Source organism: Macrotis lagotis, unplaced genomic scaffold, assembly GCF_037893015.1.
Source record: "Macrotis lagotis isolate mMagLag1 unplaced genomic scaffold, bilby.v1.9.chrom.fasta BILBYCTG040, whole genome shotgun sequence".
Taxonomy (NCBI): Eukaryota; Metazoa; Chordata; class Mammalia; order Peramelemorphia; family Peramelidae; genus Macrotis; species Macrotis lagotis.
In genome coordinates, this window is record NW_027421947.1 from 69724 (window position 1) to 213902 (window position 144179).

Here is a 144179-nt window from a genome sequence, read left to right on the forward strand (position 1 = left end):
CATTTAAAAGTAAATGTTTCCTTCAAATTGGAGATTCATTGCTCTAAAATCCACTTCTTATTTGAAAATCTGAATTACATTAAAGTTTTTATCAATGAAGTTTTGGGTTTCAACCAGTAAACAAGTGTTAAATTCATGTCTCTCAAACAAAGGATTCCCAAACTGCTGGATTTTGAATTTTCTAGTCAGGTTTGTCATGCATCCTTTGAGTACTTCAAGTGAAGGTCCTTTGTGAGGATATAATACATTTAGAATGACACAGTGAAAATTCTAATTTAACATCTTGCCTCACTTTCTATTTTCAAAAACTGCTACTGATGTGGAAATTATCATTGTTCATTCTTTATCTTGAAGGAACCTGTATGTTCCTAATTGACTTCCATTAAAAAACATATGGTTGTGTAAATTTAGGCCAAACCAGAAGTTCTTCTCCACTCCATTTCTGAGATGACAGTAGTGTCACATCTCTTTTGTGATGTAGTATTCTGAAGTGGAAATTTTCTCAATGCTATGACATTCTTTAATCAGATACAGTATTCTGAAATTGAATCTGACTTCAAAAATCATTTTTTCTTCTAAAATTTCTGAGCACTAAAATGCAATGTTTCAAAACTTTCTTATTTGAATTAAAGGTAAGGGGAATCTTCAGATTTCTGAATTTCACTGCTTTTTGCTGTTTCTGCTTTCAAAATTGAATTCATGACCTAAAATCATGTCATCACAATTCTTTTTCAATGCAATACTATTTCTGTTCTAATTAGAGTCCATGCTCAAAAATAGAATTGTGACAGAAATTCTGATTTCTATGACCGATTACTGAAATGAAATTTCATGTTTTGTCAGTCATACCTGAAGTAAATTAAGGTCTCAAAAGGAGGATCTGTGTAGTTGTTTGGTTCTCAAATATCTGGTCAGTTTAATCAAATGCCTGTCATTGTGTTCAATGTGTGATGGTGCTATATGATAATGAATAATGATTATTATTTCTATTCCATGATAGAAACTATGAATTACTAAAAGACTTCAATTTAAAAACCATCATTGCTGAAATTTCAACCAAACCAAGAGTTATGTTCACTAAATGTCTTTCATCTGGGAGCATTCAGAGTTCTCCAATCTGTATCTGACGTGAAAGTATGATGTCATTCAGCTTTTGCAAAAATTTTCTCAGTGTTGACATTCTTTCTTGATAGACCAATTCTAAATTTGAATTTGAGTTCAAACATTAATTTTTCCTGGAAAAGTTCTGAGTACTAAAAGGCTATGTTTCAAAAATGACTTATTGGATCTTAAGATTTGTGGACACAGGGGTGGCTACTTGGTGCAGTGGATAGAGCACCAGCCTTGGATTCAGGAGTACCTGGGTTCAAATCTGACCTCAGACAATTAATAATTACCTATCCTTGTGTCCTTGGGCAAGCCACTTGACCCCACTGCCCTGAAAAATCTAAAAAAAAAAAGATTTGCAGACACTTCTGATTTTTGAATTTCCATTCATTTTCCTCATTTTGAGTATAAAATTAAATTGGTGATGTAAAATCTTGTCATCACAATTCCTTTTTAGGAAAATTCTGTTTCTGTTCTAATCAAACAGTCCATACTCAAATTTGAATGTTGACAGAAAATCTGAATTTATAACTGATTACTGAAATGAAATTTTCTGTTTCTACAGTCATACATATAGGAAACTGGTCTCTGAAATGAGGGTCTGTCAAACTGATTGGATTACAAACTCTTCTCTCATTGTACTGTCATCACATTACACGTGTAATGGGACTTCATGAGGTCAATGCATTTATACTATGCCAAGGCAAATTTGTATTTAAAATCTCATCTCACATTCTGTCTTCTCAAACTTACTTCACAAAAGAAAATTGCATGTTAATCTTTATATTTTCTTAATCAATCTATGTGTTCTTATATATCTCCCAATGTCAATTACTGTTTGAGAATTACGTCATAACAAATGAATTGTCTCAATTTCCTTTTCTTGGAATATTCTGAGTCTGTGTACATGACATTATATTGTCATACTCCACTTGTGGTTTAGCAATCTGAATTCAATACATCTTACCTGGTCTGATATTCTTTTTTTTCAAACATCAAATTCTGAAAAAAAAGTGTTTCTAACCTTAATTTTTAACCTAAAATGTGGAGTTCCTTCAATCCTTTGTCTGATAAAGGTGACAATTGCAGTTAAGGTAAGAGGAAATTGGGAACTCTAAATTTCTTTTCACTTTCCTCCTTAGATTTTGCAGTGTCATTTACTGCCGGGTTTTTATTTACAACGCCGGCTTCTTAATGCTAGTCCGTCCTCTTACTCACCAGTCCAACGCGTGGTGAGTCTTCGGGGTACCTCCGGCCCCCACTCTTTGATGGGGGAAGAACCAGACAGAGCGCCTGAGGTGGGTCATGTGTCTTTATTCTTCTGTGATCACATTCCCGCTCTCTCCCTACCTCTCAGCAGACACTTTTATCCCCCCTGTCCTCCCTCCCATGAACTCTTAAACAATGAGGGGCCGAGTTCTGTAACATTCCTTTATAAGGGGATTATTTTATCCCTTCTGTCCTCCCTCCCATGAACTCTTAAACAATGAGGGGCCGAGTTCTGTAACATTCCTTTATAAGGGGATTATGTTTCCCCCGCTAAGCGACCACCAAGCCTCTTCCCCCCGCCCCCAACATCTCCCCCTTTCTGTTTTACAAGGTTATCACTTGGTGTGACCTTAAGCGGTGCTGAGGTTAGCCTTAAGCGGTGTCATTTCTACTGGCCTCTGATAGCCGGGGGCGAGGAACCCTGTCTTAGGTCATCTCCTTCAACCCAGGACGTTGCCCGTCCTAGGCGCCCGACACCCTCAGGGCCTGTATTAGGTGGCTGGGTTAGGAGAGGTTGCCCGTCTTGGGGTTTACCTCGTCTTACCCCTAGGTGTCACATGTCATGCATGGCGGCTAGCCAGACTTGGGGATCCTCCCCCGTCTCTATGGCCATGAAGGCTTTCTGAGTAAGAAGCATATAACCCCTCTGTCGCCTAGCTAGGCGGCAGAAACAGACAACAAGTAGGGTGATTCCCAGAATCAGCGTCCTTGTTCACCCTCAAGGGGGTATCCTCCCGCCATCTGGCAATCCCTCCATGGTATGGGATCCTCGATGTTTTCCCCTGTGGCCACACATGAGGGGCCCCACCGAGGCAGAAGGGAGCCCCATCGATGTATTGGTCACTAGCAGGCGAGGGTAGATCGGGGAGTTCCGTGCTACCGGAAGGGGAGAGGGAATAACTCGGAGTATTCCCCATGTCGGATTTCCTTCAGATGGAGCACCTCCAAGGATCCCTACGATGATCAGAAGGCCTGAAAAAGAAAGAAATTCCTCTCACCCCGTAGGGTTGGGCATTAATCAAGGTCTCTTATCTTGTAAACAGGGAGCCATCTTTCTGGCTCTTCTATCTTATCCTCGGGATGAAATGACAGGTGGCCCTGTCTTCTGTTCTTTACCGTTACAGGGCCATGCCAACCTCCCTCTTCATCTCTCCACATGACTTTAGAGCCTGGTAGGGCCTTGGTGGGAGAGGGCAGGAGTGTTGGTTCTTTCTTAGCATGTCCTTTTGGGGAGAAAAATCTCTGGGCGGCTGTAGTGCCGTCATCCCTGACTTGTAGGAAATTCATGGTAAATAGTACCTGAGACAGGTCTGAATGGGTCAGTGACCTGCCAACTCCCCCTTTCTGTTTAAAAAGATAGGATGTAGCAGAGTATCCATGTAAAGCTGGCACAGGGTGGGGCTATTGGCCATTCCCTGCAGTAGGACGGTGAACTGGTAACGTTTACTGGGGGCTTGGAAATTGATCGCAGGGAGGGAAAAGGCAAATTTTTCTTTGTCCTCCGGGTGGAGGGGAATGCTATAGAAGCAGTCTTTAACATCAATCACTATAATAGTCCACCCTTGCGGGACTGCAGTGGGCATAGGGAGACCAGGTTGGAGGGTCCCCATGGGTACCATGTTGGCATTTACTGCCCGAAGATCAATCAACATTCTCCAACTCCCCCCTTTCTTTTTTATGACAAAGACGGGGGAGTTATACGGGCTAAGGGACGGTTCCACTTTGTTCTCGTGCAGGAGGGTCATTACTATGTCTGTGAGGGCGATGAGCTTTTCTTTTGTCAGGGGCCACTGCTCAACCCAAATAGGTTTCTTATTAATCCATGTTATTCTGGGGGAAAAGCTCATCTCTAGAGTGGCCCCAATTAATTTCCCCGCAGGCTATCAGGGGTGGCAAGTGTCAGGTTAAGCTGGCTCAAGATATCTCTACCCCATAATGCATAAGGGATGTCGGGTAGGCACAGTGGGGTGAAGAGTCCAGATTCTTCCAAAGCTGACCACCGTAGGGCGTGTGCTGCTTTCATGGCAGATCTATTGCCCCCCACCCCCGTCACTGCTTGAGGGCTCTGTAGGAGTGGCCACTCGCGCCTCCACTGTCCCCTATTTATGACAGAGCAATCGGCTCCAGTGTCAATTATCCCTTCGAGCTTCTGATTTTCCACCGTGACGGTTAACAGTGGTCGCCCAGAGCTGACCGGGTGGACCCAGTTCACATGAGCGGGAGGGGTCCGTAAGGGCAGCGCCTTTCCTACCTCTTGGCCCTGTTTTACCAAGGTGGGAAAGGGGTGGGGGTTTGTGACCCTTACGGATGTGGGACTTCCGGGACCAAAAATGACCTGGGTATGGGTGACTAAGTCCACACATCTCTCAGCCCCTGTGATGAGCGCTGGGAAAATATTTAGCTCGATGGGAATCATCGAGGTTTCCCAAGGCCCGATCTCTCTCTGCTGTGTCCCTTCTCTATAGTCAACCCTCACGGGGATAGTCACAGTAATGGGGCCGCTGTCTTCGAGCACGGGGGGGCCCCGCGGCCGGGCCCCTCCCTTTCCCTTTTCCCGACTTCCCTTTGGATCAGCAGAACCTGGCTATGTGACCTGGCTTTCCACAGGAATAACAGGTCGGAACTGAAGTGGAGGGGGGCCGCTGCCTGCACTGTGCTTTGAGGTGCCCTGGCTTTCCGCACCCAAAACAGGTGGGTCTCACCTGCATACCGTGAAGGGCGGTCAGGAGGCTATCCTCCCGGTTCTCCATGGCAGTCACTAAGGCTTGAATTGAATCCTCGCTGGGCATGTCCAGCAATTTGTCAACAATTTCTTCTAATGAAGCGTCGGGGGGAAGGCTGTTAATGGCTGCGATCCCTTTGGGGCGAAGACCCTCTTTAATCAATTGTCTCATAAGTAGATCAGATCCCGGGGTGTCTCCCATTATACGAGTCACTGTCTCTTTAACCTCGTTCACAAATGAGAGGGGTGTCTGATCTGCTCTCTGCTTCAGCCCAACCAACTTCTGTGTGGCTCTCCCCCCTTTCATGGCTCCAATCTTATCCCAAGCTGCAACATGTGTTTCTTTAACAGTCTCTAGCTCAAACTGGCCATACTGGGCCTGAACAGCAGGGTCAGTATAGGCTCCAGTTCCACACAGGAGGTCAATGGCTAAATCCAGGGGAGTATAACCCCGGGATTTTGCCAGCTTAGAGGCCTCTCTGCGGGCCTGAGCCTTAAAAGCTAAATATAAGGAGGCATCTAGGCACGCGGCTGCAATTTCGTCAAAGTCAGCAGGGGTCCAAGGGTGCGTAGCAAAGAGGTTTTGCATCAGTCTTTTTACATAAGGGGAGCTTGGGCCGTATTTAGTCACGGCCTCCTTAAGTTCCTTAAGCATCTTAAAAGGGACAGGGCGGTAGTCTCGGGCTCCGGTAAGGGGGTCCGTAAATACCGGGTAGAGGCCCCAGTCATCCCAGTCCACCTCCTCCCCTTTCTCTATTGCTATGGAGGCACTGGTGGCAAGTAGGCCGGATGGGCGGAGCCCTTGAGGGGATCTCTGAAGGGCGGACAAGGAACACGGGGGATTTTTTGCCTCTGTTTCCTGGCTGGGCCGCCAAGCCTGGGGCGCGGCAGCTGTCCAATCAGCGCGGACTTCTCCCTCCTCGTCAGCAGCCTCCCGGTCCCACCTACTCACGCTCCTCTTCCTGCCACCCCTGAGGACTGTTTGCACCCCTCCCTTCCCGCGCTCGGAAACTTCCGGCCCTGAATCTCTAAGTGTGCCACATTCATCGCCCTCCCCCTTTTCTTTCTGTCTCGGTAAGGAGGGGTATGCGGCATTTTCTTCTCCCTGGGGGCCCCTTGTTCCCCCATTGTTTCTTCTAAGTTCCTCCCACGGATACAGGGGAGGGAGTGGCCTTCCCTCTTCCTCTGAGCCCTCTGAATCCGATCCCACCAACGAGCTACCCACCTGAGTGCTGATTGTTCGTGCCAAAGTCACCTTCTGGGGATGCAGGGCTGCATCCACTATCTTATACACTGTAAAATCCTTGGGGGTCAGTTTTCCCGGGCAGGTGTCATTATAGGAGGCCATCTGCTGCCCTACCACCTTCCATTTATCTGGTTGGATCCCACTATGTTGCACCCAAGGGCAGATATTCCAGATATTCTCAACAAAAGCACGGCACGTCTTGATAGGTAATTTACGGCCGTGCTTAGCGCAGAGTTTATAAAGCTGCGCTGCAACGGCCTCTTTTTCCTCCGGCTCAAAGGCGGGAATACTATTCCGGCCCCCCATGCTGTCTACTAGCCGAGGCTGCAATCCTAACAGGTGGCAGAACTGGAAAGTTCCCGTTCGGCAAAAGAGAAGGAGGCAGCAGGGCACAATCAGACAGGCCAGCACGGCAAGGAGCGTGATTAGAGCAGAAGGAGAAAGGGAAGAGAAAGGAAGCATAGTCAACACAATAGGGATATATCCCTCAGGCAATATCTGAGAGTAAACGCCCTCTCCTTCCTCCCGGTCAGAAACGACCGAGGCTGTCTGGAGAATCCGACCAGCGGATTCAGACGTTCCCTAGCAAAATCAGGTCCCGGGTTTCGGCACCACTTGCCAGGTTTTTATTTACAACGCCGGCTTCTTAATGCTAGTCCGTCCTCTTACTCACCAGTCCAACGCGTGGTGAGTCTTCGGGGTACCTCCGGCCCCCACTCTTTGATGGGGGAAGAACCAGACAGAGCGCCTGAGGTGGGTCATGAGTCTTTATTCTTCTGTGATCACATTCCCGCTCTCTCCCTACCTCTCAGCAGACACTTTTATCCCCCCTGTCCTCCCTCCCATGAACTCTTAAACAATGAGGGGCCGAGTTCTGTAACATTCCTTTATAAGGGGATTATTTTATCCCTTCTGTCCTCCCTCCCATGAACTCTTAAACAATGAGGGGCCGAGTTCTGTAACATTCCTTTATAAGGGGATTATGTTTCCCCCGCTAAGCGACCACCAAGCCTCTTCCCCCCGCCCCCAACAATTTACTATGTAAAATAGTCATCATAATGCATTTTATAGTAAATATTTTCCTTTGAAACAGAGATTCATTGTTCCAAAATTCACTTCTTACATGAAAATCTGAATGCCATTAAAGGTTTTTATCAATGAAAATTTGAGTTTCAACTGGTAAACCAGTGTTAAATTTCTGTCTCTCAAACAAAGGATTACCAAACTGCTGGATTTTGAAATTTCTCATCTGGTTTGTCATTCATCCTCTGAGTACTACAAATGAAGGTACTTTTTGAGTATATAAAACTTTTAGAATAACACAGTGCAAATTCTAATTCAATATCTTCTCTCACATTCTATTTTTAAAAACTGATACTCATGTGCAAATGTCCATTGTTCAGTGTATTTCTTGACAGAATTGTGTGTTGCTGATTAACTTCCATTTAAAAAATATGGTTGTTGAAATTTAGGCCAAATCAGAAGTTGTTCTCCAGTCTGTTTCTGAGATGATAGTACAGTGCCATATATCCTTTGTGATGTAATATTCTGAAGTTGAAATTTTCTCTATTCTATGACATTCCTTCTTCAGATACACAATTCTGAAACTGAATCTGACTTCAAAGAAACATTTTTTCTTCTAAAATTTCTGAGTACTAAAATGCAATATTTTAAAATTGTCTTATTTGAACTAAATTCAGGGGAACATTCAGATTTCTGAATTTCTCTTCATTATCCTCATTCTGCTTTTGAAATTAAATTCATGACCTGATACCATGTCATCACAATTCTTTTTCAGTGCATTGCTATTTCTGTTCTAATCAGAGAACCCATGCTCAAAAATAGAATTGTGACAGAAAATCTGATTCTATGAATGATTTCTGAAATGAAATTTCCTTTTTGATTAGTCATACCTGAAGTAAATTAAGGTCTCAAAAGCAGGTTCTGCCAAATTGTTTTCTTCTCAAATGTCTAATCTGTTTTCTCATTCCTCCATCATCGTGTTCCATGTGCAAGTGTGCTTTATAATAATGAATAATGTTGGTTATTAATTCTATTTCCTTATAGAAACTATGTATCAGTAAAAGTCTTCAATTAAAAAAAATATCGTTGCTCAGTTTTAGGCCACACCAGTTCTATTCCCTTAATTTCTTTCATCTTGGAAGACAACCTCCCAGCCAGTGTTCCAAGGGGGCAAGAAGGGAGGGGGTCCACTCTCTGGGTTCTCTCTCCTCCTTGTCCATCCATCCTGCTGCTCTCTGGGGAATTCCTGTCTCTACACTGCTCCCTGAAACCTTCTCAGTTTCCATGGACTCCCTGAGCAGCCTTTCCACCAAGGAGGCAGAGACAGGTGACTTTTATGCCTTCTTCTCCTTCTTTTTTTTTTTTTTTTTTTTTTTTTTTGCAAGGCAATAGGTTGAAATGACTTGCCCATGGTCACCCGGCTAGGTAATAATGAAGTGTCTGAGTCTGGATTTGAACTCAAATCTCTATTATCTGTTTTTAAAAACTGATACTGATGTGCAAATGTTCATTGTTCAGTGTATTTCTTGATGAAATTGTGTGTTGGTGATTGATTTCCATTAAAAAAAATATGGTTGTTGAAATTTAGGCCAAACCAGAAGTTGTTCTCCACTCCGTTTCTGTAGCACCACCTAGCTGCCCCATCTCTGGTTTCTTAGCCTAGGCCTTTTTAAGGTCTGAAGTATATTTTCACCTCCCCTGAAACAGGCTGTGGGCAGGGAAGTAAATGAAGCAGACTCTGAGTCTGTCCCAATGACCACGCTTGCCTTTAAGACTGAATATAATTGTTTCGGTTTGGCTTTTTTTCAAGCTCTTTATTAATCTCCATCTGTCCTCCCTTTGCAGACTTCCTAGCCCATCATCCCCTGCACACAATCTGTACTTCAGCTGGGATGACGATTGGTCATGATGGCCTTTGCCTGGCTGGGCATTAGGGGAGGCTGCTTTCTGAAATGCAGTCAGGTGGGGAGATCATTTAGTCTAAACTCACAAAGAGCTGAGATCAAAAATGGCCTCAAGCAATTGCTTGCTAGCTGAGTGAATCTGAGTTGGTCATGTAGCCATTACCTGCCTCGGTTTCTTCATCTGTCAAATCAAGACAAGAAGTGGATAAGAAGAAGTCATATTTATAAAGGATTTAGCAAAGCTTAAAGAACTCTAGAAAAGATAGTTATTCACTCTTATTACACTCATCATCAACTTTCTCAACCCTCCTGGGCAGGTAGCTGTAAGATCACTACAGGGGGGTGGCCAGGTGGTGCAGTGGATAAAGCACCAGCCCTGGAGTCTGGAGTACCTGGGTTCAAATCCGGTCTCAGACACTTAATAATTACCTAGCTGTGTGGCCTTGGGCAAGCCACTTAACCCCATTTGTCTTGCAAAAACTAAAAAAAAGATCAATACAGGGAAATTCAAGAGAGATGCTCAGCAGTCTATAGAAACAAGGTTTTACACAGAGATGGAGAGTAGAGAAAGGAGGTGGAAACCATATGCAAACCTAGAATCCAGCCACTAGGTGATCCCAGAACAAAACATGCCTCAGTTGAGTTTCTGCTTTTCCTTTGAAGGGTTACCAGCTCTGGCAAAGTATCATCTCCAAGGTAGTCTCTCACATCCCTTTACTGTTCTTTGCTACTTATCCACTACTAACTTATCCTCCACTGGAGGAGCCTGTGTAATTGTTGACTGTGGCTACTCTCTCTCTCCTCTGTCTTTCCTTACTGCTCAGCCTCTCATGCTGGCCGAAGTCTAGATTGTTCTTTCCTTTAGCTATCTTCTCGACTTAGCTATCTGTGGTTTCCTGCCTACACTTTTGTGTTTCTTTCCCTTACCTTCTTATCCAAGCAAACTCTCCTATTCCTATGGCCCTTTTTTACTGCTTATACTCAAATGAGTTGCCTTCCTTGAAAGGAGTGCTTGCTCTGTGAGTTTGATCCCCCAAACTCTTCCACTGCCTTCTCCATGATTTTCAATCCATGTTGATCTAAGTCCAGGAACATTCTCATGCCTGCTTCTCTTTCCTCTCTCTTAGCTGTCCTGGCTTTTCTCTCCAGCCCAGCTATGGTTGTTTCTTCTTTGTTTCACTGATAATTCTACCAAAAGTGAGGTTTTTCAGGAAAAAAAAAAACTTGTGACTTGTGAACTCTTTATAGTAACTTGTGAACTTTTTGTAATTATTCAAGAACTTTTTGTTGCAATATGTGAAATTTTGCAGTTACCTGTGTATGAAATATTTAACCTTACATGAGCCTTTTCAATCCTAGAGTCTGGTTGATTTCTTCATCCAAAAAGAACCCACCTTGATCTCACCCAAGTCATTCTGCTGGCTTCACAATCCTACATGCTTAAAAGTCCTTCTCCTCTCCACTACTTCTAGAAACCTTCATAACTTTGCTAATGGATCTTTTCTGATTTCCCCGTTTTTAGTTTCTGTCCTCAATTACACAGTATTTTGCAAACACACACACACGAACATGCATACAGAGAAACACACATACTATATTCACTATAAATCCTTTATATTTAAGAAATGTTTTATTTATTTTGAATTTACAACTTTTCCCCATTCTTGCTTTCCTCCCCCCACGCCCCCAAAGAAGACAATCTATTAGTCTTGATATTGTTTCCATGTTATCCATTGATCTAAGTGGAATGTGATGATAGAGAAATTATATCTTTACAGAAAAAACATAAAGTATAAGAGATAGCAAAATTACATAATAAGATAATGTTTTTATTTTTGTATTCTTTAGATTAAAGGTAATAGTCTTTGGTCTTGGTTCAAACTCTACAATCCTTTGTGTGGATACAGATGGAATTCTCTATCACACATATCCAAAAATTGTGCCTGAGTGTTGCCAGCATTGAAGGCATGAGCAAGTCTATTAAAGTTTTCCATCACCCACATGTTGTTCTTAGGATGTACAATATTCTTCTGGTTCTTCTCATCTCACTCAGCATCAGTTCATCCAATTCCATCCAGTCTACCCTGAATTCCCATCCCTTGCAATATAAATCTTAAAAATATAGGGATAAAAGTAAAAATGATATAAAATATAGGTTAGACATAAAGTTTTATTCTCTGAAATTTCCCTGAGACTTACAGGTGGAGGTGATTATGTTAGTGATCACTATCAGAAGAGGGAGATTAGGAGATTTATTCAATAGGGGCCAGGGGAACTAGCATGTTTTATAAACAGAAATAGACAAAATGTTAAATCTCCTTGGAGGCTATCCTGTTCGGTTGATTATCCTTATTCCATGCACATTTGTCTACAGAAGAAAGGCTTCTTTCCTGAACTGAAGTACAAGGAGGGCAGAACAAGTAGGTCTAAAGGGGCCACATTCAGTTCCTTACAATAGCTAAGAAAATTAACATTTGATCAGGAATATAGTTGGGAAAAGTTTAGTATTACTCTTACATCAAATAGAAATTTGGAATATACATGACCACACAAATACAATACAGGCACAAATATACATATAAATTCATGTATGCATTCATATGCTCCTCAGTTGTATCATTATTAACTTTACAAAGCAAAAAAAAAATTACACACTAAAAACAAAATTCCTTTGGCATGCCCTAAAATTCGGTGAAATATGTTTGGTTCTGGTTAGAAAAGGAGAATGGTGAGTTATTTCCCTAGCCTCTCAGGTTCTTTGCTGAAAATTTGGTAGATGAAGCACTAAGAAAACACCTGCACTAAAGTTCACAGTTATTTCCTCTGTTTGATTCTGACCTCCAATACCCCGACAACCACAAGCACACAAGCAGTGAATGAAATTGGATTTCAAATTATCCTACTCTCTTTCACTCACCAGAATATTTCATGAATTAGTGGACATATTTGACATTTTGATTCAGAATAACAGAAATTTGGAGTTGGTACCTCCTAACATAGACAGGGGATTGTGTCTGATTCCTATAAATGGAGGTGTGGAAAGGAGAAGAAGTCACAGAGAGGAAACAAAACAAAAAAATCCACAACCACCGTGGTCATAAAAACTGGTGTCTTGAAAGGAAAAAAAAAGAGCTGGGTAGTTGGCTTTTTACTGAAAAAGAATGACCATGCAATATTCAAGGAAGAAATAGTGTTTTATAGAGAACATTATATGGAAGATGTATGTGAGGGCTGAGTGTGTGTGTGTGTGTGTGTGTAAAATACCCAGTGATTATGGATAGCAAACAGGAAAGTACTGGGATGCAAGAAAAAAGGAAAGGGAGAAATGGGTTTATCTTGTGAAGAAGAAAGAAATTTAATTTTGCTACTCCTTCTTCCAACCCTTTGCCAGGTTATTTCTAAAGAGCTTCTGCTTTGCCCACACAGACCTCATTTCCCTGTCAATGCTCTTAGCTTCTGCCAAGTAGGTCCCTTTCAATAACTTTCAGATTTTCATTTACATGATTACCGCTGGTTGTCCACTGTGGGCTGTGCAGGGAGACATTTCACAAGGTGGGTCCCCAAGTCATAGAATTCCTGTAGAGGTTTAGCTATATATCTTTTAATTTTTTCCCCTAAATTAATTTCATCTTTTTTTTTTAAATTTGTTTTTTATTCTCATTTTGTACAAGTATTTTTTTTTACATTAATAAAATATTCTTGTTTACAATTAAACAAAATACCCCTCCCCCCATGAATATAGATAGACTTGCTTGGGCAAAATATTTCAAGGGGAGAGAAAAAAATTAAAAATTAAAAATAATAATAGTAATAATTGTAGGTATGTCCAGGTGGTGCAATGGCCGAAGCACCAGCCCTGGAGCCAGGAGCACTGGAGCCCGCATCTAGCCTTGTAAACCCAACAATCACCCAGCCATGTGACATGCAAGCCACCCGATCCCCACTGCCCTGCAAAAAAGCAAAAAGAAGGAAAAAAAGACCCAAAATAAAATAGTAATAATAGTAGGGGTGGCTGGGTGACAGACAGAGCATTGGCCCCTGAGTCAGGAGCACCTGGATCCAAATCCGGCCCCAGTCACCCAAAGATCACCCTGCTATGTGGCCCCAGGCAGGCCACCCAGCCCCATTTGCCCTGTACCCTCCCCCAAATAATAACAAAAATGTGCTTCAGTCTTTGTTCCAACACCAACAACTCTGTCCTGGGTGGATCACATTCTTTATGATAAGTCCATCACAAAGGTTACTTCCATATTTTTCCAACGTTGCCATTGCTGATCGCAACTCCCTCCTTTCTTATTTCACCACTACCATGTACTATATTTTCTCTCTCCTTTCACTCTGACTCTGCTGTAGGGTCACTGAGTGGCACAGCAGACAGATCCCTGGTCCTGGGGCCAAGAAGCCCTGAGCCTCCATACCACCCCTTAGGCCCAGAATCAACCTGGACCTATGGTCCTCTGCAGGCCTTCCAATCCCAGGCCCTTGCAAGAAATAAAAAAAGAAAATGTGTTATATCTGACCACTCTCCCCCCATGGTCCATCCTCTCCTCCTTTATTCACATCCCCACCCCTTCCCCCTGCTCCCCCCTCCTTCTTACTCCAGATGTCTATACCTAATTGAGTATAGATGCTCTTTCCTCTCCTAGCCATCTCTGATGAAAGCAAAGGTTCCCTCATTCCCCGTTGCTGCCCCCCTTCCATATCATTGCAGTAGCTAATAATTGCAATAGTAATAAAAAAAATCTTATTATGTGAAATATCTTGGACTATTCCCCCTCTCCCTTTTCTTTCTGCCATTCCATTTCCCTTTTTTTCTATTGACTCCATTTTTACACCATATTTTATCTTTGAATTCAGCTTTCTCCTGTGCTTCAACTATAAAAGCTCCCTCTACCTGCTCTATTAACTGAGAAGGTTCATATGAGTATTATCAGGGTCATATTTCTATGCAGGAATACATGCAGTTCATCATCATTAAGTCCCTCATATTTTCCCCCTTTCCTCCAATCTCCATGCTTCACCTGAGTCCTTTATCTGAAGATCAAACCTTCTGTTCAGCTCTGGCCATTCCAAAAGGAACATTTGAAATTCCCCTGGTTCATTGAAAGTCCATCTTTTTCCCTGGAAGGGGACATTCAGCCTTGCTGGGTAGTTCATTCTTGGCTGCATTCTAAGCTCTTTTGCCTTCTGGTCTACTGTATTCCAAGCCCTATGAGCTTCCAATGTAGTTGCTGCTAAGTCCTGTTTGATCCTGACTGCAGCTCCATGATACTTGAACTGTGTCCTTCTGGCTGCTTGTAATATTTTCTCTCTGACTTGGGAGTTCTGGAACTTTGCTATAATATTCCTGGGGGATGGTATTTTGGGATCTCTTTCTCGGGGTGATTGGTGCATTCTCTCCATTTCTATTTTGCCCTCTGCTTCTAGAATATCAGGGCAATTTTCCTGTAGTAATTCTTTGAAAATGTTGTCAAGGTTCTTTTCCTGATCGTGACTTTCAGGTATTCCAATAATTTTTAAATTATATTTCCTAAATCTGTTTTCCATATCAGTTGTTTTTTTCAATGAGATATTTCACATTTTCTTCTAATTTTTCATTTTTTTGGTTTTGAAGTATTGATTCCTGATTTCTGGTAAATTCATCAATCTCCCTGAATTCTATTCTTTGTCTGAAGTATTTGTTCTCCTCAGAGAGTTTTCTTATCTCTTTTTCCATCTGGCCAATTTTGCTTTTTAAAACATTCTTCTCCTCAATAACTTTTTGAACTGTTTTATCCATTTGACCTAAGCTGGTTTTTAGCATGCTATTTTCTTCAGCATTTTTTTGGATTTCCTTGACTAAGCTGCTGACTTCATTTTCATGTTTTTCATTCATCTCTCTCCTTTCTTTTCCCAGTTTTTCTTCCAACTCCCTCATTTGATTTTCAAAGTCTTTTTTGAGCTCTGTCATAGCCTGAACCCAATTTCTGTTTTTCTTGGAGTCTTTAGATACAGGAGCTTGTGCTTCCCCATCTTCAGACTGAGTATTTTGATCCTTCTTGGGCTCATTTGCAAAATATTTCTCAATAGTCCTCCTTTTGTTTCTCTGCTTGTTCATTTTCCCAGCCTGGGCCTCATTTTGGGGTACTTCCTGAGCTTTTGGGACACTCCCACAAGAGTCTCAGTGTGTGAGGCTCTGTCCTCCCTCTTGGTCTGTGAATGACAATAAGCGCCCCCCTCTGCCACGGGGCTGATGTGGGGGGGCCCTGCCATTCTATGGGGGGCCTAGATTGCGATCAAGATCTGGATGTGGTCAGAGCCCCAGAGTCCTGTTCCAGGGGCAGAGGACAGAGCTCTGCAGTCTCTCTTCACTCCCCTCCCTCAGCTCAATGGGCTCATGCCTGGGAGGCTCCTGCTTACAGGCTCTGCCTGCTTCTGCTTCCAGATCTGGGCTGCAGAAAGACCAAGCTGCTGGCTGTGTGCCCTGAAGGCTGGGCTCCACGTGCTCGCTCTGGCAGAGGTCCCCTGCTGTTCCCCAACTTTGTGCCAGTGCTCCTCAAGGTGCAGCTCAGGAAACTCCCCCGCTGCTGTGAGCTGTGGCTCCCAGCCCCCTGGGGCTGCCTCTGGGAGGCTGAAGTTCTTTGGCTCTGGCGGGCCACCCCTCTGGCAAGCCGCCTCTCCAACCCGGGGAGCAGAGCCTTTCTGCTCTTTTACAGGTTACCTTGAGTAGGAGAACTGCCTCAATGGTTCCCTTTGTGGGTTCTGTCTCTTGAAAGTTTAGTTAGAGTCCTTAGCTTAATGAGTTTTATCACAGAGCTCCTAAGACTCGATCCCTTCTTTTAGTTATATATCTTAATGAATAACCACAAAGAATCTCTCAATCTAATCTATCTCTTTCTACTATTATCTATATTTAGTATACCCAATCTTCCCCCTTCTTGGAAAAATTTAATATAGATAATGTTGCATTTGATTCTTTCTTTTGATTTCCCAGATGCATTAGTTGTATTTGTGCAGAAGTTACTTTCCTTTAGGCAAAACTACCCATTTTATCTTTTATAATTGCCTCTAAATGTACAAGATTATTTTCTCTTCAAACTGCAATTCCTGGTCTCTCTTATTAAGTCATTCAATCAAATCTAATTTCCATCGAACAGTTTCTGTTTTTCATGAAGTGTTCATTTAGATCACATTGATTATTCATTTATCTTTTCTGGTTTATAGAATTTCTTGTTTCTTATTTTCCCTTGTGTAGTGTGTTTGATTGTTCTATTACTTTATTTTTTTTAAACTCCAAACAGATGACTTTGAAGACTCCTGCTGCATAAGATTCTTTGAGCTCTGAAAGTACTCATTCTCTGCATTCCTTTCTTTTCTATTATTTGAATTAATTTCCCAATTTTTGTATTCTGCAAATGAACTGTAATATCTGATTGATTTCTGTAAAGAAGCTGTTTAATATCTTAATTGGAAAAGTATTAAAATGTTAAATTATAATTGCAGTTTTTATTATATGGTCAAGAGCACTCTATAGTCTTTTAGTGATTAGGGTTCCTTATTTATTGAAGGAGTACTTTATAAGAGAATCGATAAAAAATATTTTTTGTATTTTGATAGACTGATCCTCTGTTGAGTTGCCCTGTCTACCAGGGGAACCATTCAGCTCAAGAGAGAAAAAGAAATATGCCTACATTCAGGTAAGGGTACTAGCAGGTCAACTAGCAGAGCAGTTTATTTTAAGTATAAAACTTCTTATAGTAGAAAAACCAGAAAATTCACATACTGGATAAAAACAGTGATGAAACTATTTTAGGCAGGATGTAAGCTAGCAGGAGGGAAGTCAGATCAAGAAGTTCCGTAATAGGGCTAGCAACAAGTCAGGCCCCGAATGAAGCAGTTGTGTTACCAAATCAGAATTCTGTGGAAAGCCTTCAGCTTGAACTCGAGCTCCAGTCATCAGACCTTAGTACATTTAGTCATAACTGACTCTCTAATCCAAACTTTCTCGAATAGCTCTCAGCAACCCTCAAGTATATTGTGTTTTCTAAAAATTTATTTTAAATTGTATTTCAATTTTTCTTGACTATTGAGGTTTATAATAGTATTATTATAATAAATGCTGTTGAGTTTTTGTAGCTTGACCCTTTGCAGAAGCAATTAACTTTCTCATTTGCTATATTTGCTTATTCCTTAAAATTTTATTCATAAAGCATCAGATAGTCAAGCACATAGAGATACTTTCATTTTCTCTTTGTGTTTCTTCACCTTTAATTTATTTCAGTTGTTTAATGCCAGTGTTAACATGTCCTGACTTATAAAAAATAATATGAGAGAGAGCAAGTATCTTTGCTTTATTCCTATATCTTTTCAGAAATCTTCTGGTTTATTCCTTTTATTAATAATATGTATTTTTGGCTCTGTAGAAATATTTTGCCTGAGCTTATTTCTTTACTTTGTAAAGACATTTTAAAAAGTATAAAAGCATGTTGTATTTTGGCAAATGTCTTTTTTGTGTTAATCATATCATGTAGTTTGAGATACTTGATTTTTTTTCTTTGTTAATATTTTATTTTAATTTTCCAATTCCTTGTTATGAAATCTTTTCAACGTTCATCCACTTGTATATTTATACCTTGTACAATTTTCATTCAGATTGTGTGGTTTATTTGTTTGTTTTTTCTTTCCTTTGAATGTGGATGGCTTGTCCCTAAACGGACACCAAGTATTTTCCTAGCTCTCTGAACTTCTGAGAGGAGCTGAATCCATCCTAGTTGATCATCTCACAATGTTGTTGTTAATGTGTGCATTGTTCTCTTGGTTCTGCTCCTTTCACTCAGCATCAGTTCCTGTAATTATTTCCAAGCTTCTCTAGAGTTCGATAAATCATGGTTTCTTATAGAAAATAGAACTTCATAACATTCATATACCATAACTTGTTCACACATTCAACACTGATTGTTTTCTCTTTATGTCATAACCAACCCGACAAGTATGAACTCATACCTTATAGTTGTTCTGATTTTCATTTCTCTAATCAATAGTAATTTGGAGGATATTTTCATATGATTATATATAATTTTTGCTCTTCAGGGTCAGAACACTGGTAACCATCAAGACTGGTTTGATGAAAATGAGGAGGAAATACAGAAACTGGTAAGTGAATAATGAGAACCCACCCATGTTTACCAGCAGGATAAGCTGTCCATTTCTAAGAAGGAGGCATTTCATTCCATAAAAGTAAAGTACAAGTGATGCAGTTCTCTTGGCTCAGGAAGAAGGCAGATGAAATTCAGTTTTGTGCCAATAGTAACAAACCAAAGGACTTTTTGATGCCATGATGGCATTTATGGGACAAAGACTTAAGGTGCATCTCAGCTACTCGGTGCTGATGAATCCACATTGATAAATGATAAGAACATGATTCTAGAGAGATGGACTGAACATCTTCACAGTGTTCTTAACAGACTGTCATCAATCAATGCAGAAGCCATTGACCATTTACCTCAAGTAGAAATCAATGAGTCCCTAACTGAAGTTCCAACTGAAGAAGAAGAATTGAATGCCATTAGGCTTCTCTCAAGTGGCAAAGTACATGGTACTGATTCTTCTACATCTGAACAGAATCCAGTGCTTGTGCAAAAGCAGATTGAAATTTTCCAGGTTATATGGAATGAAGAGGTTATTCCCCAAAATTTCAAGGTTGACTCTATCATCCATCTCTATAAAGGTAAAGGGAATAGATTGCTCTAGGACAATCACAGGGGTATTTGCTAGTCATTGCTCATAAGATTCTCACCAGAATGTTTATCAATAGACTGACCATTCACCCAGATGATGACCACCTCCCTGAGAGCCAGTATGACATCAGAAAGGATCAGAGAAAAACTGATATGGTGATTGCTGTCTGAAACTCCAGGAATGATGACAGAAACAGGATAGTGATCTGTAATCAATGTTTGTAGATACCATCAGTCTTGAGGGTCTATGGATAATTGTGCCCAAATTTGGTTGTCTGGAGGAGTTCATCAGTATTCTACCTCAATTTCATGATGGCATGCATGCCTGGGTTCTGGATAGAGGAGGATACTATCGAGATTTACCACCACCAATGGAGTGAAACAAGAACATGTCCTTCCTCCCATTCCTTTTTGCATGATGTTTTCAGCCATGTTATCAAACACCTTCCTTTCTTATAATGAAGAACAAAAACCAACCAATCAACTACTTTCGTCCTTGGAAAACTACTTGTTCATATCCTTGGACCATTTATCACCTGGGGAATAACTTGTAAATTTATAAATTTGATTCAATTCTCTATATATGTGAAAAATTGGGATTTTTATCAGAACCTTTAACTGTGTAAATAGTTTCCCAGATTTATGTTTTCCTTCTAAGTTTGCCTGCATTAGTTTTCTTAGTGCACATCTTTTGTAATCTAATATAGTCAAAATTATTCCTTTTGCAGTTTATAATGAATTCAATTTCTTACTTGATCAAAAATTTCTCCCCTTTCCATTGATCCATCAGATAGAGGATTTCTTAATCTCTTAATTGGCCTTTGACATCACCCTTTATGTCTAAATACAGCACCCATTTTGAACTTGTTTTGTTATAAGGTGTGAGATGTGGGTCTATAGGTCTTTACTTTCATTTAGCTGTCCTTATAGAAATACTGTTCTCATAGTTTGAATGAATGATTGCTTGATTGATTGATAAGCAGCATTGCCCCATGGTCACTAAATACACTTCCCTCTTTTGTTTCATTAGAAATAGATGACTCAAGATTCTTGAATCACATCAAATTATAGTTGATTTATATATCAAGCCCTCTTTTCTAGGACCCTCCATTGTTGCACAATCCTCATGAGCCAAAGCATCATGCAAGTTCAAAAAATTTCATGTACCAATATATCTCCCCCCAACACACCCTCCTGAGTTTTTAAACTATTCTTATTCAATTCCTGCAAGTCCACTCTCTTCTTCTGTATCTCTTGAATTTGAAACAGAGAGACTCACAGTCTTCTCCAACCAAACTGTGAGGTATACTCTTTTCCTCTCTCCCTTTGGCACCCCAGCCATGGTACTTCTACTCTTGTTATTTAAAATATGAATTAAGGCAAGTTAATTTCCTAATCTATTTATGTCCCACCCTTCTACATATGTTCTTGCCTTCTGCTACTTTTATACTATAAGCCTCCTCAAATAAGGTATCTAGTAAATAAAAGTAGCTTTGTGATTTAATTATGCATACAGCCTCTAAGTTCTCCCTCTCTCTATCTCTATAAGAAATACCACCCTTATAATCAACATTGCCTTCAAATCTCATTTAGATCCATATCCTTTAAGAGCATTCCCTTCAAGTTTATTGAAATCTTAAGCTAACCTAAGAAAAATACAATTCTTAAGAGTTATAGGTATTATTGTCCCTCCAGGGATGGATACAGTTTAATGTACTTAATTTAGTACTTTCTCCCCCTTTTCCTTTACCTTTTTCTGCCTCTCTTGAGGTTTGTATTTGAAGATCAAATCTGATACATCACTTAAAATAGACAGAAATGATAAGTCATCAGTCATGGGTAGTTGAAGTTACTCATGATGGGCAAGAGAGAATGTGGAGTTACAAAAATGAATTGGGTGGTGGTGGAGGGGCTTTATAAAGCATCAAGGCCCCAGACATGCTAGATTTGGACACAGAATCAGAGAAAAGCGGGATGGAGAAATCTCAATTGGCATTCTCATGGATGTGCAAGTGAGTTTCATAGCTTGGTAAAGAAGTTGTGAAGATTAAAATAAAAGTTTGACGCCCACTACAAGAAACTATCTATCCCTATTTTACTTCTGTATAATATCAAACTGATTTATACTGATATGAATATGGTAGAAGTCTAAGTGAGTTATTTCTCAAATTCCCTCCTCAATCCACAGAAAGACCCTAGTCTTTCTTGGGATCATTATAATCTGAATGCATGGAAGACAGTCTTCCATGGCTGAGGCAAAACCAAAAGGGGAAAATTTGCTTACTGAAGCACAAATGTGACATTAGGGAAGAGGGAAATGGGCACAACTTATATTGATTATGTTCTATTTGAAATGTCTTAAGTGACTAACCAAGAACCACAAAGGACAGGTAGCTCCTAGTAACACATGCCCAACAAGATATATAAATAAGGGAATCATAGGGCATTTATTCAAGTGCAACAATGCAAACTATGTCCACCTCACATAAAGGTTCTGGAAATATTTTGGACTTACAAAAACAATTCAAGCAATTTTGACAGGCAGCCACCTCATTATAGTGTTAGGAAAAATCCCTGCAGACAATACAAACAGCTCTAGATGACTACAGCAGAGGAAGTGGAAGGAAAAAAAAGGAATAGGTAGAGTTCCATGGACAAAGGAATTACCAAAATTGTTGTTGATGATGGAGTAAAAGTCCAAGTAAGAGACTGAAAATCACAATCTGAGGTTCTAGTCACTTCAGAATCAGTAACAGGTTAATTAGGAATTGTTTGAGAAGAGGATGATGATGGTGGTGCAGTCCTGTTTACTTCTTGTATCTCATATAGTTTTTCAGCCTCTGAAACATCTTAAGATACTGTCCTGTGCCATCTGGAGATCTCTATTCTTAGGATTACTGGAATGAGTAGCCTCAGAACACCCTCTGGTAGTTTTGATTCTCCAACTCAGGTCACTTGCAGAGAAACCCTTCTTTTGTTAAAAATTTCTGATAAAATAAATTTTTGATCTAATTCTAGATTGCTATTACACTGACCAGGTCAAGTAGTGAGAGCTAGACAAACCTTAATAGCACTAATATGAAAATCACTAGAACAGAGAATTTACATTTTAGGTTGGCAAATTCAAATTAGAACTGAAAAATTAAAAAAAATTCTGAACTCTAATTTTTATTTAGCCATAATTGCCTAATATTACTCAAGCCTCCTTACCTATAGTATAATGTTCCTATAATTACTAATTTTAGTACAACTATTGATTAAAAGCAGCTGACTATATTGTACTTTTGCAGGTTTCTTTTAGCTGCTCATGCCTGCTTCGATGGAATGAGATTCTGCTAGGGAACTACAAATAGAGCACCTTTCCTTTGTGTAAGTTGTTGACTCGGAGACACAACTGCGTTCATTTTAAAGTTGCTATAATCATTTCATTTGTAACAAAAAGTTCTGGGATGGAATGTATAATATATCAAGAGGTTGAGTTCAAGACAGTGCAGGTCAAATAAGTTTTTTTTTTATATAATAAAACATGCTTGTGCTTGAAATGCTCAGTATCTAGGGATTTAGAATAAACCCAAACAAAATTGACTTTTCCCATTTTGTTAATACTAGATATGCTAAAGCTTCGTGGCCCTCTTATTGGTGATTCAAATGACAAATCAAAATGAGCTCTCACTATACTATCATATATAGCTTAAACACAAATCACCAGTAGCATTTATATTCTTTTAAATTTGCTAAGTAAAGAGAAAGGTAGGGACATAGCAATACTAGTTCTGTTTGATTTCAGATCTGAGTCATAGGCAGATGTCAGAGCCAGACTCAGAATTAACCAGGTGGGGAAATGTCTTCTTTTGGGTTTTTTTGTTTGTTTTTGGGGCAGTTTTGCTTTTTGCTTTTTGCTAAGGTAATGGAGTTACCTGAGTTGCCCAAGGTCACACTGCTAAGGGAAATGTCTTGATAAACAGAATAGGGATGTGTCCACAGAATCCTACTGTCACCTTGGCAAAGTTGTTCTTTCAATTTTCCAGGGACAAGCATCCACCTGTGACAGTCCACAGACTGCAGAACCACATGACATTTCCTTTGAATGTTGTACCAGGAGTGCTTTAAGGGGCCAGACACTTATACAAAATAACACCAAGTTAAAGTACTAAAGGACTCTTCCTCAAGCAGCAAAATGTCACTAATTTGAGTTCAGGGCTAGGTTAGGTCTATACTAATCTAAAAATCACATTCGGAAATTGTCATTAATTCATAAATTCCATGTATTTACAACTTTAACTCACAAATTTAATCTGTTCACCAACAATCATTCGTCGCATTGACCTGTAGATAAAGTCAAATGGAGAACATCATTACCATTTCTAGATGGTAGTGCTGCAGAGTTTCACAATACTCTGTCAGCAGGACCCATCCCAAGGAACTTCACAAAAGCTATCCAAGTGGATTTTGCTGTTTTTTCCCAATAGTAAATCATTCATTATTATTTTCATTGCTTTCTACTTTTTCATATAAATAATTTGTTTTTCCAACTACATATAATGGTAGATTTTACCAGTCTTTTTTTGTAAGATTTTGAATTCTGTAATTTTTCTCCCTCCCTCCCTTTCTTCTCCCCTCTCCCCAACAGAAAGCATTATAATTTAGGTTATATATTTGTACCCAAGTCAAGCACAGATTAAAATTGAACATATTGTGAGAGAAGTATCATTTTCAAAAGGAAGAAAAAAACATTAGAGATAGCAAAATCACAGCATACTTAAAAATTGAGGATAATAAGCTTTGATCTTCATTTAAAATCCACAATTACTTCTCTGGACATAGATGGTATTGTCCATCACAAGCCCCTTAAAATTGTTTTCAATTATTACACTGATGAAATAAACAAATCTATCAACATTGATCATCACCCCATGTTGTTGTTAATTCGCATAATGTTCTTCTCTTTCAACTCATTCCACTCTGCATCAATTCATGCAAGTCTTTCCAGACTCTTATGAAATTCCGTCCCTCATGATTTCTTATAGAATAATACTGTTCTATCACATACGCATACCATATGTCCAGCCATTTCCCCAAATGATGGGCATCCTGTCAATTTCCAATTCTAAGCCACTACAATCAGAGCTGCTATGAATATTTTTGTACATGTGGGATTTTTACCCTTTTTCATAATCTCTTCAGGATAAAGACCCAGTAGTGGTATTGATGGATCAATTGCTGCACATTTTTATTGCTCGTTGGGTGTAAGTCCGAAATGTTTTGAAGAATAGTTGGATGAGTTCACAGCTCCACCTACAATGCATTAAGGCCCCAGTTTTCCCTCATCTCCTCCAACACTGATCATTGTCCTTTCTAGTTATATCGGTCAATCTGAGAGGTGTGAGTTGTGACTATTGTTTTCTAGTTTTATAAAAAACAATTCACAAATTATACTCTAATAATTTATAGCAAAATCAGAAAAACAAAGAAGTCCAAATCCTTTACCTGAAAGCCTATGGTATTTCTTTTTTTTTTTAAAGGCAATGGGAGGGGTGCCTAGGTGGCACAGTAGAGAGAGCACTGGCCCTGGAGTCAGGAGTACCTGACTTTAAATCTGGCCTCAGACACTTAATAATTACCTAGCTGTGTGGCCATGGGGAATCCCCTTAACCCCATTTGCCTCCCCCCCAAAAAAAGAAACTTAAAAAAAGGCAATGGGGTTAAGTTACTTGCCCAAGATCACACAACTAGGTAATCATTAAATGTCTGAGGCTAGATTTGAACTCAGGTACTTTTCACTTCAGAGCTGGTACTTTATTCACTGTACCACCTAGCTGCACTGGTTTATGGTCTGTGCAGGTTGAGGGAGTTTCCTGGTCTATCATTTAGGACATAGTCTGCCCATAGTAGAACCTTAAATGCAATTTGAATGACACCGAGTCCCCTAGGCCCAGGAAATAACCAGTCCTGTCCTGTCCCTATTCCTACCAAAAGGACCAAGATGTATGTCCCCATCGTTAGAATGATATACTTCCTTTTGTCTCTGGGACGGATTCCTTGCTCCCTTTCAGGGTTTAGCTCAAGTGTTACCTCCTTCAAGAGAACTTTCACTCATGTGTGTTACCAGACGTAATTCCTGTCATTCTCTGACTCTCCTGGAGCTCTCCAGATCTCTAAATGATAGACTGGCTTTGATCTATTGTGGAGAATCTGCAATGGCAGCAGTCCTATGCCAAGCAATTCACAGGTTATGAGCCTCAGTTTCCTTTTCTATAAAATGGGGATAATACTGTTACAGAACTGCTGTAGGCTCAAATGTGTCAGCACATGGAAAATGCTTTCTTAAATGATAACCATCATTAATGTTATTACTAATTATCATCAACATCAGTCTTTTGACTTATCCTCAAAAAGAGCATAAAAGATATTGAAGATGAAACATATGATGGAGAGAACTATGTGTCATGACCAAGGGATAAAAAGGGACTAGCTTTTGTGGATTCACTTTATTTTGAAATACATTGAGGAAGTAGGCCTGTTGCATTTTTGGTAGATCAACTGTGGAATACTAGGTCTTCTTTTAATTATTCCTAGAGTATGGGGATAGTCAATAGTTTCCATGAATTATTTCATTACAAAATAATTTCTCAACTATTAGAATGTACTTAAACTAATGTCTTGTAAGAGCAGAAAGAAAAGTGAACCAGCATAAGGACTCTTGGTCAGGAGTTAAATCTGCTTTCCTAGAGGCAGTGTAACTGGGACCATAAAAGTTATACATTTATCCATCAATCCATCTGTCTATTTTCCATCTTCACTGCAGTTACATATGAAGTGGGCTCCTTGCTCTTCAGATTCCCTGACACATTTCTCAGCTAAGAAATTGAGTTGAGGTCTTGAGGCTCCTGGTGTAGGATACCAGGTAGAAGAGAGATTCTAAGGCTTAGAAGTTGTGTTGCTTGAGAGCTGAAGTAATCTTACAGATAGTTTTCAAAAGGGATATTGGTAACCCTGAAAATTGTCAACAATGTGCATACTGGCAACATCACCATTTCCATTTTTTCAGTTTTCCTCCAAGCAGCATAGGAGAACAACACTAGAGCACTCTATTAGAGGAAGCATTGACCAAAGTCAAGCACAGACCAAACTTATGTCCAAACAGAAAATGTAATCATGAAAGGCCTTAAGGCCAATGTTCACATAAACAATATAATCATTTAATTGGTGTTGGGGTGGAAATAGTTTCAAGTTTTTTCTACCCTTGGCTTTCTGAACTATAGAAGTTGATGGATCTTTTAGGTTTCTTTTACATTATATTTTTCTTGATGCATGAAAGACACAATAGAAATACAAAATCTATGAATTAAAATGACTATGGCATTAATATAACAACCCTATAACAAAATGCTACACATCTAGTCTTCTAAATGCCTTAATTGGATTGTGTGATTACTTTCTTTTGGAAATTTTGAATTTTTAACCTTGGCACTTAGTACCACATCAGACATACAAACTTATAGTGATCAAATACATATTCTATGTTTTAGCCACCTGAAAGGGTAAATATGAAAGTTTTGTTGGAAGTTCAAAAATGCAACCATATTGTACTTTAACTAACTCAGGTGATAACGCTAGCAATTCTTTTTTGGGCTTTGTTTTTATAGTGAACTTGTTTTTATTGTGATAACATCATTAGCAGAATCTGTTTCTAAAGCTTCTGGAAGAGGCATGATTCCCATTTGCCTTGTACTGCTGTGTTTGCAAAGAATTGCTAAACAAGTTCCTATGAAGTATAAAGAATGTTTAAAAAATCAACATGCCAGGGCAGCTAGGTGGTGCAGTGGATAGAGCACGAGCCCTGGAGTCAGGAGTACCTGAGTTCAAATCCGGCCTCAGACACTAAATAATTACCAAGGTGTGTGGCCTTGGGCAAGCCACTTAACCCCATTTGCCTTGCAAAAAAAAAATCTAAAAAAAATAAAATAAAAAAATAACAACATGCCATTTGCTCACTGCAGTTCAATTCAATAAAGTGAGTCTGTGAAACATTAAAACCAGGGACAGTTGAATGGGGTAGTGGATAGAGTACCGACCCTGGAGACAGCAGGATCTGAATTCAAATCCAGCCTCAGACATTTAGTCATTGCCTACCTGTGTGACCTTGGGCAAGCGACTTAACCCCATTGCCTTACATAAATAAAATTTAAGAAAAAAGAATAATTAAAAACTATAAATGTTCTTCATGATATTTGATAATACACTCCAAGAGGCAACTCAGTGGTACAGGGGATAGTGCATCGGTCCTGGAGTCAGGAGGACCTGAGTTCAAATTCAGCCTTAGTAATTACTTTAGCTACGTGACCTTGTACAATTCACTTCACTCCCTTGTCTTGCAAAGAAAAAAAGGAAAAGAAAAATATAATTCAAGTTTAACCATTATCTATCAAGGATGTGAAACTCCTTAAGCTGTCAGAGCAATAAAGTGAGAAGTTCATTTTCTTTATGAGCCAAACAGATGAAAATTACCATATTTCACCACATATAAGATGCACCCTTTTTCAAAAAATTTGGTATCTAAAATTATGAATATCTTATATAGGAGTTGTAGAGTTTTTTACTTGCATTTCCCACTTTTTCATGCTTGTTATTTTGCATTCATTATTTTACATTTGTTACCATTGTATTAGGTGATGATTTGCCCAGAAATGGCTCAGAAAAAGATTTTTCTACAGTGCTGAATTCATGTTCAAACTGATCCAGTTTGCAAAATGAATGGAAATCGTGCTGCTGAACATAAATTTGGTCCTCCTACAACTGAGAAAACATTCCAGGACTGGCTTCAGGATGAAGAAACCCTACTGAAAAACACCACAACAGAAGAAGTACAGGAGAGGGAAGTCAGACAAATGGCCTGAGTTAGACAGGGAATGGAAGAGGTGGATTGAAGGGCAAACGCATCTGAAATTCCTGTATACACATAGATGGTTCAGCAGGAGGCCAGAGGAATTGTTGAGGAAATAGAAGTGACTGATTTCATAGGACAGCATGGGTGCTGCAAGTTCATGAAATGAAAAGGCCTAAGCAAGTGTGCACACACTAGACTTGTCCATGGAGGGCTTGTGGTCAAACACAGACCAGAGTACAGGCAGGTGAGTGATCACAGCCTCTCTTGGACAAGGATACAAATGAGGACAAACTAATGAAAGGGAGTTTTGACAGTGATGAGGAGTTGAATGGATTTTATGATGAATAAGACTTGAATTTAAATAACTTTATGTAATGCGTTTTTTTCCAAATTTCAAGCCCCTAATTTAAGCTGAACCTTATACATGGGAAAGATGGTACTTGGTTGTTCTAGTAGTAAAGTTTCCTTTTAAAAATTTAGGAATTGTTGGTCATTATCAACCTTAGTTTCAATATAATGTAACCATGAATGCTGAAACAGTAGGGATGTGACTAACCGGATGTTTCTATTCAAAATGCTGGCTAAAACACTTAAAGAAATACCATTCCTTCTACTCTTGCTAAGAAGTGTGGTCAAAGAAATATCAGAAAGTAGAGCACCACATAGAATACCAGACTTGTTCATGTCAGCACCATGTAACTTCATTCATCTGCCTCTCTGTGATCAAAGGCAGCAGCACAGAAAACATGAAGAACTCTGTCAATAGTTAAACATTCCTAAAGTACGTGGACATTAAGGAATTTTGGAACAACAGGTAAGATTACAGACCTGAATCTTTGATTTGAAAAATTATCTTTAGATTAACCAATTTTGGCTATGTGAGTCCGGGCCATGCCCCTAACTTTTTGGTGCACTAGGGCGCACTCCTTAATACCATGAACAGGGCAGGGGTGGATCTGCATCTGTATAGAGAATGTCCTCATTGGGAGTTTGTCAAGTCAAATGAGATCATAGGATTGATCAAAAAGCAAAAAAATGATTTTGTTGGCCTCCTTTATGTCATTTTGAATCAATTCAAAGGAAAGTGGCCAATGTTAATTTTCAGATTCGTGAAATTGCATGTTACTTGCAACTAATAATATTACAAAATAAACAATTGTAAGGAAGAAAAATTCATGAGCAGTTTTACTGACCTCTGGAAACTCTTTTCTTGAGGACAAGAAGTCATTCATATTAGAATGGGCAGGAGCAAAATTTGGTCTCTGTTTTTGATGTTTACTTACATCGAACACATATTGGAGATGGACAACACTTTGGGAGGTTGGATCATAAAACATTTGTGACCTGCAAAAGTAGAAATGGTAATGACAGTAGAAACCACCATTGTGCTTTCCTCAAGAAGCTAAATGGATTCAAAGATTGTTTTTATCTTTAAGGGATCCTACCATGGTTAGGTAAGTAGCTTGATACCAAGATGTAATGGTAAGGAAATTAAACATCAGAGGGACAGCTAGGGGCTGCTGTGAATAGAACATCAGACTTAGAAATAGGAAGCCTGGATTTTAAATCTGTCCTCAGACATTTACTAATTATATGATTCTGCTTGCCTCAGTTTCCTCATCTGAAAAATGAACTAGAGAAAGAAATGGCAAATCACACCAGTACTCTGCCAAAAAAAAAGGCCAAATGGGGTCACCAAGAGTCAGACACTGACTGAAAATGACAACAACAAATAAGATTCAGAAGTCCTTGATTCAGATCTTGACTGTACCCAGGACTACTTAACATCTATAACCTTTCCTTTGAGACCCTCCTTTATAACATGGACACAGCAATACATGTTCAATTTAATTTCCAGAGTTGTTGTGAAGGTTAAGAAAGAAAATGCAAATAGAATCAATGCCAGCGATAGAATTTCAAGTACTGTATGGTAATTAGGTCTTTTTAGCTACCTTGACTGATAAAGCAAGGATGGATGGTAGAAGATGTGCATCATCCAATGAGCCTGGACAGATGTGTTGGAACCAAGTTGTGAAGGGCTTGAGAAGTCAAAAGAGACAGTTTATATCTGATCCTAGAGTTAATAGAGAGCTACCAGACTTGGTTCTAATGAGAAGTGACATGGTCAGATATGTATTCTGGGAAAATGACTGGTAGCACTGCAGCAATATTAAGTAGAGTGGTGAAAAGCTTAAGGCAAGGATGGCACCTAGGCAATAATGTAATCTCCTAGACAAGTAGACTGAGGCAGTTATGTAAGTGGTGGGCAGGAGGTAGAGGGTTTACATGTTTGTAAAGGGAAAGACAGCATGAATTTAGGGTAAAGAGAATATGATACGGCATCTGCTTGCATAACTAAGGTAAAGAGAAATGAGGTGTTGGCCCTGACAATTAGAATTCAAACCAAAGAAACAGGAACAATGGTGATACCTTTGGTAGAAAACATGATGTTTGGGGAAATGGGAGGCTTAGGGGAAAAGCCTTATGTCTTCAGTTTCCAACCAATTGAATTTATGTTATTTGCAGCCCATCTAATTTGAAGTGTTCACCAGGCAACTGGTGATGTAGGACTAAACCTAAAGGGAACTAGTGATGCTAGATATGTCAAACTGGGAGTTACCTGGCCAGAGAGAACATTCAGCCCATGGAAGCTAACGAGGTTACAAGACAGGTAGTATAGGGTTGGGATTCTTCACCATTTTTGCTTTTTCATTTTGGCATTTTTGGCAGCCTGGTGAAGATTTCTCAGGACATTGTTTTAAAATGCAAAGAACAGCAAAGAATTAGAACATAGAACTTAAAAGTACTTAGGATTACAAAGGAAAACACAGATACAAGACACAGTTGATTAAGTCAATGTTAGGGTATAGTGAAGATGTATTTAAAGCAGGAGGAAATCTGGACGTGTTAAAAGGTAGTGGGAAGGAATCAGTTAATAAGGAGAAGATGAAGATATGAGGGCAGAGAAGTAGTCAATTGAGCTTTCAAAGTACAGGAGAAGATCAAATACACAAGTAAAGGGCTTGGACACGGGCTTGGCAAAAGCACTCACTTATTTGTCAGAGATTTGGGGAAAGGAGGGGAATGTGGTAGATGTGAGCAGGTTTGGCAATGACAAGAACAGAAGAAGTTGTGCTCATGACTAATGACTATAGAACATATGAAGATCAATTGGTAAAGGGTAGAGTTTAAGTATAGGGTCCACTGAGAAATGGATTAGGCATAAAGAAAACAAAATTCTTAACAAAGGTGATGGAGGGAGAACAATGGAAAGGGTAAAAGAATAGGATTGAGGGAATTCTACAATTAGAACTAGGAATATTGAAGGACATGAAGCCCCCATGCCACAAACAGAGCTTAGTAGAGTGACTTAGTGAACAAAGTCTAACAATGTGCTAAGTCTAACAAGGGCTAACAAAGTCTGACAAGAAGACACCTAAATCAAAGACACATACACACATACAATTAAATAAAGTCCCCAGGGGACAGTAGCCTTCCTTTGGTTTTGAAAGAGATGTGACACAGGCCAAAGTTCGCTCACTTCCCCCTTGCTCTGAACTCTGCAAGTTCCTAACACCATCGGGTCCAGTGGCTTGTTCCTGGTTGGGCATGTAGGAGAAAGCTGCTCGACTCAGGGCCATTAATTGGCTACGAGGCTCTACACGTGCATAGGAACTGGACTACAGGCTCTTTTTTTTATTGTGGGCCCCTTGCCCTAGTTATTTTACTGCAAGCTTCCTCCCTGAGTGGGAGCCTAGGACTGAGTCTCCAATCTGATCCTGGCATCAGAGACACAGGTTCCTATCTGCTTCTGAACTTGCTCCATGCTTGGTACAAGCAGCTAAGCAGCCTGCTCACAGTGATGGCTCCACTCTGCTGTCCAGCTATGCAGATCTCCCCAATTGTCTGATGCATATCCAGTGGGTAACAGAGCGGCAGGCTGGTGTCCTTTCCTGCACTGTGTACTAGTACATGGTATATATTTAATCATGCACAAGATATTTCCACATTAGCTGTGCTGTGGGTGGGTGGGGGAGTAGGAAGTTTAGTTGACAAGCAAGAAAATTAAATTGGGAAAAATATGTCAATCTGTATAAGAGTTCATCTACTCTCTCCCTGAATCTAGTCTTATGATGGTCACCTGTTCGTGTTGGATTAAGAATGATTCAGTGTACAAAAATAAGCTGGGGGACTCAATAAAATAGCAAACTCATAAATAATAACTGAAACAGAGTAGGAATTCATAGGTACCTATTTATTCTCACATTACACCCTCTTTGAACCTCAGAAATAATCTCTAGATCATTACAATCTAAATGCATGGAGGGCAGTCCTCCAAGGGTGACATAAAACCAGAAAGGGGGGTCTCCCCTTACTGAGGCGCAATGATGACATCAGAGAAGAGAGAAAAGGATACAACCTATACTGATTATTTTTCTATTCATTAACCACTGACTCATACTGTATTAAACATACTATAAAGGTTTTAAGGTCACTCAGTAACAAGAGCCACAAAGGACAGGTACTTCCTAGTAAAACATGGCCAACAAAATATATAAATCGGGACCATGGGGCAGTTCATCAACCATAGCAATGCAAACATTTTCTGGCACTCACATAGGTTTGGGAAGTCTTTTGAATTTATAATTTTATCTTGTTATTCCTTACGTCGTCATGCTACTCATGCTAGGTTATGTAGTGCCAATCAATCACAAGTTGGGCTTTTTCTCAGTGTTAAAGTTGCTTAAGTCTGTTTTCAGAAATACTTTAAAATGTTTAGTGTATAATTTCTCAAGTTTGTTAACATGCTTTGCCCATTAGAAAAAGTCCCTATAAATGGATTAGAATTTTGGTCCACTGACTGGTACAAAGGCTCAGCACTACACTACTCAAACTTTTACAAGCCAGTCACTATGTTACGCACTTCACAAGTATGTTTCTCCCAACAATCCTGGGAGATAAGTGTAAATACTTCTTAGTTTCCTTTACTTACCAAGACTGATTCTCAATGAACCGATGATGTATAATGATTACTGTTGGTACTTAAATATCAATCTTTCATAGGTTCCATTGCTTTTAGTTAGCTCAGGTTCAAAAATTTGTGCTGACACCCTCAACTTCCCATTAACTTTATTTCCTTTGAATTAGCCAAAGAACCAAGACAATTCCTTTCAATATTCTAAGTTAGCAATCCTTTACCTTAACTCTTGAACACAGAGCAAGGAAAAAACAAGTTTCCCAATCAATTTTATGTCAAATTTCTACTTCTTTTCTGTTGGCATATTGATAGGGGGAATGGATACATGTAGCAACTGGCAATGGGGCATTGCTCTACAAAATGTAAAGCTTTTCTCTTTCAGTGCAATTAATATCTTTTCTGAAATCTCCTTCTCAGAACTTCAAAATCTCTTATTTACAAACTCTGAATTTATGCTGTGCCAGTGCAGATTCTAGCTTTCTTTACCCTTCTACTCATTTTTACGTTTTCCTATTTTTAATGTGACATTATTCTTTCTTCCACTTGCTTAATTCCCTTTAAATCTAATTTGCTATAAAGTATCATTTAGTAGATCTTTCAAATTACTGTTTGTTTTGTGACTTTTAAAGTTTCCAATTGATAGTAACTCATTTTATACTGTGTCTTCATTTCATCCTACAAAATACTTATTTATCCTGAAATAATTTGCAAGTTTTGCTTTTCCCTCTCAACATTTCTGCATTTTACACTTTTATAAGCCATATGCTCACTTTAATTGGATCTTTTATCATCGGTGCACTTCTGATAAGTGTGCAAGCATTGGAATTATTCCTCTATCTTTTTAAAATAAATCTTTCCGTTTAATTCTGTCTTCAGTAATTATTTCCTTAACTTACTGTAGTCTTAATTTTAAAATTTGAACTTATTTTCACTAACAATTGACTTCTACATAAGTTCTACTGTGTAATAATTTATCTAAAAAGTTGATTTAAACTTCAAGTAGTATCATTAAATTTCACTTGCTTTCAGTTACATTCTGATTTCAAAGCAAATCTTATTTGGGTGGGCGCTGGGGTGAGTAGACACTTTGGAATTCACCTTCAATCTTCAACCCTAATCAGAACTTGTTTGGCATCCTCAGGTTGGTTGTTTAAAAGCAGTCAACACAAAAAGGGTAAATGAACTCCAAATATACAGTTTAATTCTTTTCAGAAGATGGTCTAAAATTTCCTTCCTGTAATAATCTTGTCATAACAGTTTTAAAGCATGCATTTATTCTAGGCTAAAAATTAAAGCCAATTTCACAGATTTATTGCCCAAATTTCAGACTTAAGAGCTTGGCCAACTGAAACTTCTTTGAGATTAGCAAATATGCTTTTTTTTTCTCAATTATGAGTTGCAAAATTATTTAAGCTTAAGGGGGCATTAAATTAACTCCTCCCATAGTATGTCCTCAGTTACTGTGATTTCAACACTTCCTAACTTCCTATTTCACTGAATCTCTCCTGAGCATATTTGAGGATTAAAAACATTGTTCTGAAATTTCAAGTGAGTTTTGTCAATCCCAAATTTAAAATTAAAATTTAATCAAATATATTTAAAATTTTAAATTAAAATTTCAATTAAACATTTAAGATGTTCCATTTGAGAAATAACTGATACGTGAAATTATTATTTTCACAAATCCTATAGTGTGCTAGTTTCTGAAAACCTCATCAAAATATTTTAAAGAAATCAAATTTGCATTTTAAAAATGGTAGAAAATAGTCTTTTCCCACCACAAATGTGTTTTCAAATCAATTTTTTTTATTTTAGTTTTCAAATAGTATCTGTATCTGTCTTTCATCTCAGCACTCTCCAATGCTGGGCAATGTTGAAAACAGAGGGGAAAAACTGATTTTTGCCTCCTAAGAATATTTAGTTCTATTCTACTTTTATTAACAGTTGGTTGCTATTGGTTGATCGTGCCAAAAGAAAAGGCATAAGTAAAACACTTCAGTTACAATTAACAGAGTACAGAGAGCATCACACAGACAAAACAGACAATTATTTCCCATTCTCTTTATGATTTTCCTAGCAGTTTGAAGTCTCCTTCTAGATGTTGTAAAGAACTCACCATAGATAAACTGAATTTCACTATTTACAAAATAGACACATACCAGTTTTTATAACAAGACACAACAATAAGGCAAACCTGCACTTTTAAGTTTTTCTCTGAGATTTTAAAATCAAGATCTTCCCTGTCTGCTCTATTAAGTCCTGCTGTCATTCTACAATAATTCTTCAGCTTCCTAATTATGTTAATGCTTTTAGAATCTCACCAAAAATGTAATTTAGTAACAATGCAAAAATGCTTTATTCTTATTTGCCAATAGGTTCAACCATATAGAATTAAAAAGGAATAAGCCCCTAATAGAGAGAAAAGCAGATTGAAGTTCCATTCCTCTAGATGTTTTGTCAAAATATAAGCAGAGGAAAGAAAAACAGAATAAAGTGGAATTTATCACGGCCTATATTTCATTTGTCCTAAACAGATTTGGAGAGAATATTCAGTGAAATTCCATCACTTACTATGTAATCAAAAGTTCCAGGCTTTGGCTGAAATTTTTGTTCTCCAACCAAATCTTACCCAGTTTTATAGCTCTTTCTTTAGTCATCCCTGGAGAGGGCATCTACCCTTGTCTTAATGGGGATTTTGTAGGATACATTTATTCCCTAGGCCTGACCTCATCTCACTTGGAGGTGTCCCCAACCAAGGGTGGCACTACTCAGAGGAATTTCTCCTGAGCAAATTGACAAGATTCTTGAGGCTGCTTTCTGGTATGATGTGTTTTCTAGATCTTTAAGAATGAGGTCTGGTGGCAATATTATCTGGTAATTCTTTGTTACTCTGCCATTTTGGCTCTCAAAAAAACTATCATTTTTTTCCCAATAGGGACATTTTTGGATAGTACCACTGCAATCACATTGAGGAAAAACAGCAATAACAAAACACCACACAGACATATTGAGAAAAACAACAAGAACAACAAGAACAACCAAAAAACACCACAGCAAGAAGATGATCTTGTTACATTTAAGTAAAAATTCAGTATTCTTTTGATTTGAGTGCTTGGAAAGCTAGGGTTATTTGGCTTCTTTCAGGGTCTGATATTTGGAGTATTTCTATTAATGGACTTGGAGGAAGAGAGGTTATGTATTGTGGACTTAGCAGGATGAACTGGTGGTGCTAATAGGAATGTGCTACCCTGAGGATAATTTCCAAGGCAATTTTTTCTATGGGTCCAGTCCATGTAGGCATCAAATGCATCCAGACATCTATAAGGTGATTCTGTGATATACCACAAAGTAAGAAAGAAGAAAGAGCTTGATAAAGATTGGTAATCTCCTGAGAAGGCTTGCATGTCACTGAAAGATGTGCTGCTCCCTTCCCAGCCTGGACTATTACAGAAAGACTCTCCTTTTGGTGATTCAAGCACATCTCCCCACAGAAGAACCACTGAAATAATACACTATGAAAGTACAATTTGCATTGTAAAGAAAGATTCTTTTTATGATTCTGGTATATTTTATCGCTCTGGGTTGATAGTTCATCCAGTGTTTTAATGAGGATTTTCAAATTCTTCATTTTACTCTCTAGGTACATATAGCATTCTTTTATTTCTTGGCACTGCTTCCTTACTTCTTCTTGGTTGCCCTAAGTATCGTTTTCTGATTATCTTATAACTCCTACATGCTCAGAGCAGATGAAGTTGGCCAGGGCAATCCCATTCTCAAGTTCTTTTTTTTTTTTTTTTTTGAAGTCAGCTCTTCCTTTTGCACTTGGAGAACCTGCAGGTTATGCTCAAACTGCACAGCTAGGTATTGGATGTTAACTCCTTTTTTTTGCAAGGCAAAGGGGTTAAGTGCCTTGCCCAGGGCCACACAGCTAGGTAATTATTGAATGTTTGAGTTCGATATGAACTCAGGTACACCTGACTCCAAGGCCACTGCTCTATCCACTGCATCACCTAGCTGACCCTGGATGTCCACTTGTACAGCAACCTGGTTTTGTTCTTCCTTAAGGAAATCTATGAATTCTAAAACTTATTATATTTCAACTTAAATTCTTCACGTCTCTGTTCAGCATCTATTTTCAGTTGCCTTACATTCTCTATTTCTTCCTTTTGAGCTTTCATCTTTTCCTCAACCTCTTTCCTCATTTCTTTAATCTCCTCAACTTCCTCATCCAGAACTGAGAGTTCAACTGGTTGACTTTTATCTTTATCCTCAAGATCTTTTCTTTCTGAAGTCATAGCAATTATTCTCATCTCTATTTCTTTTAAAAGTTCATAACCACTGTTAACAGTATCTTGATTCTTCGTGACATCCTTTTCAAGTGAAGACAGATGATGAAGATCTGCTAATAACTGTGGCATTTTAGTTTCAATTTCTTTCTCCAAATGACTTTTATCTCTTTCCACAATGCCCAAGTAAGTAGGTTGTGATTTGTCACATGAAGAAAAATGGTTCTTAAATATTTCATCCCCACAGGCAATGGAAGCTTTGCTACAGTTCCTGGGGAGTTCCTGACCTTGCATCTCATCACAAGACAAAGAGTTAGTTTCACTAAGTAGCACTGCCTCTATGCCTATCCTGTCAGTCAAAGTATTGACCACTCCAGTCTTGTCTATTGCTAAGGCTGAGAGGACTGTTGGAAACACAGGGTGATAGGCTGCTCTGTCTGTGACATCAAACATCTCACATTTAAATGCTGACTCGATCATCAACTTTTTCATCAGTTCACAAAGGATTTGCTCATCTTTGGGGCTGTCACAAAAAAAGGAAAGAATAAGGTCCTTTAAGCAAGACTCAATTGTCAAAGCAAATTCAGGGTCTTGGAGATGAATGCAGGCTCTTAGTCGGCTGATAGGTTTAAAAGTAAAATTCCCTTGTCTATGGACATAACCTACAGCTTTGAGGAGGGCCAGAATCTGTGGTCCAAATTGCACTATTGGTTCAGGTTTACACTCCATCAGTTTAGTTGTTGTTGTTCCTCATGCAGTATTTTCTGCAAATCGGACTTTTCTTTCCTAATTCGATAATATTCTGGACTATTTTTTTCTATAGCTTCAAGGAGTTGTTTGGTCTTGAACAAGTGATTATTTTTGATCTTTAACATTCTTTAGTGTTTCCTTCAAAATGGAAGTTTTTTTCCTGCCTTTCCAACTCTACTATTTCCAGACTCTTTTTCAGGCCTTCAATTTTGTTTTGAAACTTTTCAGCAACTTTGTGTAATGTATCCCATTCATTTTGGGAAGAAGTATAGAAAGCTTCGGCTTGACTGTAGGCCTTTTCTGTTCCATCGAAATCTTCTTTGGACTCCATGCATTTGGGCTCTAATATAGAAGTTTCTCCATTTAACTTTTACACGTTCTCTTGAATCATTCCTTGCTTTTCTTCAGATGCAATAGATTCAGTTTTGGGGACCTCCAGTTTCTTATTTCATTTAATAGTATTTTGGTCTGCAATATTTATATTACTAATCATATCATTAAGTTCTCTTTCAGTTTCATTTATTAGCAGCCTAGTCATTTCATCTCTTAAGGCTTCTAACTTCTGCATCAGGACCACCATCTTCTGACTCTGCTCCTCTATGGCTCTTCCCTGATTTTTGAGCATCTCCAGTTGTTCTTCTCCTTGGTCTATCTCCAGCTGGATGCTGGCTCTTCTCTTCAAAATTTCTAAGTATTCTTCTCACCTCTTTTCAAGTCCAGTCACTTTCAGAAACAATTTATATCCATCACCATCATGTCTGCTCTGTAATAATTGCCTTCCCATTAAAATGCACACTGGATTACCCACCTGAATTCTAAAATAATCAAGAATAGCTTTAAGCCCTGCTTTCTGCGAAGAAACCAGGTTTCCTGTGTGGTTGTTCAGTTTGTATCTTGGACTCCTGTTGGCACTGATGCACAGCTGCATGGTTATGGAGTCCCCAAACAACTCAGATTTGAAAGCATCCTCCCCTCTATTTTAATTTTATAGCTTTTTTTTGGCAAGGCAATGGGCTCAAGTGGCTTGTCCAAAGCCATACAGCGAGGTAATTATTAACTGTTTGAGGCTGCATTTGAACTCAGATACTCCTGACTTCAGGGCCAGTGCTCTAACCACTGTGAAACCTAGCTGCCCCTTCTCTTCTATTTCTTAACGTAATAGAGATGTTGGCAGAAGTCTTTTCAATTTTCACAAACTTTTTCAAAGAAAATCCTAACGACTGCTCACCCAGACCGGCTATGAGAGCCATCAGCAAATCACTCTTGCCCCTTTGGCCCACCATGAAGTTTACACTGGACCCAAATTTCAGTGGCCGAAGCCTGACATAAAAGTCCTCCAACTGGATACTCTTAATGCTGCCCATTTTCCTGAGGCCACCTTAGAAGCAGCATCTCCCTGAGACATACAGTAAGAGAACACCCTCTACTGGGCTAGCTTTGGCAGTGCTGTTTGGGGTTTCTCTGCAGTCATGGGGACAGCCACTGGCCTGCCTGGAGTGGAGGACACTTTGAATTCTTCCTCCTCCTCCCTGCCCCTTTTTTTTCTTCCTCCTTCCCCCTTCCTCCTCCCTCTCCTCCCTCTAGTCCTCCAATCATCCTCCATTCTTCCTTTCTCCTCCTCCCTTCCTTCTTCTCCCCTCCTCCTCCTTCTCTTCCCCTCACTCACTTCCCCTTCTTCCCCTTCCTCCCCCTCCCACTCCTACCTCCTCCTTCTCTATCTCCCCCTCCTCTCTTCCCTTTCTTCTCCTTCCTCCCTGCCTCCTCCTCTATTCCTCCCCCCCCCCACTCCTCCTCCTTCTCCCCACTCACAGCATCTATCAGGGACAGAGACTCTAATGGTCGTCCATCAAAAGGTACTCATCATCATTAATACTGACTTCTGCCTCTTTATACTTCAGGCCTTTCTGGATGATCGAAATCAGAGCAGCAGCTGGAACCAGGGCATCACTGATATTAGAGTGGCTGATATGGCTTTCTACACCAAAGGTAAATGCTGAATGAGAAAACCCTGACTCTTGCAAATATCTATATACCAAGAAGTTGACCTCATCATTGGTTATGCTTCTCTTTCTTCCCAAGTAAATTATGAGGTCACAACATAGGATATAACCACATGCACATTGATGTGGGGAAGCTCAACGTATCTGGCACTCCCAATCACGTGGAGTTGATAGTGGTGCAGTTCTTCCTGGCTGGGCTGGGTCTTGCAGGGTCCTGGCCACCACCCCACCTGCAGTGTGGTCTTGGAAGTAGGAGGGACCCAGATGATGATATGGGCAAGTCAAGTCAACAATGACTACCAAATCTTGGTCTCTCAACTTGTAGTTCATCCAAGGACTTAGGTGCCTGAGCTGTTTCACAAGGGGTGTACCACTGAGGCTACCCCAATCTTGAAGGAAAGGTTCCCTTCTTTCTCCTGGACTCTCAATTAGCACATGTACTTTGCAGCTTGTTGGAAAAGACAGAGCCCCAGTACAGCCTGGCCTTTGAACAACCACAGTTTTTTTCCAGAGTACAGTAGGCAATCTGGGGACAAAACTGAATGAGGTATTATTTCAAAAGTCAAAGATCTACCCCATTGTGTTTACTGAATTTTTACTTTGTATTCCTTCATCGTGGATTTATATTTTCTTTAGGGAGAAACAAATGAACTACAATATTTTCTATAGGAAAGATAGAAGATTCCCAATGTCTTGGAGGTAGGATCTAGCAAGGACCATAAAATTATAAAAAGAAAGGCTGCACCTTGCCATGACTGCACCAACCCTTTCCCTTAGTATCCAATAGCAGCTGGCCTTTCTCAGGACCTTGAATATTGCTTAATAGGTGTAGTTGCCCCACAGGCTGCAAGTCCACCAATCCTGGGAACTCCATGACCTGAATTGGGAGAAGGGGAGCAGAGCACACACCACCATTAACAGCAGCTGATCAGACATGAAATCCTCGAGCATCAGACAGGAGCTAAGAGGAGGGAGGCAAGGCAAAGGGAAATAGAGGAAAAGAGATCAAAGAAGAGCCTAGAAGAGACAGGAACTAGGTTTCCCTCCTTGGGAGATCTGGGCAACGGCCATGGAGGAGAGACCCCTGGGGGGCAGGACCCCAGTGCTGGCTCTGCTACTTACAAACCCAGTGACCTTGATCAAGTCTCTCGGCTTCTCTGGGTCTGACAAGGGTCCCGAAAGAAGGTCGAGGGTTAACCCGTAGTGCACCTCTTCCACAGTATGGGGGATCACCTCGTCCTAAGATGCTGCAGGTGACCAATCCTCTCCCTCATTGGGATGCAGGGGAAGGATGCACTGGGATGCGGTTGGGCCCAAGGTGTGCCCCTGCCCCCATCCTCACCCTCTCCCTGGACATCCTCTCTGGGCTGAGAGACTGCAAGGAAACAAATAATATCTAGGATCTACAGAGTATTCCACTTAGCATTTCTTGTTTTATGTTAGTCTCTATTCTGGAATACCATCTGTTGAGTTTGTCCCAAGGAGATAAGTATTGCCCTATTAGAAAGAATATCAGAAACCCTTCATAGTCAAACAGTATGGTCTAGAAATGGATGAGTGAGCTGCTGGCACTCCATTGTCTTGTTCTTTCCCAGTCCCCTTGAAAAGATTCAGTAACTCATATTTTTCTTGTGTAAATATGCTAGTTCACACCCTATTTAATATATGAATTTTTCTTTAAAAGTTTCAGAAGACATCGGACATGATAAGTAATAAATATTATCAAAAATCAAGTTAACTACATCCTAACAGTTCAAAACTAATTATCATCATGTCACTCATATCAGAATTAGCTAGATGTGTGAAGTCAAATCACTGACTTGTTAATGAAAAGAAAAGATAAAAATAACAAGTAATTATGGGAGTACTACAGCTCTAAGCCAGTATGTTCAAAGAAATACTTGGTTCCAAAGAAATGGGAAGTGGGCAAAATTAAAAAAATAACTGCAATTATCATCATTTCTTAGCAAAGCTTACTGAATCAAAAGGGTTGACTATAAATAGAAGATTTAAAGAGTCAAGAGATTGGGGTGGCTAGGTGGTGGAGTGGATAGAGCACTGGCCCTGGAGTCAGGAGTATCTTGGTTCAAATCCAGTCTCAGACAGTTAATAATTACCTAGTTGTGTTGCCTTAGGCAAGCCACTTAAGCCCATTTCCTTGCAAAAAAATCCCAAAAAAGCTAAAAAGATGTCATAATAAAAAAAACCATTAAAAAAAGAGTCAAGAGATTGCCTGAAACATTTAATCATCTTACCAAACAGAAAGATTAACAAGAAAGGGAAACACTGGTTTAAAGCAAAATGAACTGGAAAAGACAACTAAATGGTATAAAGGAGAGAGTGCTAGGTCTGTAACCTGAAAGACTCATCTTCACGTATTCAAATCTAGCCTCAGACTCTTACAAACTCTGTGACTCTGGATAAGCCATTTTAACCTATTTAACCTTAGTTTCCTCATCTGTAAATTGAGCTGGAAAATGGAATGACAAACTTTTCTAATATCTTTACCAAGATACTTGGATGAACAACAATTATAAGCATCTAGAAAATGTTAAGAAAGAGAACTGAAAATTAAAGTAATATATAGTCTTATAAAAGAAAAAAAAAAGTTTAAAGGGATTCATCCTGCACAGAGGTAAGCTATCCAGCTAAGTTTATCTTACAAACATTTGTAGATTACTTTAGAAAGATAATATCTCTGAATTAAAGCCAATCTTCCAGACATTCTATATCATAGAATCTCTAGGGTTCTCCTCAAAGGTAGTGTGGAACAACCATTTTTATATAACCTCAACAACTCATATACAAAAGGAGAACTTTGCATTCCTATGTAACATGGGATGTCAGGAAGAACAATAAGACCTCACTAAAAAAACCAAAACCAAAAAAAAAAACCATATCAGGAGTGGAGTGACAATTGTAATGTCCCCCCAGGATTCATTTACAAGATTTTGGATGTTTACAAAAAAATGAAAAAGACAAGATATCTGATCTGTGTCAAATTGCCATGATAGCTATAATTACTAATTATATAAATATGCTTATTTTGTTTTTTCTACTAAAAACTTTCCAAGAATGACTTATAACCTCTCTGTGTCATTGGGAACTTGCACAAGAAAGTTATACATGAGTTTTTGATTTGCATCCAAAAAAGGAGTTTCCTTACTGGGATTTGTCAATACTGGTAGAGTCACAGTTCTGGACCACTAAAACCAAGAGTTAACATATATAAATATAGATAACATATATAGATATAGTTAACATACATAGATATAATTAACATATATAAATATATCTATCTCTATGTATAAAGAAGAAATGTTAGAGTCACTCTGATTCAAAGTAGGTTTCAAATTAGAACTACAGACATTAACATTTTTCCAAATCCTAGAAATGGTAATAAAGTAATAATAGCTAACATTTATATAGTGCTTATTTTGTGTTAAACATTGTACTAAGAACTTCATAGCTATTCTCTCATTTGAACATCAAAATAGCTGTTCTTGGTGAATTGTTATCCATATTTACATTAGAAGAAACTGAGACAAATAGTAACTGTCAACATCTAGTAAGTATCTGAGGCTACATTTTAACTGAGGTCTTCCTGACACCTGGTGCAGCACTCTATGCAATGTGCCATCTCTATAACTAATGGCAACAAAAAAAAGATTAAAATATTTCTAATTTAGATAACATCTCTGTATATCTCAAAAATCTGAAATTTAATGCAAAAAATTGACCTACAGAAATAAATTATTTTAGCAAAGGATAAGGGTAGAAGATAAACCCACAAAAATCTGTTTTAAATTATCACCAAGCAAAAAAAAAACCAAGCAAAACTGATAGGAAAAAAGAGCTAGTTGCATCAATGATAAATTATATAAACATATAGGCATTGACTTACTAAGTCCCTTAATAGAAGTATATGAAAACAATTTCAAAACAATTTTTGAAAAGTTAAGGAAGAATTCAATAAATGGAGAGCTATCCTTGTAAGCCAGAAAGTATGGGAGTAGAGGAAGCAAGCTATGGCTGTACCTGGAAGATAAGCATCAGGGTGTGAGCAGCAAATGCAGGAGCAATTCAGCTGAGGTGGGGCTCAGTGATGAGTATCAGAAACCAGGCCCAGGAGGTACTTAAGCCAGTTTGATCTGCTTTCCAAGCTACAGTACTCAGGTTTGATCCTCATGAATTTCAATGAGGGCAGATAAGAAGATGGGTAAAATGGATAGAAGTGCATTGGGATTGGCATATTCTGTCTTCCCTAGTAATGTTGTGGGTGGCCCCAAGGGCTATATAAAATATCTATATATCTATATATCTATATCTATATCTATATCTATCTATCTATATATATATATATATATATATATATATATATATATATGCACACATATATATGGGAGGTCAGTAAATCAGGACCATGGGCAGCTAGGTGTTACAGTGGATAGAGCACTAACCTTGCAGTCAGAAGTATAGGAGATCAGATCCAGCCTCAGACATTTACCACTTGCTCACTGTGTGACTTTGGGCAAGTCACTTAAACTTGATTGCCTCAAATCCATTATAAATTTCCTCCTATGTACTCCTCCAATTGGTTGAATATATTTTTTTCATTTTTTAAACAAACATTCTGGTGATATATTTGTTCCTAAGCAGCAATGCTTTCTTGATTCTAAGGATTATGAAATCTCAGATAAGAAACTGAAGACCTCAGGGATCCAACTAGTAGTAGGTGATTAAAGGGCTTCAGAAGAAAAAGGCAAATTTTGAAACTGTACAGTGAGCTGTTTAAGAAAGTGTTAGCTTGAGATTGAGATTTGGAATGCTGTACTGTGGACTAAATTTCTAGTCTTGACTCAGAGGACAGAATGTATATACTTGTGGAAGGCTATAAACATGTATTTGCCTGGAATATTGCAAATCTAATCAAAAGAGTTTGAAACAGAAAGGAAGACAATAGGGAAAAAAGAATATCTAACAAGCATACCTCACAAGCGATATAGCAGAGATAGTAGTTTAAAAATCAAAAGAATGACATAGGAACCTAGGATGTAGAGTTAAGCTACAATTTCTTAGGAGACAAAATCAAGGAAAGAACCAGCAATAAAGCTAATGACCTGAGTTGTCTATGAACATAACCATATAAAGGATAAACTGAAATATATTTATGAAACATTTCAGCCAACCTTAAACACAAAGTCATAGGTTAATAAGCAAGGGAAAGTAGAGACCTTTATTCAAGGAGGCAAACTGGATGTCAGTTGTGATAGACAGCATCCAAAGCTAAAATATGACTTCAGAATAATCTAACTTGACTAAAAATACAGGCTGGGCAAAAAATATAATATGTATATGCAATATATATCTTACATATCTGAATATATTTGCATGCACATTGCAAACTAAGAAAAAGGGATATAGCCCTTGACCTCAAGGAATTTGCTTTCTATTACCCCAAAACATGTTGAAAATGAATTATTATAATGTATATGCAAAGCAATTTGGGGGTTGGGAGATCATATTAACAAAGGAAGCAATCAGGAGCTGCCTCAAGTAAGAAGTAGCAAAGCTAGGGATTCTAAGAGACAGAGGTGAGGATGGAGGATATTATAGGTACCAGGGACAGATAAGAGTCAAAAGCACAAAAACAGGAGATGGCAAGTCATGCAGAGGAGAAAGCAAATAGAGTATGTGATTGGGAAAAATATATAATGCATCTGGAAAGATAGATTGGAGCCAGATTGTGAAGGACTATTTTTAAAAAGTAATTTTTTATAACAAAGCCCAATCCTTATAAACCTGCACAGATTACATTAGCATGGTCCTCTGATGTAACTCGTCACGTGGAAGAAGATGGATAACTTGCTTTGGGTTAGTCATAATAACATGTAATAGAAGTGGTTAAGAGAAACTTTGGAGCATGAGTAGAAGTTGGTTTCAACTTGGTAGATAGCAGCCTCTTTGATTGCTTACATTACGGAATTAGAAGATGGGATTGGAGGGGAAAAGATAGGGAAGATTCAACTTGTCCTCTCTGTTGGTTTTATCTCCTGTTTGGTTTGATTCCTTCATGGACAACAACTAGTGAGATACGACGCTGTAAGGAGAGACATGAGATCCTTTCTCTATGAAGTTGGCATTGTTCTCATTTGTATGTGAATGTGGGTCTCTGTTCTTGGCTTACCTTCTAATATGTTATTTAATTCTGGGTGAAGGAAGTTGAATTTGGAAACATAAGACCTTGTAGCTTTGGCAAAATCAGGAGAGCAAGTTATCTGGAAGCCTGGGAGTCAAATTCATCCCAAGTTTTGTTAGTAATTTTCTTTATAATGGATATATTTATAATATAAAATAACCATAAAGATATTGTAATGGGTGGGCTTGCTTCTCTGGGCAAAATTCTCAAAACAAGCTGCTACTGATAATATTGATACTTATAATTCTTTTTTTAACTTTAAATTTATTTATTTATTTATTTTGAATTTTATAATTTTTCTGCTAATCTCACTTCGTTCTGCCCCCCTCCCCCCATAGAAGGCAGTCTATTAGTCTTTACATTGTTTCCGTGGGTATACATTGATCTAAGTTGAATGTGATGAGAAAGAAATCCTATCATTAAGGGAAAAAAAGTATAAGATACGGCAAAATTATATAATAAGATAATGGGTTTTTTTAAAAAATAAAATCTTTGGTCTTTGTTCAAACTTCACAATTCTTTCTCTGGTTACAACTGCTATTTTCCATCACAGATATGCCAAAATTGTGTTAGATTGTTGTGGTGATGGATCATAGTTATTTTTCAACTGATAATTGAAATAAGTATTTTTTCTTATATGGTGGAAAAATTCCATTTCACACTAATAAAAAAGTGCACATGATTTTTAAATTTATATCACTTTGATAAAACAGAGAATACTTACATCACCTACAGATAAAACACAATAAGATTTTTCAGTTTTAAATGTTTGTTTCAATAACTCCATTAACCATCACCCTTTGGATATATTGACAAGAAATGTATCATTTTGTCTCTGATAAATGGGTCTGTTACTCATTTATAATTAGAAAACCTAATTTCCATTGAATTCTGTCTGTGCAGAGTACATTAAAATCATTCCATATTATATCACTTTCATTTTTAAAATCTGCCAGTTTAATGAAAATTTTCTTGATGTGACATTGCCATCAATAAGTTGGCAAAGTAACAAACTTTCCTTAACATCCATTTTTAACAACATATACACATACATATATCTTAACATTTCTATATTGTATGTATGTTAGGACTAATATCTATCAACACATCCCTACACCTCCACCTTTCCTTCTTTAGCAAAGATTAGTTTTACCTAGAAGGAGACAAAACAATCACAAAACCTGATTGACTCTATTTCCTCCCTAATCCAGATTCCCAGCCATTATATGGCATAAAAGTCCACCCATATGCAGTAACGGCCCTTCTGACTTAGTGGAATTCTGAAGACAATATAAGTCACCAGATCCTTCACCACAGCCTACTCTGATGACCAGATGGCTAGAGCAGCTAAGGATCATGGCAATTTTGTTGCATGTTCTTGCCAAGATGGAGCAAAGTACATTGTAAAATGACTTTTCATCCCAACATCAAATCTAAAATAAGAGGATACTAATGTTGGAGCTACTTTCAATTATATGCATGTATGTATGCAATATTCTGGGCCTGCTCTAACACAAACCAGTTATGTTTCTAGTTCAGGGCTAAAAAAAATGAGGTATTCATAGAGTATTCTAAAGCCACAATGATAATGTATAAAAAGGATAGTTCATTCTGTTCACAAAGATAGTCATTCAGATAAAATAGCAACAATGCTCTTCCTCTGCATGCACAACAGCAATTGACCTTTCCTAAGAAAAGTATCCATCCAAAGTGAAGAGAATTTCACCAAGACTTCCAATATCAAATTCTCAAAAAGCAGCAGCAAAAAAGCTAAATGACAACTTCCCTGGAAGGAATAGCTCAGCCTACAATAATAAGTATGCTGTTTCTACCTCAAAATGTTAAAAAAAAAACCCCAAAAAACTGCACTTTACCATCTGTTGCTTTACCTGCTTGTGAGGAGGACTTTAGTTTCTCATATAAATGATCTCAAAGGTCTTTTGACATATGGGCAATAATAATTTCTATCCAAGCTATCTGACATTAGAATCATTTGAAGCAGATTTGCAAACAACTTACAAAATAACAATTTGACTACAGCTAATGGCTATATGTAGTAGCATCATTCATGTTATTGAATGAAACTTTTTATATTTAGTAATTCTGTAAGCAACTATACACAATATAAGAAATCATTTGGTTATCTCAGTTTTAAATGAAGGTTACTTTTGCTAATGAAAAAGCATCTCATTTTCATTGGAAAAAAATTACTTTGTCTTACTAACATCTGCTTGTACATTTTTAAGATTTCATTTTAATTTTTTAGATTTCATGTTATGTGTAGCTAAAGCATTTTAACAAACATAGTGGTCGTTCTTCTCTATCAGTGTTTTGCACTGAGGTACTTGTGAGGAGAATGAAATAAACAGAACTAGAGGAACATTTTAATATTATAAATTAAAAAAACTAAAGAATTTTGATCAATGTAATGACTAACAGCATCTTCAAATCTCCTGGTAGAGATAAAGAAGAAGAGATATAGAATGATAAAAACATGTTCATACGTGGCTAGTAAGTAAGTTTGTGTTGTGTTATGGAGATTATTTGATACAAGGGAGCTTTGTTTATTTTGGATTCAGGGAGGAATATGTTGGACAGGACAGTAATGAAGCATTAAAAAATATGAAAGAAAAAATAAAGCTCAGAAGACCTGCAAACAAGCAGGATAGTTTTGAAACTAATATGCTGAATTTATTACATATTTTTAAAAGTAGAGTTTTATTTATAGTAGAGTTTAGCTATTTCATATTCTTTATATGTGGAAACATTTATGTTAAATGATGCATTTGAAGTATAAAATGACAAAAATTAAAAATTATCTTAATAAAAAACAGTACTTACATAGCACATACTTTGAGGCAACCACCCCACTTCTCTTGATGGTTCAGGTCCCCAGAATACCTCTACTACAACTTCTGAGAACTTTGGGCAGGATTGGGAAGTACTTTTTAGGTCCAGTTCTCATAAGCTCCCACCAGTGTGCTTCCTGCCATGATTACCAACTGACAACCACTTAATCACCAGAGAAGTAGATTTCATAGAAGTAGAAAAGACCCAAAAGTTTATGAAACTCTCTCTTACCAGTATGTATAGAATGCAGAGGGAAAGTAGGTTCAGTGTTAAAGAGGGGCAACTCACAGCTTTTTGTTCCTGGAAAGTCCACTTCTCCCCTGCATGGCCAGCTCAGAAAGTTTCCTTTCGGTGCAATTTCAGTCAGTCAGTCAGTCAGTAAGCATTTCTTAAGTGCAGAGGTTATGGAGAAAGGCACAAGCAATGCTGTTTCCATTCAATGTTGTTGATGCTCTTGTTATTCAGTTGTTTTAGTCATGCCCAATATGATATTTTCCTGATAAAGATACTGTAATGGTTTGACTTCCTTTTTCTAGCTCATTTTATAGATGAGAAACTGAGGCAAGTGAAAATTATACCACTGAATCACCCAGACAAGATGTTCTTTTCTCCATACAATTATGTATAGATTATATATATAGTATAACCTGGAGATGATCTCAGATCTAAGTCACTAACATTAAGAAGGAATGAGAAAGGCTTACTGCAGAAGATGGAATTGCTGAGACTTCAAGAAAGTCAGAGAAGCCAGGAGAGGCAGATAAAGAGAGACAGAATTCTTGGCATGGGGAAGCAGGCAGTAAAACTGCTTATAGAGCTAGAGGACAGAAGGTCTTATGAGAGGAACAGGTCACTGGATTGCCAAGTACAATGGGAAATTGAATGTAAAGGAAGAAAGGCCTAGCTTATGAAGGGTTTTATAAGCCCCACAGAGAATTTTATATTTGATTATGGAGGTAATAGGGAACTGCTGGAATTTGTTAAACAGGGAAATGCCATGGTCAGATTTGAACTTAAGAAGATTATTCTGATAACTGATGAGAAGATGTATTGGTATGAGGAGATATTTAACATAAAGGATCAACCAAAAGGTTATTGTAATAGCCCAGACATGAACTGATAAAGGACTTCACTAGGGTGGTAGCATCAGCCATTTGAATGGTAATATAGATTTAGCAACTATTGGATATGGAGTGTGGTGAGAGAATGAGAAGTCAGGGATGAAACAGAAGTTTTAGGCCTTAGTGGTTGTGACCTTCATAGTGATGTGAAAATTAGGAAGAAACAAGAGTTTTGGGGAAAGGATAATGAGTTCAGTTTTTGATATGTTCAATTTAATCTATCTATCTATCTATCTATCTATCTATCTATCTATCTATATGGGAATTCTTGTTTGAAATGGTCATTAGCCAGCTGGAAATGCAAGACTGGAAGGCAGAATTGAATGAATAGATTTGATAATTATTTTTCCATTGAAATGATAATGGATTCCTTGGGAGCTGATTATATCAAAAAACAAAAGGAAAAAGGAAAAGAGACAAGCGTATAATATAGGACTGAGATTTTGTAGCTATCTAAAGTTATTAGAATCTATATTACAGCTTCTTTTTTAAAGTTTCAAGGCACCTTACCTCTTAAAGAAAGGTTGGATAACTTGATTTACGTAATCAATCTCTGATACTTTTGTGAACCCATATGACAAATAAAATGCATCGCCTTATTTTCTGAACTTGGTGGTTTTTTTAAAAAAATTGTGTTTCAAAATTTCTGCTGCTTAAACTATATTATCTTTATCTATAAATGACTCCTAGGTCTATTTATATAGTCCAAGACTTTCTCCTGAGCCCCACACCTGAATCACCAGTTGCCTCCTAAACATCTCAAATAGATGACACGGAGGTATATTAAATTCAATATGATAAAAATAGAATTCATTATTTTTCCTACCCTCTTCAGAACTTCCTTCTCACTATCTAGCTACTGACAACCTTCCAGTTACCCAGTAATCTAACCATGGTATCATCTTCAATCCCTCTCTCTTGTTAATCCTACATATCCGATCAATTTTGAAATTGTCATTTTTTTCTTGACCCCATATTTTGAGTATGAACTCTTTTTTCCACTCACACAGGCCTTGGCCTAGTTCAGGCCCTACATTTTTACAATGGCCTTCTTTGTTTTAAAGTTTTATAAGTGTCTTTTGTTTTTGCATTAACACAATCTTCATGAGACTTCTCTTGTTACAAAGTAAAACTCTTAAGAAGAACTAATAACGCAGCAACTTCTATTGAAGGTGCTAGCAAGGTTTCATGTGTGTAGCATTCCTTCCTCCTCTCCATTTCTAAAAAATTAACAGTTTTGTATTAGAAATATATTTTAGGTAACATGAGTAATAAATGGAGGAGTAGACATTTTCTGTGATCCCTACAAACTCTCAAAACTCTCCAAAACAGAAATTATGCAACAAAAATAAAGTACCTTCATCGTCATGATCTAAAATACCCAGAATCCAAAAGGTTTTAAAAACAAACAAACTATGAACTAATTCTTACTCACCCTGTCCTCTGTAGCAAGGCTGCAATAATAGGCCCAAGCTCACTACCAGGCTTAAAATAAAATCCATCTCTGTACCCCCGTCCCCACTCCATTTTTTCCAATGCCATAGAAACCCGGTCTCCAGCCTGCAGAAGTCTGGCCAAAGCCCTTCAGGAACAAGAGACTGCTGGAAGCAGTAACACCAGTGAGGCTCAGAACTGTCTGTACCAAAACAGAGAATGGAGGAACAGGAGAGGTCATTGACATGTAGACGGCCATGCAATTAAGTCTGAAGGAAAAGAATAGACTCCAATTGGGGTCTATCAATTGAGGCACACAACCTAGGCTGGCAAACCATGAATTAACCATTGTGGGAGGAGGCTGACATTGTGAGATCTATCCTTCAAGGAAACCACAATCAGGGAGGATGAAATCAGGAAGTGAGTGATAAGGAAAATGAGGGGGGCAGGGCAAAGACTTTGAAACATAAGCTGATAAACCAGAAACAACATAAATATGATCTCCAGATCTAATAAATAAGTTCAAGTATCAATGAATAAATATTGAAGAACAGAGGTAAATGATACAACAGTTAATGAGACAGAGGACCCTATAGAACTTGAGAATTTGGAAACATAATGTGCTAATCCTGAGTGATTAAAAAAGATATAGTAAGAATTATGAGAGAAAAATGTATGCCTGCAAAGAAAAAATAATGAGCATAATAAAGAAACCTGGAATCTACAATAGCAAGCTTCATTAAAGAAACAAAAAATAGAACAATAGATTAGGAATGTTTATACAGAGAAGTGAAAGACCATCTGGAAGAACAAAAGCAAAATCCAAAATATATGTGTGCATGTAAATGCACATGCATGTAAATATAAAGAATTTAAGGAAACATGAATGTAGGTGTTAGCATGTATATGTAATTTAACTAGGGTAAACTATGATAAGAGATGGGTCCCATAATCAGATAGAATCCCTCAGCAATGAACTCAATCAACCAAAACTTTGCTTCACAAATACATCACTGTTTCATCGTGGATTCCTAAGTAGGAGTCTGATTTATTTAGTTTCTGACTCGATCCTTATTTACTTAATCATTCTTCTTTGTCTGTGTCTCCTCCATGTTGTTTCACTTCTCCATCTTCACTCAATACTATAATCTTAATAATTTAATTTGATTATACTAGTGAAAACAGAAGCATTAATTGTATAACATAAACTAAACATTATATTTACTACTACCAGGATTCATCCCTTCCTAAGGCAGAAACTTCTTTCAGAGTCCAGCTCCCCTTTCTTTATAGTCATTCAGCCTCCACATGTGAAAAGTTGAGAGACTCCAAAGTCTTTATATAGACTTACCGTCTTCTCCTGAAACAAACTGTACATAGACAGTAAATTCCCAACTGGAACAGAAAGCATTGCAGAAATTTTGATGATTTTCCTAGTCATAAATGCACAGGCCAACAGAAATAGAGGACTACTTCTCTAGGGACTCAGGATCTTTGCTCAACTGGTGCAACTAGAATTCTGAATCACAGTCTGCTCATATCTCTATCTGTTCCTATAAGTCCATTTTTTAACTTCGATACTGTTAAAGCCTTAGAAATAAATTCTCATATTATGCCATGTGTTTATCATGGCTCTAATATTGACAGTAAGAGCCAAGGAGAATAGAAAAGATGTGCCTCAATTACTATTGCATGTTTGCCTTAGTTTCTGTCTTTCACCTCCAAAATTCTTATACCTAAAAATGTCCATGCATTTCATATCTGCCCATTTGGGACTGTCCAAGATGCAAAATAGACTTATCAACCATGTCAGATTAACATAATATTGGGCAAGGCACTAGAACTCATTCATTAAATTAAAATAAGAATAAAAACGATGGAAAATGATATAAGCTGATAACTGCTATAAAAAGGGAAATAAAAGGAATGGAATCTCAGACAGTATTGGAAGACATTACAAGCATTACCTATTATAAATTTTTTCCTATCTGGAAATAATAAGTACCATATTTATGGTTTTGTGTAGAATTTTAATCCTTCAGCTTGGTTATTTGGGTATTTTATTTTGTTTATGGTTATTAAGATTATAATAACATTTTAAAAAAAGAAACCCAAGCTATGATGCTTTACTTCTTTCAATAAAATTTGATTTGATTTTGAACAAGTCACATAATCTTTCTGTTCAAAACCTTTTTATTTAGAAAATGCTGAAACATGCACTTATTGTTGAATGAAGTAACTGATGATATAATTAATTAAATGGTACTGATATAAATGTTTGGCTAATAGTCCCAATGGCATAGAGAATTGTATAGAGAAAACTCTCTTAGTGAGGCAGATCAGCAATTATATTTCAATTTAGAACCTTAAAGAATTGCCTTAAAGTGGTATGGGAAGAATATGCAATTTACTAAGAGACAATGCAGTCACAATCAAGTCCACAACCATTTGCTAAACATCCCAGTATGTACCAGGCTAAGTGCAATATATCATAGTCTACATGGAGAAGACTACGGTCTTTTCAAAAGACTGTAAGTATAGGGAGATGCCAGGTTATGAAGAAATTTAAAAATCCAAAAGAGTCCATATACGTCAAAGGCAAGTACTGAACCCAGGTCTGAGTTCAGGTCCCTATCAGCATGCCACACATCTCATTTGTATTACTTTAATAGGTTCCTGGAGTGGTTAGTCCACCTATAATCTCTCTTCATTTAACCTACACAATCACCACATTAACCTTCCTAAAACATTTCATCTTTGCCTGTTTGCTGAGATGGGAAAAACTGGTAATGATGAGGATAATGATAATAAGAATAATAGTTTTCATATGTAATTACATCTAATTACACACATGTGATACATAAAAATAACTTTTCATATATATGAGTATGTATATACATATACAAGTATACATAATTATATTTTCAGAATTGAAGACTATATTTAAAATTTGCTGACATTTTGAAATTCACATACCAGAATCAGACAATAGTCATAGTTTAAAATTATTACATTGGATACAGTCTGAGGTACATAGTACCTGTGTGATCTTGGCAAGTCACTTAACCCCTGTGCCTTAGTTTCCACATCTGAAAAACAAGGTTGATAATAGTATCTGTCTCCCAGACTGGTTATGAGGATCAAATGAGATCAAGCGCTTAGCACAGTGTCTAGCACAAAGTAATAATGTTAATATTGGCTATTATTATTATTATTATTATTATTATTATTACTAAGTTTTGTCTAAGCTATGCTTCTTACTCCATTAATGCTAGTTAATATTATCATTATTATTATTGGTTATTATTCTACTTCACTTCTCTGAGCTCCGTTTTCCTCATTTATAAATTTAAAGGATTAAAATATATTTCTAATGTCCTTTTAAGCTTGAATCCATAACTTGTATCAAAGAATCTGTGATCATAATGTTGTGTCCCATTTTAGGAAAACCAACAAAAACTCAATAAACATTTTTCTTGCGCACTTGACATAGGTTAGACATTGTAAGAGGAGGATATACAAAAGTGTATTTATAAAATAAGCTTCCAGCTCTCTCAACAGTTTACAATTTAGTAAGAGAAATAAAACATTTGAGAAAGTAACAATACAGAGAAGTGTATTGTTACAGAGATTAAGTGCCATATGAAGAGGTAGTGCCATGTGAAATAATAGACTAAGAGTTCAGAGACATTATAGATCACTTTTGCCTAAACCAAGATGTCATAGGGAGAGTGGTATATGATCTTGAGATGGGAGTTAAGGCATTCAAGGTAGAAAAAATGGACAAAGGCAGGGCATTAGAAAAATTAAAAATATGTTTAAAAATTGACAAGGTTGGCTGGAATTCAGGAGATAAATGGGAATCAAAGCTAAAAATGGTAAGGGAGGGATTGTGGGATTGTAAGAGATGTTAACAAATGAAAGCTTAAACTAGTTATAATTTATTAGAAAGAAAAGTGGGAACCATTGAATGTTTTTGAGTTTTTGGTAAACTGACATGGTGACTTATATGGGGTGGATTGGAATAATGGAGACTCTAAGGAGAAAAATCACATGTTCAGGCTTTAGAAAATGAGTTAGAACTAGGGCAGTGGCAGTGAGAGTGGAGACAAAGGAAATTATGAATAAAAATAAAAGAGCGGTATTTGACTGAATACAGCAACCTAGGAAATAAAAGAGAAGTTAAAAAATATGAGTGGTGTAGTGGACAGATTCCTGGAGTTAGAAATATCTCAGTTTGAATTCCACATGTGACTAGCTTTGTGACCCTTGACAAATCACATAACCTCTCTAGGCTTCACTTTCATAAACCTAAGCTTCTACCTTTAAATCTATGGTTCTAATGTTTTCTTCCTGTAGATTTCTAAATAAAGAGAGTAAGCGTCACATAATGTATAAAACCCTGGGCATGGCATCAGGAAGCCGTGGTTTAAATCCTGCTTCAAACATCTATTAGTTATGTGTTATAGACCTGTTTGTCTCATTAACATTTATAGGTTATTGCAATGTTTTAGTAATGCATTTCATTTTGTTTTTTTATAACATAGTCACTTCTCAATAATCCTCATTATATTCTTCTCTCTCTTTTGGGGAAAAAACCCTGAAAACACCCAAAACAAAACTAAGTACAAGAAAAATTATCAAATACAATCATTTCAATTTCATACCCATAATCTACCACTTTTTTTGACTAAAATATAGAGTATTCTAAAATCAGTCCTCTGGAAATGATCATAGTATTTCACTGTCTGTGTATATATCATTTTCTCTCAGTGAAACATAAGCTCCATAACTGTAAAGACTATTTTACATTTGGCTTTTGAATCCCCAGTTAATAGTAAGATGCTCATCCAGACACTAAATAAATGCTTTATGAATTGAATTGGCTTCTTTTGTCTTAATGTATACTGCTATAGCCAATATATGTATTATCATAGACCTGTGTTATTCTTTTTTGCATTAGTTCACACATATTCAAAGTTTCTTTGAATTGTTTCTTGTTCTTTACGTCATAGTAGTATTCTATTACCTTTATACTAACTCCCCCCCCCTTTTTCCGTCAGCCATTTTCCAAGGTTATTACTTTTAAGGTTATCTTTCCTTCCAAAATACTTGTTATACTTTTTCTTTCTCAAAAAGGTCATCACCAAGGACTACTTTACCTATCAGATCTATGGAAATGGAAGCAGTTTATGACTAAGGAAAAGATGGAGAACATCACCAACTAGATGATTTTGATTACAATAAATTAAAAATGTTTTGCACAGATAAAACCACTGTAACCAACATTAAAAGAAATGTAGTAAACTGCAAAACAATCTTTGTAATGAATGTTTCTGATCAAGGAATCATTTCTAAAATATAAAGAGAACTGATTCAAATTAAAAAAAAGCCATTCCCCAATTGATAAATGTTCAGAGGAAATGCAAAGGCAATTTACAGGTGAGGAGATCAAAGCAATCCATAGTCACATGAAAAATTGCTCTGAATCATTACTTATTAGAGAAATGGAAATTAAAGCTTCTCTGAGGTAACACCTCACACCTCTCAGTCTGGCCAAAATGACAAGAAAGGACAATGATCATTGTTGGAAGGGTTGTGGGAAATCTGGGACACTATTATATTGCTGGTGGACCTGTGAACTCATCCAACCTTTCTGGAGAGAAATTTGGAATTACGCCCAAGGGGTAACAAAAATGTGCATACTCTTTGATCCAGCAGTACCACTACTGGGTCTACACCCTGGAGAGATGATGAGAAAGGGTAAAAACATCACTTGTACAAAAATATTCATAGCAACCCTGTATGTGGTGGCAAAGAATTGGGGAATGGCTTAGCAAACTGTGGTATAAGAATGTCATGTAACACTATTGTTCTATTAGAAACCAGGAGGGACAGGAATTCAGGGAACCCTGTAGGGATTAGCATGAACTGGTGATGAGTGAGATGAGGAGAACCAAAAAAAAACCTGTATACCCTAACAGCATCATGGGGTGATGATCAAATTTGATAGACTTCCTTATTCCATCAGTGCAACAATCAGGGAGGATTTGGGGATTTCCTTAATGGAGAATTCCACATGTATTCTGACAAAGAACCAGGGAGTTTGAACGAAGTCCAAGGACTATTTCCTTTAATTTAGAAAAAATGCTGATATCTTATTGTCTAATCTTGTTATCTCTTATACTTGATGTTTCTTCCTTAAGGATATGATTTCTCTCTCTTCACACTCAATTTGGATCAATGCATACCATGGAAACAATGTAAAGACTGACAAATTGCTTTCTGTGGGCAGTGGGGGGAGGGAAGTAAGACTAGGGGAAAATTGTAAAAGTCAAAATAAATAAAATCTTTAATAAAAAAAGAAAAATGGTCATCAGAACTATCTGCAGTTTATTTTGCTTTTAACGATTCAATCACTTTGCTTTCCTGTTCCAATGGTTCTTGGGCAACATTTGTGATTTACTGAAATTTGTATTCTATCCTTTTGTTTTAGTGTTTTTCTGGGAGACTGCTATCAGATCATTCCTTCAAGTAAAGTTCCAGGACACTTATTTTTGTTTGTAAACATCTAGGTAGACAGTGACTAGAATATTACCTGTGGGTTCAAATTCTACCTCTCAACTTTTTACTAGTCTTCCAAAATGTGAAATAAACTTTTTGTTAAAAAAATGACTTTCAGTGACATTAAATATTTGTTGACTGCAAAGGTCACTGGATGTACTGACATACTACAGAGGAGACTGACATTGTGAAGGTTTGTGACATGACTTATGAGGTCACAAAGATTCTGGATTTGGAAGGAGCCATCCTTCTCAGCATGACATCTTGGAAGTACCTCCTTATAGGTATGTCTGATATCCAACACCATCCTAAATAGAAGGCCATTCCCTTCCTTTGATGGATAAGCCAGATGTAGTTTTTCAGATCTGCCTTCTGTTAGAGAAACTGTATAATAAAATCTTGGGAGTTTGGCTCTCTAACCAGAACCCCATGCACATCTGAATAGCCTGCAAACATAAATAATAATAAACATGCTAACCTAATTCTTTTTTGCCCTTTTGTTAGAGGTCACTCTCTGGAGATTAATGTTTGTTCCTCATTAAGGGTCAACTCTGAAGTTTAACTTATATTTAATCTAATTATTATTTTTAAGACCATGGAGGGGCCCCTCCTCGGTATTGATGCATTTGATCTCCTAGCTATGCAAGGGACACTCAGAAGTCTTCGCCAGTACCATAATTCAAAACAGCTGGTTCTACCACCCTCAGCTTTCCTTATAGTTCAACTCTCATAGTCAAGCATTGCTATTCGGAAATGCATAGTGTTGACTATACTCTGTTGTCAAGGTGATATTTTTGCTTTTTAGTGTACTGCCCAGATTTACCATAGCATGCCTTCCAACAAGAAAGTGTCTTTTAATTCCATCACTGAAACACAGCTTCCATTTCTTCTTCTTCTATGTGCCAGGAACCAGTTGCCACCATCTTAGTTTTTTGATGTTTAAGTTTAAAGGAAAGTTTTGCACTTTTCTCTTTCATCCTCTTCAAGAAACCTCTAAATTCTTTTTTGCTTTCTGCCATCAGAGCAGCATCAACCAAATAGTTTAGACTGATGATATTTCTCTAAGCTACCTTAGTTTCAGCTTTTGATTTGTCTAGCACAGCATTTAATATGATATACTCTGCATATAAACTAATTAAATAAGGCATCAATATATGACCTTGTCACATTTCTTTTCCAATCTTAATTTGGAAATTCCAGTTATTTTATATTCAGTTTTAACTGTTGCTCTTTTGGTCCACAAAAAAGGTAACTCAGGAGGCAAGTAAGATGATCTGGTACTTCCATCTCTTTGAGGATTTGCCACATTTGTTGTGATCCTCACAAAGACTTTAATGTAGTCAGTGAAGACAAAGTAGATTTTTTTGAGGAGTGGGAACTCCCCTACTTTCTTCATAATTAAATGAGTGTTGGCAATTTCTTCTCTAGGATCTCTGTCTTTTTGAAATTCTGCTCTTCTGGTTAAGTCTTGGTTCTTCTATTGCTGCAGCCCAGCTTGAAAATTCTTGTTTCATGTGGGTTTCTAGTTGATTTTCTAGGGTTTCCTAAGAATACCATCATATCATCTGCAGAGTAAAAGTTTGTTTCCTCATTTGCTCTGGACCCAGCTCTGGACCTTGGCCACCTATGGGTTAGGAGACGCCTGGGGGTGTGAACCCGCCCACATGGGTGCTGGGAACGCCCCAGTAACAGGAGTGGCTCCGCCCATGAGGGAGGAACAAGGGAGGAGCTCAGGGGAGGAACAAGAGACTAGATAAGGGAGGGGACTGGGAAAGAGGAGAGGCTTTTTCCCTGCTATGTAAGGAATAAAGACCTGCTTGTTAGACTGCAACAGGGTGTTCTGTCCAGTTATTGCCCTCCTTCCCCAAAGGAGGGTCCGTACGTCCGAAGACCGACGGGTCCGTGACGTGCGAAGACCGGGGAAAGGTATGTATCCAGGCGAAGGCTCGGGATAGGTCCCCGAGCACTCATTGCCTATTCTAATTCCTTCAATTGATTTTTCTTTTCTGATTCCTAAAAATAACAATTTTCAAAAATACTGAACAATCATGGAGATAACAGGCATTTTTGTTTCACCCCTGATCTCATTGAAAATGTTGCTGGTTTAATTGCGCTTGATGATGGTTTTTGATAGTTACTCTTTATCATTTTTAAAGAAAACTTCATTAATTCCATGTTCTCTAATGTTTTTGATAGGAATGGGTGCTGTATTTTGTGAAAGGCTTTATCAGTAGCTTGCAAAATCATAAGTATAAGCTTGCTGGAATATGAAATGGGCCCAGTTTTTGAATAATTTGAACATTTCTTGACATCGTGCTTCTTTAGGATTAGGACATAAACTGATCTTTTCAAATTCAGTGTTCAATGTTGAGTTTTCCAAATTTGTTGCCATATTGAGTGTAATAACCTTAGCATTTAGGAATTTTAATAACTCAGCTATACTAACTCTCTGGAATTTTGCATTCATCTGGTTATATCTTTCACTTTCATTCTTTCTTCAACTATTTGTAAAGCCTCATCAGACAGTCATTTTACTTTCTTGCTCTTTTTTTTTCCTTTGAAAGTTTTTGTTGCTGCCTCTGATACAATATTGCGACCTCTATCCATAGTTCTTCAGCTACTATGTCTACCCCATCTAATCCCTTAAATCTATTTTCACTTCTATATCATATTCATAATGGATTTATTTAGGCATTATATTCATGATTTGATAGTTTTCTCCACTTTCTTCAATTTTCCTGAATTTTGAAATAAAAGCCCCATAATGTGAGTAACAGTAAACTCTATTTTAACCGACTGTAAAGAACTTTTCCACCTTTGGTTGCAAAGTGTAAAAGCTATTTTTGACAATGATAGATAAGGTCTTTGTTCTGACTTGAGGCTCTGGAACTAGTCATTTTTGTTTAGCCTATTCTACATAGAAAGATAAAATCTACCCTATATTAAATATCTTCTGAGCCTGAGTGTTTTTAGAGCATCTGAGAGTTCAAAATCATAATTTGATAGTAGAAACTCTCCTTATAGCTCTGTCTTCCTCCTTCCTATCTACCACATGGATGATTAGGAACTTTTTGAAGGATAGATAATGAGGAAGATATGGTATAGATTTCAGTAATGACTTTATTTCCAGAACTGTATCTAACTTTTTTACCATCCAGAGATGAGATAGTTTTGAATTTGTAATGGCACTTGGGGCCCATCAAATAGTGAAGGATTGAGACTGAGGATGAAGGAATCCCATTTATTGACTTTAGAGCAAGAAGAGTCAATAATTCAGAAAATCTTCAAAAGACATAACTAATAGTTATCTTTCTCTTCTTTTTTGATCTACTTTATCTATTTGGGTCTATTATTTTTTAAAAAAATTACTTTAGCCAATGGGGCCGAGTGACTTGCCCAGGATCACACAGCTAGGCAATTATTAAGGGTCTGAGGTCGTTTTTAAACACAGGTCCTCCTGACTCCAGGGCCAGTGCTCTATTCCCCTATTTGAGTCTATTCTTAGACAAGTTAAGGGAGATGACAATTGCCTTTCTCTCCTCATGGAGATAGAATAAACTGTAACAAAGACTAAACTCTTCTACTTTTCCCTCTTTGTATTTCACTTGGATATCTTAGAAGAAATAATAAATGTTTGTTGTCTGAAATCATGAATTCCTTGGTCACATTGAATTGACTCCAATGGAAGTTCCTGATTTAAAGAAAATATGACCAACAGAAGTTCAGTCCCCTAACTAGCTTGCTAGAAGAAAAAAAATGAAAATTAAAAAAATGAACTAAGAGGAAACTATAAGTAAAGGAGAAATTTAGTGATGCCAATTCAGCAGTCCCACAAACTGATTCAGATTTCAATGTTTAAATCCTCCCAATAGAGTATAATAGTAGTTATTATTAATGATTAAGTTTCTGTAAGTCTAAGTTACAGAATCTTATTTTAACTTGTTGGGTCAACATTTACTGGAGAAAGCCTTTTGTTTTTAGCATTTCTTTTATGTGAAGGCAATAAATACCTGTCCCTTATATGAGTTACAGTGTACAATGAGTAGCTTTCTATTCCTTTCTCTAGGGAGATACTAGACAAGAGCCAAAACTCATCTATAAGTAACTTTCCTCTCAGCACCACTGTAAGGTTGTAATGTGCTAACATGTGAGAAGAAGAGAAGCCAGACCCTTCTTCTAGGTGGTTAGTCTGCCGCACTAATGAACCCAGTCTGGGGTATGTACAAGGGTTCAAGCAGAAATGCCTTATAGAGAAGAGAGGACAGAGACTTCCAGCTCTTCTGGGCCAAGTAGTGTTTTTTATTTGTTACACACTGATTATTCCCTATTTCTGTTTTATTTGATGTGTTTTGATCATTTTTGAAATTGTATCTTCTACATGGTTTTGTGAGGATTGATCTTTTGTGTTCTATTCATAAGAATAGTACTGTTGCCAATGGAAAGAAGGAAAGCAAACAGAAAGACGCTTTGATGAGGATGGTATACATTAAATATTAGCACTGATCCTCTAATTGCTCTCACAGGCTAGCACTATGAAAGCTGTCCTTGAGGCACCATGAACAGGGAGATTTAAATTTATGCAAGCAGGTGTAAGAAAAATATTGCCAGGCACCCAAGGTTACCCCTGGAGGGTAATTACTGTGTTCTATAAGATTTGTATGAATCATAATCAAACAGATAAACAAACTTTATGCAAACAGTGGAGCAAATGTTAATGGAACTAAAATCCTGAATATGAGAAAATGCATGAGGTTCTCTTTTATGAGGTTTATTTTAATTTTAATCAATATAATTTATTAATTTAATTTAATTTAAATTTTAAAATTATTTGCAATTATACACTGCACAATATTTCCTCAGCATTACAGAAACCAAATCTGAGTCAATTACTGACCTATTTGTACAATGTCTGTAGAACTTTTCGAACTCTGCAAGCTAGTTCAGTATTCTGTTGACCTTTCATCACCTTGCCACTTAGAATCTCAGAAAGTTAGAAGTGAAAGGCACACTATAGTTCATCTTGTCAAATCCCCTCATTTTACAGAGAAGAAAAGAGAAATTCAGAGCAGTGAGTTATTTACCAAAAGTTGAAAAACAATCAATTTAGGAATTAGTGGCTAAGGCAAGACTAGAACCTAAATCTTCTGAATCTCAGTCCAATGCTCTGTCAACTATAACATATTTTTTGCTTGCTCTGGCTGGTGGGGGGTGGGAGGGAAGCATCTGAATTTGTGATGTAATTAATTTGAAGAATTCCATGTAGGATTGCTGTTTTCCTTATGTTATTTCAGTCATGTGCAACTGTTTGTGACCCTATTTAGGGATTTTTTGGCAAAGATTCTGAAGTGGTTTGCCATTTCCTTCTCCAGCTCAATTTATAGATGAGGAAACTGAGGCAAACAGGGTTAAGTGAACTTGACCAGGTTATACATGTAGTAAGTATCTGAGATTGAATTGGAACTCATGAAACTGAGTCTTTCTATCTACTAAACCATTCTGTTAATGCAAATTGGCATCTCTCATAACTGCTAATCTTAAGAGAATTTGTAGTCTTAGAAAGTCACCTGGGGCACTGAGCAAATAAATTTCCCATGGTCACACAGTAAGGATGTATCAGAAATGGATCTTCCTGACCAAAAAAAACACATCCCTCTTTACCTTATTGTGTTTTTTCTTTTAAATTTATTTATTATTCATTTATTTTAAACATACATTTTAAAAACTTTTTGAGTTCTCAGTTTTCTTCCTCATTTTGTCCCTGTGTCAATCCATTTAGAAGGGAAGAAATGTGATAACAGTTTTACACGTGAAAACACCCAAAACATATTTCTGTTGGCTATGTTTCTGAAACAAAAAGGAAGAATTAAGAAAGTGCAAAAAGTATTTTTCACTTTGCATTCAAAGTTCTCCAGTTCTCTCTCTGGAAGGAGATTGCATTTCTCATTCTGAGTCCTTCAGAATTGTTTTGGATCTTTGTAATGATCAGAATAGAAGAGTTAACAGTTCAACATCAATACAATGTAACTGTTATAGTCTCCTGACTCTGCTCACTTCACTTTGTACAAGTTGATATAAGACTCCCTAAGTTTTTCTAAAATGTTTCTCCTTGTCATTTTTTTTTTTCCTTTGGGAAATAGGTCTCTAATTTTCTCTTTCTGTTTTAACTCTTCCTGGTTTAGGTAATAGTGCCATATTGGTTTCATAGAAAGAGTTAGGCAGAGTTCCATCTTTCCCTATTTTTCCAAAGAGTTTATATAGAATTGGAACCAACTGTTCCTTAAATGTTTGGTAGAATTCACTTGTGAATCCATCAGGCCCCGGAGTTTTTTTTTTTTTTTTAGGGACTTCAGTAATGGCTTGCTGAATTTCTTTTTCTGAGAAAGGGTTGTTTAGGTAATTAATCTCTTCTTCATTTAACCTGGGCAACTTATATTTTTGTAAATATTAATCCATTTCACTTAGATTGTAAAATTTATTGGCATAGAGTTGGGCAAAATAATTTCGAATTATTACTTTAATTTACTCCTCATTGGTGGTGAATTCACCTTTTTCATTTATGCTACTAGCAATTTGGTTTTCTTCTTTCTTTTTTTAATCAAATTGATCAGAGGTTTATCAATTTTATTGTTTTTTTCATAATACCAACTTTTGGTTTTATTTATTAATTCAATAGTTTTTTACTTTTGATTTTATTAATTTCTACTTTAATTTTTAAAATTTCTAATTTGGTATTTAATTGGGGATTTTTGATTTGTTCCTTCTCTAATTTTTTTAGTTGCATGTTTAGTTCATGATTTCCTCTCTCTCCAATTTATTGATGTAAGCATTTAGAGCTATAATATATCCCCTGAGAGTCGCTTTGAATGAATCCCATAGGTTTTGGTATGTTGTTTCATTATTATCATTATCTATGATAAAATGGTTAATTCTTTCTATAATTTGTTTTTTGGTCCACTCATTTTTTAAAATGAGGTTATTCAGTTTCCAATTTGTTCTGGGTCTATATCTCCTTGGCCCAGTATTTCATCTGACTTTTATTGCATTGTGATCTGAGAAAGATGTATTCACTATTTCTGCCTTTCTACAGTTGATCATTAGGTTTTTATGTCTTAGTACATGGTCAATTTTTGTATAAGTTCCATGTACTGCAGAGAAAAAGGTATATTCCTTCCTATCCCCATTCAGGTTCCTCCATAAGTCCACCATATCTAATTTTTGTAACAATCTATTTACCTCCTTAGCTTCTTTCTTGTTTATTTTATGATTTTATTTATCTAGATCTGATAGTGGGAGGTTGAGGTCTCCCACTAGTAGAGTTTTTCTGTCTATGTCTTCCTGTAGTTCTTTCAGCTTCTCCTCTAAGAATCTGGGTTCTGTCCCACTGGGTGCCTATATATTCGATATTGAAATGACTTTATTACCTATGGTACCTTTTAGGAGGATATAGTTTCCTTCCTTATCTCTTTTAAAGCTATCTATTTTTGCTGCTGCTTTGTCTGAGATAAGGATTGCTACCCCTGCTTTTTTTACTTTAGCTGAAGCAAAATATATTTTACTCCAACCTTTTACCTTTACTCTATATGTATCTCTCTGCTTCAACTGAGTTTCTTGTAAGGAGCATATTGTAGGATCTGGTTTTTAATCCACTCTGCTGTTTGCTTAAGTTTTAAGGCAGAGTTCATCCCATTCACATTCAAGGTTATGATTACTAATTCTTTATTGCCCTCCATGCTATTTTCCCTCTGTTTGTATTTTCCCCCTTCCCCCCCTTATCCATATTCCACAGTATTATGTTTCTGACTACCACCCCCTTCAGTGTGTTTGCCCTCCTATATCATACCCTCCCCTTTCTTTCCCCTTTCCCTTTTTCCCTTTTCCCTTCCCTTCCTTCTGTTGTTTCCCCCTTTCCCCCACTCATCTTCCCTATCTCCATCCCCCCCTTTTCCCCTTTCAATACTTGATAGGATAGATATTTTATAAATTAACTGAGTATGTGTAGGTTGACTTTAAGCCAAGTCTGATGAGAAGAAGATTCAGGTGTTTCTCCTCTGCTTCCTTCTTTCCCTCTATTACCATAGGTTTTTTGTACCTCTTAGTGTAATGAGATTTACCCCATTCAATACCCTCCCTCCTCCAGTCTCTTTCCTGTCCCACTTTTTAAAGAGGTCGTGGTTGTTAGATCATTCTATCTAATTCATAGAAAAATCTGGGTGTCTGTCCCTTCTAGGTCAGTATATTCTATCGAATAGCGTCAAAATTCCTGAGTTATTAGAGTCTCTCCCAAATGGGGTTAAAGCAAGTTACATCCCATTGGATAGCAGTCTCATAGATAGGTCATGAATGTTCATCATTTCTGGCTAGGTGTATTCTTTCTATTAGAGTTACAATTCTCAAGATTTATGAGAATCTTTTTTCCCCCAAGCTGGGATATACCCAGTTTCAACTTGCTGGATTGCATTTTTTTTTCCTTTTACCACCCCCCCCTTTTTTTTACCTTTTCATGTGCCTCTTGAACCTCCTGTTTGATGTCCAAATTTTTTATTTAGCTCTGGTCTTTTCATCAGAATGTTTTGGACTTCTTCCATTTCGTTAAATGTCCATCTTTTTCCCTGGAAGAAAAGGCTCAGCTTTGTGGGAAAGTAGATTCTTGGCTGCATTCCAAGCTCCCTTGCTCTTCGAAATATCTCAGTCCAGGCCCTTCTATCCCTTAATGTTCATGCAGCCAGGTCTTCCATGATCCTTACAGTGGCTCTTTGATATTTAAATTGTTTTTTGCTGATTGCTTGAAGCATTTTCTCTTTTATCTGATAGTTCTGGAGTATGGCCACAACATTCCTTGGTGTTTCCATTTTAGGATCTTTTTCTGGTGGGGATCGATGTACTCTTTCAATAACTACTTTGCCCTCCGATTCCATGATATCAGGGCAGTTTTCCATCACTAGATCCTATGATAGTAAGTCCAGGCTTTTTTCTCTTCAATGTTTTCAGGAAGTCCTATAATTTTCAGGTTTCCCCTTCTCGATCTATTCTCGAGGCCAGTGGTTTTGTTGATGAGGTATTTTACATTTGCTTCTATTTTTTTCTGTTTTTTTATTTTGTTTAACTGACTCTTGCTGTCTCATGGAGTCATTAGTTCCTGTAGACTCCATTCTGTTTTTTGGGAAGGAGTGTTCTTCATTAACCTTTTGCAACTCCTTTTCCAATTGGTCAATTCTACTTTAGAATGAGCTTTCCATTTGACCAATTGAAGTTTTGAGAGAACTAATTTCTTTTTGCATTTGCTCATTTGAGGATCTGAGAGAATTATTCTCATTTTGTGTTTGTCCAATTGAGGATCTGAGAGATTTATTCTCATTTTGTATTGGTCCAATCGATGATCTGAGAGATTTATTATCCTTTTTTATTTGTCCATTTGTACTTTCTAAGGTTTTGTTTTCTTGTTGCAAGGTACTAATTGTCTCTCCTAAGTTTTTAAGCTCCTTCCTTATTTCTTCAAGGAAGTCTTTCTGTGCTGAAGACCAGATTGTATTCTCCTGAGAGGTTCCAGGTCTCTCTGAGTTAGGGTCTTTCCCTTCCAAGAATTTTTCACCTTTCCGCTAACCCTTCTTCATTTTGCTAAGACCTTGAGTTGTGGAGGGGCTGGTTCACAGGGTCTTGGGATCGCTAAAAGTTTTGTAGCTGAGTGCAATTTCTCTGGCTGGCCAGTAGGAGGTGGTGGTTTCTTTCTCTGGAGTGTCTGTAACATTGATTGAGGCCTTCTCCCTTTTCTTGAAGGGAGAGGTTGGAGCTATTGAATTCTTTTGCCTTCAATCAATGCTGGGCTTTACCCTGGCCTGAGGTCATTCCTCAGCTGGACTGGTTCTGCTCACATACCTGGGCCTGAGGCAGAAGTAGTTTGCATTTTTTTGTTTGGGAGGAGGTCTGAGTTGTAATGGGACCAGAGGAGCCCAGGAATAGTGTCCGAATCTCCCCTTCTCTGGAACTCACCCCACCCCCCAGCCCTGTCCGCAAGCTCCCAGGGGACAGCACCAACACCAGCGCCTCTGCTCCCTATCTGACTCAAGCCCCTGCCGTCCAGCTCCACCGCCGATCCAGTAGGTCCGGCTCTCGGGCCCTCAGACTCCCGGTTCCAATTCAGCTGCTAATCTGCCTGATCCAAAGCTGATCTTCCCTCTGAGCCCAGACTCACCTGCCCCAATTCAGCCAAAGCTGCTGCAGGAGACGAATCCTGAGGCAGATGCCCTGTCTCCCAGCATTTCTTTCTGGGTTTTGTGGCTCAGATTTCTTTTAAGAGGTTTGTTTCATGTAATAGATGGGGAAGAGATCAGGAGACTTTAGAACTGTGCCTGTCTTCTCTCTGCCATCTTGTCCAGAAGTCCCTCCCTGTCATTTCTTACAGAGCAATAGTATTCCATCACAATTATATTCACCAATTTTTTAGCCGTTCCCCCACTGATGATCATCCCCTCAACTTCAAATTCAATGCCACCACAAAAAAAATTGCTATAAATATTTTTTGTACATATGCATCCTTTTCCTTTTTCTTTGATCTCTTTGGCATACAGACCTAGTAGCAGTTTTACTGGTCTAAGATTATATGTGCAGTTTTATAGTACTTTTGTCCTAGCTCCAAATTGTTCTCCAGATTATGTACCATCTTGTTTTAAGGTTTGCAAAAACTTTAAAAATATTACAAATAGAGTATTTTATCATCATAAATACCATGGGAGTTAATTACCATGGGAGTTAATTGCTTTAATCATACACATTTCACAGATAGGAAAGGTGACTTGCTCACTCACACAGTCAGTGTGTGCTTGAGGTTGAATTTAAATTTGAGCATTCCTGATTCCAGGCCCAGCTCTCTAGCACAATACCACATAGCTCCATGTATTTCTGCATGTAAAGATTTGCGTGCACATGTAAAAAGCAAATGCAAAAATTTGCATGAGAAATAGCTAGGTGGTGCAGAGAATAGAGCACAGACCTTACAGCCAGGAGAGCCTGAGTTCAAAAAACAGTGTCAGACATTTGATTCTTTTTAGTTATGTGACCTTGTAAATCACTTAACCCATTACCTTCCTGCCACCCTCCCCCAAATGTGTGTGTGTGACCTATGGAACTTAAATAGGAATCCTGGGAGCATCTTTGAGTTCTCTATTTTTAAGAGCCTATGAGTAATTTTAGGAACTTCTTACTTCCTTTCATTTATGTTCCATCAAGTGAGAACATTAGAATGTGGGCCATATTTAGATCTCTAGAGGAAAAAGGTAAAGGGAGTCTTCAGTTTCCATGAAAATAACAAGACAATGGGCATAGGACAGATTTTATTTTATCCAAGAGAACGCAATAAAAATTGAATCAGTATCCAAAAACATTTAATACCAGAACATAGACTTGTCATTGGCTTACAGTGATGATTTTTACATTTTGTATAGGTTTATTATTGCTATTCAGTCATATTTGTCAGTCATATCCAACTCTTTGTGACTCCATTTGGGATTTTCACAGCAAAGATACTGGAAATGTCTGCCATTTCTTTCTCCAGTTCATTTTACAGATTTTACAAATAAGAAACTAAGGTAAATGAGGTTAAGTGACTTGCCTAAGGTCACACTGATAGTATGTGTCTGAGGTCAGAGTTGAACTCAGGAAGATGAATCTTCCTGGTTTCAGGCCCAGTACTATCCACTGTGTCACCTAGTGCCCACTTTATATAGTAAGATGACATCAAATGCAGAATGAAGTCTTTATCCTTTAAATTTATTTAACTGGCTTACAAGATGTTAATCCTGACTAGGTTCCACTTGGGCTTATTTTCTAAATGCAACATGTTCATTTTTTGGTATTATAAAGCAAAGCAAATAATCAGAGGTAACCTAATAGACTCACTTATGTTTCCTGGTACTGTTTTGCATACAAAAGTAATTGATTAGAACAAAGATTGTGATTTTTTAAACAATCTCTAAAATATTCATTATTTCTCCTAACTTGTTCATGAGAGTTATGTTCAGCTCTTTTTAGGCAAGTCCCTATTGCAAAATCATACGGTCTCTATTTTGTCAGTTTGTTCTACAAATTCAATACCGTAATCAATTTTGTTGCTATGATGATATACTTGCAGCTTGAATTTGGAAAATTTTCTATATATATTCTATTTTTACATCAGTCTTATTTCTTTGTATTTATCCTTCTCTCCTCACTTGTTGGTAAGAAATCCTTTTAATAAATTGTTTAACTGTTACTTAATAATTTTTTCAATCATATCTGACTCTTCTTGGCATTTTCCTGGCCAAGATATTAGAGTGATTTGTCATTTTCTTCTCTAGTCCATTTTACAGATGAAGAAACTGAGGCAAGCATTTAAGTGACTTGACATAGTAAGTGATTGAGGCCAGATTTCAAGATTCCAGGTCTAGTACACTTATCTATTTTGTCACCTTGCTGTTCTGAACAAATAATTAAAGAGAAACAAAAGTTGAAAAAATAATTTTAACAAATAATAAAACAGAAAAATATTTAAAAAAAAACATTTCAACTAGCCAACTTATTAACTTAATCTGACAGTAGAGGAAATACTCCAGATCCATAGTACCTAACTTCTGCAAAAATAAAAAGTAAAATTTACTCATCTCTTCACAGGAACCAAATTTGATCATTATTTTATAACAATGTTCAGTTTCATGGCTCTTTTTTACCCTTTGAAATAATTTTGAACAATATTTTATTCTGTTCAATTCCAGGAAGAATTTATTACGGTTTCTAGCTTTTTTTTATTCTACTTCTTATTTTCAAATGAATTCATTTGAGAAAGTAACTTTAATCAGTTGCTTATAAAGCACTTCTCACTTGAAGAAAACTTATACTATTATATTCAAGTGTAATGTGAACTAAAATAGAATATTGAGATCCTACTAAAGCTGATTGCAGGGGCAGCTAGGGGGCACAGTGAATAGAGCAGTGGCCCTGGAGGCAGGAGTACCTGAATTCAAATCCACCCAAATACTAAATAATTATATAGCTAGATGACTTTGGGCAAGTCACTTAAACTCATTGCCTTGCTAAAAACCCCAAATGTAAAGGAAAATGCTGTTTGGATTTTCTGTCTTGTATTATTAAAAGAAAACAATTATGCTCAAGGAAAATTTTAAATTGATTAAATTTTTTTTCTTCTAACTCACTACCCCTGGAAATAGTGTTGTATAGCATAAAGCTCTGAGGCTTGATATCTTAACCTTATAAAATACAACCCTTTTAAAATTAGTTTCAGTTCTGTTCCTTGTTGTATGAGCTTGGAGAAGTCCTTTTCCTGTATTTGCAAATGTATAAAAAATTGTAATTAGTACTGTTCACCCCTTCCAAGAAAAAAATTGTAAGTATGGTTGTTAGGGTGGGGGGAGTATACAGGAAAAGAATTAATTTTTAATAACTGTAAGAACTGTGCTGCTGAATCAAAGTTTGGTCCTGCTCCAACTGAAAAATCCATCTGAGACTGCCTATGGGAAGGAGAAACCCTACAGAAAATGCCACGGCAGAAGAAGGTCATGGAAAGTCAGTAAAATGGCCTGAGATAGAGAAAGCATTGAAGATATGGTTTGAAGTGCAAAGGACCATTGGAATTCCTGTGTCCATAAAGATGGTTCAGCTGGAGGCAAAAGGAATTGCTGAAGAAAAAGAAGTTACTGATTTCAAAGGATTCAATTCATGCTTCAGTTTATGAAATGGGATGGACTATGCATGCGTACATGCACTTGCCCAAAAGATACCTGAAAGCTATGAGCAGAAAGTCCTTAAATTTCATGCTGAATGGAAAATGAGTTCAACAACTTTATGTAAGGCATTTTTTTCATATTTCAGGCCCCAAAATTAAGATGTGTCTTATATTTGGAGAAATACAGTATGTTTACATATAGCTTTACCTTTAACTTATTAAAAATTTCTTGAGACTCCTCTGAAATGGAGAGGGGTTTTAGTACATTTCCAACGTGTGGAAGGTGTGGTTTTTAATGGATTAGAAGGAAAGTAGGAAACTGGGAAAAAAAAATTAAAGCAAATTTCTCTGATACATGCTTCATCTCAATTCTATAGAGAAATGAATCAAATTTATTAAAATAGAGGTCATCCCCTAATTGATAAATGGTAAAATGATGTGAGCAGGCTGTTTTCAGAAGAAGAAATCAAAGCTATTTATAAATTTGAAAAAATACCTAAATCACTATTAATTAGAAAAAAATGAAAATGCAAACAACACTGAGGTATAAACTCACACCTATCAGATTGACCAAGATGACAGAAAAGGAAAATGAAAAATGTTGGAGGGGATGTGGAAAATTTGGAATACTCTTGATAGAGTTTTGAACTAATATAAATGTTCTGAACAGCAATTTGGAACTATGGCCAAAAGGCTATAAAATCTTTTATCCAATAACATAACTACTAAATTTCTTTTCTAAAAAGACCTAAGAAAAAGGAACATAAGTACAAAAATATTTAAAACAGCTCTTTTTTGTGGTGTCAAAAAAGTGTAAATTAAGGGAATGCCTATCAATTGGGGAATTATTGAACTTCGTAACTGTGATGGAATACTGTTGTGTTATAAAAAAATGACATTTAAAAAAACAAGCCATTCCTGAATTGACAAGTGGTCAAAGGATATGCAAAGACAAGTTACAGGTGAGGACATAAAAGCAATCCGTAGTTATGTGAAAAATTGCACTTAAATCACTACTTATTAGAGAAATGCAAATTAAAGCATGTCTGAGGGACCATATCACACCTCACAGACTGGCCAATATGGCTGGAAAGGACAATGATCAATCTTTGGAAAGAATGTGGGAAATCTGGGACACTAATACATTGTTGGTGGAGCTATGAACTCATCCAAACTTTCAGGAGAGCAATTTGGAATTACACACAACTAGAATGATGGTAGTCAGAGGAAAGAAAGGGGCATGTTACAGAGATGTTGCAGAAGTGAAATCAGCAGGATTGGCAACAGCTTGCATCCCATGGATTGAGAGATAGTGTGGAATCCAGCATCCTGCAAGATTGGAAACCTGATGGACTGAGAGGAGGATGTTGATATCTATAGTAACAGGGAAGGTAGAAGGAAAGATTAAGGAAAAAAGATAATGAGTTCTGAGTTGAACATGTTTTAGTTAAACTATCTGCTGGACATCCATTTCAAGATGTACTAAAGGCAATTTCATACAAGATACTTTATTTCCAAACTGGATTACTAAATAATACCTGACCTACAAATTCTCTTTGGTATTCTCTGTGCTCCAGATGAGAACTATTCTCCTCAGGGACATTGAGGTTCAGTTCAAGTTCTTCCTCATCTGTGAAATCTTCCTAGATTTCTTACTGGATTTTTCTTTTCTTTACCTGACCATTATGTCCCTCTTAGAACAGTGGGAGAGGAGGTCTGGAAACTAGGCTTCTGGGCTTTTGAATGTTTATTAATATCCTAAGGCAAAAAATACTGCATGCTTTGGGGGGTGTATGTGGTAGAATTTGGTAAGGAAAGGAGGGATTGGGAAGTGAGAGGAAATGACTTAATTTTCCTGTCCCACTAACACTTGTATTTGCTATATTTGCTCTAATAGGAGGACCAGTAAATTTGGCTAAAATAAGCCTGACTCAAAGGCAATGAAAGCCTAGTTCTCATGAATATTCACAATGTGCTTATATAGAATGTAGACAGTACATAAGTTTTCATTAACTGATTCATTTTCTAATTACTGTGTGATGAGCAAAAGGTTTTCTGATTGACTTTTTGAGATAGAACTGAGCTTGCATCCTGCAATTAATGTCAGTCTATAAACATTTAAACTCTTACTATGCAAAAGGCAGTGTGGTGAGTGATGGAAATACTTACAAACAAAAGAAGAAAAAGAAAAACAACACTTGTTATCAAACGACTTACATTCTAATGGTGGAAGGCAACACATTCAAGGGAGCTGAAACGTAGAGAGCCGGGGAAAATGGAGGACACATGTCTTAGACTTAGAGGAGTATTTGGACATATGACAGTAGAGTCACAATTGAGATGATAGGTGACATCATGCCTGCACATGGCAGAGAAATATGAAATCAATTTTGGTCATCTGTTCTGGGTGCTCTATGGAAGCTCTGGGAAAAGCCATCCAAATAGAACAAGGGCCCTCAATAGTAGTAGATAGTTCTAAGGTATGAGTTCCAGGTTGGTGTGAGCTTCAAATTGAAGAAGGTTTCTAGGGCAGGGTGGAAAAAGCCAGAACTATTCAAGATTGTTCTTGCCTGTCTACATTCAAGTGAGGATACAGGGATTTCTGTGAGCCTCCAAGTGAAAAGAGAGATCAAGTTTGGACTGGTGGCTGACTATCTCTACCCAGATTGACATGAAACAATGAACACATGTTGCTGCCCTAGGTGAATGAATACTGAAAATGGCATAGACTAGACTGAGATCTTTCAAGCTTAGAGAGGTCATAATAGTGAGCCTCCAGAGGTTCAGTATGCCAAAATTTGTGGGCAGCTGAACCCAGTATGGATCAAAGCCCCAATGACCTGTTTGGCTCTCAGAGCTTTTCCCTCTGATCTCTGCAGAAGTGTGAGTGCAGCTGATTTCCCTTATGACCTAAGAGAAAAAAGGAAGCTAAGTAAGTCTCTTTACCTTAAAAGCCTTAAATGAACTTAAACTTCTTCTGAGGCTGGATATAGATGATATCACTGGGAGAACAGGGCCCTGTTGAATCTGTATAGATTTAGTATAGAGCTGGGTTCATTTGGAATCACTCCTCTAAGCCTAAGACATATGTCCTTCTGAGTATAACACTTAAAAGTCTGAGATATCAGAAAGGAAAAATTAGATAAAAGGAAAATTTTCTCTTTGGGGAACTGTACTTTATCATTCACTTGTGCAGAGAGAGACCAGAGGAAAAATCTACATACCCAAGCCCACTGCCACTCCCCTCATATGCTGTCATATGAGTCCTTTTATGTTCTTGCTCCTAACAGTCTACTCACACAGCTGTCTAGGCAAAAGCAACTTGTCAGCCACTTCACCTTTTTTAACATTCTAATAGGGACAGGTTTTACAAATGCAAGTTGGCATGTTCTTTACAATTTATAGTCTAAGAGTATTTTTAGAGTTCTGAGGGGGTTAATGGATTTTTCCTGGGACTCAAAAATCAGTGTGTAGGATTTGAACCCAGGTCTTCCTGGATCTGAGGCTGACTCTGTCCACTATATTATGCTCTCTCTTAACTGGGCTTATTCTGTTTAAATATTCCAGTAGTTATGAAACTGTAATAAATGAAGATTCAGGGTAATCTCCACAGCATGGTCCTGGCTATCAACTCATCTCTGACTCCTCTTTTTTGGTGTTACTCTTACATGTCCAAATATTCATTAAAAATATGATCATGCTCTTCTCGCATAAAATCTTCAATATTAATCTATGGTTACCATGGTTATAAATAAAGAGCTTATATCAGATTGCTTTCTCTCAGGGGGATGGGGAAGGGAAGGAGGGAGGGAGGGAGGGAGAAAAATTGTAAAACTCAAAAATTTGCAAAAAAGTGACTGATCAAAACTACATTTGCATGTAATTGGGAAAAATAAAATATTTCAATGTTTTAAAAATAAATATATATATATATATATATATATCATGCATCCATACATTTGTTAGTTTTACTTAAGCATCCAAAGTATAATAATTCATATTCACATACAAATAAATGTATTATAACTAAAAATCTGAATGCTAAACAGTTGTTAGGACAAGGAAAGAAGCAAAGTTGTAAATTGTGTTTCTGTTTGCACATCTTTTCGCAAATCCAACCATACTTATTTAGGTTCTGATTTGATTACAAGATAAATTAATGCTATTTGAATTTTAAAGCATTTGAATTTTACCAGTTATAGATTTTATATTTACATTTTTATATTAGGATTTATCAATTATTTGTAAAGTCAAGATAAAAGCTCTAAATATGGTGGCCTACTTTCCCCCTTACTTACTCCATATTCCTCTTACCATAGCAGTTGAGCTCACTTAATCCTCTAATGGAGGCTCTGCCCTACATAGGCCCTAGGATCAATCTGTTACCATATTAAAAGAAACAGAATGGTTGATAGGTGAGACCAAAAAAGCAATATCTCTGGACAGGGCACTGGCCTCTCTCCCACTCTAATATTGCAGGAAACTAGCAGATAAAAGCCAGCACCATTCTTGGCTATGATCCCAGGTCATACTAAATCTGTATTGCAGTTATAGAGCTAATTATCCTGAGTGAAGTAAAGAAAGCAGATAGAGACCTCTTTCCAATGGAACAGCAGTGGTCTGATATATCTGGGTGACTTTCCCTAAATGTCTCCATGTTCAGTCAAATCATGTGTGTCCTGGGAGAAGTCTCGCATACTAAGTGGTACTTAAGATACCTAAGGCCACAAACACAAAGAGTATCAAGAGACTGAGCCCATACCACAAGGTCAGTGAAAGCAGCATCCCTGACAATATCTCTGAATGATTTCCTGTATTTGTTAACTTAAAATTTTTTTGAATAATATTTTATTTATTCCCAATTACATGTATAACAATTTTTAACATTCATGTTTTCAAATTTTGTAAAGTGAATGAAGTGAGAAGCATCAAGAGAATATTGTACGTATTAACGGCAATAGTGTGTGATATTCACCTGTGCTAGACTTAGTTTCTCTTAGCAGTGCAGTGATCAAAGGCAATTCTTGTGATAGAAAATGATATCCACATTCAGAGAAAAGACTATGAAGTCTGAATGTACACTAAAACAGCTTATTTTCATTTTTTAAATCTTACTTTTTGTTTTTTTCTTTTTCTCATGGCATTCCCCCTTTAGTACTGATTCTTCTTTCACAACATGACCAATATGGAAATATATTAGACATGACTGTATATGTATAATCTATATCAGATTACTTTCTATTGTGAGAAGGGGGGAGGAAAGAAAGAAGGTTGCAAAATGTGGAACTCTAAAGCTTTCAAAAAGATGAATGCTGGAAACATCTTTGCATGTAAATAACAAAAGTAACATTCCAAAAAATCTTTTTGAGTTTCAACTTCTCTACCTTCATTTCTCTACCTCAAATTCTCTAACTCCTCCCCTCCCTGAGACTAGAAGCAATTTCACATAGGTTTTATAAGTGCGAGCAGGCAAAACATAATTTTTGAAAAATATTTTTCCATTTCCTAATCGTTTCAGTCGATTTGTTTTAAGACACTAGCAGCTATAGACCTAGAAGACTGACATCCCTAATACTAGAGACTCTTAAGAAGCATTGTATTTGTGGCTTCTGTATTCAATATAAATTGGTGTTACTCTGACCTTGGATGCCAGTGCCTGGGTTTACTGCCTTGTTATGCAGTAAATGGACTTCCTGAACTATCCCTGCTCCATATAAACTAATCTTTTTTATTTGCATCCCATTCCTCCATGGTCTGTACACTTTGCCTTGGATTGCATTCTCTTATAGTCTACTATTGCCCAATAGCCCTATTGCTACACCTTTGTGATGCTTCCCATCTACCACCTCGGATCAACCATCATTTTGTGCTAGTCATTCCTTCAATGATCACATACCAGGCTCAGATTGAATATACACCCAAGCTCTTAATTCTCATGAAGCTCTAACAGTAAAATTTTAATTAAGAATTGTATGCAATGAAAAACTATACATTTCAAGACTGGAACTTTTAAGATTATTTCTTGTTTTACATAGCCCTAGAACTGATGACTAGAGAATCATAGCATATTAAAGCTACAAGGGATACCGCAGGTATGTGATTTATTGAGAGGAGCACTAAGCTCTAGATCCATGCTTATCAACAACTAGTGATGTGATCTTGGTTGAGTTACTTCCTCTGCAATTTTCCTGTATTTGATAAAAAGATGGGGTTAAATCAGAAGACTTTATCCTAAATTCTTCCAACTCTAAAACTTAGAGAGTTACTAGAGTTTTGAGAGTCTAGCTGATTTATCTAAGTTCACAAAGTTGAAATGTGTGACTTGAACCTAAGTCTTTCTGGATCTGAGGCTGACTTTCTCCTCTATACTATGGTAGATTTCACTAGTGCTTTTTCTGTTTCTCCTAGCTATGGTACTGGAAAAGATGTCGACCCACGGCTCCCTCCAGATCATTGCCTCAGCTATCATCTTGCCTCTGATTCCCAGTAATTAATGGGGATTGATCTGCTCTCAATAAATGGTTGATAATTAGTTCTCCATCAATTATCAAGAATAAGGATAAGACCTGATCATCGACAAAAGGCATTTGACAGAGAAAGAAAAAATAGAATCCAAAAGGCCACAGACATCCTTTTGGAGACAAATTAGTATCTATAACCCTCAATTCTGGACCAAAGTTACAGGTTTATGAAGAAACTTGAATATTCAAGTCAATTCAATGGTTATTTACCCTAAGCTTGAGGTTCAAGTTTATATGGATATTTAAAAAGATATTCTAAGCTTTAAAAGCTAAAAACCTCACTAAGACTTGGAACACACTATATTATATATATCCTCCTCTTAGGTTTGCAAACTCATAGAGGGAGAGGTAAGACAATCAATAAACATTCATTGTACCTCCTCTGTGCATCAAGCAAAATCACAGAGATGGAAAAGTGCAGGGCAGAGACAGGAACAGGGAATATTCTAACATAATAGGAAACTCAGACTATGCAAAGGAGATACAGATGGGAAATAGGTGATATTATTGGCCTAGGGAATTTCCAGGCAAGGAAAATCCCTCTAGCAATGCATGTCTCCCTGTTTTCTTCAACAAAGAGACTTAGAGATTTGTCTAGAACTCTAAGAGATATGTCCTGGTCAGTGAAGGCTCTTGAAACTGGTTTCAAGTCCAGTTTTCTATCTTCTATGATATTTCCCTTTGAAGGGTATAAAACAATGTTGGAAAAGTTGATTGTGCTTGTGTGGTGGATATCCTCATATTCCAGCATCCCAATTTTTCATTGTCTTGCTAAGCAACAGAAGGTCAAACAGATGGTTTTAAATAGTAGAGAAGTAACATGATCAATAATGGCCAGGGAAATGGAACACATACAAATGTCACATCCAGTTTTTTGTTGTTTTTTTTTAACTAGATTATAAGTATCACAGCAGGCAGATGGTATAGAAGACAGAGTGCTATACTTAGCATCAGGAAGACCAAAATTCAAATCCCATTTCAGATATTAGTGTGACTCTGTATAAATTATTTAGCTTCTGCCTGCCTCAATTTCTTTATCTGTAAAATTGGGATAATAGTAGTAACTACTTCCTAGGGTTATAGTGAGGATAAAATGAAATAATATCTTTAAAGGCAATGTAAAAATATCAAAGTTTTATATAAATCCAAGTCCTTGATAGTATTGTTATTAATAATCATTATCATTTTAACCAACAGGACTATACCTAGACCAAAGTGTATTGTGATGATTGCTTTGGGCCTTTTCAGCCACTCAAGAAAGAAATTGGGAAAAGTGGCTAACTCCATTAGCTGATGCTAACTTGATTTGAATCTTGACTATAGATAACTCTGCCCCAGGTAAATCCTCCTTCAAAGATTGGAATTAACTCTCACATGCTCCCTCCAGTCTCTAAAGTCTCCATTGTCACCACTACCACTTTAATTCATATGTTAGATATAAATAACCATACTGTAGAGCAGAAGTATCAATCATGGGACTCTTCAGAATACAGTATGGCCTGGATTCAAATGTAATTGGTAGATATATAGCCAAAAAATTTAAAAATGCAATAAAACATAGATGATGTTTTCTAAGTCAATATGTACCCAAAGCTCAAAGGGTTCCTTATATATGATTTAATTGCCCAGATTTCTATTTGAGTTTGACACTTCTGCCTTATAATAATACCATATTAATTTTTTAAAATAATACTGCCAGTTGGTGGGTATAATTTTCATTTGCTGACCATAATTTTAATATGTGCAATAATTTTCTGGTCTCTAAATTTTAATCTGGCACTACTATCAGCAACAAAATCTTACATATATAGGAAAATTATATATTACTGTACTAATATGGTATGTACATTATAAATTGCAAATCTGGCATTAGACATTTACTAGCTATTTGATGCTGGCAAGTCACTTAACCCTGTTTGCCTTAGTTTCTTCATTTGTAAAATTAGCTGGAGAAGGAAATAACAAATCTCTCCAGCTTCTTTGGCAAGAAAAAGCTCAAATGGGGTGACAAAGAACCAGATTCTACTAAAATGTAACAACAACAAATACTAGAATTAAATAGAATTTTTAAATTTCTATGGAAATAGGAATTAAATATAATTTAAAATTCAAATGAAAAAATGAGATAAAGACAAAATAAGCTTTATTTTAACATAATTCTCATTTACCCAAAGTATAAACCCTCTTTGTTCTCACAAAAATTATTTATAATATATTTTTAGTGAGATTAATGTGATTGAATGTGCCTTTATATAACATTTCATGATATAGAGCTTCGAAGATCAATATGATGTTGGATTTTTTTCAGTATATGATTTAGTGGCTGTTATATTTGAAAAAAAGACCTCATAAATGTTTTATAGCTTCAAGTGAAAGAGGTGCATTGCTGGTTATACTTATGAAATGATGATATCTACTTTTCAGTTTCAACCACTTGTATTTCAATGGGTTTTATGGAAATTCTGTTGATGAATTCCTATCATGGGAAGGTGTGGTAGAGAAGGTTGATCTCTAGAAGTCATTAGTGGCAGAGCAAATGACAAATTTCCTGGGTATATCAGGGTTTCCTAGTGATAGATTTTCATTTTCATTTGTTTCTAAGCTGTCTTTTATGTCCAAGGAGGTCCTGGGAGGAAGATCATAGAGAATTCTCTGCTTTGTTACTTGAATCCCAAGGCCAGTAGCAGCAGCAGTTGTTCAGTCTGGCCTCTTGCTAGTTGCTACTGCTATTCTTAATCCTCTCAGTTTCCTCTTGCTACAGTTATTAGAGATTTGGAGACAGAAAGGGAAGGGCTAGAGAGGGAAGTAAAAAGCTCCAGGTCCTACCAGGTTTGCACTGCTGCAGTGAGGATGGCAAGAAAGTGAACTGGAGATATGGGGGGATGAAGAAAGAAGTTTGTGTTGGAGTCTAGAGGGGAATGACCACCTCCTTGTCTACTTACTTGCCTAAAGAGCAGCACATAGGACTCTCTACCTGAACTGGAAACAAAGGAGGTTAATAATAGAAGCAGAGATGAGCAGTGACTAGAAATACCATGAATAGCATTACTGTTCTCCTGGGTTTTCTTTCCTTCCCCTAAAAATCATCTTGTGTATTTTGATTTTATTTGAAAGAGCTCTAACAATTTTCTCTTACATATAATGTTTCTTTTTGGTTTTAGATAGATCATGCTATTACTTTAGTCAAATACTACTTTAAATAAATGCTACTATGATAAGGAAAAAGCATTTTTTACCCTTATCTTTCTGGTGTTTTTAATTAAAACAAATACTGCATTTATCGTAGGATTTTGGAGCATCTACTGGCAAAATCATGTGGTTCAAAATTCTTTTTGCTTATGATTTATTATGCTTAAAGTTTTCCTTCCCTTTGTAGCTCTTTATTATTTGTATAAATCCAGCTGGCTCATGGTATTCTTTTTGATATGCTGTTTGTTGTAATCTTTACACTTATGTATTTTTTAAATAAATTTTCATTTTATTTTTCCAACTTCATGGAATAGTAACTTTTCAACATACATTCATTTGCAATTTCATGAATTCCACATTTTTCTACCCCCCTCCCTTCTCCCCCTCTCCCCATGGTAGCATAAAGTCTGGTAAAAGTTTATTTCATTAAATTTTTGTTTATAAGGGATAATAATATGGTTTTCTTGCTTGAATTTCTTTTTACCTTGTTTTAGGTATGAAGACCATATTTCTGTAATAGCATGAATTTAGACAAGTCGCTTTTTCTGCTTTTTTTCCCCATCAGTTTATGTGACAATGAAATTCACATTTAAATTTATCTAGTCCTGAAGGTTTTTTCCCATTTAGGAATTCATTTATGGCTTATTCAACTTATTTTTCTGATGCTAGGTTATCTGAATTATCTCTTTTTCCCTGTTCATTTAGATTTTTTATTTTTATAGATATTTTTCCTTAAAGCTGAATTATCATGTTTTTAGCTTTTAATTGCTAAAATAGTTTCTGAATTTTTACTTTTCATTTATTGGTATAAGCAATTTACTTTTACTCTTTTAAAATCACACTGGTTGAATATTTTATAAGTTTGTAAAAGAAAAAAGTTAGTCTTTATTTTAGTTATAGTTTTTATATTTTCTCACTTTCTGTTTTGTTAATCTCATCTTGAAGATTTTCTACTTTAACTTTTTGTAGAGTATGTGCTTCAATTCAATTTAATTGACATTTTAAGTGACTTGACTTGGGCCACAAAGTCATTATGTTTCAGAAGAGTATTGCAAACTAATGTCTTTCTCAATTCCAAGGTGATTTTCTATCTCCCACATTACACTGAAATTCAGTGCCCATATAATTCTTTCCATATGCCTACTAGAACTATTTTCTTAAAAGTAATCTATTTAGCTCAATATCTTGTTTAAAAAATCTTTGTCTTATTATATTTATCATTTTCTTATTCTGATTTCTTACAATGTCCCATTTTCTAATTTTATGAGCTATTACAACTTGTAAGACTGTGAACTTTTCAGATGGAAATTTAACTGAAGAATTATTATCTGCATAGACATTATTTTGGCATACACTCATTTTGAACAGAGCATTATTGCATAATGCAAGACTCTTATTTATCTCTTTTGATCCTGCTCTGATTTAAAGTTGGACCTAATCAATGACACTCTCACTTTTCATTTTTTATACAATCATGGCAAAATTTATATGAATCTTTGGATTGCAACTGCCTTAAATTTTTTAAATTAAATGTTTTTCTTGTAAACAACAGATTATTTGATTCTGTTTTTTGAAAAATGAATTCTTTTTCCTTTTTTCTTTATATTTCTAAGTTCAATAAATATGTATCTAATGTTGTAATTGCTAGTTTTGCCCTTTTGTCTCCTATTCTTTCATGAATGATTACTTCTCTGAATTGTATAAAATTTTTGTCTAATAATTATTGGTATTAACTAAAATTCAACAAGGTATTGTGTTGAGAGCCAGGGTCTCTAAGCTGTGTGACACAGTCACGGAAAGAAGACTCAGGGCACTCACACTGCCTGATGGAACAACATTTCCTTCTTCAATATATATAGGGATTCCATGTATACCCATATTTATAGGTCTATTATTGATTGGAAAACTTACTCATCCTAATAGTGGAATGACTATAAAGGAAGGATTTCAGAGAAATTCCTTGAATAAAACAGATTGTGAACTCCATCCAAATTTAACAAGACTGCCTTTCACTGAGACATACAAAAGGCTTCAACATTATGAAATCTTTGGAAGACACAGCACTGGGAGTTCCAGGGAGATGTCAGAATATATATAGGGAAACCAGATACAAGATGGGTCAGATAGAATTCCAGGGAAATTAACAGTTTTACCCCCCTTATCATACACAGGAATATATGATAAAGATGGTGAGAGAACAGTTAGTATAGGTAACCAATATGTGAACTCTAACAGCCTTATTTTATTGGCAAAGAATAAAAAGTCACAGAAACTGTAGCATCTACCAACAAGGGCTGAAAGGAAAATTAGTTATTGAAGGAGTCAACGGACAGGTGGACAAACATAATTATCCTCACTATAGGTTGTCAAGGGAGCATATCGAAAACATTACATATGTGGTACATAAACATAGAAGCATTCCATTAAACAAATTATATCAAAGATTATTCCAAGGAAAGTTCTGTTTAATCAATAACTTTACTATGCAGCAACAAACTAGGCAACAGGCAGGTTGAGGTCATCACGGTCTGAGCAGGGACAAGAAAATTAATTACACGATTGATAATCACACTTGTAACCACTACATGATCAAACTTGTAACCATATGAACAATGTGATTAATGATGAAAATTGTACACTTTTGTAACCAAGGAAATGATTTTAGTTTGCTTGTTTCATATGATTCTAAGACTATAAAAATAAATCTAAGCAGCTGACAGTCAACCTGCTCCTGCCTTTACCCACTTGTTGACTCAACTCATTTCGCCGACTCTCTCCCTCCTGTCAAGTTCCAATGACCCCGTGGAGGCTGGACCCCCGCAGTATTATAAAGAAAATCATGTAGTTTTATACCAGTTACTCTGAGGTTTCCTCAACTTAACACTTCTCTTTTATCAGATAGAATCTTCTCAGTCTACCTCCCTTCTTCACTCTTCTTCCTTCCTTTTAAAAAAATTATGTAGTAGAATAACAATTAGAATACTTTGAAGATTCTTACCATTTAATTAGCAATGGTGTTTCATCTTCATCTGAGATGTTAGAATTGTTTTGAATCATTTTTTAAAATCACATTTTAAATTTAACTCAATTTTGGAAACATTAAGTGACAGGCAATTTGGAGGGAGAAAAAGACCTGCCTGGGTTGAAATCCTGGGTTATAGGGTCTTGGGTAAATAACCTAGTCTCTAAGTTCCCACAAGCAACTGTTCAAGGCTGCAAGTTGTAGAGCAGCTGCGAATCTACACTGTCAAAGAGAAGCTCTATACCAGCAACAATAGCACATGTCCATAGAATAACTATAAGTATGTAAGAGTTAGATTATTGGCTTTGAGTCTTTGTTGTTGCTCCAAGGCCTTCTTGAAATTCATTTATCTCAAAACTTTCCAAAAGCCACATGATTCTTAAATGCTCATCCACTGCCTTCCAACACCATCCCCAATTCACAGTTCTTTATGTAAGTATAGCAATTAGTGGAGGGTGGAAAGATGAAGATGTTTGGTTGAAGAAGCATCAACTCCCTCTTAGATGCCTTCTGTCTTTGTATTGGCATAACTGTTCTCTTCAGTCACTTCCCATCTTCTCTTACCTCTTGTGACTTTCTCTTTAGTAATCTTAGCAATTTCAGCATTTTTCTATAACAAAGGAAATGCTTTTTCATTTATAAAAACAAAGAGTATTGTAGGGTCGTATATCCCTTATATCTTACAGTTAATTGTGGACAGTTGTGGCCCACTGTTAACAAAAAGTTCCTTGTGAAAGTTAGCTGGTAGTTGATTAATGTCTTCATCAAGGATAATTTTTATTTGTACATGGATTTTGTGTGGATGAGAGGCAGTAGACATATAGGTCATTCTTCTCTGATGTTCTCTTCATCACCTTTTCTTTTTATATTGGTCCATGACTTTTTCCAAGCCTTTAATGGCTTCCCCCCTTTAGATACTTTATGCATCAGTCCTTAGTATCTTAACATTTGATTCCTTGGCACAGATCTCTCTATATATTTGGGCCCAATTGTTACTTTCCTGGTCTTTTTCACCTTTATAAGTACCTTGAGGACTATGATATTAGGGTCTAGGTATGATGGTTCTGTTATGCAGAAAACAGTTTGTTGAAAAAAGTTCTTGCAAATCTTTTATTCTTTCCTTCTATTTGTAGTTCTTTATTTTCATCCCTGAATAACCATTGGGATAACTATGCTTAGCTGGATAGTTTGTTTTCTTTAAACTATTTTAACCCTCTATTTTAATCCTGTACATTACCAATAAAAAATCCAAAAGGAAGATATAGATAGAAAAATTTTATTTCAAAAAGCTACAGACAGTATGAAATATTTGACTATTTATCTACTAAGATGTAAACAGGGACTAAATGAACACAACTACAAAACACATTGTATAAATAAAGGAAGATCTAAATCCTTGGAGAAAAATTAATTGTTCATGAGTAGACCAAGAAAACAAAAAAATGACAATACTACCTAAATTAATTTGCTTATTCAATGCTATACCAATAAAACTACAACAACACTAACTTATAGAGCTGCAAAAATATCAAAATTTATCTGAGGGAACAAAAGTTTAAACATAACAAGGAAATCGATTTTTCAAAATGGACAGAAGGAGCTTGGACAGTATCTGATCTCAAACTATACTGCAGAGACATTATTGCAAAATAAGTTGGTGGGGTGTAATATAGAGAGGTTGCTCAGAGGAATAAATTTAGGTATATAATATGCAGAAGTAAATCAGCTCAGGAATCTAACCTTTGAGAAATCCAAAGATCCAAATTATTAGGGCAAGAAGAAAGGTGGAACATTCAATTGTTTTAAGGTTTTAAGACATTTAAGAAATGACAAATAACTGTAAGAAAAGCCAGAAAATAATCTAAAAAAAATTAGATAGATACCCCTATCTCACTCCACATGACAATATAATGTCAAAATTGTTACATGATTTATACATTAAAGGTAACATCATTAGCAAATTAGAAGAACATTGGAAGAAATTACCTTCTAGACTTATGGCTAAAGGAAGAATTAATGACCAACCAAAAGATGGAGAAGTTAACAGGAGGTAAAATGAATAATTCTGATTACATAAATGTTTAAAAAAAATTTTTGCACAAACAAAATCAATGCACCTAAAATGAGAGAAGAAAGGAATGGGAGGGAATCTTTGCATCAAGTTTCTCTGATAATGTTCTCATTTATAAGACAAACAGAGCACTGGGTCAAACATATGAAAATAAAAGCCATTCCCTAACTGATAAATAATCAAAGAATAATAGCCAGTTTTCAGAGGAGAAAATACAAATTATCAAATATCCAACAAGTATGCTCTTTTTCTTAATTTACCAAATACTTATTGGGTAGGTGGGGAAGGGAGGCAAGGTTCAGTTTTATCCTTCTTGGCATCAGTCTTCTTCATGAGAAGTGGGATTGCTGTGTTGTTATTTTCCTCTTGGCCTAAATGTGAATTCCTACCCAATTTTTTGTTGAGCTTAAGATCTCAATTATACTTGATAACCTTAAAAGAATTGAATGTTCCACCTTTCTTAAGAAGCAAACCCATAGAATTTCAAATCAAGAATTAAGCAAAATATCAAGACCAATACCAGGTCTTCAAAATATTCTTCCTACTTTGTGGTTCTGGAAGCAGATGGGGTAGTACATGGTTAGGGCTGTAACTCTACTGTGGTTCCCCTTGGTATCTAAGCATCAAGAAATACTATTATTCTGTAAGAAATTATGTAGAAGATAGTTTCTGAGTATACTTGTATGAACTGATGCAAAATGAAGTGAGTAGAACTAGGAGAACAAAAATATTGTAAAGATATCAGCCACTGAAAGATTTTTAGGAACTCTGATCAACTCAATGACCCACAATTACAAAGAATTCATGATGAAATATGCTATTCATCTTCAGATAGAAAAGTGACAGATTCAGAGTACAAATTATCCATCCTTCCTTCATTCCTTCCTTCTCTTTCTTTCCTTCCTAAAATGAGAGTTTGATTTTCATGACCATACGTATTTGTAATGTTCTTTATATGTTTTACTTCTCAATGGTTAATGGAAGAATATGGAAAGGAAGAGAATGTGAAGCTGACAATAAACTAGGAAAAAACCCAGAAGGTGATGGAGCCAGAGAAAAGGAAAGAGGCATTGGATGCATCCAGTAAAAATGAAATGTATCAGGAAATGAAATGTCTTATTTGAGAAATGGCAATACCAATCTCACTGTGGATCCCAGAGTAAGTGGAAAGGAATAACGTAGGAGAAGATTGTTGGGGTAATCTTCTGGCTGAATCTTTAAAACTTGCTTAACTGAGATGATTGCTCCTTTTCAGGCCAAGACATTTTCCTAAGTAGTTTTTCTTGTTGCTTCCAGAGGGTGAAACTCACAATTACTCACAGCAAAAGTATCAAGAAATGAACCAGGCAATGGGGAAGGAATTCTTTTGCCCTGCTCTCCCTCTCTTAACTTAGCTCTAAGTTTCAGGTGTAAATGGTAAGTACCAAGAATTTTAACTGTGGTCACCTTGGAGACAGAATTGCAGGCAGAGTGATAAAACCATTCAACCTGACAGGGTAACTAGAAGAAATCTGGCACTCTAGTCTTAGGAAGTTTTTGGTCTTGGAACTGAGATTGTGCTCTATAGGGACTGAGTAAACTATGAACCTTTCCCTTCTCTGGGAGTGCTAGAGGGAAAGAAGGATTGAGCCCAATATATTGAGGAAGTAAGTTTGCATATTTTTTATTACTCCTTTATAAGGAACTATTATTCTTTTAAATTATTCCTTTAAAAAGCTTATCTGATTTTTAAATACCTAAATGGACCTGAGGTGAGGGTGGGGGAAAATCAGGGACAATATCTAAAGGACCTGAAGTCAATGCAGGTTTTATTAGATCCCTGCCAATCCCCTGGATTGTTAGTGGAGAAGTCTGGGGGACAGGTGAGAAATGTAATATAACTAGCCTTCTAAGCAGATTGGCATCAGGGTATTAAATATATTTACAGAGAGGCAATAAGGAACCTCTGGAATTTGTTGAATAGGGGAGTAATATGGTCAGATCTGAACTTTAAGAAGATTACCATGCGGAGCTGTGAAGTCATCCAACATTTCTGGAAAGAAATTTGAAACTAGGCCCAAAGGGAAACAAAAATGTGCAAACCCCCTGTTCCAGAAATACCTCTACTGGGTCCATACCCTAAAGAGATAAGGAAAAAGTATAAGAACTTCACTTGTACAAAAATATTCATAGCATCCCTGTTTGTGGTGACAAAGAATTGGAAACCAAGTAAATAACCTTCAATTGGGGAATGGCTTAGCAATCTGGGGTATATGTATCTCAAAGAACACTATTAATCTATTAGAAACCAGGAAGGATGGGAAGTCAGGGAAGGCTGGATGGATTTGCATGAACCGATGGTGAGTGAGATGAGCAGAACCAGAAAAACACTGTACACCCTAACAGCAACATGGGAGTGATGGTCAACCTTGATCGACACGTTCATTTCTTCAGTGCAACAATCATGGACAATTTTTGGCTGTCTGCAATGGAGAATACCATCTGTATCCAGAGAAACAACTGTGGAGTTTGAACAAAGTTCAAGGACTATTCCCTTTAATTTAGGAAAAAAAAACTGATATATTATTGTCTGATCTTGTCTTAACTTTATATTTTTTTTTGTTTAAGGATATGTTTTCTCTCACATCACACTCAATTTGGATCAAAGTAAAACATGGAAACAATGTAAAGACTGACAAATTTCTTTCTGTGTGGGGGGTAGGAGGAGGGAATTAAAATTGGGGGAAAATTGTAAAACAAAATAAATAAATCTTTAACTTAAAAAAAAAAAGAAACGTCCCTATCTCTAGACTTTGCCTTAAAACAAGGGATAGCACCCATTCCAAAAAAAGAAGATTACCATGGGTAGCTAGCTGTCACAGTGGATAGAACAACAGCCCAGGACCTGCCTTCAAATCCAGTTGCAGATGCTTGATACTTACTAGCTGTGTGACCTTGTGCAAGTCATTTAATCCCATTACCTTGCAAAAACAGGGGAAAAAAAGCACCATAATAGCTGACGGGGACAATGTAATGAAGTAGGGAAAATTCTTGAGGCAGGAAAAACAACTAGCAATCTTTTGCAACATTCCAAGCATGAGAAAAAAAATGAGGGCCTATAGTGAGTTTGATATAATTCAGCTTCTCCAGTAATATGTCCACTCATAATACTTATAGTTAGTCAAAGAATAAATATCTTCATATTTAAAATACCAGCAGTAAGTTTTCTGAGGGTCTAAAACCTGTGATTTGTATTATCCTCTATACCCATTACCCACCATTCTGCCAACAGCACTGAAGAAGCCAAAAGGGATAAAGCAGGAATTTAGGCCATTTTCACTTCTCTTCTGTTTCTTGAGTTGTCATTACCACAAAAAATTTTCATCAGTATATTGCTATCGATGGGATCTGGGGTAAACACAGAAGGATAGAATTTAGGGGCCACTGAAAATTAAAATAATTTGTGTGCTTTCTGGTATTTTAAAACTGCTCAGTATTGTATTATGAAATATGGCAAACAGGTTAAAAACCTTTTCCTCTCCAAGGGTCAACAAAAACTTAGTGACAGAGTAAATAACAAAAGGCTAAGCATGGTTGCTTGGTAGATAAAGGATGAGAAAGAGAGAGGGAAATACGGAAAGATAATTAGAGAGAGCTGACTGGGCCAGAGAGAGAGAGAGAGAGAGAGAGAGAGAGAGAGAGCCAACCCCAGCCATGTGGCATGAGACCCATGGAGAACCATCAGGGCCTAGCATGGGAACACATGACCTAGGAAGGAAAGAGAGATGTAGACATCCTGCAAGATCAGAAGATAAAATCAAGTAGTAAAGGAAGAGGCCAGTAGGGCAGGTGCTTCTTGATAAATACCCTGTGGTAAGTTGGGAAAGGAAAATCCCTTCCCCGTTACATGACCAGAACCGAGGTGGAAGGTTGGAAGATGGGGAGTAGGAAGGAGGAAACAAGATACAAATTTTACATGAGACAATGAAATAATAGGAGTCAATTTACATCTCAAGATCAAAGAACTTTCCATAGCCTTAAAAAGTTACCCATATTTTAACAACATTGAAAAATTACAGATTTTGTTTCTGCTACATTCATAATTTCCTACATCAATATGGCCAACCAACTAGTGAACTGTCTCTCTGTAATTAGTAAGGATGACACACTGGAAATAGAAAGTCTATTCCCAGGGCCATTCTTAGGAACTTTTCCAGCATCTATCAACATAGCCTTTGGCAACCCAGAGTCACTTTCATGCCATACTGAGGCATCAGAGTAGGACTTTGTAATATATCAAACAAGGAAAAACAATTAAAAACATGGATTACAGGGTTAGGTACTAAGAAAGTCTATGACAAATTATAGTAGTTATTTTTAAATGAACAAATATAAGAATTAAAATATCTTTAATATTTTGAAATTAGAAATTATGCTATGTTTAAAGGAGAATCAATGAAGATTTTCCACACAAATATAAATAAAATGAGGGTGTTCATTTTTGCCATTACTATCTGATGTAGAAAGTAGTGTGAGTGCTGGCAGAATACTAATGTAGTTGATCCCTTTCAACCCCCTAGTGTATTTTGTTGTATCCTTGATGTGTATGAAAGCTGCTTGAAAAATCATCATGGCAGGAACATATGGAAAGGTTCAACAAAGAGCAGTTTGAGTATTTTATCTTCAGCCCTAGAAAATGGCACAATGAGATGCAGATAAATTCAGGATGAATGTTGTCTTCGCTCGAGATCCCTAATAAATAAAAAAAAATGTCAATCACCTTAGTCTAGATAAAGAGTCAAGAAGACCCTTGGTGGAGAGGAAGTGTGTCACAGCAACTGTCTGAACAGCCCTCAAGGGCCACCTACTTAGAATTCAGAGGCAAGTTGTGTCTCCCAGAAACTCTCAGTAGCATAGTCCATGTGGCAAGTGAAAAGAACAGACCAAAGAATGTGATGTGCTTGGACCACCTGGTATGTGGTCCAGCTAGTCTGACTAAGAGAATAATAGCATTTGCCTGAGGCTTGAGTGGTTTGAATCTAAAAGAGTTTAATCCTATACCAGGGAGGCTGAAAGCTGAAAGCTAAAAGAACATTGTCATGAAGTAGAAGCAGGATAGAAAAGGGGGAAGAGAACAAGTTTTCAATAAGCATCTACTGTATGCTGTGGCACCCTCAAGTTCTAATGGGAAAATCTGATGTGAGATTCCTTGCTCAAAACTCCACTACTAATAGGGAAATTTGACTTCTCAGTTCCATTTTTGAAGTGAAATTTTGAGTTCGCACACACCTGCCAGTTTCAAACCTGGCCTCTTAAATGAAAGCCAATCAAATTGTCTGTCAATCTTCCAGTCAGTTTTGGCATTCCTTATTCTCAGCAACACATGAAAAGTAGCATTGTGCTGTCACAATGCATTTGTCATGGCACAATCCACATTGAAATTCAAAATGCAAACTAATTAAAGAAAATTAATTCAGAAACGAACATTACAATGTCCCCACACACTTTCAGGAATGAATCTCTGTGTTCTCCCAGGACTCCCAATCTAACACTCAGTTTGTTGGAGTTAAGGTCAACTCAGACCTAGACTACCTTAATGTTTCTTCTATTTTGACATCCTGTGATCCCAATACTACATCTAACATGACAATATGATCTCATAATCAATTTCCAATGTAAGAATCTGAATTAAAATTTGCTGTCATGATCTGATAATCTTTCATCAAAGACCCAATTCTGACATGAAATCTAAAGGCAGAAATTGATTTCATGAAGGAAATTTTCAATTCTTACTACACTATTTTACAAAAATCTAGTATTTGAACATATGGACATAGAAAACTAGTTATTTCTAAGTTTCCATTCCTTTTTTTCTTTCCAGGCTTTCAATTCCTTTTGTCATTTTAAATGATTACATCATTAATCATTAGTCACTTTTTAAAACTATTTGCCTTCTAATTTAAATTCGCATATGAGATTCCTTGCTCATATAGAAATTCTGATAGAAAATTCTAAATAATCAAATCAATTTCTGGAATGAAATCTTAAATTACTACCTGTCTGAATGTTTGAAATTCTAATGTCTAAAATGTGTTGAAAACAAAGGATTGATTTCCAAGCTTTGGATACATTTTGGTATATGACCGTCTGAGCACAATTCTGAAGGCACTATGTGATGTCAAAATGCTTTTATCACATAAAAATCCAAATTTAAATTCATAAATGATGCAGGTATTCTATACCTTTTATTCTCATAGTATACTGTCATGGTTCATGTTTCACTGAACTATTTGAGTTGTACTTCACAATTCAGATGAAAGATTCCTTGCTCTTCAATCTACTTCAGTTGCCAAAACCAGAATGAGGAAATCTATTTCACAAATTTAAGTCTGAGTTCCTAAATGTGATTCTGCTTCTCATTTGAGTCTCGGAAATGAAAATCATTCAGAATGCTTGTTCCAAAATTTCTGATTTGGTTTTAGATTTCTTGTCTTTATTTTCAACAGGAATGAAGCTTTTGGGTGACATAATTCACTTCTGAAGTAAAAACCCGAATTGAAAATTCAAGATTTCTCCTGACATTATGTATTCTAAAACCTGATGCAAAAATGATAATCAAAATTTCTTCCATCTTTTTCACTTACGCAATCAAGTTTTTTTGTTAGCTAAACAGACTGAAATACTGGTTTTAGAAAGTAAAATTAACAAGAAATTTTCATCTACAACTTTCCTTTCTATTTTGCCACAATAAGGTTTAATTCAAGATATATGACATGATAATACTGTACTATATTATATTATATTTTAATGCATCCTTACTCAATGAAAGTTTGCCATGCTGACAATTTCTTCATAGTCCCTATTGAGAAAGGAACTCTGATTCTGAAAATCTGTTTCTGTAGGGAAATTGTCAGGTCCTACTAGCATTTTATTGACAAATAGCATATTTGAACTGATGTTCAAAGAAAAGTAATGATTTCCCAATTTTTTCCCTTCTTCATTCAGAGTTTTGAATGTCTCTTATCACACAACTTTAGGATGTCACAAAGTATTTTCATTGGCCTCTTTGAGTTCTGATTTAAAATTCAGATGTGAGATAACTTGCTCAGAACTCCACTTCTAACAGGGATATCTGAATCCTCAGATTCATTTCTGAAATGAAATATTCCGTACCCAGCAGCCTGCCACTTTTAAAACTGCTCTCTAAAATGCAGGTCAGTTAGGCTTTCTATCTTTGAAAAACTCATGAAAGGAAAATAATAATTTCTTCGGTCCATATTATGTAGAATCCCACTTCCTGGACACTTTCAGTCTTCCCCAGGCAAGTGTTGGTGTGTGGGGAGACAAGGATTATAAAGGAGGAAAGTATGCCAGCAATATCTCCAAGTGCTCAAAGTGCTTCCGTTAATCCACAAAACAACACTGGCTGGGGTGGGCAGGTGTCATAGCTGATAGAGCATCGGCCCTGGAGTCAGGAGTACCTGAGTTCAAATCCAGCATCAGACACTCAAAATTACGTAGCTGTGTAGCCTTGGGAAAACAAACCTGAAAAAAAAAACTGCAACAGTGACTAAATACCTTTCCAGTCTCTACTCACCTCCCACTGTGCTGGTAAATAGGAAAACAAAATTCTGATGTTCGAAGACAACAGGAGACGGTGATAATAATTTACAAAGATTTACAATGATACAAATGAAATCCTGTATTTTCAATAGTCACATAATACGAAATTCTGTTTATTGAAGTTCTGGGCAAACCAGTACTTTTGAAATTTCAATTTTATTATTATTTTAACAAAATGGGTTCAAAATTCAAGATGTAACATGACAATATGATATCTAAACGAAATAAACTTACATATATCTGTATTCTAAATTTCAGTCCCTTTATGATATGGTTTTCTTAAAATAAAAGAATTCTCAAATGAAATTTCATGATAAAAACTGAATCCTGAATGGAAATTTTGAACTGGAGTACCTTGCATTGGGGAATTAATGTATCTGAAGATCAGGTCCAAAAAAATTAGTGATTACTTTATTTCTCTTCCTTTGATTCTTTTCAAGTATGCTATACCTTATTTTTCTCATAGAATTATGCTGTCATGGCACATGTTTCACTGAACTATTTGAGTTTTTATTCACAATTCCTTGTTCTTCAATCCATTTCAGTTGGCAAAACCTGAATGATGAAATCTGTTTCAGAAGAGTAAGTTTGAGTTCCTACCAGTCATTCTGCTTCTCATTCTAGTCTCAGAAATGAAAAATGTGCAAAAGGGTGGTTCGAAAATTTCTGATTTGGTTTATGATTTGGCTTCTTTAATTTCACCTGAAAAGGAGCTTTAGGGTAACATAATGCATTTTCGATGTCAAAACCCGAATTGAAATTCAAAATTTTACCTGACATTATCTGTTCTAAATATCTTTTTATTAATCAGTACCCAACAGTTTTGATGACTACTTCTTTATAGTATAGTTTTAAATTTGTTACAGGTATATTACTTTCCTTATCATTGTATTTCATTGATAACTTTGCTATCCATGTTGCTCCAGATGTATGTTGTAACTGTTTTTCCTAGTGTGGTAAAATAATTTTTTGGTTGTTTCATTAGTGTGGCACTCAATAAATAATTTTATTAGAGTGAAATTTACATTTTTATTTCATTAGCTTACCCTAGTCTTGAGCAATCGACTTTTTCCAGTTATTTAGATCTGATTTTATTTATGGGAAAAATATTTTCCAATTATATTTTTGTAGTTTCTTGGGAGCTGGATTGCCAAGTATTTTATGTTGTCTGCCATTACTTTAAATGGAATTTCTCTTTCTGTCTCTTACCCCCAAACATTATTGTTCATATATAGAAATGTTGGTGATTTAATTGGGTTTATTTTATATTCTGCTACTTTGCTGAAGTTATTAATTGTTTCAAATAGTCTTTTAAATTATTTTCTCTGGTTCTCTAAATATACCATCATATCATCTATCAAAAAATGAATGTTTTGTTTCCTCATTGTCAAAGTCTAATTCCTTCAATTTCTTTTTCTTATCTTATTTCTAAAACTTAATTTTCTAAAAATCATAAAGAATAGTAATGTAAATTATAATGTGTATCCCTGATTCACTCCTGAGCTTATTGTAAATACTCCTAAATTCTGTACATTAATACATTATTTGTTTATGGTTTTAGATAGATACTGCTTAGTATCAAATTTTCCTGATGAAAAGACCAGAGCTAAACAGTAAATTTGATCTTCAAACAAGGGACTCAGTATATACATGAAAAGGTAAACAGGGGAAAAGACAAAAAATTATTATCCAGTAGGATTAACCTGGTTACATCCCCACCTAGTGGAAGATTCTCATAACTCCTGAGAATTGTAATTCTATTAATGTTGATATAGTTAGGCTGAAATTATGTACATTCATGTAATGACCATGAATTTGATAGAATGATTTTATAACAATATTTCATTAGGAAGGGTGGGGACTGTAAAGAGATGTCAGAAATGGGCAGATTAAATGGGGTTAATTGAATCACATAAAGAGATTCAAAGGACCTATTGCAATAGAGGGAAAGAAGGGCAGAATCTTATTCTCATCAGATTTGACTCAAAGAGGAATTAACACACACACTCAGTTGAGTTTCGAAATTTATCAAACCTTTCAAGGATTAAAACTGGAAGAGGTGAGTGAGAGAAGGAAGAAGGGGGGAAGGGAAAGGGCAAAGAAAAGGGAGGGTGGTGGATGGAAGGGAAAACACATTGAGGGAGGTGTTGATCAGTAACAAAACACTGGGGAGACAGAATAAGCTGAAAGAAGGGGAATTGCAACATGAGGGGAGATAACATAGAGTGCAATAAATAGATCCTAATTATAACTGTAAATATGAATGGGATGAACTCTTCTATAAAATAGAAGAGGACACCAAACATAACTAAAAACCAGAACTCTACAATATGCTACTTACAAGAAAAACATTTGAAGCAGAGAGGTACACACTGAGTAAAAGAATAATAGATTAAAGGCATAAAAGTATTTCATTTAAGCTACAGTGAAAAAAGCAGGGTTAGCAATCCTTACCTCAGACAAAATAGTTGTAAAAATAGATCTCATTAAAAGAGATAAGGAAGGAAATTAGATCCTCTTAAAAGGTATCATAGACAATGAAGCAATTTCAATACTAAATAATTATGCAACAAGTTCTCTATCAGCCAGATTCTTAGAAGAACAGCTGAATGAGCTACAGTAAGACATAGACAGAAAAAACTCTAGTGGTGGGAGATCTCAACCTCCCTCTATCAGAATTAGATAAATCTAACCATTAAATAAACAAGAAGGAAGTGGATGAGGTGAAAAGAATGTTAGAAAACTTATATATGATAGACCTCTAGAGAACATTGGATGGCGATAGAAAGGAATATACTGTTCTTCTGTGGTACATGACAACTACACAGAAATTGACCATGTATTAGGGGCTAAAAACCCCATAATCAAATGCAAAAAGGTAAAAATATTGACTACATTCTTGTCATACCAGGATAATAAAATAATAAAATAATAAGGTAATAAAAATCAGGTACAATAAAGGGCCATGGGGAGATAGACCTAAAATTAATTAAAAACTAACTACCTAATTTTAAAGAATGAATCATACAACAAATCATGGGAAAAGTTGATGATTAAATCCAAGGCAATAACAATAATGAGACAATATACCAAAAGTTATTTGGGATATATCATATCTCCAAATATTTGCAAAAATAGAATAGAGGAAGAGGTCAATGAACTGAGCATGCAACTAAAAGAATCAGACAAAGAATGCATTAAAAATTCTCAGTTAACTACCAAGATAGAAATTCATAATATTAAAGGTGAAATTAATAAATTCAAAAGCAAGAAAATTTTTGAAATCATAAATAAAACAAAGAGTTTGGTTAATTTAATTTTTAAATGATAGAAGAAAACCAAATCACTAGTATCAAAAATGAAAGAGATGAACTCCCTATCAGTAAGAAGGAAGTTAAAGTAATACTACACAACTGTTTTGCTCAATTGCATGGCAATAAAGTTGATCATCTAAGTGAAATGAATGAATATTTTAAAAAATATAAATTGCCCAGGTAAAAAGAAGAGGAGATTAAATACTTAAATACCCCTATTAAAGTAAAAATAAGTTCACTAATCTATCAATGTACTCCCTAAGAAAAAATCTTCTGGGTCAGATGAATTCACAAGTGAATTCCAGCTCAACTATGGTGTTCAGTGAATAAAGCACTGACCTTGGAGTCAGGGAGACTGGAGTTCATATCCAGCCTCAAACACTTAATGGTTACCTAGCTTGGATAAGTCACTTGTCCCCATTGTCTTAAATGAATAAAATTAAAAAAAAAATGTGAATTTCACCAAACATTCAAGGAACAATTGATTCCAATTCTATATATCCTATTTGAAAAAATAGGTGAAGAAGGATCTCTGTCAAATTCCTTCATGACGTCAATATGGTCCTGATACCTAAACCAGGAAGTCAAAAACAGAAAGAAGCTTATAGAGCAATCGCCCTAATACATACAGATGAAAAAAATTTTAATAGCATATTCACAAAGTGGTTACAGCAAGTTATCACTAAGGTAATACACTATGATCAAGCAGAATTTATATCTGGAATGCAGGATTGGTTCAATTTTAGGAACACTATCAGAATATTTGTCCATATCAATAACAAAAAGAACAAATATATGTTTATCTCAATAGATGCTGAAAAAGCTTTTGACAAAATATAGTACCAATTCCTACTAAAAACACTAGACACCATAGGAATAAATGTAATGCTCCTTAACCTGATAAGCAGTAGTTATCTGAAACCACCAAGTCCTATTTGCAATAGGGATAACCTAGAATCATTCCTAATAAGATCAAGTGTGAAACAAGGATGCCCATTATCCCCATTATTATTCAATATTGTATTTGAAATGTTAGCTTTAGCAGTAGGAGAAGAAAAAGAAATTAAAGGAATAAGAATCAATAATGAAAAAGCAACTCCCACACTTTGCAAATGACATGATGGTATAGCTAGTGTATCCTAAACAATCATATAAAAAACTACTGGAAACAATTAGAAACTTTAACAAAGTCACAGGATATAAAATAAACTCTCATAAATCTTCAGCACTTCTCTGTATTACTAACAAACTACAGTGGCAAGAGACAGAAAGAGATAACCCATTGAAAATAACATCAGGCAACATAAAATACTTGGAAGTCTACCTGTCAAGGTAGACACAGAGACTTTATGAAAACAACTATAAAATCCTTTTAATACAAATAAAATCAGATCTAAATAACTGGGCAAAAGTCAATTGCTCATGAATAGACCAAGTTAATATAAGTGATAATTCTCCCTAAATTAAATTATTTATTTAGTGCCATACCAATGAAACTTCCAAAAAATTACTTTATTGAGCTAGGAAAAATTAGTAAGTAAATTCATATGGAGGAAATAAAGGTCAGGAATATCAAGGGAATTAGTGGAAAAAAATGCAAAGGAAGGCAATCTAGCCATACCACATCTAAAATTCTATTATATGGCATCAGTCATCATAACTGTTTGGTACTGATTAAAAAACAAAGTGTTGGCTACTGGGTCTACACCCTGAAGAGATGATGAAAAAGGGTAGAAACATTACTTGTAAAAAAATTCATAGCAGCTCTGTTTGTGGTGGCAAAGAATTGGAAATTGAGTGAATGTCCATCAATTGAGGAATGGCTGAACAAACTGTGGTAAATGTACATTATGGAACACTATTGTTCTATTAGATACCAGGAGGGATAGGAATTCAGAGAAGCCTGAAGGGATTTGTGCTAATTGATGCAGAGTGAGATAAGCAGAAACAGAAAAACATTGTATACATAACAGCAACATGGCATTCATAATCAAAATTAACAGACTTATTCATTCCATCAGTGCCATAATCAGGGACAAATTTGGGGTGTGTATCAAGAGAAAGAATAGTGGAGTTTGAACAAAGTTTGAACCAAGACCAAAGATTATTACCTCTAATTTATGAAAAAGAACCATAATCTTATTATGTAATTGTGCTTTCTTATATTTTATTTTTTTTCATTAATGATGTGATTTCTCTCTCAACACATTCAAGTTAGATCAATGTCTAGCATGGAAACAATGTAAAGACTACCAGACTGCCTTCTGTGGGAAGACGGGGGAGGAAAAGCGAGACTAGGGGTAAAATTGTAAAATTCAAAAAAATGAATAAATTTAAAATAAAAAAAAGAAATAGAGTGGTGGATCAGAGGAATAGATTAGGTACAAAAGAAATAGCAGTAAGTGCTATTGTAATCTGATAAATTGAAAGATTCCAGTTTCTAGGATAAAAACTTACTCTTTCATAAAAACTCCTTGGAAAACTGGAAGATAGTATGGCAGTAACTAGGTATAGACCAACCTTTTACCTTATACCAAGAGAAGTTCAAAATGAGTGCAGGGTTCAAATATAAAAGATAATGGAACATTAGTCAATGGGGGGAACAAGGAATAGTTTACTTGTCAGATCTATAGAAAGGGGAGCAATTTGTGACCAATGAAGAGATAGCGAACATTATGAAAAATAAACTGTATAATCTTGATTCCATAAAATTAAAAAAAAGGTTTTACACAAACAAAATCACCTGAACTAAGATTAAATTGAATGTAATAATTTTGGGAGCAATTTTTACAACCAGTGTTTCTAACAATGGACACATTACTAAAGTATATAGAGAACTGAGCCAAATTTATAAAAAAAAAAAGCAAGTCATTCCCCAGGTTATGTATAGTCTATAAGAGAAATTGCTCTAAATCATTATTGATTAGAGAGTTACAGATTAAAATATCTCTGAGACACCACTTAACATCTCTCATATTGACCAATATGTCTAGAGAGGAAGATGATCAATGTTGGAGGGGAGGTGGGAAAACTGGGACACTAATATATTGACGGTGGAGCTGTGAACTGATCTAACTTTTCTGGAGAACAACGTAGAATTATGCCCCAATGACAATAAAATTCGCATGCCTTTTGATGCATCAATACCATGACTGAGACTATATCTGGAAGAGATCAATTGAAAAAGGGTAAAATCCCCACATGTACAAAATTATTCATAACAGCTCTGTTTGTAGTGACAAAGAATTGGAAATTGAGGGGATGCCCACCAAATGAAGAATGACCAAATAAATTGTGGGATACATATGTGAGGAAATACTCCTGTTCTATAAGAAATCGGGAGGGATTGGATTTCAGAAAAGTCTGAAAAAATGTCATGAACTGATATTGAGTAAAATGAACAGAACCAGAAGAATATTATATATATATATATATATATAATCAACAACATAGGTTGGTAATCAACCATGATGACATGTTCATTTGAGCAGAAACTTATTCAAAGACAATTTTAAGAGCTGTGATGGAAAATACCACTCATATGCAGAAAATTAACTGTGGAATTTACATGAAGACCAAAGCTTATTATTTTTTTAAAAATTGTCTTATGTATTATGTCATTTTTTTCCTCTCTAAATTTTTCCATTTAGTTTTCATCCTTCTCTCACAACATGTTCAGTATCAGTCTATGTTTAGCATGGTTATGAATATAGTGCTTATGTCTTATTGCTTTCTGTCAGAGGGAAGTAAAAGGGAGGGGAGAAAGAAAAAAATTGTATAACTCAAAACCTTGCAAAAAATGATTGGTAAAAATTACCATTGCATATAGTTGAATAAACAAATGAATAATTTAAAAAATTTTTAAAAATGTATTACTGCTATGATTGAAATAAAATATATTGATGTGAATGAATAAATTCATTCTAAAAATGACGCTGATTTCTTGATTTTTAAATTATCTGCTTTTCCCCATACTTTAGTCCATTGAGCAAAGAACTAAGCAAATTCATTGGAATTGACAATGTTTTCTGTTCTGGAGCTAATGATTTACCATCACCCAGCATCCCCAATTTTGCCATTCTCTGCCTTCAAGGCGACTCACATTCCACATTCTGTGAACTAAAGACTAGGATAGTATGAATATCCCTTGTTCTCAGTACTCTCCTATTTCTGCCATTTTCTACTCTGTGGATACTCCCAGTCCTGACCTTCTCTGTCCCCAGGTCCCACTGACTCTAGAAATTCATTTTCTTAGGTTCTGGACATCTCTCATTTGTTATCTTCTAAGGTCCCTCCCTATGCTCTTAGGACAAGTTCTGGTGACCTGTTATGATTTAGACATTTTATACAACTTAAGAATTCCTGTTCTTGTTGACCTTGCAGTTCTGATTTTCTGAATTTTTTGTGCCTTTTCAAGTTCTGATATTCAGTAACAGCAGCAAGCAACAGCCCTTAAGCCCCCTTCCCACCTCCAAACTTTTACTGTAAAGAAATTTTCAAAGCACAGGACACTCAATGTTCTCAGAAACCTCATATTTCTGACGTTTTGTGTTCTAAGGCCTAATTCTGCTCCCACCAGTCAGGTGAGTTTTCCCCTTTTTTGTAATAATATTCATTACTAAACAAATACAAAGTTTTCAGAGTAGATATGACAATCCTTTAAAATTAGTGTATATATATATATATATATATATATATATTTATTTATTTATTTATATATCACCTCTTTCCCCCCAAAACTTATTATGATCACTAAGATTATGATTCATATTAAGAGCAGTTTTTATCAAAGGAAAATATTCATGGATTTATGTCTTTTAGGCTTTATTGGTAACCTAAAATAAACAAAAATTTTCAGCAAAATTTTTAGTTGTGTGTTTTCGGTAATGCGATTTCTTTTTTTCAAGTATCAGCAGTGCGTTAAGTTATGTTAAATTCAAATAAATTATTTATCTTTTAACAAAAATTTAATTTTTCATTACTTTAAAAAATAATTCAGATTGGTCAATGTTTTGCCCCATGTTTTTTTGCAAGGGAAACAGGGTTATGTGGCTTGCCCAAGGCCACACAGCTAGGTAATTATTAAGTGTCTGAGGCCAAATTTGAACCCAGCTACTCCTGACTCCAGGGCTGGTGCTTTAACCACTATGCAACCTAGCCACCCCTCATGAAGGATATATTTTAAAATAAATTGTAACACAAAGTCTCCTGCCAGAACTGAGGTATCCTGCTAAACTCTTACAACTATTTCCTTACAATGGCTTTTGGTACTTCCTTTGGAAGTGTGGTGGAAGATTTGAGAATTTATTTTAAGCTCACTAAATATGTTCTAAAAATCTAATTGCTATATATTATTGACCTCATATGAAAAATCTACCATTGTATTTCTTAAATTCCCTGAATCTGATCAATATTTTGGATACTAGTAATATGTATATATGTATGAATGTGTATTTATATATTATATATATATATATGTATGTCTGTGTATATATATGTATATATATATTTATATATGTTTGTGTATCTATGTATATGGGTATGTATAAAATTTCCGTGCCATTTATGAGATTTTCCAATCTAAGGATCCTACCAGAACAGATAATTTATGATGGTTAATCCATCCCCGTTATTAAACATAGGTCATCACTAACAGTGCTGACCTTTGGCTTCTGAGAGCTCTTTAATATTTCCTTTCTTTCATTTGGATCTGATTCTTCTCTCGTGTTCAATATTCATGTTCAATATTGATCTATGCTTAGCATGGTTATAAATACAGAGTTTTCATCAGATTGCCTTCTTTTGGGGGAGGGGAAAGGGAAGGAAGGGAGGGAGAAAATTGTAAAACTCAAAACGTTGCCAAAAAAAAAAGATTGGTAACAGTTAGCATTCCATGTAGTTGGAAATAAAATATTTAAATTAAAAAAAAATAAGGAATAAAGAGGATTAGATCTTATCACTGATCCTTCCTCAAGAGGCAGAAATTTTTTTTATCAATGAGACCTGGGCAAGAAGAGTAAATCTGTTTGACTGGGTTCTTGGGAACCTTACAGAGATTTCCTTTGTCACCTCTCTGTCTGTTATCAGTGAGCATTTGGGGATTTGCAGTGAATTCCTGTAGATCCCCTTCCATCACTTTAGTCTTTGAACCTTGGCTAGATTCTGGACCTGGTCATCCTCTTCTTTCATCTGTCCTCTGCTTCTCTGGGGACCTTCACTTTTACCACTTGACTTGACCTTTTTTCCTGGTGCCTGTAACTCAAATAGATCTTTCTCAGTAATTTGCCTCTCTATTACCTTCTACACTGTCTTTGTTTGTCTACAAATGTTGATGTCTCTGTGTCATAACATTCTGTTTGCCTCTTTCTGCCATCCAACTCTTTCTTCTTTCTGGTATCGCTCTGTGTACCCCTAAACTTACTCTTTTTCTCTTCGATCTCTTTGCCTCATTTGTCAATGCTTTTCTCTTCAAGGTTCCCTTTTCTATTTTCCTCTCTGGTGTTATTCTAGGTGTCTCTTTTTTAACACCTGGTTCTCCATGTCTTTTTCCTTAGGTTGTGCCTGGATCTTTGCATTTGGATTCTCTGTGTCTTGACACTTCAAGGATGCTGTTGTTTTGGGGCTCCCAGGCTGTAGATCTGAGGTTCTCCAAGGTGGTCACAGACAATCTTCATGGACTGCAATTTAAAAATGGATGGGATTCCTCTGATTGCTTTGGTAAAGATTTCTCTTGGATCAGCTGGACCAAACAGAGAAAGTAAAGGGAGAGAAAGAGACTGAGAGATGTTATAGAAGCAAAATATAAATAAGTTTTATAGACTGTTCAGTAAAACAAGAGACAAAGGAAGACAGAGAGGGGAGAAATAAATGGCTGCAGATCAAGGTGGGGCCAAGATACATGCTGACTAGAGATTATGAGTGTAGACTTAACCCTAGGGTGAACAGGAGATCCTCCCTCTTACAGATACTTGTCCAAGGAAAGAGAACTTTAATATCTCTACTTTTGATCTAAACTTCTTCCTCAAAAGTCACATCACCGCGCTACCCCCACACTGCATCAGTTCTTTCAAGTCTTTTTCCCTTTGGGGAAATAGTAACAGAGCTCTTATTATCTTTAGGGACCCAGGTATCTGATTCCAGATTCTCATCTCCATGGGTCTGATTAAGTCCTACAAAACACTGAGTATCTTATAAATCCAGATTCTGAAGTATCTGAAAAGGAATTGGACAAGTTATTTGGCTTACTACTGACCATTCAATTTACCCTTCTTGTTTTCTATAGAAGGTTGGTCATTGAGTCCCTGTTAAGGGGCTGCCATTATCATTTTCATCTGTATGGTTGAAGACTTTTGTTTGTCCTTCATTATATTATTTTAATATTTTATTTGTTTTCTAACTACATGCAATGATAGTTTTTACCTATTCTTTTTTGCAAGGTTTTGAGGTTTTCATTTTTCTCCCTCTCTCCTTTCCTTCCTACCTTCCCCTGACAGAAAGCAATCTAATATAGGCTCTACATTTAAAACCATGCCAAACATAGATCCATATTGATTGTTTTAAGAGAAAAGAATCAGGTCCATTCTTGGTCCTCCCCCCCCATGACACCTACTAATGCTTGAGAAATAGGATGGCTAAGAAGACTGTTGTTAGGTCGGGAATGAATTAAAAAGTTAAGTCCCTCCTGTGTTTTCTTTTTAGGTTTTTTTTAGGTTTTTTTTGCAAGGCAAATGGGGTTAAGTGGCTTGCCCAAGGCCACACGACTAGGTAATTATTAAGTGTCTGAGACCGGATTTGAACCCAGGTACTCCCGACTCCAGGAGCAGTGCTCTATCCACTGCACCACCTAGCCGCCCTGCTCCTGTGGTTTTAAAGGAAAATGAGGCCTAGGAATCTTAAAGGATTGGTGGGAGTTCACCAAGTGGCTTTGAGGTATTGAGCTAACAGGTTCTTCAGAAGTATTAAAAACCACAGCCTCTCCCCACCCCACTGTGACTGCAAAGGATACTGAGTCCTAAGGAACTAAAGAGACCTGTAAGAAATCTCTAAGAGGAAAGAGGACTGGAGCTGACAATGTCTTCAGTGGTTTTATAGATGAAGATTCTCCACTTTCAGTGACTGTGGGATAAAGTGAACCGAAGGGGGAGGGACCCATTGTGTCATCACATACAAGCTCTGAGTTACCTAGTTGACAATAATTTCAGAAGCCCCCAGAGCTTAAGACACATGCCACTGAGATTGCTGAAACTGAGAACTAGGGAAATGATGGGACTTGGATGAGATGATCATTTTCTCTTAGGGATACAGCAAAAAAGACTTTCAGAGGTTTCAAAGTTCAAGATAAGTTCACATTCCTCCCCTCCCCACACTAAGTTTAAGGGAAACTTAGACCCAGAACATTATTGGGACCAAGTACTGATAAAGACTTGAAAAGATATAAACTAGGGGTGGCTAGGTGGCAAAGTGGATAGAGCACTGCTCCTGGAGTGGGGAGTACCTGAGTTCAAATCCAGCCTAAGACACTTAATAATTACCTAGTTGTGTGGCCTTGGGAAAGCCACTTAACCCCATTGCCTTGCAAAAAAAAAACACCTAAAAAAAGGTATAAACTACAAGGTGCTATACTTTAAGAAAGCTTAGTACAAAAACTTAGTAAGTAAAAAAAATCTGTTGAATGTTTTTAAAATGGTTAGTCTTTATTATATAGGTTTTGGCAAATGGAAAGTTTTTGCTTTACAAGCAATCCTTTATTATGGTCACCTAGGTATATGGACAATTTGACTTTTTTCTTTCCTCTATTTTTATTTAAGTTTGAATTACATTTTTTTTAGTTTTTGCAATGCAATGGGGTTAAATGGCTTGCCCAAGGCCACACAAAAGGGGAAAAAAGCATAAGAAAGAAAAAATAAAAAGTGAATATAGTATACTTTGGTCTACATTCAGACACCATAGTTCTTTTCTTCTTATAAAAATATATTTAATATAGATACTTTATTTTACCAAGTTTTAACATACAATTTTAAAACTTTGAATTCTAAATTCTCTCCTTTCATCTCGCCCCTTGCCTCACAACCCCTTTGAGAAAGTATTATCATGGAAATCAGTTGCCTAATAGACATGTTGTGAAAAAAGCCACAGACCTCCTAAATACCTTAAAGAAACCTCAATAAAAATAAAGTAAAACTGAAAGTATACTTTAATCTATATTTATACACCATCAGTTCTTTCTCTGGGGATAGCATTTTTCTCATAATTCCTTCAGAGTTGTCTTGAATCAGTGTACTGCTGTTCACAATTGATCATTCTACAAAATTGCTGCTTTCTACGCAGTACATTTCCCTTTGCACCAGCTCCTGCAAATCTTTCCAAGTTTTTCTGAGAACTTCCTGGTAGATGGTACAGGTTTCATAGACATATCACAATGAGGTCAGCCCAACAGCTCTGCAGACCTCTGGTTTACCTAGTACCACTTCCCTCCCATACTTCCCTTCAGAGCCTCCCAATCACTGCTCTAGCTCTGGCCATATGTGCCTCAGTTTCATCATCTCTATGTACTTCCCTGGACAGTATCCTGCCAGGTTAAGTGAACTTATCTGCAGCAATCAGAATTTCTCCATTTACTTTGACCAGTGTATTCACATATGGCTGGTGTAGTGCTGCTTGGTCAACTTAATGGGCCCTGGAAACTAATTGTTTACATTTGTTTATTCTGCTGGAGGAGTCTACATTTGCTTGGTGCAGACACCTAATTTACTCACCAATTGGTTTGAGGCCCTTCAGTTACCTTCAACTTGGTTCAATCCAGTTGTTGAACCATAGTATATAATCCTTGTGATATATTCCTATAATTCCATTACTAATATTTTTTCAAAATATTTGTATCAATATTGATGACATTGCTGCTTAATCTTCTTTCTCTGTTTTGGATCTTGATTTAGGTATCAGCACCAGATTTGTGTCATAAAAGGAGCTGACAAGGAAGACATCTTTACCTACTTTTTCTTCATAATTCATTTTATATTAGAATTAATTATTCTTTAAATGTTTGTTAGAATTCACTTGTATATCCATTTGGCCTTGGGAAATTATTTCACTTATATACCCAATTTATTGAATTGTACTTTTTCCATTTGATTGCTGTAAGAGTTTCGCAAAATAAATTTTTCTCTTAGTTATACTTTGCTTGCATGCCATAAATTTTGTTATTTTGTTCATTTTTTCATTCTCTTTAATGAAATTAATGTTTCTAAGGTTTGTTCTTTGACATGTTTATTCTAATTTCTCTGTTCTGAGTTTATTCTGAGAGAGGAGATTTGAGGCTCCCACTAATATACATTTGCTATTTCTTTTTTTATTGCTTGTTTCATTTTTTTAATTTATTTTTATTAAAGATATTATCTGAGTTTTACAATTTTCCCCACACTTGCTTCCCCCCCCACAGAAAGGACTCTTTCAGTCTTTACTTTGTTTCCATGTTGTACATTGATGCAAATTAGGTGTGATGAGAGAGAAATCATATCCTTAAAGAGAAGTCTAAGAGGTAACAAGATCAGACAATAAGATATCTGTTTTTTTTTCTGAATTAAAGGGAATAGTCCTTGCACTTTGTTCAAACTCCACAGCTCCTTATCTGGATACAGATGGTACTCTCCTTTGCAGACAGCCCAAAATTGTTCCCGATTGTTCCACTGATGGAATGAGTAAGTCCTTTAAGGTTGAACATCACTCCCATGTTGATGTTAGGGTGTACAGTGTTTTTCTAGTTCTGCTCATCTCACTCAGCATCGGTTCATGCAAATCCCTCCAGGTTTCCCTGAAATTCCATCCCTCCTGGTTTCTAATAGAACAATAGTGTTCCATGACATACATATACCACAGTTTGCTAAGCCATTCCCCAATTGAAGGACATTTACTGGATTTCCAATTCTTTGCCACCACAAACAGGGCTGCTATAAATATTTTTGTACAAGTAATGTTTTTACCCTTTTGCCTCATCTCTTCAGGGTATAGACCCAGGAGTGGTATCACTGGGTCAAAGGGTATGCACATTTTTGTTGCCCTTTGGGCATAGTTCCAAATAGCTCTCCAGAAGAGTTGCATGAGTTCACAGCTCCACCAACAGTGTAATAGTGTCCCAGATTACCCACAACCCTTCCAACAATGATCATTATCCTTCCTGGTCATACTGGCCAGTCTGAGGGGTGTGAGGTGGTACCACAGAAAAGCTTTAATATGCATTTCTCTAATAATTAATGATTTAGAGCATTTGTCCAAATGGCTATGGATTTTTTTGATCTCTTCATCTGTAAATTGCTTTTGCATATCCTTTGACCATTTGTCAATTGGGGAATATTGGGGAATGGCGTTTTGTTTTTTAAAAAAAATGACTCAGTTCTCGGTATATTTTAGAAATGAGTCCTTTGTCAGAATCATTAGTTGTAAAGATTGTTTCCCAATTTACCACATTTCTTTTGATCTTGGTTACATTGGCTTTATCTGTGCAAAAGATTTTAATTTAATGTAATCGAAATCATTTAATTGGTTTTTGGTGATGTTCTCCAACTCTTCCTTAGTCATAAACTGTTCCCCTTTCCATAGATCTGACAGGTAGACTAGTTCGTTGTCTTCTAATTTGCTTATAGTATTGTTTTTTGTTCTGTGTCCTGTACGCATTTGGATCTTATCTTGGTAAAGGGTGTGAGGTGTTGGTCTAATCTAAGTTTCTTTCATACTAACTTCCAAATATGCCAGCAATTTGTATCAAAGAGGGAGTTTTTATCCCAATGGCCGGACTCCTTGGGTTTATCAAACAGCAAATTACTATACTCATCTCCTGCTTTTCCAGCTTGTCTATTCCACTGGTCCACCACTCTATTTCTTAGCCAATACCAAACAGTTTTTATGACTGATGATTTATAATATAATTTTAGATCTGGTAGGGCTAAGCCACTTTCTTTTGCACTTTTTTTATTAAGCTCCTGGCAATTCTTGACTTTTTATTTCTCCATATGAATTTACTTACAATTTTTTCTAACCCGTTGAAGTAACTTTTAGAATTTTAATTGGTAGGGCACTAAACAGATAGTTTACTATTGGTAGAATTCTCATTTTTATTATACTAGCTCTACCTATCCATGAGCAGTTGATATTTGAACAGTTATTTAAATCTAATTTAATTTGTGTGAGAAGTGTTTTATAATTGTTTTCAAAAAGATTCTGTGTCTGTCTTGGCAAATAGATTCCCAAATATTTTATATTGTCTGAGGTTACTCTGACTGGGATTTCTCTTTCTAGCTCTTCCTGCTGTTTCTTGCTAGACATATATAGAAAAGTTGAGGATTTATGAGGGTTATTATGAGGGTTATTTATGAGGGTTATTTTATAACCTGCAACTTTGCTAAAATTGCTAATTGTTTCCAGTAGTTTTTTAGATGATTTCTTGGGATTCTCTAGGTAGACCTTCATGTCATTTGCAAAGAGTGAGAGTTTTGTCTCTTCCTTCCCAATTCTAATTCCTTTAATTTCTTTTTCTTCTCTAATTGCTGATGTTAACATATCTAATACAATATTGAATAGTAGTGGTGATAATGGGCACCCTTGTTTCACCCTCGATCTTATTGGCAATGCCTCTAGCCTCTCCCCATTGAATATAATGCTTGTTGATGGTTTCAGATAGATACTGCTCATTATTCCTAAGCAACAGTCCAGTTATTCCTATACTCCCGACTGTTTTTAATAGGAATGGATGCTGTATTTTGTCAAAAGTTTTTCAGCATCTATTGATTTGATCATATGATTTCTGATAGGTTTGTTGTTGATATAATTGAGTATACTAACAGTTTTCCTAATATTGAACCAACCCTGCATTCCTGGAATAAATCCTACTTCATCATAATGTATTATCCTAGGGATGACTTGTTGTAATTGTTTTGCTAAGATTTTATTTAGGATTTTTGCATCTATATTCATCAGGGGAATAGGTCTATAATTTTCTTTCTCTGTTTTAACTCTTCCTGGTTTAAGTAACAGTAACATTGGTTTCAGAGAAAGAGTTAGGCAGAGTTCCATCTTTCCCTATTTTTCCAAAGAGTTTATACAGCATTGGAACCAATTGTTCCTGAAATGTTTGGTAGAATTCACTTGTGAATCCAACAAGCCCTGAAGATTGTGTTTTAGGGAGTTCAGTAATGGCTTGTTGAATTTCTTTTTTTGAGATAGGGTTGTATAGGTATTTAATCTCTTCTTCATTTAACCTGGGCAACGTATATTTTTGTAAATATTCATCCATTTCACTTAGATTATCAAATTTATTGGCAGAGTTGCACAAAATAATTTCAAATTATTACTTTAATTTCCTCCTCATTGGTGGTGAGTTCACATTTTTTATTTATGATACCAGCAATTTGGTTTTCTTCCTTTTGTTAATCAAATTGACCAGAGTTTTATCAATTTTATTGGTTTTTTCATAATACCAACTTATGGTTTTATTTCTTAATTCAATAGTATTTTGCTTTCAATTTTTTTTAATTTCTCCTTTAATTTTTAGAATTCCTAATTTGGTATTTAACTGGGGATTTTTGATTTGTTCTTTCTCTAATTTTTTAAAGTTGCATGTTTAGTTCATTGATTTCCTCTTTCTCCAATTTATTCATATAAGCATTTAGAGCTATAATATATGCCCTGAGAGTCACTTTGAATGAATCCCATAGGTTTTGGTATGTTTTTTTCATAATTATCATTACCTAGGATAAAATGGTTCTTTCTATAATTTTTTTGATCCACTCATTTTTTAAAATGAAGTTATTCAGTTTCCAATTTGGTCTGGGTATATTTCTCCTTGGCCCAGTATTGCATATGACTTTTATTGCATTGTGATCTGAGAAAGATGTATTCACTATTTCTGCCTTTCTGCAGTTGATCATTAGGTTTTTATGTCATAGTACATGGTCAATTATTGTATAAGTTCCATGTACTGCAGAGAAAAGGGTATATTCCTTTCTCTCCCCATTTGGTTTCCTCCATAAGTCTACTATATCTACGTTTTCTAACAATCTATTTACCTCCCTAATTTCTTTCTTGTTTGTTTTATGATTTGATTTATCTAGATCTGATAGCGGGAGGTTGAGATCTCCCACTAGTAGTGTTTTGCTGTCTACGTCTTCCTGTAGTTCTTTCAGCTTCTCCTCTAAGAATTTGGGTGCTGTCCCACCGGGTGCATACATCTTCAATATTGAAATGACTTTTTTATCTATGGTACCTTTTAGAGGGATAAAGTTTCCTTCCTTATCTCTTTTAATGCTATCTATTTTTGCTGCTGCTTTTTCTGAGATAAGGATTGCTACCCCTGCTTTTTTTTTTTACTTCAGATGAAGCAAAATAGATTTTGCTCCAACCTTTTCCCTTTACTCTATATGTATCTCTCTGCTTCAAATGAGTTTCTTGTAAGCAGCATATTGTAGGATTCTGGTTTTTAATCCACTCTGTTATTTGCTTATGTTTCAAGGGAGAGTTCATGCCATTCACATTCAAGGTTATGATTACTGATTTTTAATTGCCCTCCATGCTGTCATCCCTCTGTTTGTATTTTGCCCCCTTCCCCCCTTTTATCCATATTCCCCAGTCTTTTGTTTCTGAAAACCACCCCCTTCCATGTGTTCACCCTCCTATATTACACCCTACCCATTCTTTCCCGTTTCCCTTTTTCCCTTTCCTTTGTTTTGTTATTTCCTCGTATTTCCCCCACTCCCCTTCCCATTCTCCATCCCCCCCTCCCCTTTTCCTCTTTTAATACTGGAAAGGTTAGATGTTTTATAAGTTAACTGAGTATATGTAGGTTGACTTTAAGCCAAGTCTGATGAGAAGAAGATTCAGGTGTTTCTCCTCTGCTCCCTTCTTCCCCACTATTACCATAGATTTTTTTGTACCTCTTAGTGTAATGAGATTTACCCCATTCAATCCCCTCCCTCCTCCCGTCCCTTTCCTGTCCCCCTTTTTAGGGAGGTAGTGTTTTTTTTTAGATCATTCTATCTATGTCATAGAAAATTCTGAGTATCTGTCCCTTCTAGTTCTGTATATTCTATCAAATAGAGTCAAAATTCCCCAGTTATTAGAGTCTTTCTCCCAAGTAGGGTTAAAGCCAGTTACATACCATTAGATAGTATTCTCATGGATAGGTCATGAATGTCCATCATTTCTGGCTAGGTGTATTTTCTCTGTTAGAGTTACATTTCTCACGGTTTATGAGAATCTTTATTTTCCCACCATGCTGGGATATAGCCCGTTTCAACTTAGTGGATTGCATTTTTTTTCCTTTTACCATCCCCCCCTTTTTTTACCTTTTCATATGTCTCTTGAACCTCCTGTTTAATGTCCAAATTTTCTGTTTAACTCTGGTCTTTTCATCAAAGATTTTTGGAATTCTTCCATTTTGTTAAATGTCTATCTTTTTCCCTGGAAGAGAAGGCTCAGTTTTGTAGGAAAGTAGATTCTTGGCTGCATTCCAAGCTCCTATGCTCTTCAAAATATGCCATTCCAGGCCTTTCGATCCCTTAAAGTTGATGCAGCCAGGTTCTGCGTGATCCTTTCTGTGGCTCCTTGATATGTAAATTGTTTCTTTCTGGCTGCTTGCTGGATTTTCTCTTTTATCTGATGGTTCTGGAGTTTGGCCACAACATTCCTTGGTGTTTTCATTTTAGGATCTTTTTCTGGTGGGGATCGATGTACTCATTCATTAACTACTTTGCCCTCCGATTCCATGATATCAGATTAGTTTTCCATCACTAGATCCTGTAATATTAAGTCCAAGCTTTTTTCCTCTTCAATGTTTTCAGCAAGTCCTATAATTTTCAGGTTTCCCCACTTTGATCTATTCTCAAGGTCAGTGGTTTTGTTGATGAGGTATTTTACATTTGCTCCTATTTTTTTTTCTATTTTTTGATTTTGTTTACCTGACTCTTGCTGTCTCATGGAATCATTAGTTTCTGTAGACTCCATTAATTTTTTGGGGGAGGAGTTTTCTTCATTAACCTTTTGCAACTCCTTTTCCAATTGCTCAATTCTACTTTTGAAAGAGCTTTCCATTTGATCAATTGAGGTTTTGAAAGAATTAATTTGTTTTTGCATTTGCTCATTTGAGGATCTGAGAGAATTATTCTCATTTTGTATTGGTCCAATTGATGATCTGAAAGATTTATTCTCCTTTTGTGATTGTTCAATTGTACTTTCTAAGGTTTTGTTTTCTTGTTGCAAGGTATTAATTGTCTCTCCCAAATTTTTAAGCTCCTTCCTTATTTCTTCAAGGAAAGCTTTCTGTGCTGGAGACCAGATTGTATTCTCCTCAGAGGTTCCAGGTCTCTCTGAGTTGGGTTCTTTCCCTTCCAGGAACTTTTCTATGGATCCACCTTTCTGCTGACCCTTCTTCATTATGCTAAGACCTTGAGTTGTGTGTGTGTGGGGGGGTCTGGTTCACCTGGGCTTGGGATTGCTAAAGGCTTTACTGAGTGCATTTTCTCTGGCTGGACAGTAGGAGGTACTGGTTGTCCTCTCTGGAGTGTCTGTGACCTTGGTTGGGAGGCCTTCTCCCTTTGCCCGAAGGGAGGAGTTGGAGCCATTGAATTCTTTTGCCTTCAATCAGTGGTGGGCTTTACCCTGGCCTGAGGTCATTCCTCAGCTGGGCTGGTTCTTCTGCTCACACACCTTGGCCTGAGGCAGTAGTAGTTTGTATTTGTTTGTTTGGGAAGTGGCCTCTGTGCAATGGAAGCATGGACTCATAAGTTTCTCAGACCAGAGGAGCCTAAGGATGGTGTCCACAGCTCTCCTGCACCAGAACTCTCCCCCCAGCCTGGTCCCCAAGCTCCAGGGGTACAGCACCAACACCAGCACGTCTGCTTCCCCACGGACCCAAGCCCCTTTCGTCCAGCCCCACCACTGATCCAGCAGGTCCGGCTCTCTGACCTTCAGACTCCCAGTTCCAATTCAGCTGTTTATCTGGCTGATCCAGGGCTGATCCTCCCTCTGAGCCCAGACTCACCCGCCCGAATTCGGCCAAAGTTTCTGCGGGAGACAAATCCTGAGTTGGATGTTCTTTCTCCTGGCTTTTCTTTCTGGGTTTTGTGGGTCGGATTTCTTTTAAGAGGTTTGTTTCATGTGATAGATGGGGAAGATATCAGGATACTTTAGAACTGTGCCTGTCTTCTCTCCGCCATCTTGGCCGGAAGTCCGCTTGTTTTGTTTTTGCAAGGAAATGGTGTTAAGTGACTTGAACACAGTCATACAGTTAGATAACTGTAAGAGACTGCTGTGGTTGAGAGTATTAATCTGAGGAAGAAAACCTTTAACTCTTGCTGTCCATGAGGCTCAGAGGATTATTTGACTTGTTATTAGAGGATTGGCAGTAAAAAAAGGGTACTTAAGCAGTTGCATTGGCTTCAATAAATGGAGAACTTGTCATCTTTGTCTCCTGCCTCTAAAGCATCTGTCTGAGAACCTAGCTACAGTTTGAATGACTCAAGTATTCGGTTATGAGTAACAGACAAGTTAGCCATCTGAATCAGAACACATGGCACACAGTATGGGGCATGAAGGCAAGGGAAAAAGCCTGATTTCTGGGACAGCTGATTGGAGTCCAGGATAAAGACTAAGCAGAACCATGCATCAAAGGACCAGGACATTGGGCTGTCATACAAACAAGAGTGCAAAAAAGCTTCCAGGTGACATGCTAGAGCAAAATACTTTGGAGAGATAACAAGTTAGTTTTTACTATGGGGCAGATATTAGGGGTATTTGAAAGGAAGTTAGAACAAAGAAGTGCAAGGAAAATCAAAAGTAAAAGGAGAGAAAGGAGAGTGTTTTTCCTCCATGAACTGAGGCTGAAGAAACTAATAAGTATTATCAAGAAAATCCTAGGATTAGTCCTACAGCACAAAGGGAAGAAACTTCAGCCTTACAAAAGGCCATTGAAAGGGCAAAGGATGTGGGTAAAAGTTTGGGGGATTTATGAGCTGAGTTTCAATGATATCCTGGTATTGAGGAGCTAGATCCTTTTAATCCAGGAAACCTTAGGTGAAAACATAAGCCAGTAAAAATATAAAACAACCAGAGATTTGAAGAATGCAGTGCGGCATTATGGTAAAAGATCTCCTTTTGTCCAGTTACAATTGGATAATCTTGCATACTCCATATTAATACCTAAAGATAGGAAGAAGATATTTAAGACATGGGTGTCACCGGACTATGTCTTTTGGTTGACAGTTTGGAGAAGTTTAGACAGGTGGCCTTGAGGCATGCACAAGGTCCCAGTGTTGCCACATATTATGAACAATGAAGTGGTACAGATCAATTTCACAACAATGCAAACCAAATAAACTTGGGCTTGGAAACATATGAAAGAATTTCTACCTGTGTAAAGAATGCTTGGGGATGTATTCCAATGCAAAAATGGAAAGAAGCATTTGCACTTATCAGGCAAAGAAATGATGAAACCTTTGTAGATTTCTTTGCCTGATTGCAGGAGGCAATAGGAAGAACTTTAAGAGATGAAGCAGGAATAGATGCATTAATAAAACAATTAGCATGGGCTAAGGCGAATGCTGATTGTCAGAAAGCAATGACTGGCTTAAGAAAGGATGCCACCATTGAAGAAATGATTGAAACATGTGACAGAATAGGGTCTCAGGTGTATTATACAGAAGTAATGGCAGAAGCATTTGCTAATATGCACATGGGAAATAAAGAGAAAAGGACTTGCTTTGTTTGTGGAAAGCCTGGACATTTAAAGAAAAAATTTTGGAGAACCCTAGGAGTTAAGCCCAGAAAGGTCAGGGTGTATCTTCCAAAAATTCCGTGCCCAATGTGTAAAAAAAGTAGGCTGCTGGGCATCAGAATATAGACAAGGAATTTTAAACAGGGAAAGAGGCCCTTTCCCAGGGGCCCCTCAAAAATAATCATGGGGTATGATAGTTCAGGACCAGGAGGGGATGGAATGGAAAAAAAAACTGTATGCAGCTTTGACAGCAAGCTGACCCATACAAAACTATTAATGATCAAAAGTGCTGGAAAATTTGGGGTACCTCCACATGCTTTTACTGAAGTGCCAATTCACCTTTTATGATTAATGAATAAAGAGTTTACAACCACTTTGGCTCCACCAAATCCAGAATATACTCACATTATTCCTTCTGTAAAGCACATAAGTGGGAAATTTTCTCCACTGCAATAGTAAATGCTAATTATGATGATAATTATATGAGAACCAAGGTATAGCTCAGTTACATGTTTTCTCAGATTCCTGTATAAATTGGGAGGAAAATGAGTTGATAAAGGGGCCAAAACTGAGAAATAACAATGAAACTATATTTGCTACTACAATTTCTTCAGAAAAACCTTTGTGTTGTCCAAGGAGAAGGAATTGCTTTCCTAGGCTTGATTGACACAGGGGCAGATCATACTGTGTTCCCCATACAGAACTGGCCACAAGCTTGGTCTAAACAAGCTCCCTATACTAACCTAGTAGGCACTGAAGTTTGACAGGAAACAGAAATTTCTTGTCAGACCTTGAAATGGAGAAAAGAAGATAACACAGGGACTGTCACTCCATTCACAGTTGAAGGACACCCTACAATGTCATGGGGAAGAGATATATTGAGTCAATTAGGGGAATAAATTAGCAAGATTCTTTCACAGAGGCTGCTGTTGAATTGGGAAAGATTAATGTACCCATTGTTAAATTATAATGAAAGAATTCACAACCTATTTGGATGTAATAGTGGCCCCTTACTGAAGAAAAGAAATACTTTTCAAAGACTAATATTGTTATAAACAAATCATACCCAAAAGATATTCACTCATATGCAACACTGGGAGAAAGAAGGAATTATGATGTTGAGAAACCTTCTAAGGATAATAAATGTAGGGAATATTCAAGAATATTTTGAATCTTTTTAAGGGTCATACGACATAAAATACAAATCATAGGCATGAGTATCATGAGTTTGGAAAGCACTTCATCCAGGATAAACACCATCCTGATCATCAAAAAATCCACCCTATAGAGAAACCTTTTGAATGGAAGGAATGTGGCAAAACTTTTGGCTTCAGCTCATCCCTTCAGTACCATCACAAAACTCATACTGGAGAGAAGCCTCATGAATGAAAAGAATGTAGAAAAGCTTTCATTCTTCAAAAACAGCTCAACTCTCACCTGAGAATTCATACATGGGGGAAACCTTATAAATGCAATGTTTGTGGAAAAACTTCTAACTGCAACTCATCCTTTACTTACCACCAGAAAATTCATACTGATGAGAAACTTTACAAATGTTATGAATGTGGAATGGTCTTCAGGACAAACATACAGCTGAAGTCCCATCAAAGAATTCATACTGGAAGAAAACATTATGAATGTGATGAATGTGGGAAAACCTTCAAACAGATCACACAGCTTACTCTCAGCAAGAGAGTATACTGGAGAAAGATCTTATCACCATAATAGATGTGGGAAGGCTTTTGCCCAGACCACACATCTTACTTATCACCAAAGAATTCATACTGGAGAGAAACCTTATGAATGTAATGAATGGGGGAAATATTTTAGACACAATTAATCCTTTCTTTAACATCAGAAAATTCATACCAGAGAGAAATATTTGATATATGATGAATGTGGAAAGGGCTTCATCTTCTGATCACAGTTCACATCCCCTAGGAAAAGTACTTGAAATAAATTAAAAAGATTTTGTGCACCTATTTTCCTCTCCAATACCGAATTTTCTATTTTTAAGTTTTTGAACTTCTCTCAGTTCCTTAAAGATGTGGAAAAATAGGGAAGGAAAGTGGAAAGGACCTGACCAGGTAATAATCTGAGGGCAAGGATAAGTTTGTATTCCCACAGGAAATGGAAAAATCTGGGTCCCTGAAAGACAATGTCCACATTATCACTGAAAGAGGGAACCAACATGAGGAGGAAGAATTGCATGACATGCAGAATTCTTATTTTGAATGAAGCCTGTGATTATGGCTAATATCTCTGTAATAGAATGGCTAACTTTGAATTTTGTGAAGTTGTTTAAGAATGCATTCAATTAGGGGTGGCTAGGTGATACAGTGGATAGAACACTGGCCCTGGAGTCAGGAGTACCTGAGTTCAAATGCAGCCTCAGATATTTTAAAATTAACTAGTTGTATGGTGTTGGGCAAGCCACTTAACCCCATTGCCTTGCAAAAACTTAAAACAAAAGACTACATTCAATTTTTTGATTGACTAATTCAAGATATTAATGAATATATAAATATATATATATATATATATATATATATATATATATATGTGAGTTTCCTCAAGAAATTCTGATTGATGGGGCAGCTAGGTAGTTTAGTGGATAAAGCAACAGCCCTGGAGTCAGGAGTACCTAGGTTCAAGTCTGGTCTCAGACCCTTAAAAATTATCTAGCTGTGCGGCCTTAGGCAAGCCACTTAACCCCGTTTGCCTTGCAAAAACCTAAAAGAAAGAAATTCTGATTGATGCTAAGTTATTTTCCTTGACCTGTTAAAATATAAGTATATGTGTGTATATGTGTATTTAGGACATTTTACATCTCTACTAGCCTGGACAGATGAGAAAATGTTTCTATATTCTGAGATCTGGTACTGGCCAGGGTATCAATCTCAGCTTGGTAAATGTGATGTAAGAGAGTTGTTTCTGTTTTTTGTGCCTTTGTCTGTGTGCGTGTGTGTGTGTGTGTGTGTGTGTGTAATTCAGATCTGAAACAGGTAAGGATAAATGTTACTCATTTTAGTTTGAGTTTTGAATTTAATTGCTTGAAAGGGTCTACCTTTAAAGAATTAATGAAGTTGGAATCTGAGCCTATCTGCTTATACCATTTGAAAGTTTTTATATGTGTTATTAAGAAGGAAAATATATTTGGGATGTATTATATGTCAAGGAATTTGGAAATATTGAATCATATAATCTATTTTTTATTGATTTCTTTTGGGAAAAAAAGAAACATTGTACTAAATTTTGTAAACTGCTTATTGCTTTGAGGAAAAAGCACCTATGTAATATGAGGAAGATAAAATAATGATGATGATTTGAGATTCCTCTGTGGCAATCTGTAGTCAGCTGTTATGTGAGAAGTATGGAGATGATGGGCAACCTTCTAGCCAGAAGGTGGTGTTTAGTTACTTTCAAAACCAGGAATTAGGATTGTTGTCTTTTGACATCTCAAAAGCTCTTTATTACATTTCATTTACAGCACTGTCCTTAGTTTTGAGCAACAACTGAATTATTTTTTTTCTGGATCTCTTATACCTAATTACAGCCTTGCACACTCTTGGTTCTTCTTGGTGCTCAAGCCACCTGAAGCTCTGGTTATAGGTAATTGCTATATTACAACCTATGGATAATTGATCTGCCTGATTTAAGGTATGTTAAAATAGAAATAATATATGAGAATGAAGTCATTTTGTCCTACGGGGTTTGATGTTAAGTGCTGCAGATGGAATAAGTGACCTTTGAATGAATGACACTAGCCTCAACTGGGGTAGGATTCTTTAAAAAGAACCCTTCATTAAACTGGCTCACTGAAAATATTGCCTGTATGACTTCATAAGGGAACATGTCCTCATGTCCCTCTCTGCTATGTAATAGCAAATTGCCATGATCATTCAAGGTGCATCATAATTAAGTATGAGAGTGAGCCAGTGGCTCAGGATAATACCTATTGGCATATTTAACAGCATTAAAGGAGAAATCCATTCTTCAACTGGAATTTTTGTTCACTCTAACCATGACCAAAGTTATAGAAAATATTGTTGCAAGTTACTTTTTGGACATGTGCAGTTTTAAAAATTCTTTTTCAGTACATTTTTTATACTATTCTTGAACTTTTGTTTAGAACTTATTTGGCATCCATCAACGAATCTGTGTTATATTGGAAAGCATAGGAATATTAAAACACTTCCTCAAAAAAAGGGGGATTTGTATGAGACTGTTGTGTATGTGAGTACCAGCCTAACAAAGTAAACCATTAACACCTGCTGTCCATGAGCACCAGGAGCATTGTTTGACTTGTAATTAGAAAATGCCACAGGAATGGGAGTAAAAAAAGGGTATTTAAGTACTTGAATAAATGGAGAACTTGTCATCTTTGTCTCCTACCTCTTCAGCATTAGTAGGAAAACTTAACTACATTTTGACTGAGTGAAGTATTAGGTTACGAGTAAAGGATAAGTCAGCTAGCCCGATCATAACAGATAATTATTAAGTGTCTGAGGTTGAACTTAAATTCAGGTCCTCCTGATTCCAGGACTAGTACTCTATCCCCTGTGCTATCTAGCTTTCTTTTTCTTTCTCTAACTCACTTAGCTCATCCTTCAAGAATATGAATGGTATACCACATAGCACATACAAGGTTAGTATTTAAATTGTTTCATTATCTATGATATCTTTTAGCAATATGTTGTTTCCTTCAATATCACTTTAAATTAGGTCCATTTCTACTTTTATTTTGTCTTACACCGGGATTCCTACCTTTCCTATTTTTAAATTTCAGCTTAAGCATAATCAATTCTGCTCCAGTCTTTTAACTTTGCTCTTTGTGCCATTCTATTTTATGTGTGTTTCCTGTAAGTCACATATTGTAGAAAGTCCTTTTTATCCACTCTGCTTTATCTTCCATTTTATGGGAGATCTCATCCCATTCACAATCAGAGTTATGAACAGTTCCTCTGTATTTATTTCCCTTCATGCCATCCTTTCTCCTGTTTATCTTCTCTCTCATTTCACCCTTTCCATTCTCATCAGTATTTCACTTCTATCATTTTCCCTAATCTTCCCACCTTTCTGTCAATGCCTACACCAACCATCTTTATTTAATCTCCTCCCACCCAACTTTTCTGTCATGAATATTATTACCTCTAAGCCAATACTGATGAAAGGTCACACAATGCTCATTGGTCATTCTCTCATCTGTGCCAGACCTTCCATGCTTCCATGCTTCTTCATGTGACATAATTTGCCCTATTCCACTCTTCCTTCCTTTTGCACCCATTGTACTACTCTTTCTAATACGTCAATGTTTTTATGTTATTTTTCTCAAATTCATATTATTTCTGTACTTTCTATTCCGTGTACACTCATCAATTGTAATTATAGGAGAAACTGAGGTCGAAGAACTTGAAGAGACCTGGTGAGAGTGATGTGGTGAAGTCATCTGAGGCTCTTTGACCTAGAGCTGACAAAGCCTTAAAACGATTAAATTACAGGCTGCTAGCCTGTAAGACAATCAACAAGTAAGCAGAAAAAGCTTCTTTAACTTTAAAACAAACATAGTCTTTGTTATCTAGATTTCTTGGAATGGAAATTTAGTCTTCTATATTAAATTCTTTACTAAGGTATGTTGTATCCATGACAAAGTATATATATATATATATATATATATATATTTTTATCTTCTTTTATTTTTGTTTAAAATTCAAAATTTTTTAAAAGATTAAACAAATCTTTCCTGTGAATTTAAGGTAAATTGAGACACAGGGAGCTTAAAGAAATTTTGTGAGAATACCCTCAGACTCTTAAGGACAGATATAACAAGGGTTTCATAGGCTTAAGAAGATAAGTCCCTCTAATAAATAAATGCAAAATCTAATCAAAGCAAACAGTTCATATCCCACCATTGTTTACTTTTTACAGGCCTCTGAAACTGGTCTCCATGTTCCTTATTCTAGGGCCAGATCCTTTTGATCTTTCACCAAGTTTGAGGTTTCTAGCACAGAACTAGCCAGATTTCCCTCTAGTGACATCACAGCTTGTTCTACTTGTGCTTCCTGTGAAGATCGCCTAGAGAAAGAGATGCCATCATTCACTATAGTCCAAACAAGCCTCTACATACCCACTGATTCCTCTTAAGTTAATCCACCTTTCTAAAGGATCCCCTCCTACCACTTACCAAAACTCTTTGCCTTTCCCCACAATTCCTCTACATGACCAGAGAGCTCTTACTACTTGACTGAAGCTAGGCCGTTCCATATTCTGGGGAGGCATTCCCTTGACCCTCGCCTTTGACTGGATTGGCAGTTTGGCAACCTGCACAGGGACCTTCACAGCAGTCTGGTAAAACAGATCCCAATGAGTTCTTAGTGTGTGATCTCCTCCTTCTGGGCTAATGCCTATTCCTCTTCCACATCTTACCTCAACATTCACTGGCTGCTCATCTTCCTCTCCATTGCTGCCTGCCTGTTGACAGGGCCGACCTTTGAGGTGTTCCTTGGGGCATGGAGATAATTCCTTGTTAGTAGGAACCTGGTTGCAGCCTCGGCTTAGTCTGACCCTCTGTAGTACAGCCAGGAATACCTACTGCCCCTACGTTTTTGCTCCTTTAGCTTGAAGGATAAGTGCCTCAGATGTCTGAGAATCAGAAGACACTGTGAGTGACTCACAAGTTTCTCCTGCCCCTATTCTTTGACTTTGGAGAGCCCTGGGTGGCCCCTCCAGGGATTTTGATCTCTCTTTTATAAGGAATGGGAGGTGATCGGGGGGACTGATAAAATTTTCTAGTGAGTCCCTGTTTCTGCCTTTGATGAATCTGAATGTGGGGTTCAGAAATTATGGGCAATTATTTAGGGATGGAGGGGAGCAGCTCAGAGTACAAGGGAGCAGCTGGTTCAGAGAGAATGAAAGGACCCTCTATCTGCCTTTGGAAAGAAGAATGATATGTCTCTAGAATCTTGAGGGAGGAAAGGTTCAAAGGTTTCAGCCCAGAGGATACTCTAGCTACTTTCTCTTCCTCCTCTTCTTCCCCTTCCCTTTACCTTTCTCAAAATAGATGACTCCTGAGGAGCAGGAGGGGAAGAAGGAGCAGTTTGAATCTTCTCTTTTGGTGCTTGATTATTCTAGGAATCGAATGAGTAGTTGGACCATCAGAGACTAGAACCTTAGAGCCTATAAAAGCTACATCTGAGGAATCCAGGTCTTTCTGCTGATAAAATGGATAGCAATCAAAGAAAAAATAGTATTCATACATACAAGCTTATACTTTATTGAATTGCATTTGCTCTTTGGTGTTCTTTTCCCCATCAAAATGATAATTCCTCAAAGAGATATCAAGAATTATCAGAGAGAAGGACCCCCCCACCTTCCTTATGACTGCCAGCAACAACTACTGACCACTTAGTGTGGCACTGTTCCCCAAACCATTGGCCCAGCTTCTGGTATAGCCCTTATAGCCACTGTCTGTTAGGTCAGCTTCTGTGGATAGGACTAGATCTCCCCATCAACTACAAACTACTTGATGCCTGTCTCTCAAACATGTCTTTCCCAGGATTTGCCTCTTCATTTCCTTCTCTAATGCCTCTGTTTCTCCGTAACTTTTAATGATTCTCTCTCTGTCACAACATTCCACTTTCTTCTACCTGCAGTATGTTGCTATCCTCTTTCCGGCATATATTTGTGTGCTACCAGAATCTCATTTTCTCTTGGATCTCTTATGGGCACCAAAACACTGTGGTTCTCCTTCATTGGCCAAAATGAATCTCAGGCTAAGTGGTGGCTACTTTTTGAACACTGATTGGTTCAGGGTGAATGTAAAATAGCTATTTTTTTTCTATTTTGAGCAGAAAACCTATGGGTCTTTCACTCTCAGAATGATTTTTGGTGCCCATAAACCACAAGAAATCTTTAGGCAGGCCTCTTGAATATAGAGAATACCAAAAAAAGAGAAGTAGAGAGGGAGGTAAGGAGGGAAAGAGGAAGGAAGGAAGGGAGGGAGGGAGGGAGGGAGGGAGGGAGGGAGGGAGGAAAGAAAGAAAGGAATCTGGGATAATGAACTTTTAACATATTCTCTAGGCTGTTCTCTCAACCCACTACCTTCCTGGAACCTCCACCTTACCTTCTTTCCCTTTTGAGTCTTCATCCCATGAAGTCTCCTGGAATTGTGGTCCCCCATCTCAGGAATACTGGATATCTCTTCCACTTTTAGAGTCCCCTGGAGGCTAGGAAGTAAGGGTGCACCCAGGTGGTGATATTGGCAAGGCAAGTCAGCAAAGACTAGCAAGTCTTGGTCCCTCTACAGGTAGCTCACCCCAGGCCTTAGGAGTACAATAGGTCTTACAATGTGAATACCATTGAGTCTACCCCAATGTTGAGGTAAATGTGTCTTGCTTTCACCTGGAATCTCGATTATTGTGTGTACTTTGGAAATAGGAAGAAAATGCAGAATCACAGTACAGCCAGGTCTTTGGCCAACCACATTCTTTCCAGGATACAGCATGAAATTGGGGGCAGAAATTCAATGAGGTATTACTTCTAAAATCAGAGATATGCCCCATCATCTTTAGCAAAATTTGAATTTGGTTTCCTTCATAATGCATTTGTATATTCTCTATGAAAACTTCTGGGGGGGGAAGGCGGAGCCAAGATGGTGGCGTAAAGGCAGCATTTCCTGGGAACTCCTCCCCCCCCAACTTCAAAAGCCAACAAATTATTACCCTAGCCAAAATTTAGAGGATTTTCTATAGGAGAGTCAAGGGATGCCCCATGTCATGGGGACGGGGCCCTTGTAGCATAAAATCCTGAAAGGAAAGGTTGCATCCTGGCCTGACTACAACCCCTTCCCGCGGTATCCAATATCCTCCCCCATTTTGGGGGCTTCGGACACTGCTACAAAGGTGCCGTCGCCCCACAGGGGACACGGCCATGCCCCGGGGGCCTCCATGACCTGGCGTGAAGGAAGGAGCCCACAGCTGGTCAGAAATGGAATCTTCTCACATCAGACAGGAGGTAGGAGGGAGGCAGGGCATTGGGAAATTTGGGAAAAGAGATCAAAGGAAGCACTAGAAAAGAGCCTGGAACAAAGCTTCTCTTCTGGGGAGACCTAGGCCTAGGCCAAGGAGGAGAGATCCCTGGAGGGAGTGGGCAGGGGCGGGCGCCAGTGCTGGCTCTGCCCCTGACGGCCCCAGGGAGCTTGATCCAGGCACTCACCTCCTCTGAGTCTGGGAACATTTCAACCTCTGCTCCCGTTTCGAGGTCTTTGGAAAGGGCCCCCCCCAACCAGGAGAGCTTGTAGTGGACGCCTCCGCACCCTCAGTGGGGTGCAGGGGCCATATGGACTGGGGGGGTGGGTGCCCTGGACTCAGCTACGCCCACGCAGACCACGCCCATGCCCCAGACCTCCCTTCCTGCTGAGACTCCAGTCAATACCAGTCTTCCTTGCTCACCCTCAGGGCCACACCCTCTCCCTGGACCTTGCTTCAGCTTCCTGGATGGGAGCATCAGGCTGCCTTCCCCCCACTGCAGGGTCTCCTTTCCCTCGGGCCACATCTCACTTCCTGTTCCGCCTCTCTGTGCCCCGGGCTCTAGACCAATCAGAGGGAGTCCAAGAGACCCAGGAGGGACCGCCAGGGCGGACAGAGCAGGGCCTGGAAGCTGGCTGCAGACAATGCTACCCTGACTGTGGGGCTGCTGGCAAGTCACTTAACCCCATGGCCTTCAAGGAAAAAAGGAATCCAAAGGAGCAAACCTGCGGAGGACGCAGGTCTGTACTCTGCCACCTTGAGCAGAGGGGACCCAGTGGCGCCCACTCAAGACGGGGCAGGCGAGCTCCTGACCGCGGAAGATTCTGGGCCGGGCACCTTCCTCACACTACCCAGCAGGAGGTGCGGGGACCTGGAGAGCTGACTTTCTCATTGGCTCCCCCTGCAGTCCCTCAAGGACAGTTTGAACAGTGATTGGCCAAGCCCTTTGTGGCCTCGGTTTTTATGCAGGTTCTAGGGCACAGTGGGGGCCGGGTCTGATGGCTGGAAAGGAGGGCGCCGCCCCCTGGCCTTAGACAGTCCGCTCTGATTGGTGCGGCATCTGGGCCCTAACGTTGGTGGGGTTCAGTCGGCATAAAGCCCTGGGCACCCAGTCCTGGCCCTCCCCCGTGACCCTTGCCACTGCCTGAGGAACAGGGTGGACTAGAGACTGTTGTAGGTGGAGAATAAATTAAGGAAAGCTCCTGGTCCCTCTGTGATCGTAAGGGAAACTGAGGCCCGGGGCTCTTCAGGGGCTGGTGGGAGATGACCCCTTGGCTCTGAGGTCTTGGGCTAACAAGGTCTTCAGAAGTAGAATGACCCCCCCCCCACACACACACACACTCACACGGTGACTGAAAGTGTGAGATCCACAGCAGTTTCTCAGGTTGATACACGAAAAGGGCTTCAGAGATGCTGGTGCACTCGCCCTTCTGGTTAGGACAAGGCAATTAGACCGAGGGCGCCGAAGGGGTCATTATGGTGCCCCCCACAGGCTCTCAGGTACAGAGGGATGAGCACTTCAGAGCTCTTCTAGCCTAACACAGGCGCCTGAGACTACAGAGGAAATCGGGGAAGTGAAGGGACCTGGGCCAGGTTGCCCACAAGGTTACAGAGTTGGAAACACCTTCCTTTCAATGACTTTAAGGGAAAATGAGGCCTAAGAGCCGAAGGAACCGGTATGAGATTGCCAACGGGCTCCCAGACCTAAGAAGAACTTTAGAGAATTTAATCTGCAAATTGCTATTCTCTAAGAAAACCAGCAAGGAAGCAAATACAACTGTTCAGCTGTGAAAACTCTGGGTAAACTTTATTAATCCAATATCTTATAATGATAATTTATTGCTTTTGTCCTTTCTTATGGCGGCATCTTGTGTCCATGGGAATATTTTTCTTTTTTGATTTGTATTTAAGTTTAAAATGAAAACTATAAATTTCAAAAACCTTCTTGTGACTTTAAGGGAAACTGAGGCCTAAGGATATGAAAGGACTGCTTTAACAGGCCCCTAGACCTAGAACTGAGAAGGCTTTAAAAGATTTTAATCTACAAATTGCTAATCTCTAAGAAAACCAAAAAGTAAGCAAATAAAAAAATGAACTGTTCAGCTGTGAAAAGAATGAATAATCTTTGCTAGTTAGGCTATTTAGGTACCTTATCATTACATCTGAAATCTCTCCGATGTCCCACTGCGTATATGGCAAAGTTTCTTGTTTTCTTTTTTCTTTTTAAGTTCTTAAAAAAAGCTTTATTTTAATTGTAATTTGAGTGAATGGCCATCCATTGGAAAATGGTTGAATAAATTGTGGCATATATACGTTATGGAACACTATTGTTCTATTAGAAACAAGGAGGGATGGGAATTCAGCAAAGCCTGAAAGGATTTACACGAACTGATGCTGAGCAACATGAGCAGAACCAGAAGAACATTTTGCACCCTAACAGCAAGATGGGGGTGATGATCAATCCTGATGGACTCGCTCATTCCAACAGTGCAGCAATCAGGCACAATTTTGGAGCATTTGCAATGGAGAATACCATCTGTATCCAGAGAACGAATCATGAAGTTTAAACAAAGAACAAAGACTATGACATTGGATTTAAAAAAAAAATATTATCTCATGTATCATATATGTTTGCTAATGGTGATGTTTTATTTTTTCCTTAAGGATATGATTTTTCTCTCAACAAATTCAATTTGGATCAATATGTAGCATGGAAACAATGTAAAGTCTATTAGACTGTCTTCTGTGAGGGGTGTGAGGAGGTAAGCGAGATATGACGAAAAATTGCAAAAATTCAAAAAAAATTTTAAAAACTTAAAAAACTTTAAAAAATGTTTACTTTATTTTCTCCAATTACCTGAAAAGATACTTTTCAATATACAATTTTTCATGATTTTGAATTTCATATTTTACTACTCTTTGATCCTGAATAATGTGGTAAAGCTAACATGTTCAATCAGATTAAACATGTTATTATTAGTCAGGCTGTGAAAGAAGAGTCAGAACAAAAGGGAAAAACATGTGAAATTAAAGAATATTAAAATGATTTTTAAAAAGTGAAAATAGTATGCTTTCCTCTGCATTAAGACAGCATGGCTATTTTCATTAGCAACAATGTTTAAAACTAGTTTAAAAATAAGTTGGGATTATTATTATATTCATAAAGATTTATTCTATTTGAAGACATATTAATATATAGTGGTGATGTTTAATTTTTTTTTCACATCTTCAACCACATCTCCAAAAGAATAAGGTGAAAGTACTATTTATTTTTGACTAGACCTCAAAAAACAAAAATCTCACAAACCTATACTCTTAATAAATACAATCTCATACAGGTTCTTCTTTAGTAAAAGCTGAAATACATATGCTATTAATGTTCATAAATAAAGAACACTTTCCACCAAATTAAAAAAGGTGTTATCTTAAAGAATTTTGAGACATTGCTGATTCTTCTGATTTCATCATAAAACATTGCATTGTACAAACTATCTGTATGAGAGAAGAAATGGATAAATAAAACAAGCCTTATAGATCATGGGAGTGCTTCACCTTACCCAATCATTTCAGGTCTCAGAAAATCCTTAGAACACTATGGAGGGGGTGGCTAGGTTTTGCAGTGCCTAGAGCACCAGCCCTGGAGCCAGGAGTACCTGAGTTCAAATGTGACCTAAGACACTTAATAATTACTTAGCTGTGTGGCCTTGGGCAAGCCACTTAACCCCATTTCCCTTGCAAAATCCTAAAAAAGAACACTATTGAGGCACAACACACACACACACACACACACACACACACACACACACACACACAAAACCACAGCCCTCCAGAATCTGATGAACACTTTATAAAAATCATCTCTTATATATCTTTTCCCCTTAATCCTAATTCCTCATACCAAAAATAATTAATACTAAATTGCAAACATGTTTATCAAAATATGTATGTACAATGCTAACCTGACTGTTCACTGCTGAGGGGAGGAGGGTGAGAAGGGCCGGTGGAAGGAAATTTTGTAACTTGAAAATTTGCACGTGCAAATGGATGAAAATAAATAACTTTTTAAAAAATTTTATAAAACAACACTATTGTACCTTTCAAGGACTGTCTTTGAAGCTGGTCTAGAATTTGAAGCAGAAAGTTTCCTAGCTATGAGGTAGAATTCCTTTCTAAAAATCTCTATTAACAGTGGAAAAAACTAGAAATTTAGAATAGCAATGACCCCTAAAGCTGAGAATATCTGACTTGAAGACAGTGTCAGACACAGAATCCTGAACAGAAGACCAAAGATGATTCCTGGAGTATCCTCAATATCCCATGTGCCATAGCTGTGAGAGCACTGAGAACAGAAATCTTCTGCTCATGAAGTAGGCTGAGAATGGAATAGATCATTCATTGTAAGGATTTATTTCCATGCATATTCTTTGGGAATGGTTCTAGGTAAATTAAAGTATAAAGAGATGGATTTTTAAAATAGTAAATCGGTCCTTTATTCCAATTTCATTTATAATAAAGTGTGACACAGTAAAAATAAAAAATTCTGGCATCTCCAAACATGTAATCATGAAGGTTTGATGAAATACTGACAAGTTTTTGACTATTTACAAATGAAACAGAACTCTAAACACCAGCTCCAGGAAGCAAATGCAATTCCTTGCATTTCCTTGTTCAGTAAAGCCTATTATCATTTTTTTTTGTGAATGATACTGATTACAGAAGTTTGTTTTTTTTTTTTTTTTTTGAGACAGGGTTTATTTACTTGGCCAAGGTCACACAGGTAATTATTAAGTGTCTTAGGCCAGATTTGAATGTCAGCACCTTCAAAAAAGTAAGAAAAAAGAATGTGTTATAACTGCCTATCCTCTCCCATGATCTACACTGTCTTCTATCACTTAATCTCCCCTCACCTCTTGCTGTTCCCTTTCTCTCCTTTTTACTTTAAATTTACATATATTATTAAGTGTATATGTTCTTTCCTCTCTGAGCCATTACTGATAAGAATGAAGGCTTCCACAAACCCCTCACATTTCCTCCTTCCACACATAGCAAAAGCTATGTCTTGACCCTTTTACATGAAATATCTTAGCCCATTCTTCCTCTCCTTTGTCTTTCTCCCACTACATTTTCTTTCACCCATTGACTCCATTTTTACAATATATTAAGTCTTCAAATTCAGCTGTCTCCTGCTCCTCAAATGTAAAAGCTCCTTCTACATGCTCTATTAAATGAGAAGGTTCATATGAGTATTATCAGTATCATCTTTCCATGCAGGAATATACACAGTTCATCATCCTTCTCGTCTACCCTCTCTAGGCTTCACCTGAGTCCTGGCTTTGAAGATCAAACTCTCTGTTCAGCTCTGGTCATTTAAGCAGGAACATATGAAATTCCCTTGGTTCACTGAAAGTCGATCTCTTCCCTTGGAAGAAGATGTCCAGGTTTCTGGGTAGGTGAATCTTGGTTACCTTCCAGAATATTGTATTCTAAACCCTACAAAACGATAATGTAAATGCTACTAAGTCCTGTGTGATCCTGACTGCAGCTACATAATATTTGACTTGTGTCCTTCTGGCTGCTTGTAATATTTTCTCTTTGACTTGGCATTTTTGGAACTTGGCTATAATATTCCTGGGTGTTGTATTTTGGATCTCTTTCCAGCAGAGATCAGTGAATTCTCTCAATTTATATTTTGCCTTCTACTTCTAGGATATCAGGGTAATTTTCCCTTAGAAATTCTTTAAAATGAGTTCAAGGCTCTTCCTGATGATGACTTTCAGGTACCCCAAATAATTTTTAAATTATCTTTTCTAGAGCTGTTTTCCAGATTAGTTTTTTTCAATGAGATATTTCACATTTTCTTCTGTTTTTCCTTCATTTGGTGTTTAATTATTGTGTCTTGATTTCTCACAAAGTCCTCAGCTTCCTTTAGCTCCATTCTGCACCTGAAGGATTTGCTTTCCTCAGGGAACTTTCTTATCTCCTCTTCCATCTGGCTAGTTCTGCTTTTTAAAGTATTCTTCTCTTCAATAACTTTTTGAACTCTTTTATCCATTTGACTTAAGCTGTTTTTTAACATGCTATTTTCTTCAGCATTTTTTTTTGGATTTCCTTGACTAAACTGCTGACTTCATTTTTATGTTTTTCCTGCATCTTTCTCATTTCTTTTCCCAATTTTTCTTCTATCTTCTTTACTTTATTTTCAAAATCTTTTTTGAGCTCTATCATAGCCTGAGCCCAACTTCTATATTTCTTGGAGTCTTTAGATGCAGGAGCTTGGACTTTCTGATCTTCTGATTGTATGGTTTGATCCTCCATGGGACCAAATTAATTGTCTATGATCAGGTTCCTTTTCTTTCTTGTTTACTCATTTCCCCAGTCTGTGCCTGGTTTTTGGGTGATTCCTGAACTTTTGAGTTTTATTAGGAGATGCCCCCCACAGGAACCTCAGTGTGTGAGACTTTGACTGCTCTCCTGGTCTGTGAATGACCAAAAGTTCAACCCCTCTGTTCCAGGACTGAGAGGGGGGGGTCCCTGCTCTATGGGGGGCCTAGAAAGCAACCAGATTGTGAAAGTGGTCAGAGCCCCAGAGTCTTGTTCCAGGGACAGAGGACAGACCTCAGCAGTCGTCCTCCACTCCCTTATCTTCCATGGACTGAGTGCTCAGAGCACAGCTTCCTGGACACTCCTACTGCGTGGCTCCACTGGCCTGCTTCTGTTTCCTGGTTTCTTGGCTGCTGTGGCTGTGGCAGCCATGGCCCATGCTGAAGGCCTGGGCTTTGTGATCGTTCTGGAAGAGGTCTCCCTGCTGTTCTTCCAAGTTGTGCTTGGTGATACCTGGGATGCAGGTCAGGAAACTGCTTATGCTACCAGGAGACCAGGAGCCCATGCTCCCAGGAACCCTGAGGTTATTTTCAGGAGGCTGAACCTCCTTCAGTCTGGTGTGCTGCTGCCCCTCCAACACCATAGTACACAGACTTCCTGTTATTTTTTTTTTCAGTTTGCCTTGGGCTGGAGAATTGCCTCACTGAATTTTTTTGTGGGTTTTGTCTTTCAAAATTTTAGTTAGAGTTATCATTTTAAGGTATTTGAAATATTTTGAAAGAGCACCTAGGAGAGAAAGTACTCCTGCTGGCATCTTGTTTTTGCCACCACCATCTTCTTTATCCTTTTTAGAGAGATATATTTTTACTTTTGTTTTGTCTGACATCAGGATTGGTACCCCTGATTTTTTTTTAACTTCAGCTGAAGTTTTTGTGCATTTTTTTTAACTTCAGCTGAACTTTTTGTGCATTTTTCTGTTTCAAATGTGTGTCCTGTAATCCACTAGGTTTTTGATACACTAGGCTATCAGCTTCCATGTTACAGGAGAGTTCATCCCCTACTCATTAAAGTTAGGATTACTAACTCTGTATTTCCCTCCATGCTATTTTCCTTGTTTATATTTTTTCTTTCTTTTCCTTTCTTCAATAACCCCCCCCACTGCTCCTGAACAAGGCACTCTTCTTCTCTGTGGGTTATAACAAATTTTTATACCACAAAGGAAATTGATGATATTCCCTCTTTGGGTCAAATCTGTCATCAGTAGATTATTCAGTGTTCATTCCCTCCCTACTTTCCCTCTACTTTAATAAACCTTTGTGTTTCCTCAGGTCTTATTCATCCTCTAATGACTAACCCTGTAAAATTCTTCTTTTCTTGTCTGTCCTGTTTTAACCTAGTCTTCTAACCACAACTCCTCATTTAAAATATAATCCTTTTATACAGAAGGACAATTCTACAGGGTTAATTGATTGATTGATTGATGGATGGATGATTCACATGGCCTCATAGACATTTCATACTCACAGCATCTGTCTAAATGTACTTTCCTCTTCATTCCTATTAGAGATACACTGCTTGATAGTCATCAATAACATCAAATTATAAACAATTTGTTCCCCACACTTTTTTCAAATAATATATAATATATATATATATATATATATATATATATATATGCATACCTCATGAGCTAAAGGATTATGTTCTTCAAAATCACTTCATAAATCATTTATACCCTCCTACTCTAAATGCCCTCCCTGTAATTATAGCTAAATTATCAAGCAAAGTAAAATCACTTTATGACCTATTTATCTCCAGCCTCCTGAAATACACTGCCTCCTTCTATCTCTATAGCACTGCAACCCTCATTTTACTGAAAGATCAAGTTCTCTCTCCCTCTGTCTCTATAATAATAATACAGCTCTCCTTAACTAAAGTGTCAATTAAAGCAAGATTACATCATGATTTTTTATGTACAGACCTTCAATGTACACTCCCTCTGTCTCATTAGAAAAACAAACCTTAAAACAAAATCACTTCAGGAGCCATTTATTCCCATAGCCTCTAAGTAGAATCCATACAACTGCATTCAACCCTCCTAAGCTAAAGTATTGGGTAAAGAATCAAAACTTTCATGGTCCATCTATATGCAATCTATATGCCTGATTCTAAGAGAGAGGGTGCACTGAAGTCAGAGAGTTGGGCTGAAAGTTCAGCAAGATTGGCTTATATAGATTTTATCCATATTTCTCCCTCCTTAATCCTTCCCCTTGATCCCATTGGCTGGGTTTGGGGTGGTACAATCTAATTGCTGATAATCTACCCAGCAACTGACACAAAGAAGGGGGACAGAGCCAATGTTGTGTGAAGACAGTATTTCCTGGGAACTCTTACCCTCCAAACTAAAAAAAAAACAAACAAATGAGGGCTCTTGTCAAAATTTAGAGGGGCAGGACCCACAGAAAGCCTTAGTGATTCATTTTCCCAGTCCAAGATAATTTAGAAGTTTCACAAGAAAGGTGTTTCCAACCAAGGGTTGAAAAAAAAAAGCCATGGCCACAGCCCAGTGCATCCCAGGCCAGCCCAGCCCAGCCCAGCCCAGCCAAGCCCAGTGCAGCCCAGAGATTACCTGCAAAAGCTTGAAGGGGCAGTGAGAGAACTCTTCTGTACCAGAATGAGTGTGGAGTGTGGAGCACTGGCCACAGAACCTGCAGTGAGAATCTGGAGAAAGCAGCCTGCACCTCCAGAAATGGTAAGGGAAGTCTGCAGAGATTTCTCTGCTCTCCCAGGGGTAGGATTGTGCTATTTGCCTACATTCACATATTGCAGTTTGGGCTTCCATACTAAAGAAGCAAGCTGGATCCAGCCTTATAGCCCCGGGGTAGAGGGAAGTAAGTAGGGGGCCTCTACATATCAAAGCACAGGAAAGAGAGAACAAGACCTTGGAGGAATAAAGGTCCCAGTGTGGTGTCCCAAGGAAAAAAACACTCCAAAGTCTTAGAAGTGCTGTAAATTAGTCTTGGATTGAGGAAATGAGTAAACAACAGAAAAAGAAGAACCTGACCATACAGAATTATTTTAATCACTTGGAATATAAAAAAAAACATCCAGATGATAACAAAATCGAGGCTTCCATATGCAAAACCTCCAAGAGAAATAGAAAATGGGTGCAGACTATGGATGAGCTCAAAAAAGACTGAAAAGCAATTAAGGGAGGTGGAGGAAAAATTTGGAGGAGAAATGAGAGCAATGCAGAAAAATTATGAAAACCAAATCAATAGCATGGTGAAAGATATAAAAAAATACTGAAGAAAATAATATGTTTAAAACCAGTTTAGGCCAAATGGAAAATGCAAAACAAAAGGCAAATGAGGGAAAGAATGCCTTAAAATAACAGAACTGGCCAGCTGAAAAAGGAGATAAAAACACTCTCTGAAGAAAATAACTCCTTCAAATATAGAATGGAACTAAAGGAAGATAATGACTTTGTAAGTCATCAGTATGAAATAAAACTCTTCCAAAATAGACAAAAATTAGAAGAAAATGTGAAATATCTCATTGGAAAAACAACTGACCTCGAAAACAGATGCAGAAGAAATAATTTAAAAATTATTGGGCTATCTGAAAGCCACTACCAAAAGTAGAGTCTAGACTTCATTTTTCAGGATATAATACAGCAAAATTGCACTGAGATCCTAGAAGCTGAGGATACAATAGAAATAGAGAGAATTTACTGGTCACCCCCTAAAAGGTATCCCTAAAGAAAAACTTCCAGGAATATTAAAGCCAAATTCCAAAACTTCCAAAACAAAGAGAAAATTCCAAAAGCTGCCAGAAGCAAACAATTCAACTACTGTGGCTCCATAGTCAGGATTACACAGCATCTGGCAGCATCTTTATTAAGGGCTCAGAGGGATTTGAATATGAAATTCTGGAAGGCAAAAGATCTTGGTTTACAACCGAGAATCAACTACCCAGCAAAACTGAACATTCCCTTTCAGGGGAAAAGATGGACTTTCAATGAAACAGGGGACTTTCAAAGTTTCCTATCGAGATGACCAGAGCTAAACAGAAAGTTTGATCTCTAAGCACAGGAGTCTGGTGAACCATAGAGGTGGTGGATGAGAAGGACTAACTATGAAGAACTTGATGATATTGAACTGTTTGAATTCCTGCACAAGAAGATATTGATAACTCATATGAATTTTCTCATTTTTAAGTGCTGTTAGGAGCATATTTAGACAGGACATAAGGAGTAGAATATAATGGTATGATGTGGTAAAAGGATGGAGTCAATGGGTGATAGGGGAAAGCACTGGGAGGAAGGAAAAGGAAATGAAGAAGAAGATAAGAGATTTCACACAAGAGTCATAAAAAGCTTTTTCAATGGAGTGGAGGGGAGAAAGGCTAGGGGGAATGGGAGAGCTTTCATTCTCATCAGAAATGGCTCAGGGAGGAAATGGCATACACACTTACTAGGGTGAAGAACTCTATCTCACCCTGGAGAAGGATAGGAGGAAAGGGATGGGATGGGATGAGGGGGAAGGGGGGTACGGAAGGGGAGAATAGGTGGTAGAAGAGAGGGAAGATCAGGGGAGAGGGTACTCAGATTCAACACACTTTTGGACAAGGTCAGGATGAAAGGAGAGGAAGAATAGAATAAATGAGAGTGGGGAGGCATAGAGTGGAGGTACAGTTAGTAACTCTGGGAAAAATAGTGAAGCACCTTCTCTGGTGGACTTATGCTAAAGAAATCAATTCACACCAGAGATGGAGCCATTGGAATCTAAACACAGACTGAAGTACAATTTTTTTTCTCTCCCTCTTTCTATTAAGGTTTCTCATTTTCTTGGGAAGGGGGAAGGGGGTTTATGTTTACTGTTATGTTTACTGTTATAACAAATTCAATTTACATCAATGCATGGCATGGAAACAATGTAGAGAGTAATCAGACAGCATTCTGTGGGTGGGAAGGGAAAGGAGGGGGGAGGAAAAATTGTAGAATTCAGAGCCTTGCAAACAATGATGGGTACATATTACTATTGTGTATAATCAGAAAGCAAATAAAATGTTAAAATATCAAGAAAAAACAGACATGAAGAAAAGAATGAAATGTTTTCATAATATTTTTCCCAACAACTGGGGAGAAGGTTCTAGTGACCTTGATAAACTATCTTAACCAGAATGAAAAATTTTTCACAGTTAAAATGTCAGCCAAGTTAGTGAAAAGAGTCTTATCATAAAATAGGTGCATGATTTTCCATTATTTTTAATTTAAGGCAATGGGGTTAAGTGACTTGCACATGGTCACACAGCTAGGTAATTAATAAGTGTCTGAGGCCGGATTTACCTGAGGTCCTCCTGACTCCAGGTCAGAAGCTCCTTCCAGTACCCCCTCCTGACTGACACATTGAAAGAGACCCAAGAGACTTTGAGCTCTGATTATCTGATTGGTTCCTTCTGCTCTGCCTCAAGAATGATGCACTCGATGATTGGATGACCCCTTCCTTATGCTGCTTCCCTTTCACTTGGGCTCCAGACCACAGCAGTGGGAAGGGCAGCCCCTGGCACCTGGCCCCTCTGATTGCCCTCTCTGATAGACCAGAAGCTCCAGAGTATTATCCAAGCAGTACCTGTGCGGGGCTGAAGAGTGAAGGGAACAAAGCATCTGTTCTTGGATTCTTGGTGCTCCTCTACTCTCCCCAGAGCAAAGCCCCTGCTGACCCCTGAGAAAAAGTTTGGAGAAGAGGAATGTTGTGGGGAAATGAGGTTAAATATTCTCCTTTGACTTTAAGAGAAATTGAAGACCAGGTTGACAAGGCCTTTAGAAATACTAAAAACCACAACATTTCCCCCACAACTCCCAATTTAACCTCCAGTGTCACTGACATCGAGGACTAGAGAACTGAATGATCCTATGTGAGTTTATTCACAGCCTCTTAGGTTCAGAGGTGAAAAGGAATTAGAGTTTGAGACCCCCACAACCTTCTTTGACTGGTAGGGGAAATTAAGGACAAAGGCACTGAAAGGACTTGTGTGAGATCACCAACACTTCTTTAGACATTAAGCTAACAGTGTCCTAAGAGGATATGGGACACAAGACCTTTGGGTAACTAACAATAAAAGTTGAGGACAAGGGACTCTAAGAAACCTGTGTGAGATCTACAACTGTACCAGAACAATTTTAGAGAACAAAACACCTCCACCTTCAGTGTGGGTGTGGAAAACTGAGACCTAGGGAGTTAACCTGTGTAAGATCACATTAAGGGTTCTAGGACTAGAACTAACAAGGTCTTCAGAACCCTTAAGGTTTGACCCCTCAAGAGCCCCCTCCCTCATACCATGATTCTAGGAGAAACTGAGGTTGACAGAAGTGAAGGGTACTGTGTGAGAGCACCCAGAAACTTGTAGGTATAGAAATTGAAAGCCCTTTGGAGGTTTTGAACATTAAAAGCTTCAGATGGTCTACAGGGATGTTAGAGAACAAGACCCCCTACTTTCAGTAAATGTGGGGGAAACTGATGCCTAGCGAGCTGAAGGGACCTATGTGAGGAGACAAAGTCCTAGGCCTAGAGCTACAAGGAATCAAGATGTCTTAAGGGTTCAATATACCTCCCTCCTTTCACAGTGATTTTAGTGGAAACTGAGGTCTAGAAAACGAATGGGTGAGGTCACATACAGATGGATAGGTATAAAAGTGACAAGGGCTTCTGAGGTATTAGAGTCCAAGAAACCCCTCTTGTCCCCCGTGACTGTAGTGATAACTGAGGTTTAGAATGCTGAGGGACTTGTATGAAATCACCACAGACTCTTAGGTAAAGATAGAGCTGACATTGATTTCAGTGATTTGAGAGAACAAATCCCTTTAATGACAGTAGGGGAAACTGAGGCAAAGCAGACAAAACTCCTTTATAAAATCATCTAAAAGCTCCTAAATAAAGAGTAGTTGACAAAGCCTTCAAAGACCTTGGAATCCAAGACAACCACCACTGAGACTTTAGGGGAAACAGAGATAGAGCTAAAGGGGTAATCTAAGACCTTAAATATTAAGAGACCCCACCAGCCCCTGTGAAGGTAGGGGAAACTGCAGGGATCTCCATGAGAGGCGAAATGGATTTCAGAGACTTGAGAGAACAAGCCCCTTTAGTGACAGTAGGGGACACTGAGGCAAAACAGAAAAATCACCTTTATGAAATCACCCACAAGATCCTAGCTCAAGAGTTGACAAGGCATTCCAAGACATTAGAAACCAAGACAACCACCACTGAGACTTTAGGGGAAATTTATTTCTGGAGGTTAAAAAGACATTTCTGAGAGCGTCCAGATTCCTAGTTATAGAACTAAAGAGGTCATCTAAGGCCTTAGATGTTAAGAGACCCCACCAGCCCCTGTGAAGGTAGGGGAAACTGCAGGACCTCTGTGAGAACACCCAGGAGCTCTAAGGAGAGAGCTGAAAATACTTTAGAGATTTGGGACTACATAGCCTCGAGATTACTAAAGGGTAAAATGAGATGTAGGGGACTGACAGGACCTGGGTGAGATGAGCAACTGTTTCTTAGACATTTAGCTGAAAAGGGCCTCAGAGATATTAACCTACGTGTCCTTCAGATTACTACAGAAAAAATTGGGGCCTCGGGAAACAAAGGAACCAGTAGGAGATCGCACACTAGAACCCCAAGTCTAGAGCTGACAATTTTAGAGAACAAAACACCTCCACCTTCAGTGTGGGTATGGAAAACTGAGACCTAGGGAGTTTACCTGTGTAAGATCATATCAGGGGTTCTAGGACTAGAACTAACAAGGTCTTCAGAACCCATAAGGTTTTAAGCCTCAAGAGCCCCCTCCCTCATACCATGATTGTAGGAGAAAGTGAGGTTGACAGAAGTGAAGGGTACTGTGTGAGAGCACCCAGAAACTTGTAGGTATAGAAATTGAAAGCCCTTTGGAGGTCTTAAACATTAAAACCTTCAGATTACTAAAGGGGAAACTGAGGCCTGGGCAACTGAAAGAGCTAAGTGACTTCACAACCATTCCCTGAGGCACAGAGCTCTAAAGCCCTTCACCAAAGTTAGAGGCTAACACATCCCTCCCCCTTTCCGCCCCACAGTTACTACAGGAGAAAACTGTGGTCTAGGAAACTGAAGAGAGTTATTTTGTGTGTGTGTGTGCGTGTGTGTGTGTGTGTGTGTGAAGACCTGAAAATACATGAAATTATTACTATTCAAAATATATCCTTCATGGGGCAAAATATTGACCAATCTGAATTGTTTTTTAAAATAATGAAAAATTAAATTTTTGTTAAAAGATAAATAATTTATTTGAATTTAACATAACTTAACCCACTGCTGATAATTGAAAAAAAGTAATTGCACTACCGAAAACACACAAGCAAACATTTTGCTGAAAATTTTTGTTTATTTTCCGTTACCAATAAAGCCTTAGAGACACAAATCCATGAATATTTTCCTTTGATACAAACTGCTCTTAATATGAATCATAATCTTAGTGATCATAATAAGTTTTTTGGGGAAAGGGGTGATATATATATATATATACTAATTTTAAAAGTTTGTCATATCTAATCTGAAAACTTTATATTTGTTTAGTAATGAATATTATTACAAAAAAGGGAAAAAATCACCTGACTGGTGGAAGCAGAATTAGGCCTTAGAACACAAAATGTCAGAAATATGAGGTTTCTGAGAACATTGAGTGTCCTGTGCTTTGAAAATTTCTTTACAGTAAAAGTTTGGAGGTGGGAAGGGGGCTTAAGGGCTGTTGCTTGCTGCTGTTACTGAATATCAGAACTTGAAAAGGCACAAAAAATTCAGAAAATCAGAACTGCAAGGTCAACAAGAACAGGAATTCTTAAGTTGTATAAAATGTCTAAATCATAACAGGTCACCAGAACTTGCCCTAAGAGCATAGGGAGGGACCTTAGAAGATAACAAATGAGAGATGTCCAGAACCTAAGAAAATGAATTTCTAGAGTCAGTGGGACCTGGGGACAGAGAAGGCCAGGACTGGGAGTATCCACAGAGTAGAAAATGGCAGAAGTAGGAGAGTACTTAGAAAAAAGGATATACATACTATCCTAGTCTTTAGTTCACAGAATGTGGAATGTGAGTCGCCTTGAAGGCAGAGAATGGCAAAATTGGGGATGCTGGGTGATGGTAAATCATTAGCTCTAGAACAGAAAACATTGTCAATTGGAATCAGTTTGCTTAGTTCTTTGCTCAATGGACTAAAGTATGGGGAAAAACAGATAATTTAAAAATCAAGAAATCAGGGTCAATTTTAGAATGAATTTATTCATTCACATCAATATATTTTATTTCAGTCATAGCAGTAATACATCATTTAAAATTTAAAAACATTTATTTATTTGTTTATTCAACTATATGCAATGGTAATTTTTGCCAGCCATTTTGGCAATGTTTTGAGTTATACCAGTTTTTTTCTCTCTCCCTTCCCTTCTACCTCCCTCTGACAGAAGGCAATAAGATATAAGCACTATATTCATAACCATGCTAAACAAAGACTGATACTGAACATGTTGTGAGAGAAGGATGAAAACAAAATGGAAAAATTTAGAGAGGAAAAAAGTGACATAATACATAAAACAATTTTTAAAAAAATAATATGCTTTGTTATTCATTTAAATTCTACAGTTCTCTTTCTGTATATCAGTGGTATTTTCCATTACACCTTTTAAAATTTTCTTTGAATAAGTTTCTGCTGAAATGAACACATCATCATGGTTGATTACCACCCCATGTTGTTGTTTATATGTATACTATTCTTCTGGTTCTGTTCATTTCACTCAATATCAGTTCATGACATTTTTTTCAGACTTTTCTAAAATCCAGTCCCTCCTGATTTCTTACAGAACAGGAGTATTTCCTCACATACATATACCACAATTTGTTTTTTCATTCCTCAATTGGTGGGCATCCCCTCAATTTCCAATTCTTTGTCACTACAAACAGAGCTATTGCGAATAATTTTGTACATGTCGGGATTTTACCCTTTTTCAATGATCTTTTCCAAATATAGTCTCAGTAATGGTATTGATGCATCAAAAGGTATGTGAATTTTATTTTCCTTTCAGCATAATTCTACGTTGTTCTCCAGAAAGGTTAGATCAGTTCACAACTCCACCATAAATGTATTAGTGTCCCAGTTTTCCCACCTCCCCTCCAACATTGATCATCTTCCTCTCTAGACATATTGGTCAATATGAGAGATGTGAAGTGGTGTCTCAGAGATGTTTTAATCTGTACCTCTCTAATCAATGAATGAGAGCAATTTTTCTTATGACTATACATAACTTTCATTTTTTTTTTGTTTGAGAATTACCTTTCCATATCCTTTGATCATTTGTTCACTTGGGAATGACTTGCTTTTTTCTGTAAATTTGGCTCAGTTCTCTGTATACTTTAGTAATGAGTCCATTGTCAGAAACACTGGTTATAAAAATTGCTTCCAAATTTATTACATTCCATTTAATCTTAGATCAGGTGATTGTGTAAAACCTTTTTTAATTTAATGTAACCAAAATTATACAGTTTATTTTTCATAATGTTTGCTGTCTCTTCATTGGTCATAAATTACTCCCCTTTCTAGAGATCTTACAAGTAAACTATTCTTTGTTCCCCCATTGACTAATATTATATTATCTTTTTATTTTTAAACCCTGCACCCATTTTGAAATTATCTTGGTATAGGGTGTAAAATGTTGGTCTATACCTAGTTACTGCCATACTATCTTCCAATTTAACAAGTTTTTATCAAAGAGTGAGTTTTTATCATAGAAACTGGAATCCTTGAATTGATCAGATTGCAATAGCACTTACTGCTGTTTCGTTTGTATCTAATCTATTCCTCTGATCCACAATTCTATTTCTTTTTATTATTTTGAATTTATTTATTTTTTTGAATTTTCCAATTATCCCCCATTCTCTCCTTTCCTCTGCCCTCCTCCCACATAAGTCAGTCTGTTATTATTTACATTGTTTCCATGATAGACATTGATCTAACTTGAATGTGTTGAGAGAAAAATCACATCCTTAAAGAAAAAAATAAAAAAGGGGAGCACAATTACATAATAAGATTATGGGTTTTTTTCTTAAATTAGAGGTAATAGTCTTTGCTCTTGGTTCAAACTCTGTTGAAATTCCACTATTCTTTCTGTGGATAAACACCCCAAATTTGTCCCTGATTGTTGCACTGATGGAATGAGCAAGGATGTTAATTTTGATCATGAACTTCATGTTGCTGTTATGTATACAATGTTTTTCAGTTTCTGCTTATCTTGCTCCACATCAGTTAATGCAAATCCCTTCAGGCTTCTCTGAATTCCTATCCCTCCTGGTTTCTAATAGAACAATAGTTTTCCATAATGTTCATTTACCACAGTTTGTTCAGCCATTCCTCAATTGATGGACATTCATTAATTTCCAGTTCTTTGCCACCACAAACAGAGCTGCTATGAATTGTTTTCCAAGTAATGTTTCTACCCTTTTTCATCATCTCTTCAGGGTGTAGACCCAGTAGCCAACACTTTGTTTTTTAATCAGCACCAAACAGTTATGATGACTGATGCCATATAATAGAATTTTAGATGTGGTGTGGCTAGATTGCTTTCCTTTGCATTTTTTTTCATTAATTCCCTTGATATTCTTGACCTTTATTTCCTCCATATGTATTTACTTACTAATTTTTCCTACCTCATTAAAGTAATTTTTTTGGAAGTTTCATTGATATGGCACTAAATAAATAATTTAATTTAGGGAGAATTATCACTTATATTATCTTGGTCTATTCATGAGCAACTGACTTTTGCCCAGTTATTTAGATCTGATTTTATTTGTATTAAAAGGGCCTTATAGTGGATTTCATAAAGCCTCTGTGTCTCCCTTGACAGGTAGACTTCCAAGTATTTTATGTTGTCTAAAGTGATTTTCAATGGGTTATCTCTTTCTATCTCTTGTCACAGTAGTTTGTGAGTAATACAGAGAAGTGCTGAAGATTTGTGAGAGTTTGTTTTATATCCTGTGACTGCTAAAGTTGCTAATTTTTTCCAGTAGTTTTTTATATGATTGTCTAGGATACACAAGCTATACCATCATATCATCTGCAAAGTGTGAGAGTTTTGTTTGTTCATTACTAATTCTTATTCCTTTAACTTCATTTTCTTCTCCTACTGCCAAAGCTAACATTTCAAATACAATATTGAATGATAATGGGTATAATGGGCATCCTTCTTTCACAGTTGATCTTATTAGGAATGCTTCTAGGTTATCCCTATTACAAACAAGACTTGGTGGTTTCAAATAACTACTGCTTATCAGGTTAATGAACATTTCATTTATTCCTTTGCTGTCTAGTATTTTTAGTAGGAATCAGTAATGCATTTTGTCAAAAACTTTTTCAGCATCTATTGAGATAATCATATGCCATTTGTGCATTTTGTGATTGATATGGACAATTATTCTGATAGTTTTCAAAAAAATTGAACCAATCCTGCATTCCTGATATAAATTCTGCTTGATTGTAGTGTATCACCTTAGTGATAACTTGCTGTAAC